Source organism: Cornus florida, unplaced genomic scaffold (genome assembly GCF_030987335.1).
Source record: "Cornus florida cultivar Cherokee Brave unplaced genomic scaffold, ASM3098733v1 CherokeeBrave_3.0.0_Hap2_Chr01, whole genome shotgun sequence".
NCBI lineage: Eukaryota > Viridiplantae > Streptophyta > Magnoliopsida > Cornales > Cornaceae > Cornus > Cornus florida.
The window spans coordinates 120,274,715-120,418,893 of NW_026775571.1; the positions used below are offsets into that span (position 1 = coordinate 120,274,715).

The 144,179-nt window shown below is 36.9% G+C and overlaps 8 protein-coding genes and 2 pseudogenes across 15 annotated transcripts; 3 read left to right on the plus strand and 7 right to left on the minus strand.

Moving 5' to 3' along the window:
* Positions 1-10,033: 10,033 nt before the first annotated feature.
* LOC132267530 (subtilisin-like protease SBT5.4) lies at positions 10,034-15,685 on the minus strand. 4 transcript variants are annotated; one of them, XM_059768687.1, is made up of 11 exons: positions 15,410-15,685; positions 14,584-14,644; positions 14,079-14,176; positions 13,796-13,963; positions 13,551-13,659; positions 12,292-12,820; positions 12,096-12,190; positions 11,732-11,977; positions 11,532-11,646; positions 11,071-11,272; positions 10,034-10,859 (listed from the first exon to the last, which is right to left on the minus strand). In XM_059768687.1, the coding sequence occupies exons 1-11, from the start codon at positions 15,450-15,452 to the stop codon at positions 10,297-10,299; spliced, it is 2,229 nt and encodes a 742-aa protein (XP_059624670.1). In that variant the 5' UTR covers positions 15,453-15,685; the 3' UTR covers positions 10,034-10,296. The 4 variants fall into 4 exon arrangements, with proteins under 4 accessions (XP_059624670.1, XP_059624686.1, XP_059624675.1 ...); XM_059768703.1 differs by having other exon boundaries at positions 14,584-14,693; positions 14,905-15,685; XM_059768692.1 differs by having other exon boundaries at positions 10,035-10,859; positions 14,584-14,693; positions 15,410-15,684.
* Positions 15,686-16,550: 865 nt separating this feature from the next.
* On the minus strand, positions 16,551-23,199 carry LOC132267561 (subtilisin-like protease SBT5.4; annotated as a pseudogene).
* Positions 23,200-24,156: 957 nt separating this feature from the next.
* Positions 24,157-26,010, minus strand: LOC132271745 (uncharacterized). Its single transcript, XM_059773233.1, has 2 exons — positions 25,473-26,010; positions 24,157-24,868 (listed from the first exon to the last, which is right to left on the minus strand). Exons 1-2 carry the CDS (start codon positions 25,876-25,878, stop codon positions 24,363-24,365), a joined length of 912 nt encoding a protein of 303 aa, XP_059629216.1. The 5' UTR covers positions 25,879-26,010; the 3' UTR covers positions 24,157-24,362.
* A 5,074-nt stretch (positions 26,011-31,084) lies between these two features.
* LOC132267572 (phosphatidate cytidylyltransferase 1-like) lies at positions 31,085-65,066 on the minus strand. Of its 5 annotated transcripts, none has more exons than XM_059768743.1 (16): positions 64,858-65,066; positions 64,688-64,756; positions 63,935-64,068; positions 63,752-63,813; positions 63,228-63,340; positions 60,235-60,363; positions 59,594-59,847; positions 59,041-59,192; positions 58,650-58,791; positions 52,724-52,880; positions 52,262-52,309; positions 52,091-52,177; positions 33,308-33,436; positions 33,147-33,203; positions 31,427-31,510; positions 31,085-31,343 (listed from the first exon to the last, which is right to left on the minus strand). In XM_059768743.1, exons 6-16 carry the CDS (start codon positions 60,298-60,300, stop codon positions 31,263-31,265), a joined length of 1,257 nt encoding a protein of 418 aa, XP_059624726.1. In that variant the 5' UTR covers positions 60,301-60,363; positions 63,228-63,340; positions 63,752-63,813; positions 63,935-64,068; positions 64,688-64,756; positions 64,858-65,066; the 3' UTR covers positions 31,085-31,262. The 5 variants fall into 5 exon arrangements, with proteins under 5 accessions (XP_059624726.1, XP_059624700.1, XP_059624713.1 ...); XM_059768717.1 differs by having other exon boundaries at positions 63,928-64,068; XM_059768730.1 differs by lacking the exon at positions 63,228-63,340 and having other exon boundaries at positions 63,928-64,068.
* A 4,187-nt stretch (positions 65,067-69,253) lies between these two features.
* Positions 69,254-70,677, plus strand: LOC132267613 (uclacyanin 1-like). Its single transcript, XM_059768751.1, has 2 exons — positions 69,254-69,564; positions 70,128-70,677. The coding sequence occupies exons 1-2, from the start codon at positions 69,393-69,395 to the stop codon at positions 70,466-70,468; spliced, it is 513 nt and encodes a 170-aa protein (XP_059624734.1). The 5' UTR covers positions 69,254-69,392; the 3' UTR covers positions 70,469-70,677.
* A 1,908-nt stretch (positions 70,678-72,585) lies between these two features.
* Positions 72,586-73,541, plus strand: LOC132267623 (BAG family molecular chaperone regulator 5, mitochondrial). The gene has a single exon (XM_059768757.1). The coding sequence runs from the start codon at positions 72,670-72,672 to the stop codon at positions 73,333-73,335; it is 666 nt and encodes a 221-aa protein (XP_059624740.1). The 5' UTR covers positions 72,586-72,669; the 3' UTR covers positions 73,336-73,541.
* A 5,154-nt stretch (positions 73,542-78,695) lies between these two features.
* Positions 78,696-79,881, plus strand: LOC132282236 (probable long-chain-alcohol O-fatty-acyltransferase 4). The gene is made up of 2 exons (XM_059783847.1): positions 78,696-79,005; positions 79,150-79,881. The coding sequence occupies exons 1-2, from the start codon at positions 78,696-78,698 to the stop codon at positions 79,602-79,604; spliced, it is 765 nt and encodes a 254-aa protein (XP_059639830.1). The 3' UTR covers positions 79,605-79,881.
* Positions 79,882-96,088: 16,207 nt separating this feature from the next.
* On the minus strand, positions 96,089-97,125 carry LOC132282244 (acyl-CoA--sterol O-acyltransferase 1-like; annotated as a pseudogene).
* A 1,281-nt stretch (positions 97,126-98,406) lies between these two features.
* On the minus strand, positions 98,407-101,896 carry LOC132267632 (rho GDP-dissociation inhibitor 1-like). The gene is made up of 5 exons (XM_059768767.1): positions 100,869-101,896; positions 100,652-100,718; positions 99,441-99,659; positions 99,206-99,330; positions 98,407-98,651 (listed from the first exon to the last, which is right to left on the minus strand). Exons 1-5 carry the CDS (start codon positions 101,124-101,126, stop codon positions 98,574-98,576), a joined length of 747 nt encoding a protein of 248 aa, XP_059624750.1. The 5' UTR covers positions 101,127-101,896; the 3' UTR covers positions 98,407-98,573.
* A 14,621-nt stretch (positions 101,897-116,517) lies between these two features.
* LOC132282254 (chaperone protein ClpB1-like) lies at positions 116,518-118,891 on the minus strand. The gene is made up of 6 exons (XM_059783864.1): positions 118,756-118,891; positions 118,416-118,642; positions 117,870-118,163; positions 117,394-117,754; positions 116,979-117,292; positions 116,518-116,829 (listed from the first exon to the last, which is right to left on the minus strand). The coding sequence occupies exons 1-6, from the start codon at positions 118,889-118,891 to the stop codon at positions 116,518-116,520; spliced, it is 1,644 nt and encodes a 547-aa protein (XP_059639847.1).
* Positions 118,892-144,179: the final 25,288 nt, after the last annotated feature.

Genomic DNA, 144,179 nt, shown 5'->3' on the forward strand with positions numbered 1-144,179 from the left:
TCAGAGGAAAAATATGAGAATTAAAACTTTATTCAATTTATCATTGATGAGTATTACATCCAATTTATAGAATAAGATTAGCTAAAATAGGTAACTAATTACCTACCAATTAGCCCTAAATTAAGAAGTAAATAATTCAATCATACAGCTGCACTATAAGAGATAAAACCTTAACACTTCCCCTCAAGTTGGTGCATAGATGTCACACATGCCCAACTTGTTTAAATTTTTTGAAAACACTCGATTTGAGACTGCTTTGGTTAGAATGACGGCTAGTTGATCCTTAGATTGAATCTTAGGCAACTCCACAATTTTCCCATCCAACTTCTCCTTAATGAAAAATCTGTCTATTTCAACATGCTTCATACGATCATGTTGAACTGGATTATGGGTAATATCACATGCTACTTTATTGTCACAATATAGTCGAATAGGTTGCCCAGGTAGATAACCTAAATCCCGCAATAGATTTCTTAACCATAATATTTCACAAAGTGAAAGCGTCATACCTCTGAATTCAGTGAGCAATAACATTTTGTTTCTTGCTTCTCCATATAACAAGATTACCTCCTACAAAAGTAAAGTAACCAGAAGTAGATCGCCTATCATTTATAGCTCCAGCCCAGTCAGCATCAGTATATGCAGCTATGTTTTGAGAACCAGCATTTTTAATAAACAAATTCCTTTTCCATGAGCAAATTTCAAATACCTCAAAATGCAAAAAACTGCATTCATATGTTGCTCTCCAGGATCATGCATAAACTGGCTAACAATGCTTAATGCATAAGCCAGATCCGGTCTCGTGTGTGCTAAGTACATCAATCTCCTTACAAGTCTTTGGTATTTTCCTTTATTAACAGGTACTTGGTTGGACTAAACACATAACTTCAGTCCTTAATTCTTCCACTGGTGTCTCAGCTGGTTGACATGCTGTCATGCCAGTCTATTGTAATAGATCTAAGGTATATTTTCCTTGAGATAGAAAGATTCTTTTATTAGATCGAGATACTTCGATCTCAAGAAAATATTTCAAAGAACCTAGATCTTTCATTTCGAATTCTCTGGATAAGTACTTCTTAAAAGCCTTCATTTCTTTAGGATCATTCCCTATAACCACCATGTCATCTATATATATAATGAGTGCAGTGATCTTACCCTGTTGTTTCTTTAGAAATAATGTATGGTCTGAATTGCTCTAACGGTAGCCAAAGGCTATCATAGACTTTGTGAATCTTTTAAACCATGCTCTTGGAGATTGTTTCAACCCATATAATGATTTCTTTAACCTGCAGACCTTCCGACTATACTTTTCGGGTATCATGCATCCTGGTGGGAGATCCATGTAGACTTCTTCAGATAATTCACCATGCAGAAAGATATTCTTCACATCGAATTATTACAATGGCCAATCTAAGTTCGCAACTAAAGACAATAAAACACGAACTGTGTTTATTTTGGTTACAGGTGCAAACGTCTCTGTGTAATCGATTCCATAGGTTTGGGTGTAACCTTTTGCCACCAATCTTATTTTAAAGCGTTCAACTGTGCCATCTGCTTTATATTTCACAGTGTAAATCCATCAACATCCAACTGGTTTCTTTCCTGGTGGAGGATCAATGAGTTCCTAAGTTTCATTTTTCTGCAAGGATTTCATTTCCTCGTTCATAGCTACTTTCCACCTAGGGTCAGCTAAGGCTTCCTGCACACTGTTAGGAATAGATACAATAAATAATTGATTTACAAATGACAAATTTGATTATGACAAACGATGGTTCGACACATAATTGTTCATCGGATACTTAACTTTACTAGAAAGTTCGGGTTCATATGTGGGTTTAAGAATACCTCTAGTGTAACGCAATGGTAATTGTTTTCTGAGTGGCTCAGGCACTAAATCAGGAACATCCTTAGCGGGCCATTGGTTTGATATATCAGTTGCGAGGGACTCAAACTCGGACGACGATGGGGTTGGCGTCATACTTTTCATTTATGGGCATTTATCACCACTTTGATCCAAACTTATACCACTCGAATCTAATTCACCTGATTCCTGATTGGTTGGTCCAACTTGTGAGTCATTAACACTGGAATCGCCATCCTCAAAAATGTGATAATCATAATCTAAAGTTTGAATTTCGTTCTGCTACTCCCCCTGAAGTTCAGACGTAGAGGAAAAATACATCGAGTTTTCATGGAAGACAACATCCTTGGTGATAAACATTCGTCGAGTGGGAGGATGATAACATAGATACCTCTTTTGATGAGTTATCTGAGAAAAACACATCGCAATGCTCGAGGAATTAACTTGTTGAGTTGATGCTTATGGAGATGTACAAATGCGAGACAACCAAAGACATAAGGAGGTAGATTTGGGACGGTTGGGGCAACAACTGGTATCAGAGCCAAAAGTGAAGGAGATCCAAAAAACACAAGAAGTCTCAACATGTGCTACAACGGGCTTCAGTTGTAGGTGGAGTCAATCGGCTTGGTTACATGGCATGGAGCTTGAGTAGTCAAGGTGAAGCCTTGGGGTTTGACTGATTGAGCAACATATGAGTTCTGCAATAAGATCGAGAAGATTGAAGTTACAGAGAATTGTCAAGATTCAATTGCCATATGAGAAGCGATGATTAACGTAATGGAATTTGAGCTAAGGTGGAGATTGTTAGGAATTATGTCTCATATTCCCATTATTATTAGTTTCTATTTTAGAGTGTATTTTTATGGTAATTTCTTATAGAGACGTGAATTGGGCTCTAAGAAATTGTAATCCTATTTCTACAGATTGTTGCATTGATGCTTACGGAGGTGTACAAATGCGACACAACAAAAGACATGAAGAGGTAGATTTGGGACGGTTAAGGCAACAACTGCGTCAGTGAGAGCCTGCAATGGTGTCCAGAAGGCAATAGAGCTGGAAAGTACTCGATTGATTAGATGTGCTGCAGAGGTAAGTGTTTCTCCCCAATACGATAATGGCATATGCGCTTCTATCAGTAAAGCACTAACAACCTCCAACAAGTGTCGATTTTTTCGCTCTACAACCCCGTTCTACTGGAGTGTATAGGAACAAGTGGTTTGATGAATAGTTCCATGTGCTTCCAAATACTGCTGAAGGTCAAAACTCTGATATTTTCCACCATTGTCACTACGGAGAACCTGAACATGTGCATTGTATTGAGTTGCAACCATTTTATGAAACTTCTGAAACAATAAGTTCACTTCACCTTTGGACTTCATCAAGCACAATCAGGTCATCTTGGTACATTCATCAATAAAAGTAACAAACCAACGGGATACACCTAAAGTAGTGACTTTGGACGGATCCCAAACATCAGAATGTATAATCATAAAAAGAAGCGGACTTTTATGCAAACATAATTGATACGAAACATCATGGCTATTTGCTAGTTCACAAACATCACAGCGGAAACTAGAAACATCACATTTTGCAAACAAATTAGGAAATAATTTTTTCAGATAACCAAATGAAGCATGCCCCAGACGTCAATGCCACAGCCAGATTTCAGATTTATTTTCTACAATACCCCTAATTTTAAAAAGGATATAATTGAAATTTAATTATTATATTTTTAGGTGTTTATGTGGTTATGTATTTATATGGTTTCATATTTGTGTTTAATTGACTTAATTGTTTAAATGTGTAATTGACTTAATTGTTTATTAAAAGTGTGTGCTTAAGTTTTAAATTAATTATTGTATGAGTTTATTTGTTAATTGTTGTTGTGTTGATTTAAATATAATTTTTAGTTAATTGTTTAAATATGTGTTTTATTTTATTTTTAGTTTAAAATGATGGATTTGGATATTGTAATGGACCACTCACTTGAGTTTTATGGACTACTTGGATAGGAGGATAATGGGTACGGTTAATACCCAAGGAAGGTTATACATATATTTATGGGTATATATGTATATAGGGTTAATATAATTTTAGGGTTTTATGTATAAATATGAAATCACGTAGTTGAGATAGCCGACTTATATATATTTATTTTATATTTTATTATTTTCTTTTTCTTTTTCTTTTCCAGCTTCTCATGTGAATAGAATTAGGTTTTAGTGTTGCCTATTTAAATGCCATTATAGGTCTGCCTAGGGTTAAGAAAACTCTTTTCAGTTTCACGAACAGAGAGAGGATTTTGAGAGAAAAACTGAGAGAGGAAATTTAGGGCTTGGCTAGGGACAAAGGCTGAACCAAGGAGGGGTGACTGAAGCTTACCCGTGGGTTGAACCAGGAGCAACAGAGGTTGGTGAAAGCAACTAAGGTCACTGTAATTACTTAAGAAGATGGTTTAAGGTTTCAAAACTAAAATCGAAGACAAGTTCTATTTCTTACTCTTTTCCTTTGACCTGTGTTCTGTGCATGCTTAGATTATCTCCAGGACTAAATTAGATTTTAAAACAGAACTTGTATGTTTATTAATTCAGAGATTTAACTATATTGTCCACTATGAATTGAAATTGGTTATCACATAAATTGTTCGTTTTATGTACTCTGAATTGTTGTTTTTAAAGCATATTGTGTTTTTAATTGTTCTGGAATAAACTCGGGCATAAATTGAACTCCTAGGAACTCTGTTACAAAGTTACAGAGGTGTTTATACATGCCGGAGATGGGGGCGAAGGAGTGGAACAGGCAGAAACGGGTTCAGGGCTTTCAGAGAGGGAGAGAGTTGGCTCCATAGAAATATGAGCCGGCTCCCCTAAGTGTAGAGCTGGCTCCAAGGTCTATGGAGCCGGCTCCAAGGGTGGATTAAGCTTGTTCTCAAGTTTTAATGCGTACTAGAGTTAATTTGGCCACTGTTTGGTTAATTTGGGTTTCCCGAACTGTTTTGGGATATTAATGAGGTTTCTAAATGTTAATTCATGGTGTATTAAAACCCTATAATCCATAATGTTTATTTATATGCTAATGATTTGAATAGTATGGAAGTTTAAATAAGTTTGCATGTTGTTAACGGATAGAGAAAATTTAATTGGTTAAACTGATTTTAGCAATTTAAATAACTGGAACATGATTTTTAAATCTGTTTTGGATACATGATAGTGTCATATACTTATTAGATGTTATTATGCTTATTCTTGATTTTTTAATTGATGAAATATTAAACTCGGTTCTGTCAATTACATGGATGTTATTTTGGATTTTAATTGATGAACCATTAAATTATATTCTGTCAATTACATGGATGTTATTCTGGATTTTAATTGGTGAACTGCTTTATCTATTTTATCAATTATTAGATGTGTGGATTGTATGCACCGGTATGAGACGATGGCATATTAGGGATGGTTTAGCTCAAAATGCTAAGTCCTACATATTCTGGAATAAGGAAATAGATTATAAAATTAAGTCCTACTTATATTTAAGTCAGATTAACGAAATAAGTTGAGTGACTAACTAGATTATTGGTTATTTGTGTTTAAGTCAGATTAACTGAGTAAGTTGAGTGACTAACTAGATTATTTGTTATTTGTGTTTAAGTCAGATCCACTGAATAAGTTAAGTGACTAACTGGATTAGTTGTTACTTATGTCAGATCAATGAATAATTGAATGACATACTCTGGTTTTGGATGGACTTTAAATATATAACTATGGTACCATGATTTGAGCTTGAGTCTCATAATCGATGGTTAGGGAGCGTATATGCATTGGGATGTATAGCTGGCTATGATGATTGAGGTGTACCCTGGTTTTGCATGTTACCTTCTATTCAAGTTGTAATCCAATAAGAGTCCTTTAGTGTGGATATATATATTTGTGGACTAGATAGTTATTGTTAAGTTATTTATGATATATCTGCGTATCGGATCTCTGCTTAGATTATAGTTAGAGTAGAACTTGTTTGTAGGCCTAACCCACCATCATTTTTCAGGTATTCGTCAGGAGTAGGGATTGTTCGTGTTGAGCAGGAATCATCTACTTCACTCTTCCAGATTGTGTTACTTAGGAGTTTCTTTATGTTTCAGTTTTTCTGATGTAGGCAGTTTTGCTGTCATTTGGTTAGTTTGGTTTTCCAGTAGTCCACATAGTATGGACTCCCGAGTTGTATAAGATGGAGGATGATTTGTATCAGCAGAGTTTATTAATGAGAATTGGTTTCGGAGGTTTTATTAATGGATTATTATTTTAGTTTTCTTTCAGTCATTTATTTATTCCTGTTATCTAATTTGTACTATGTGTTCGTTTGTTGCCGATTCGTTTTGATATTCTCGGGTAATCGGGTGTGGGTCTGGCCAACCCGCATCCGGGAATCTTGGGGTATCACATTTTCCTCCCCCTCAGAACCATCCGCTATCAATGTTTGTCGTAGTTTGTTGGAACTTTTGGACATCAAGTCCAAGTAATACAGTTTCCCTCGCCTAATACCACAACCAATCGTCTAGTTTGTGTGGATGTCCTTAAACACACACAAAAAAACAGGCCAAAAAATGACAACACAAGATAAAGCTGTGGTTATTTGAGAAACTAACAAAAGATTATAATCTAAAAATGGAACAATTAAAATAGAATCTAAATGCAGATTATCAGTGAGTGTCAAAGATCCTTCCCCAATAACTGGGGTCCCATTGGCAGTAAAAACAAATTTGTGTGAAGATAAATTAAGATGTGAGACCTGTCTAGAATCAAATGTCATATGATCTGTGGCACCTGAATCAATTATCCATGCACTATTAGTAATATGTGTAGAAATATTGAAATTCTTACCACCAGTGTCTGTTGTCTGAACAACTGCTATAGTGGAGGTCTTTGTTGAATTCTTCTTCCAACGACGATGATTCTACCATTCCAAATATCCCACAAGTTTGAAACAGTGACTTTTGGTATGACAAGTCTGGTTGCAATGAGTGCATTTGTAGGTAAATTTGTCTACTCCAGAGGATTCAATATTTATTTCACTCATTTTTTTTTTTTTTTTTTTGAGAACTGGTTTATCACAGAACCAGTTTTCAAATGAGGTTACAAAACTGGTTTAGTTTTAAACTAATTCAGAACTAGAATAGTATTACACTTGTGACCAAACAGAAGTTTTTGTTTTTTTTTTTTTTATAAATATAATATATATATATTTATATATATACACACAAAAGAAGAACAAAAAAAGATATCTATCAGAAGAACAAAAAAAGAACAGATCAGTTTTGTAACCTCTGATACCAAGAAGAAGAAATCAGGACTCGGCTAGGAGAAGACGAACCGGCGGTAGAGCTCGGCCGTGAGCTCCGGTCGAGGAAGACGACCGGCGATGCGGCGGTGGCCGGTCATCAAGAGATCAGCGACCTCAGAGAGCAGATCCGGTTCAGTTCGGCAGTTCCGGCGACGGCGATGGAAGGTGCAGCAAAAAGATCTGGCGACGACGATGGACGATGCAACAAGAAGATCTGGCGACGGCGACAAGCTTGGACTCGCAGCGCGGCAACAGTGCAGCGGTGGTCCGGTTCAGCAGATCGCTGCAGCAGTTCGACGGCAGATCGCCGGCGGTGGTGCAGCGATTCGGCAATGTCGGGATGGCCGTGAGAACAGAGCTATGGACAGCAGGTCAGCTGCAGCTTGTGATGGCAGTGGGCGTGATTTCTGGGTTGGTAAAAGGTATGATGGTGACTATATGTGTATGGGTGGATGACTGTATGTGTATGGGTACAGGGCTTTTGAATTGGGATTCAAAGTTGCGGTTCAACGATGGCTCTAATACCATCTTAAAATTCAGAGCAAAAATATAAGAATTAAAACTTTATTCAATTTATAGTTGATGAATATTACATTCAATTTATAGAATAGAATTAACTAAGATATATAACTAATTATCTACTAATTAGCTCTAAACAAGAAGGAAATAATTCAATCCTACACAAGAAGGAAATAATTCAATCCTACAGCTTATTATAAGAAATAAAATCTCAACAAAATACATATTTCGGCTGCATGCTTCTTTCTTGTCAAGCATCGCTGCGAAAATCATGCTTTCTATTATACAAGTAAGAGCACCTCCAATGTTAAAAGTTATTTTTAATTGTCAAATTTATATTTTGATAGGTGTTACAGTGTCAAAATGTTACATTTTTAATAATTCTATTCTAACGGTGCATTTCATGCAAAATGTTATTTTTTTGACACAATCACCATTTTTTTTTAATTACCATTCCCACCGTTCATAGTTGCATAAGTAATATTAATATTAAATACATTCAAAGTCAAGTTGTAAACATTAGAAAGAAAATAAAACTAAACCTAATTTAAAAGAAACAAAAATTTTAAATATCTGATAAAAAAAAGGACCAATATATATATATATATATATAAATTTATACATTTGATTATATTGTTATATAATTTTTTTATATATAAATTTTTTTTTTCTTTTTCAAAAATTCATATATATATATATATATATATATATATATATATATATATGTGTGTATTATATATATTTGAATATATTATTATTAAAAACATATATATTTTTAGGGCAAATCATTTCAACCACCCCAATCTCCTCCATCTCTATTCTCGTTCCCAACTCTGAACTCTCCCCCTCTCTCTATCTCTCTCTCTCCAATTGCAAACTAGAAAATCTACAAGAATCAGGAGTTGAAAACCCATATTTTTCAGTTTATCTATTTGTTTGCAAGAATCAAAAGATCAACACCCATATTGGCATATCATTTCAGATTGTTCAAAAACCCATATCTTTCAGTTTACATCGCCTGCTGTTCCAGTTCGGGTTCGCCGTTCGCAAGCTTCAGCTGTTCTCTGAACTCTCAAGCTTGGCCCCTCTCTCTCTCTCTCTCTCTCTCTCTCTATCTCTCTCTCTCTGCAACTGCTAAATTTTATGTATGGGTTTTGTTTTAATTTTTTTTTTCCTAAATCAACTAATCAGGGACTGTAATTCTTGTTTTGCAAACTAATTCCTATTTGGTGAAATTTTTTATGATATTTTTTAAATATATATATATATATAGACGAATTTGGGTTGAAATTATATGCGTGTGTGTGTGGTTGAAATTATATATATGTGTGTGTGTGATCTGTCTGCAAGAATCAAAAGATCAAAACCCATATCGGCATATCATTTCAGATTGTTCAAAAACCCATATCTATCAGTTTACATCGCCTGCTGTTCCAGTTCAGGTTCGCTGTTCGCAAGCTTCAGCCGCTCTCTCAACTCTCAAGCTTGGCCTCTCTCTCTCTCTCTCTCTCTCTGCAAGCTAAATTGTATGTATGGGTTTTATTTTAACATTTTTTTCTAAATAAACTAATCAGGGTCTGTAATTCTTGTTTTGCAAACTGAATCCGTTAAATTTTTTATAATCTTTTATATATATATATATATATAGCCGAATTTTGGTTGAAATTATGTGTGTGTGTGTGTGTGTGTGTGTTGGGCGCGGTGGGGGGGGGGGGGGGGGGCGTGTCGGTGCTAGAGAGCTGCTAAAAAAATTTGACAGCTTTTATATTTGAGGGAAATTTTGAGATTTTCAAATTTTGGGAGATCAAATGAAAGGCCATTGGAGTGACTTTTTTGACCCATCTCTCAAATTATGAGTTTGAGAGCTCAAAATGAAAGAGCACTGGAGGTGCTCTAAAATATGGCATCCTTGGCCTTCTATTTAGTGTCTGTTGTTGAGCAAAAGAAAGAGTTAAGCAATCACGTTGCAGAATAATGAGAACTAGGAAGATTATTGTGATTATTATTTTTTATTATTATTTGTTTTTTGAATGGTAAATTAATAAGTATGAAGATTATTGTTGTTCAAATTACAATATGTTAAATTCCATTACTCTATCTTCGATAATTTTTAAGGGTGGGAATGACTCCCAATCAAGGCTCTGTTCTGAGAAAATTTTGTGTTCTCTTCAGAGGAAGGATTATTTCTCCAATGTAAAATATTTTTTTAAAAAAATTATTTATTTATTTATTTTTTGTGTTTGGTTGTTCAAAAAAAAAAAAAAAAATTATATGTTTTATTTGGTAAATCTTTAAAAAAGAGTAACCGAGAAGTAGGACAGATTTAATAATCAATGCATCAAATAAGAGAACACCTGAAAATATTAAAAATATTTTCAGGACCATTGTCAAACGTTGAAAAATAAAAACTAAAAAAACATTTTACATGAAAATGTTTTTACACCCAAATTAATGAAGCCTAAATCTTAAAGAATGGACAATAAAAAACTAAAATGGCCCGATGTGAATAATTGGAATGATGTTTTTAAAATTTTTATTTTTTATTTTGGAGTTAATCCAGATCATTTTGTTTGTATACACATCTACTTAGTGGTTCCAGGGGCAGCTCTAGCAACCACAATTGGGCTCCTGACTTTATGCACCCCATCTGACCATAACAAGTGTCCAAATGCATAGCCACCGCTCTTAGTTTTCTTAGCTTCTTTCACTGTCACATAAAAGTTCTTCTGTTCATCAGTCTTCGTAAATTCCAAAACATCAGGTCGAACAATAACTAAAAATCCTGGTGGGGAACGAACACGAGCTCTATAGATACCCGGTGACCCAACATTCTTCAGTGTTCGACGCAGGGTAATTGAGCCGGAGAGTTTAGGGACAGTTATTGAAGGGTAGTTGAGATTTAAGATACTGAGAGGATTGGTAAAATTGGGACATACATGACTCTTTGAAAAGAGCTCAATTACAGTTTTTTCATAGCCAAGTGCACAAAGGAAGTCCTTGTAATCCTTTACTTTCAAGTCATAGACCAAGCCAGGATCTGCAGCAAGGTTTGGATGTACGTGTCCAGCACCATAATTGAATGGCGTTGCCTTAACAGAGGAACTACCATTAAACATTGGACGGTGAGTGTTGTCTCTTGTTTTTGCTGCAGATGAAAAAGTACACAAACAAAAACAAAACCAAAAAAAAAAAAATTAGCAAAAGGAAAATGCTTACCACTTGGCCTGAATATATAGTTCAAATTAATTATGAAGCCGAGTAGATGTATCTATAGGACAACTTTTAGCACAAATGTGCTGATAGTACTAAGATTGCTAGAAGATATTAGTGCGACTAAAAGTTAAATGAAATATTACCGGTGGTCATGATTGCGGATCTAATGGCAGCGGGACTCCAATCGGGGTGGATTGCTTTGAGAAGGGCAGCAATTCCGGAAACATGAGGACAAGACATGGATGTTCCAGATTCAAAGAAAAATGTAGTGCGCTTATTAAAGGATCCCAAAGTTGATCCAGTATATGCAGCTATCACATTTACTCCTGGTGCGGTGATATCAGGCTGAATATTAACCCAAAAATAAAAAACGGAGATCGATTAATTACAGTATGCTATTCAAAGTGAATAGTCAGGCCCAACAGTCTGACCAAATTATTCGCCACCATCAGATGTCTTAAAGTCGTTACAAGTGATTCGGTAGCTTATTGGACTTTGACTATTCACATTGAAAATCATCTTATAGAAGCCAAAACTGTACATTGGTTTTAAGTACAATAGGAAGGGGAAAGAAAAAAAAAGGTTCTTGTTCCTGGTGTCAAACCTTGAGGATCTCTGGTGTAATAGTGTTTGGACCCTTAGAGGAGAAAGTAGCCATGACTGGAGCAGGCTTTGAGTAAAGTTCTACTGCTTTACCCTTAATAGTACCCTGCGGATCACTACATTTCATTATAGTAATAAGAATAAGAAAACTGATGAAATTGATGCAATAACTGGAAAAATAGAATTGAGAGAGATAAACACTTGGTAGAGTTGATGTAGGCAAAAAGAGCAAGACCAGCTGTATAATTGATATTTGAAGCAGGAATGCTGTGAGCATCAGCCATGAGTGTATTACCACTTTCCTTACTATTGCAAAGAATCATCCCCACAGCACCGGCATGAGCAGCCTGTTCACTCTTGTCCATTCTCGGGTTGTCGCCCTTAAGACACACCAAGATCTTACCATTCACCTTCTGAGGGTCCAGTTTTTCTTTCTTACACAGCAAACTTCATATATATAAACAAGCAAATTATAAATTATGATCAAATCACATGATGCTCAAGTACTAAAATGATTTTTCTTTTTTCTTTCTTTCTTTCTCATAATGCAGCAGATTGTTCTTACGCGTCAGTATCAGAAGCATTGGCAGCTTTAGCCTGTGCACCAGTAAGAAGCGGGTAGAATCTATCTTCTCGCAATGGTTTAGTAATACTTGTCCCCTAGTATCATATTTTGTATAGTAAATAGAATCTCAAACAAATAGAAGATATACAAGCAAGGCCAAAGTTAATGACATAAATAGACAAAATTTGAATTGAACCTTGAGGCGCATTCCATTATGCAGGTCAATGTAATTAACAAGTTCACGATCCATGGTGCTCGCTGCAACAGTTAGTAGCCATGGTGAAACATTGGAGACACTACCATCAGCTGGTCCATCATTCCCGGCTGAGGTCACCACTACAACGCCATGCTTATCAGCATGGAATGACCCAATTGAAAGGGCACTTTTGAAGTACTCCCTGGCCTTTCCACCAACCGATACTGAAAGCACATCAACGCCATCATGTATGGCGTAATCAAAGGCTTTAAGGATGTCAGCTTCGGAGCATCCTGTTGACCAACATACCTTATAAGCAGCCACTCGGGCTCTAGGTGCACCACCTTTTGCAGTTCCATAGTCAATGCCAAACACACTTGCTCCCGAGACAAAGTTCCCACCTGCCGTTGATAGTGTGTGAGTTCCGTGGCCACCATAGTCTCGGGCACTGCAATTGGAGCAATGGTCTTTGGGGCCATCTTTGGAAGAAGCATATCCTTTGTATAAGTACCTAACTCCGATAAGTTTCCTGAAATTGTCAAAAAAAATAGACGAAATAAGAACTTTTCTTGTTATTAATTTTTTTAATTTCCACCACCCAAAAAAAAAAAAAAATCAACCAGTACGCCAATTTAGTGTCAAGCACAAGCATTAAGCAAGTCATGCATATATAGTTGGTACTCACCTACCCCAACCCCAACCCCCCCCCCCCCCCCCCCCCCCCCCCCCCCAAAGAATTGTTTGCACCTATCAAGAATTGTTCCTATCAGAAGAATTTATTTATATTTCAGATTCATTTTCAATCGCCATTAACTTTATAACATTTATAAATTAGGGACTTGTGAGAGTCCAAGCTCTTGCTAGTAAAGATTATGGAGAATCAAGATCGTTGCTGTTTATATGTACTTGAACTTTCAACAAACCACTTCCAATTACTTTGTTGACTATTTCATTATTGATTAAAAAATCAATAGTTATTCACAAGCTGATTTTTTCGAAACAAAACCAAAATGCCCTTGAATGCCAACTGTTCATTTGGGGCATAATGGGTGTGTATTCATTTTAGAGTACTTTGATATATGGTTTTGTTTGGGAAGCTCACTTCATCTGGATCGAAGCCATCTCGTGACAAGATCTTGGCGAAAGAGTCTACACGATGAAATTCCAAGTTCAAAGAAATGCCTTCTCTGGCACGGTACATGTGTTGACATGAAATATTCATGTGGTCGGGTAGTGATTCAAATGAAACTGGTACTTACTTATTGCAAGGGAATCCATCTTTGGTATCATTCTGACATACTCCATTCCATTTTGATGGAACGGGTCCATATCCTTTGTCACTAAAGCTCTCTGATTCAGGCCAGACACCTAAGAAAAGTAAAGTCATGAGAAATTATGAATTCCAAATTTAATATGCTGGAATCACAGGGATAAAACAGAATTAGTTTGAAAAGCAAGCTATATATAGAGATAATTGGAAAAAGAAAGAAAGGTTTTCAGTTACCAGAATCCAGATTTCCTATAATGATGTCTTCTCCATACTTGGCCTTCTTCCACAAGGAATTCGAGTCAACGAAACCATTGTTATTTTCTAATGAAAGAAAATTCCAAGACTGTGTTGTGTGTAATTCTATCCTTTCATTTAAGAAAACGGACACAACATTTGGATCCTCTGCGTCGATATTTATTGTGAAACATTTATCAGTTTTGTAAACCAAAAATTAATGATCGAAAATAAAGGAGGCAAAGGATTAATGAAAAGTATTTATTGACACAAGATGTTGTACTTGAAATCTTAACCGCCTGTTCCTCGTCAAGCATAGCGGCAAAGCCGTTGATGTATCCTCTATACGAGTAAAATATTGAATCTTTGGCCTCCTTTGTACTGCATGAAACAATACCATGAGCAAAATTAAGAGAGTGGAACATTGTTACACAATAATATGAAAAACACTAACGCCCAATGTCCGACACTAAGAATTTTTGAAACAGGAATATTTAATGTAGACTTAATAATTGACTCTATTTACATAAAATAATTGTCACCTGGCTGAAATTTGGGTCTCCACTCATTTTACACCACATAGAAGTGGATTAATACGTGAAGCCATGAATTATATTTTTTTATGAAAAAACAGAATTCATGGCTAGGCCACGTTAATTCTCTTTTTCCATTTTTTACTATGGAAAAATATAATTTATCTAGCCAACTCCATATATTCATATGGGATTAAAAGAAAAATAATAATAATGGAAAGTGGAAAATTATTTATCAAACTAAGTGTCAAATACCTTCCCAAGAATGATCCAAGAAACTCGTAGTGAGAAGCTGATACCTCGCCGAGAGCTCTCTCTGTCATTTTTCGGCCATGTGAATGACCTCCCATGTACACAATATATGACTAATAAAGAAAAAAATAATAATAAAAAATAAGGGAAAATAATCAAAGCCAGTCCATAAGAACTAGGAAATAAGCTAAAGTCCAAACCAATCCATGACTAGAAGAGAAATTTGTAGGAGTAAAACAGTAAGATATATATGAATTTCCATCATATATATATATATATATATATATATATATATGTAGAGAAAAATGTTGAGACAATGCTTACCTTTTTGACTGCGAGAGATGGTGTTGGGGACAAAGAGAAAAGAATGAAGAGTGCCAGGAAAATTGGAAGTTTTGAAAACAACATTTTGCTGTTTTCGACAATAATATATATATTCTTATGTATTGTGCTTAAAGACTTTAAATCCTTCGTTTGCATTGAGAAAAGAGAAGCGAATGGGACTCCATTCCTTCCGTTTTTGTCCCAAGGAGGAGGGATTGTGTATTTACACCACCATATTGGTATCTATCTATACATATATATAGTGAGAGAGGAGAATTAAATCTCATAAATTCTTCCACCATTTTTCTATTTATAATTTTTTTTAAGTATTTCTGAAAATAAATTGGATAAATGCACGCATGTACTATTTTAAATTAGAAAGAATCTACAGGACATTAGAATGAAAATGTATATATATAAACAAGTGTATATTGGCGTAGATTTCACTCAGATATATGAGACAAAGAGACCTCTTCTAATTAGTCAACATGTAGTAGTATATTACCGAAATGAATGTGTCGACCACATAGAATCAAGGGCAATGCCATAGCCAATTGAGAATTTTAATCGTCTCTTCAGGAACAAATCTTCCTCTCAAAACCAGGTTCTGACAATCATATATTTATCAAATGCCATCAGACCAAAGCTTCAATTGCGGGCTTTGAAGTCTAAAATGGATGCTTCTCTTGCACTGATCGAATGGCATAGTCTTCCCTCTGCTCAGAACCTCCTCCCGATCCTGATTGAGGAGTCATGCTCAACCTATAGTGCCCTAACTCCATCCATTTCTGGACCAATGTTTATGTTGTCTTCTGTTTTTTTGGTTGGGCCTGAGCCCATTTTTTAGCAAAAGCTCAACCCAATGTATGTTAGACAAAATTAGACCATTTACATTTACACATTTTGCTTTAACTTTGGAAAAAGAGCAATGATACTCACACTAAACATTTGTGAACTCCGAATAATTTTTAATTAATTATTTATACCAAATATAAATAAATGGAGGGCTCCACTTCCTTATTTGTTACACAATTGATCAATTAAAAAAAAATAAGTCTAGCAATTTACTGTAACTATAGGTGTATGAATCATTTTCCTTTGAAAAAATAATAATAATAAATTATTTTATCAAATTCCATTACCACTATCATTTAAATTTCAAAAGTAATGTTATTTTTCCAATTGAGAGAATCCTTATGTGAAGTTGTGAACCATTTGTCTCGCCAAAAAGTGAGAGACACACTATTTTTTGGAATTCATTTTGATTAATGGAGATTCATTCCTAACCTAAAATGTTCCAATTATCAACACTTGCAAACTAACCAAACTAACTATGGATTTGAATTGTTCCTATATTTACTATTTATCCTAGTATAGTAGGATATTGGCCTCTTTTTTGTGATTTTAAGAGACATTTTAAAATTGAGCTGTTTCTAGGATTCCTTTATTAGAAGCAAATGTACTGTGCAGGAGATTTTAATAACAGTCTAATTTCTCTGCAATTTGTAATTTGGTAATACTCAATTTATCTTTCCCTTCAACTTTCATTAACGTGAAAAAAATAAAAAATTTATAGCATATTTACAAGAAAAACCCAAATACTGTACATATTTACACAATCATTTTTTATTTATTTATTTTTTGTTTTGAGTTAATCCAACAACCGTCATATCGATTTGTACAAATTGAATAATAACATACAATTAAAAAAAATCTTCATGTACTTGACTATTTCATATCTAATTGTCTCATCCAGGTCACTTTGTTTAGCATACATATCTACTTGGTGGTTTCTGGGGCAGCTCTAGCAACCACAACTGGACTCCTGACTTTTATGCACCCCATCTGACCATAATAAGTGTCCAAATGCATAGCCACCACTCTTTGTTTTCTTAGCTTCTTTCACTGTCACATAAAAGGTCTTCTGTTCATCAGTCTTCGTAAATTCCAAAACATCAGGTCGAACAACAACTAAAAATCCTCGTGGTGAACAAACACGAGCTCTATAGATACCCGGTGACCCAACATTCTTCAGTGTTTGACGCAGGGTAATTGAGCCGGAGAGTTTAGGGACAGTTATTGAAGGGTAGTTGAGGTTTAAGATACTGAGAGGATTGGTAAAATTGGGACATACATGACTCTTTGAAAAGATCTAAATTATGGTTTTTTCATAGCCAAGTGCACAAAGGAAGTCCTTGCAATCCTTTACTTTCAAGTCATAGACCAAGCCAGGATCTGCAGCGAGGTTTGGTTGTACGTGTCCAGCACCATAATTGAATGGTGTTGCCTTAACATGGGAACCATTGACCATTGGACGACGAGAATTGTCTCTTGTTCTTGCTGCAGATGAAAAAGTTCACAAACAAAAAAAAATTCAGCACATATCACTCGGACTGAATATATAGTTCAAATGAGTATAAAACTGAGTAGGTGGAAATAATTTTGGTATCTGTAGCACAACTTTTAGAACTAATGTGATGACAGAACCAAGATTGGTAGAAGATATCATTAGTACGACTAAAAATGAACTGAAATATTTACCGGTGGTCATGATTGCGGATCTAATGGCAGCGGGACAAGACATGGATGTTCCAGATATAATGGCAAAGGGAGTAATTCGCTTGTCAGTTGGTCCAGGTGATTGAGTATTTGCAGCTCACATTTACACCTGGTGCAGTGATATCAGGCTTAATATTAAACCCGAAAAAAAAAATTAAAAAAAAAAAAAATTGGAGATCAATTCATTACAATATGATAAAATAAAGAAGCAAAAACTGGAAATTGGCTTTAATTTTTTTTTTTTTTTTTTTTTTTTTTAAAAAAAATTTTAATGTTCCTGGCTGGGTTCAAACCTTGAGGATCTCTGGTGTATTAGTGTTTGGACCCGTACAGCAGAAATCGGTCATGACTGGAGCAGGCTTTGTGTTGAGTTCTACTTCTGAACTCTTAATAGTACCCTGCGGATCACTACATAATTACAGTAATAATGAGTATAAGAAAGTTGATGTAATTGACATAATAACTCGAAAAATGGAATTGAGAAGGAGAGAGAGGTACTTGGTAGAGTTGATGTACTCTAAAAGAGCAAGACAAGCTGTATAATTAATATGTGAAGCCGGAATGAGGTGACCATCAGCGTAGAGTGAATTTCCACTTTCCTTATTGTTGCAAAGAATTATCCCCACAGCACCTCCACGAACAGCCTCTTCAGTCTTGTCCATTCTTGGGACTTCGCCCTTAAGACAGACCAAGATCTTACCCTTCACCTTCTCGGGGTCCAGTTTTTCTTTCTTACACACCAAACTGCATATATAAAAATAATTAATCAAATTATGAATTATGATCAGATTGCCCACATACTGAAATGATTTCTTGTCATCCTTTCTTTCTTTCTTTCTTTCTCATAATAAATGCAGATTATTCTTATGCATCTCCATCAGAAGCGTTGACAGCAGCTTTAGCCTGTGCACCGGTAAGAAGCGGATAGAGTCTATCTTCTGCCAATGGTTTAGTAATACTTGTCCCCTAATATCACATTTTGCATAATTAATAAATAGAAGAATTAACACAAGCAAGGCCAAATCATGTTAATGACATTATTTCTTCTATTTGTTAATATATATATATATGGGCTAGCCCAGTACACTAGACTCCCATTAATGCATGGCCACCTATGCAGTCTTGCCCGTGACTTTCAAGTCACAATGAAACAACCTTACCATTGTATCAATGATCACCCTCTTAATGAAAAACACAAACATATATATAGACAGAATGTGAATTGAACCTTGAGGCGCATTCCATTATGAAGGTCAACATAATTAATAAAGTCATGATCCATGCATGGTGCTGACTGCAACAGTTAGTACCCATGGTGCAACATTGGTGACAGTACCATCAGCTGGTCCATGATTCCCGACTGAGGTCACCACGACGATGCCATGCTTAGCAGCATGGAATGCCCCGATTGAAATGCCACTTTTGAAGTATGGCCTGGGCTGTCCACCTACCAATACTGAACATCAACGCCATCGTGTATGGCATAATCAAAGGCTTTGAGGATGTCAGCTTCGGAGCATCCTGTTGACCAACATACCTTATAAGCAGCCACTCTGGCTCTAAGTGCACCACCTTTTGCAGTTCCATAGTCGATGCCAAACATCCTTGCTCCCAAGACAAAGTTCCCACCTGCCGTTGATAGTGTGTGAGTTCCGTGGCCACTATGGTCTCGGGCACTGCAATTGGAGCAACCATCTTTTGGGCCATCTTTTGAAGAAGCATATCCTTTGTATAAGTACCTAACTCCAATAAGTTTCCTGAAAATTTTGTGAATAAATAGACGAAACAATAAGTTTTCTTGTTATTCTTTTTCTTTTCTTCTTTTGCCAATTTAGTGGCAAACAAGAGCATTAAATAAGTCATGCATATGTTGTTCCTATCAGAAGAAGTCTCTCTTTATTTATATTTAAGGTTCATTCTCAATTGTCATAAACTTTATAACATTTATAAGTTAGGGACTTGTGAGAGTCAAAACCACCTATTGCATAATTTTCCATAACAATCTTCTGTCCTTGTTCAACTTGAGACTTGGGAGGATTGTCTGTGGTTTCAATCTGCCATCTTTGCTATATGGATGAGGACTCAACTGATCATCTATTTGTTGGTTGCTGCTTTGCTAGGGAAATCTGGTAGTGGCTTAGTGATCTTTTGGTTTGGAGGTTGCCTTTGTTTGACAGCTTTCAACACATGACATTCTGGTTCTACATAAATTTTAGTTCTAATTCAATGAGACACAAGTTTTATAGGAAGCTCTTCTCAGCTTCCTTGTGGCATATTTGGATTGAAAGAAACTTGAGATATCATCATAATTCAGTAAGACCACAGTGGAGATTGCCAAGCTCATTTGGTGGGAAGTGACTGGACTGGCTTATCTATTGATGTGTTACTGCAAAGCTAAGTGAATTTTATCCTTGTTGCTTGAGCTGTTTGGCTTCTTTTGCCTTGTAATTTTCTCTGGTTCAACTGTTTCCATGCTCTTAGTTTAGATCTGGTTTGGGGGCTGCTGTTCGTTTTCTTTCACTCGAGTGTATTTATTGTTCCATTATTATATAAAAAATTTCCGTTTGCCCAGAAAAAATATATATACTTGTGAGAGTCCAAACCGCTTCCACTTTTTTTGTTGACTCTTTTATTATTGATTTTTTTTTTTTTTTTTCTTGGCAAACTTGGGGGAAGGGGGACTCGGGCACACCCATTCAAGGAGCTGGGCTCTGCCTACTGGGTCCAGGGATGGACCTATGTGCAAGTCTACCCCCCCTGAAATTTTATTTTATTTTACTAATATACCATGCTATTTTTTCATTTTTTTATTATATACCCATAAAATATTGCTAATGTCCCCTGAAATTATTACAAAATTTCAGTCTTCCCCCCCTTACCTAAAGTTCTGGGTCCGCCCCTGACTAGGTCACTGGGTAATGCCCACTTTTTCACAAACTTGTTTTTGGAAACAAAACCAAAATGCCCTTGAATGCCAAGTGATCATTCCGGGGCATAATGGGTGTGAATTCATTTGAATACTTTGATATATGATTTTGTTTCCATATGTATGTTGACATATTTTAATATTTTAATATGGTTGGGTAGTGATTTAAATGAAAACCAAACTTACTTATTGCAAGATAATCCATCTTTGGTGTCATTCTGGCATATTCCATTCCATATTTTTGGAAACGGTCCATATCCTTTGTCAGTAAAGCTCTCTGATTCAGGCCAGACCCCTAACAAAAACAAAGTGAAGTTAAATTAGGAATTCTAAATTTAATACTCCACAGAGATAAAACAGAATTAGTTTGAAAACAAGCTATATATATAGAGAGAAAAGAAAGAAAGGTTATCACTTACCAGTGTCAATATTTCCTATAATGATGTCTTCTCCATAGTTGGCTTTCTTCCACAAGGAATTGGAGTCAACGAAACCGTTGTTATTTTCTAACGAAAGAAAATTCCAAGACCGTGTCGTGTGCAATTCTATCCTTTCATTTAAGAAAACGGACACAACTTTTGGATCCTCTGCATCAAATATTGTGAAACATTTATCAGTTGTGTACACCAAAAATTAATGATCAAACATAAAGAAGACAAATGATTAATGGGAAGTATTTATCCACAAAAGATGTTGTACTTGAAATCTTAGCTGCCTGTTCCTCATCAAGCATAGCAGCAAAGCCGTCGATGTAACCTCTATACGAGTAAAATATGGCGTCTTTGGCCTCCTTTGTACTGCATGAAACAATACCATGAGCGAAAGAGAGAATTGAACATTGTTATACAATAGTATCAAAAACACTAACACCCAATCTCTGTCAATCAGGATTTTGAACGGGAAGACTTGATGAAGACTTAATAATTGAGTGAAATTTGGGTCTTTACTTATTTTACACAACATGGAAGTGGAGAAATACAGTGAATTCTCAAATTTGTGACGCTGTGAATTAATTTTTTATGAAAAAAGAGAATTCATGGGTCAGCCACCTTAATTCTCCCTTTTTCATTTTTTGCTATGCAAAAGGTTAACTTATATGGTAAACTCCACATACTCATATGGGATTAAGAGAAATATGATTAGTAATGAAAAAGTGGAAAAATTATTTATAAAACTGTGTTACAAATACCTTCCCAAGAATGATCCAAGAAACTCGTAATGAGAATCTGAAACCTCGGCGAGAGCTCTTTCTGTCAATTTTTGGCCATGTGAATGAGCACCCATGTACACGATATATGACGATTGAAGACACCACAGAAGAAACAAGAAAAACAAAAGGAGAATAATCAAAGCCCGTCCATTAGAGGGACAACAAAATTGTTAAAGACAATACATTGCTTACCTTTTTTTCCGCAAAAGCTGGTGTTTGGAACAGAGAAAAAAGAATGAAGAGTGCAAGAAAAATTAGACGTTTTGAAAACAACATTTTGCTTTCCATCATAGCGAAATGCTGTATTCAACAATGATATATATATTTCCTTAAGTATTGTGCTTAAAAATTATACATCCAGTGTTTGCATGGAGAAAGAGAAGCGAATGGTTTCCTTCCCTCTTGTCCTGAGGAGGAGGGCAGATGAGGGGGGTTGTTTATTTGTACCCATATTGATATCTATATACAGAAGAGGACTACATCTCAAAAATTCTTCGTCTTTGTATAATCTTCTCTAATATAGTAATTCTGAAAATGAATTGAATCATTGGATGCATTTACTATTTATTATTTAAAAGTATAAAGAATCTACTGGAAATTAGGATGAAATGTGTAAATGTATGTGTATATATATAGCCTGTATATTTCACGCAGATATTTGAACTTCAAAGAGACCTGTTTCTAATTTAGTCATCATGCACGAGTACACTACCGAAAATGAATTCGTCTCCCAGACTCCCACACACAATCAAGGGTATGACCAATTGAGAACTTTAATCTACCAAAAATAGAATGTAAATACATCAAAACGAAAAGGAATTTCTGAGTTAGACACCAACTCTGATTAGTCGTTTTCCTAGAAATTCGTGTGTCCAACAACCTTTCATTTCAACAAATAGTGATCTGCTGGTAAGCTAGGTTTTCATGTTTCCTCAATCCTCCTGTTCTTTGCTCACTATTCTAGGCTTGAGAAGTTAAGTCACAGATTTAATTGTTACTAGTATTAACAGACACAGTGGCACTCTTAGTTGGGTCGAATTAGACTCTGAAAAATAATGGGTTAAAAGTAGGTACCGGTTTGGGACTATGTTGGAACCAAACCGTTTCTAATGGTATCACAAAAATTAGAAACAAATGACCCATGAGACACAGGTTTGGTTTGGTTAGGTTTCACTATTCTGCTTTTAACTCCACCTTTCCCTCAAAATCAAAGCCTCAGACCAAAACCCACTGCACCGATATCTCGCAAACACAAATGAAAAATAGAGTACGAAATTCTAATTGCAGGATAAGACGTGATGTCGTCAATAACCTCCGTTCGGCATCATCGATATTTGGAGTTCTGAAAGCACTAAGACTTGAATACCATTTTGCTATTGCCTGCTCGACGATTGTCGCCGACCGTGGGATGGACGATGATTCGCAGAAGATTGTGAGGGGTAGGATGACAACAACTGTAACCAAAACCAAAAACCTTGCCATTGATAGACACATGGTGGCCAAGGAGAAAATCAACGGCGACGATGTAATGGATGAAGAGAGGACAGAGAGAAGAGAAGGGAAGGGACGGCAGCAGCGTGAATATGCGAAATCTGAACTGAGATTGAGATAGGAGTATGAAATTAGGGATTGGACATTATTTTAGTGTATATAACGGTTGGGTCTCCGGTGCCAAATGATACCAAATCAAAATCAGGTTAGAAATTAGAATTGGATCGAACCGTAAAAAATTATGGGACCAAACCGACCCCCTTCAACTTAGATTTATCGGATCGGTTCCATTCAACTAGACTGATCTGTTCCACCAATTTTTTGTACACGTTAATGTTAGAGAAAATAAAAAGTAATGAACTAACTTAATTTGTTCAGTAACCTAAATTATGTAAGTTATAAGTTAAATTTTTATTTTTTATAAATTATAATATTATGGACCTCTTAACAAATATAAAAAATTATAAGATCATTCTCTACCAAACAAAAATAAAGAAAATAGATAATCTTTTCTCTATAAATGTCTCATCCATCCATTCTCTCGCTTCCATCCAATTTTTTTCTTTCATACCGAACATAGCATAAGTGTACGGGTCTAGCGTCGGTATGAAGTAAAATCCAATAACTTAAATTTTTTAGTAAATGGGTAAGCGTCTTAAATCTCGTTCAACATTAATTTCTAAAATTCAAACATGTCCAACCGTTGTAAAATTCAAACATGTCCGACCGGTTAAAAAACTTTCAACTGATCCAAGCGCTCTCGGTGAAAATATTACTAAATGTGCAAGAAACTGCTCTCTATTAGGAAAAGTTAATTTTTTACACTTCAATGAAATCCTTTACATTTTTATCTACCTCTATTTATAGAAGTCTATTCTTACGTTAAAATTAAAATCAAAACCTTGTGATTTTATGGGCTTCGTTTCTTCTTGGGCCGATCTCTAGGTCAAAACGGGCCTAGAGATCTCAAAATATAGAATTGACCTCAAATTTAATTGGGTCAATTTTTCCAAAAGTTCATCAGAGGTAGTACACAATTAAAGTTCATTTCAAACGTCGAAGGATATGCAGAAGGATATGATTTTCATAAATGAAGCAAATTAGCTATGGACATTGAAACAGCTAGACGAATCCATCACCATTTGAGCTTCAAACTTAAATATTCAACTTTCCAAAAAACAAAACAAAAACAAAAAACAAAACTTAACAAATAATCAATAATCCAAAGCAGCAATTTGATACGTATTTACAAAGAATATTTGTGAAGGTTGACTAAGAGAGCATGCTAGTGTCACTGAAAGCCGCAGCCAAGAGCCCTACTTTGGAACCATTCTTACGAGCAAAATCTTCCCTGCAATAGTAAGAAATCACCGGCAACGGCGAAAACCCGACCAATCTCTTGCTGGCCAAGTCATTCTCAGAAACCTTTTTGGCTGGTGCTTCATTGATTGTTCTCTTGTAATAACCAAACCACTTGGCCTGCATGTACCCATATCTCCTCCATGGTGGTATTTGCAAGTCCATCCCCTTCATCGACTTTTTGATTGCTTTGCACATTGTTTTCACAACCTGCTTCAGCTCTTCTACTTCACCCACAAAAACTTGAGGAAATGCGTTGAGTAGAGAGGTGTAACGATCCGTTGGTCGAGCTATTTCAAATTCACCAGCTAGAGATACCTCAATTATGTACCGACTTGTTTCTCCTACTTTAACATCAATGTACTCATATTGCCCTGATGGATACCGTCCAATTTTCCCCCACTTTGATTTGCACAGACCTGCATGTACATACACATACAGTCAGGCCCCATCAACAATATTTACTGTATATTAATTAATGTTTATCGAAAATGAGATGTGAGTAGGTATATTAAGGTACAATAGATCAATAGTATTGGCCCTTTATGCGAACAAATTCTCCCTATTTTATATTAATAATTGCTTCTTTAAAATGGTGTAATTAATATAAAATAATTGTATGCACTTCTTTTGCATGCAATTGGAAACTAATAATTGTAACTAACTTTAATACAGTTTCATCTATTGTCTGTCGAGTGTCATTTTTTTTTTTGACTTTCTACAGAATAAAAACATTTGGGCATGTTAATTAACATCACTATTGAGCCGGAAAAAAACTACATACGGAATCGAATTAAAATGATCAAATAATTTTTGACAATCATTCCTGAGAGTGCATGTAACAAATATTGAACACTAGTCTATCTTTTTAATCTTTATAAAGTGAATCAATTAAGTTGTACGGATGATACTTACCACCGAAAAAACAAAAAATTTACTAATTAATTAATTAAATTAAGAGAATAATAATTAAAAATATATATACGAATGATCTATGAACAAAAATATGAGAGAGAGACTCACCAGCATCAAAGCCCCTCTCGCGTAATCGGGTCATCAACCGGCGCTTGAAACCCGGCGATGTCGAACTTTCTCCGATAACGTGGGGCCACGCTTGTTCCGTTTGGGCACGAATGTTTCGCTTCATTTCATCATCTTCACAGCCTAACAAGCCCCCCAACCTATCCACCGTCTCCAAATTAGAGCAGAAACTTTGAGATTCATCTCCGTTTTCTTCCTCCTCTTGATTAACCTCTTCGATGTCTCTATCTTCTCGATCATCTCTTTCGATAAATGAGGTAACGAGATTGAAAAGGTCCATCGAGCTCTCCGGCGAGTGCTCGCTACCGCTGCTCTCGCATAGACGAGCCGGTGCCACCTCGTGAAAAGCCGCCGCCACCCTCTTGAATCTCACCGGTGTTTTAGCCATTGTTGGTCGTGACAAGCTTCTCAATCAATTTTCTCTGATACCCTTTTCTGTTTTCCGCTTCCTAGATATCTTATATGGCTGGCTTTATATATATTTTCTTTTTGTTGTAGAGAGAATGAGTAAAGTGAAAATGACCCAAATGGTATAGCTTTTGTCCTTATATATATAGACAGTCCTTACATGGATGTCTTGATAATGGTGATAAGATGTTCACATAAAAGAAGATAATTGATGGAGAGTAGGCACAAAATGAAGACATTATGTTACCACTGTGTGTATGCATGTATGGATGATACATGCTTACGCACATCTTGATGAAGTGATCGTGTCCGTCCATTTACTGGAATTTATCTCATATGATGTCATATATTGGAGGAGGAGCTGGAAGGCCCTCATCATTGCAGTTATGGTCTAATCTCTACCGTTAAAATGTTTGATTACTATAGTAGTACCGTGTACTGGCTCGCATGGAATCTCAGCATAATTGACGCCGTTGAAAGAGGACATTTTCTATTGGCTCGTTGACTCCACGGAACGATCTTGTTCACGGCATACGACGCATCACGAATCCACGTGGCTTTCACCTTCTTCGACGTGGCTAACTTGCTCCGATCATTTTCGACATTTTTGTCGCTTTTTCCACGTCATCCGGGTCTTTCTTCTGATGGGAAATACAGAGAGCTCAGCAATTATTAGGGGGTAGGATGACTAAGTTCACTGAACCTAAATATACGTCTAAATACGTTGAACCTTGTTTGTGTGAATATGGATTACGTTTAACCATCAAAATTACTATCCATAATGAGTAGTAACTTGCGTGAAATTTACTGATCGATTTTGAATTTCGTAAAATCACTAAAATTACTATAATTTTAATTAATTTATAATTTATATACTAAACTTGAAGATGAAATTTATTTAAATATAATATATATATATATATATATATATATGTATATATATAATTTTGTATATCATATTGTGACGTGTGTTTAATGTCAATTTTTTAAAGAAAAATAGGGGTTCCACACATATATATATATATATATAATTCTAAAAAATGTACAAAATGTAATGATCAAGTATCCAAATTAATAAAATTATTTTTAAACACATTTTTTTAAGTGTCAAACATGTATTAAAGAATGTCCATAAAATGCTGGTAGACAACAAAAACACCACACTGTTTGTTTGCAGAGCAGCAGAAGTGTAGGTGCTTCTTAAGTATTTACATTTCGTTTTTTTACTTGCACTCTAATCTGTATCTGGCTCCATTTATGGTCATTCTCAATATATTAATTTGCACCACTTGCTCATCCATTCTACACATTTGTACTCTCACTAAAATATGTATCTGACCTCTTTTGAGACTAGGTACAGGGGATAAATAAATAAATAAAAGACTAGGTACAGTTTGCATGGCTTTTTTTATTACTTCTACGCACTTAATTTTCTCTATAAGATGTATCGGAGTGCGTTTACGGCCAGATTCGGTTGCAACTTGCATGGCTTCTCTATCCTTTCACGTGTAGGGAGCAAATTAAAGGTTAGTGTGTCAATAATTAACTGATAATCATGCATGATATAATTTTGGCAGGGAAATTTGTTTTCAATTAATTTAGTTAATTAGAAAGATCGTATTAAGTTGAACCCTTCACTTTGAGGAGATATTATTACATCAGGCTACGTAATTTGGATCAATCACATGCGATTACATAAGTAAAAAGTTGCAAAAAAAGTATTACAAATACATGTATGATTGGATCACATAAAGATTTATCTACTTTGGTTGGTTTAAAAAATACCAATGAATCACAACCCTTGTGCAGAAACCGTTTCCATTGCATTTTTTCTTGTGAAACAGAATTCAAAATAATAATAATAAGGGTTCAAGTGTTAAAAAAAACTCTTATTATATAAAAAAAATGTGCAAAAATCACCCTTATTAAAAATTAAGTATATATAAATTCCTACATTATTAACTTTTGGAGCAAATTGCACCCTAATGATTAATTTTGACCAATTTTTTTTATAAAACACTAAAAAAAACCCTAAACTGAAAAACTATAATTAAATATTTTTAGGCCTCAATTTAGTTTATCTTTCTATAAAATTATATATATATATATATATATATATATATATATATATATATCCTCCATCCCTATATTCAATTCTCTCTCTTTAAAATATATACCAGTCTATAATTCTCTCTCTAATATATATATATTGGTCAAGTGTAAAAAACAACCCTAATATGCTTTGCGTTACTTTCACCCCTATTTAAAATAGTATGATAAAAATACTTATATTCTTTTAAAATTATACGAAAATACCCATCAATCATAAATCTGACGTAAAATAATGTTTATCCGTTTTGTTTTTTTACTCTTCCGAAAATGCCCAAAAGAGTGTGTATGCTAATAATTATGTTACATGTACATTGACTATATTTAACACACTTGTAAAAATTTTCTCTCACCTTTTCGAAAAAAAGTTCTCTCTAAATATTAATGCTAACGATTTATTATCTCTCTTTAAAAAAAAAAAATTATCACAATTGTCAGATTAATGTACAGTATATCATATTGAATGAAAATTTCAGTTCTTTTTATAATTATAAAATTTAAAAAAAAAAATTAATTAAGTTTTAATATAGTTATTTTTTATTAAATATATAATTAAAAAAATTAAATTAATGATACTTATTCATTATATATAAATAATATACATTTAATTTTTTAAAACTTTAAAATTTGCAATAAATTTTCACACACACAAGCATATATATACATATATATGTATAATTCTTTACATAGCAACAAATGAATATTTAATATTTATTAGGGAAAAAATAAATAAACTGGTGTTCAATTACCTATCGTCATCATACTATTCAAATCGAGATAAAACTATACTTTCAATTAAATCTAACCATTAAGATCAAAAAATTAAAAACAATAATATTTTATAAAGTGTAGAAAATATTCCAATAATATACTTATAATACGTATCACACCCTCATGTATTAAATAACTATTTATATCATTTAATAAAATGATATATTTTTAAATAATATATACAATGTGTATATAAGGATAATTTAGTGAAGTTATAACTTTAATTTGTTAGGAGGTATCTATTTGCACCAAATTAAAATTTTACAAATGTTTTATTTTGGGCACATGATAGGTGTGATGGGCTTGCCCATGTATATATTAATGTATATGTGTTGTACACTGTGTGTGTGTGTGTGTGTGTGTGTGTGTGCAACATTCTCTTCAGTTCGCAATCGCAGCTCCTCCTTCGGAATCCTATTTCATCTAGCTGCTTTGGTGGTTGTGCAAATTCATCTGAACTCTAAACCCATCCCAACCCCAAACCCAATTCATCAAATCATCTCTTTCCATACAAATCCCATTGCTGGTTTGCCATTGCTGGTTTAATGGCCTTCCTCTGTTCCAACCCCAAACCCAATTCATCATATAAAATTGAATATAAAGACATGGATTACAGAATTAAACCTTCCCTCTCAACACCAATCAATCTATCTCTATGTATGTATTGTATATACCTATATAAAAAATCACCCCATAAACTGTAACCACCATAACCACCTGAAAAGGCTTCAAATTTCTTCAATTGAGTTTGTGACAAAAATAGGTTGAATCCAATTCTTTAATTTGATTTAGTTTAATGCAAGGAATATTTAGTAACAAAGAGTCAATCAAACAATTTTGGGTCAAAATTAAGAAAATGAAATATGAAGGGTTTCTTATTGATGAGGGAACGTACAGGTCAACTCTTGGGTTTTTTTTTTCAGAGTTCAAAAATGGCGAGCGATGCCTCAGATTTAAATAAAGTGAAGCCACGGACAGTGTAGTGAGGAACGTGGTTCAAATTGTTATTGGGAATGATTGGGGCCGTGAGGTTGATAGAGAATTGGGGGAGAGTGGTAGTGGTGGTGGCTCTTTTCGCCGGAGATGGAGTTCGTGGACAGCTGGTGTGGCTTTGTCTGGGCCCCACCAGTCTCTTGGGGATGTAAAAGAGGGAAAACTATTGTTTAAAGACGCGATATCCTTTGAACATCCATAGACCACAGTTGTTGCCGGGAAACAAAGAGTTTTTGGCGGTGAGAGTTTAGATTGAATAGAAACCTAAACCCATATATATATATATATATATATATATACACGCGCTCACATGTAGAGATAGAGAGAGAGAGAGATTTTAGCCATTTTTTAGCTTAAGTTTTTTTTTTTTTTTTAATAATAAAGTGAGGGTATTTTAGTCACTTTACTAGTTAAATCGAAGATCGGTCCTCATTTACATAAATTAAAAAAGGATAATACTTGGCTACTCACTGGTGAATAGTTTCATCCTACTCATCCCTCATGTGTTTCAATAACAGCATACCACATCAATTTTAATAAAAATGTTATTTAACGATTGATCCGAGAAAATACATAAGAACGTAAATTATTTGGTTATTGAAGCTAATGTGGTATGTTGTTATTGAAACACATGAAGAATGAGTAAGATGAAGTTGCTCACTGGTGAGTAACTAAGCATTATCCATTAAGAAATGCAGGGAATTTTTAAAATGGAGGATAATTCAACATTTTGTATATGAGGCTGGGTTTTTTTTACACTTAACTGACACCTAGATAAAATAATAATAATAATAATAATAAAACTGACACATTTTAAAGTACTTGTTCTAAGCGCAAGCTGAAAAGGTGACGCTTGATTAGATCATAACATGCATGCGCTCGGACACTTGTCATGTTGTTCTTTAAATAAATCCAGAATACAAAAAATTAAAGAGAATGGTTTCATGTACTAAACCCATAAGATCTAAATCCCATAAAATACCCCAAACATAAAAGTGATTTCCGAAATCTGTAACCATTTGGATTGCAAACCCAAATGGCGAGAGCCGCGAGACCAATACAGTTATTCTCGATCAGGCCGAATACACTTCGGTGGTGACACAAACCATCATCAGCCAAATTCCGTCTTTTAGAGCCCCATTTAGGCCATCCCCTTTCTATGGATTCAAATTCACTTTCCATTCATTTTCAACATGATGCCATGATATACATGGCAGGCTAAAAAGCTCTCGGAATTCCACGCATTAAAAACAACAGGAAAATGTGTTTGTGTGTGTGTGTTTTGGGGGGGGGGGGAAGAGAGAGACTGGTCATACTGTACAGTGAGAAATTTATTCATATTAGATGGGTGACAAACACTATACAGAATGTGCACTGTAAAAATGGTCTCCAGCTAAACATTTGGACAGGGTCGTACGAGGCAATATAGTTTACAAAACATGCTGGAGAGGTTTAAATGACACGTCATGCAGTCCTGGAAAGTCAAGTTATTCAAAGCTGCCGCCCTTGGACAATCTGACCAAGCCTCACGTACAAAGCTCGCTGCTCCTCGTAAGTGAGGCTCATTAATATCTGCATCACATTGGGGCCAACAAAAAGCACAGTGTAATCACAAATATATACACAAGCACAACAAAACGAGTGCACTACTTTACCTGGTCCAAAATCATCTCTACTGAGAGGCCTTGAGACACAACAAATGACTGATGATAAATGTAGGCAAACACGGCCATCACCATCTGCACAAAACAAGCCACATTAAGCACACGACCAGACATACAGTGCAACATTATTTTATTCAGATAACTACACAGAGAAAACAGAGACATGTCAGAATATGAAAAGGCCAGCTTGCAACATACTGAGAATCGACGCAATTCATGTTTGGAGCTAAGTTGCACAGAACAGGGAAATGTCCCTTTAACTACGATTGAGCAATGTCTTGCCAATGCTATAAGTAGTATCGTTGAAGCAACAAAAGAGTTGCAGATACACTTCATGATGTTATAGTTGCAGATTCACTTCATGATGTTATAGTGGCACCCAGAAGAAACAAGTCATGGATGCTCATTAGCAGCAAAAAGAGACAAAGGAATACGTGGCCTTATCATATTGAAAGACTACCACAATAAAGAAACATCATAATAAGTCCATGCATAACAATACAAATCGACCAAGCATCCACCAGTATGGAAGCTGCCATGCCTCTACACCAAGAGGGGGGGAAAATGAACATCCACTATTATCTATTATAAAACGAAATCAACACGTAACCATATAACTTTTACAGTAAGGTAAGGGACAACTGGTTTTGCTTGGTAGAGAGGTGTGGTATTTTCCAAATTTAATTTCAACCCAAATCTACTAAACCACAAAACAAGAAAAAAGATTGAAAGGAAGAAAGAAAGGTTAGGGACATGCTGGAAATAAAATTATCAACTAATATGTAATGTAATTATAGACTCAAGTGTGCAATATAATGCCTTCGACAATGATCAAGTCCAAAAAGGTCATAGGCTAAAGGCTATCTCGTATTGATTGTATGGGCTGATATTGTTCCACTAAAGACCAAGACCGGTATGGACTATTATACGCTTGTAAAGAATACCTCACAAATATAATCTTTTAGGGTTATGAAAACCCTTTTGTCCGCTACTTAATTTTCTCTTTTCCAGATGAATGTTTTCAAATTCCAAGTCTTCTGTCCTTTTATAAAAGAATTTTCTGACTTGCATATACTATTCAGAGGTAGAAAGCAAGAGTTTAAGTGGAAAATTCAGAACTCCCAGATCAAAACTTTCCTGTAGTTCTAGCATAAAAATAAATCAAAAGTGCTCTTGTTAGTATAACAAGAAGGAACTTACTATTAATCACCAAAATGTCCAGTGGATAGTTATATGAAACCAACATAGAATGCACCAAATTTGCAACCCCTACTGGACCTGGTTTAGACCAGCATCCTATCTATTTTTGTCTTTCCAATAGCGACTCTGCCGTAAAAAGTTAATCATGCATATTGATATGCATATAACTGGCTAACCGCTTATTCAAAACCAAGAAAATCCTTACCCAATTTTTAGCATCAACAAGTGAGAAGATAATAGGAAGACATGAAAGATTAATTACATCTCGTATAAATATGTGCATTTCATGAAAATAGGTCAGTCTTTGTATGACGGAGGGAGTGAGAATTTCAAAATAAAACCATCAACCATCAATCAGAAACCACCTTGTTTAATCTTGTCAAAAGAGTTGGTAACATGCTGCTACTAAAAAAAACCTCACATGTACATATACGTACACCTATTTCACTGTTTACCAGGTAATCCAGTATATCTTCGAGAGAAAACATTCATAATTGTATTTGCAGCTCACCTGGCAATCCATTCTATCTGTCATTCCACCATGGCCGGGAATACTATCTCCAAAATCCTGCAACAAATGGGAAAAAAATACGAATAGCATTAAAATATATGAGCTTAACATGAATCTACATCAATTGGTCATAAAAAAATAATAATAATAAAACACTGGACCTTGATCTTGAAAGCTCTTTTAAAACCACTTGCAAAAAAACCTCCAAAGGGGGCTATTATTGATGCAAAAAGACCAAGACACAGTGCATGCCACTGAACTGGCAAAATTGGGATCTCTCTCCATGGGAACTGCAAAATAAAATGACAAAAAAAGAAGCATTATAATCAAGTACTCAATACTTTTATGAAGACAAAAGATTTAAAATCTTATGCCTCAAATGAAAAGTGTGGATCGGAATAGGCTAAAAAGGAGGATCATGGTTTATGATCCTTGCTCTAAATAGTAGTGAGCAATGCTTAATTATAATATATCTATAACCCTATTCAAACCAAGATCATCTAGTCTACACAGAAAATGCAGAGGAAGAATGCATTCATGATGGCCACCGTTTCCTTGAAGCTGATTGTCATTATATCTGATTATGAAAATACCCATAACCTATGTTACATGGACTCTTCAAAAGTAGTGAAGTACCCGAGTCAGACACATATTACTTAGACATGGCTATGGGATATGTGTCCGACACTTTTGGTTGGACATATACTTAAAAAGCATATCCAATCATTCATTTATATCATATTGGATGGTCGAAAATATAGGAGCTACTATCCATCAGAGGGAAACAGTGACCTGACACTATCCATTCTTCAAGCAATAGTGGAAGGAAGAGAGGTTGCAGTGATTGATGAGGCTGTGAACACGAGGCCTTTATCGTCCTAGAAAGGGGCACAGGAGGTCAAGAATCTTATCTCTTACGTCAATTATGAAGGGAAGAAAAGGGCTGTGAGGGAGAGAGGAAGGACTAGAAGTAAGAGTTTGAGGAAGGGAGGAGGGGAGATTATCTTATCTGGTTCTTAATGAAGCTACGAATTATTACTTGGAATGTTCGTGGTCTCAACGATCCGAATAAAAGCAGGGTGGTAAAGGTAGCTTTAAGGAAGTGGGAGGCCCAGGTTGTTTGTTTGCAAGAAACCAAGTTGGCATCCATTTCTGATGGGGTGGTTAGGAGTTTGTGGGGAGGAAGGTTTGTGGAATGGGAGACCTTGAATGCTACAGGTACTTAGGGCGGAATTTTAGTTATGTGGGATTGTAGATGGTTGTCTAGGATCGACGTGTGGGTGGGGAGATTCTCTGTGTCCCGTGAGTTCAAGTTGGAAGAGGACGACTTTAGATTGGTCTTTACTGGGTCTATGGACCGGTTGTTGATAATGATCGACCTTTTTTCTGGGAGGAGCTTTGCCATGTTCAAGGTGTGTGGTCTCTTCCTTGGTGTTTAGGTGGGGATTTCAATTCTGTTAGATTCCCATTGGAAAGGTCCACAGGAGGAAGGAGGTCTTCTGAGATGGATCAGTTTTCTGACTTCATTGACGAGCAACTTCTCATTGATTTACCAATGGAAGGCGCAGCCTACACATAGTCAAATGGTAGGGACCCAATCACTTTTTCAAGGCCGGATAGATTTTTGATTTCTGGGGAATGGGAAGAGAAATTCCCAGATGTTCCTTTGGTTTTGGATTGTAGGGGTTTGTGTTCCCGAAGGTCCCCGTTTCGATATGAGAATATGTGATTGAGAGCGGAGGACTTCCAACATAAAGTTCAGTCTTGGTGGGAGGCAACTTTTGTTACAGGTTCACCTAGCTACAAGTTAACTACGAAGTTAAGGGCTCTCAAATTCGATCTTGAGAAGTGGAATAAGGGTGTTTTCGGGAATCTTGAATGAAAGAAGAATAGAGTCCTTGCTGATTTTTCTGAGATTGATGGTCTTGAAGAGGTGGGTGGGGATGTGGAGTTATTACGTTCTAGAAGAGCCTCCTGTCAGGCAGTTCTTGCTGAGATTGCTAATATGGAGGTGATATCGTGGCGACAAAAATCCCGGGCTCTATGGCTAAAGGAGGGAGATCGCAACACAAAAATTTTTCATAGACTCGCAAATGCTCATAGAAGGAGTAATCAAATAGGACGAATTCGGGTGGAAGGTGTGGAGTTGTGGAGGGAGGAAGAGGTGCGAAATGGGATCGCTTCTTTTTATCATAAGTTTTATACCGAGCCGCTAGCTTAGAGACCTAAACTTGATGGTCTCCATTTTGAGGCTATTTCTGAGTTGGATAGAGAAGGGCTGAGATTCCTTTTACTGAAGAGGAAGTTCTAAAGGCTTTATCAAGTTGTAATGGGGACAAAGCTCAGGGGCCTGATGGGTTTACTATGCGATCTCTGATGGAAAGTTGGGCGGTTGTGAGAAATGAGGTGATGGGTACATTTCAGGAGATTCATTCTACTAATGCCTTTGAGAAGTCGCTAAATGTCTCATTCATTGTCCTTATTCCTAAGAAGGGAGGTGCTTCTGACATTAAAGACTTTAGAACAATTAGCCTAGTGGGTTGTATATACAAGCGCATGGCTAAGGTTCTTGCTCTTAGGACGAGGGAAGTAATGGATAGGATTATTTCGGATTCCCATAATGCTTTTGTCGGAGGACGGCAAATTCTTGATTCAGTTCTTATCGCAGGCGAACGTGTGGATTCTAGATTGCAAAGTAGTGTTCCTGGAGTTTTATGCAAACTTGACATTGAGAAAGCGTATGACCATGTGAATTGGAATTTCCTGCTATATTTGCTACAGAGAATAGGGTTTGGAAGTAAATGGAGGAAATGGATTGAGACATGTCTTTTGTCTGTCAAGTTCTCTGTTCTTGTAAACGGATCTCCTGCTGGTTTCTTTGGATACACTCGGGGTTTAAGACAAGGAGATCCTTTGTCGTCTTTCCTTTTTCTTATTGTTATGGAAGGTTTAAGCAGACTTATGCGAAGGGCAGAGGATCTTGGTCTTATTAAGGGCTTTATGGTGGGAAGAGATCTAGCCCATCAAACAAAGATCTCTCATTTACTTTTTGCGGATGACACCCTGGTTTTCTGTGATGCTGATGTGTCTCAACTTAGATATTTAAGGTGCATCTTGGCCTGTTTCAGGCCGTTTCCGGTCTAAAGGTCAACATGGCTAAAAGCGTGCTTGTTCCGGTAGGGGATGTTTATGATATCTTCTCTTTAGCTGCAGCCCTTGGGTGTAGGGTGAGTTCTTTTCCTATTCCGTATTTGGGTTTGCCCCTAGGGGTTTCCTCTAGGACAGTGGGGAGTTGAGACCCTGTGATTGATAGGTATGCGAAGAGATTGGCAAGATGGAAGAAGCAATACTTGTCTTGTTGGGAGGGGGGGGGGGGGGGGGAATTACTCTTATAAAGAGCACTCTATCAAGCCTTCCCACATATTTTTTATCTATGTTCCAAATTTCCTGCTTTGTTGCTGCTAAGATTGAAAAAATTCAAAGAGATTTTCTTTGGGGCGGAAGGGGTGAAGAGTTTAAGTATCACCTTGTCAGATGGGAACAAGTTTGCAAGTCCATGAAGTTAGGTGGTCTTGGTGTCAGAAGATTAGTATTCTTTAATCAAGCTCTTTTGGGTAAATGGCTGTGGAAGTACGGGAGGGAAAGACGTCGCCCTTGGCGAAGACTAATCGAATGCCGGTATGGGGAAGAGAGTGGTGGTTGGTTTACTCGTCTGATTTCTCTCGTGGGAGGAGTTGAGGCATGGAAATCCATTCGGAAGGGGTGGGATGCTTTCTCTTCTCACATCAAATTCAAAGTTCGTGATGGCAGAAATCCATTTGGTGCCGTGACCAGCCTTTATCTCGTACATTTCCCAGATTATACAGTATAGCAGTTGATAGACATACCTACGTAGCTAACTATTATCGGCTTAATAGTAATGGGATTACGTGGGACGTGCACTTTCAGTGTTCTTTTCAGGACTGGGAGTTGGACGAGGTATGTATTTTTTTGGATTTGTTGTATCGACAAGAGGCAGTTGGCAAAGGTAGTGACGATTTGACATGGATTCCCTCTTCCCATGGTCGTTTCGAAGTTCGTTCCTTATTCTTATGTCTATCTAATTTTGATCTCATTGATTTTTTATAGAAGACCATCTGGCGTTCTATGGCTCCAATTAGGGTGGCATTCTTTGTATGGACCGCTGTATGGGGTAAGATCCTGACGATCGATAATTTAAGGAAAAGGGGTAACTGTTTTGTTAACTGGTGTTGCCTATGCAAACAAGACGGTGAGTCAGTTGATCATATCCTCATGCATTGCCCCGTGGCGAGCAACTGCTGGAATCTTATTTTTGGTTTGTTTGGTATGCGTTGGGCTAAGAAGCACGGACATGCCAAAATGGGCGAAGAATCCGTGCCCGACACGCCAAAAAACGTGTCTGGAATTTTTTTTTTTTTTATTTTCGAACACGGCATAGACACTCTGCGGACACGCGTCCAACACGCCAGGGGTGTGTGTCCGACACGTATGTCTTTATTTCAGGGGTCTAAAAGATAATTTTTGAAAGAAAATTGGGTTAAAGTATAAATATGTGAAGTTATTTAACAACTTTTACTCACTTATGTGGTCAGTACATAATAATTTTAAACGTTTAAGGTTAATATGCAATTTTAGACAAAACAAATAAATATTTAAGGGCCAGTCATTACACTATTACAGTGGATGAGTTATGATGTGCGTTTTTTTTTCATTATGAGATTGATGAAAAATAATAACACTCAGTAATTTTTAAAGTACTACATCATATATCTATATAATATATATATATATACACTATTCGCCGTGTCCTTGTCCTAATTTTTTTGGATTTGCCGTGTCTGTGTCGTGTCGTATCCATGTCCATGCTTCTTAGGCGTTGGGTAATGCCTCGTTCTTCTAAGGACTTGTTTCGCGCTTGGAGAGGATGTCGTGTGAGAAGTGATGTACGCGATTATTGGAGAATTGTCCCACATTGTGTTTGGTGGTGCATATGGAAGGAGAGGAATAGTAGAATGTTCGAAGAGAAAGAGTCATCCACGGCGACGCTAAAACTTCATATCATTCGCTCTCTTTTCAGTTACGTGAAGAGGAAGTCATGTTCCTCTTCCGATGATTTAATCATTTTTTTGGATTATTTGGGGCCTTAGACCTCGGTTCCAATTTTATATAATGGACGCGTTCCCCTCTTGAACGCCTTTTTATTTAATTATTACTTATAAAAATAAAAATGAGTTAAATGTCTATATTAAACATTATATTAGATAAAAACATTACTTTACTCTAGGAAAAAAAATAATAATAATTAATAAAATGAATATTTAGCGGTTTTCGAGTTTCCATCTGTTTAGAGATTTGACACGTTCGACGCATGGATACATACCCGTGTCCGACAACACAAACCCGAGTCCATTTATCATAGCCCAGAACTACTAAAAGAATTTGATAGGAAACAAATTAAACGACAAAGTTATTAGAAAAATCAACCGTGTTAAGGGTGGACAAGACATCCATGCACGAGTAAAACAAACTTCGAAGATAAAATCATGTTCCATGCACAAAAAACAACCCAAGAGCCCTAAACCAAGGGGTCAAAATGATTACCCTTAAATGACTTAAGGAATGTTGCCCTACCTTTAAATCACTCCTTGATAAAATGTTAAGGTTGCTATACTTGGACAACAAGTTGTTGCCATATTTGTATTTGACTTTCTGTGCAATTCTTTTATTATAGCTACAAGTCTTCCCCAATTCACCTATAAATAGAGGTAGTTATTGTAAACAAAATTAAGAGAGAATGTAATGAAAGAGATGTAGCCCTTTGGGCTTTGTGTGTCGTGGACTTTAGTGGCTGAACCACGTTATATCTATTTGTGCTTCATATTATAATTTCTCTCTTCAACTCTGATATCTTTCAACATGGTATCAGAGCAAGCTATGTTACATGGACTCGGGTACGGGTGTCAGACGCGGGTATGTATCCATATGTCGGATATGTCAAATCTCCAAACAGAAGGACACACGGACACGGCTAAATATTTATTTTATTAATTATTTTATTTTATTTTCTAGAGTAAAGTAATGTTTTATCGAATATAATGTTCAATATAGGTATTTTAACTCATTTTAAAGTAATAATATAATGAAATTGAATGATTGGATATGTTTTTTAAGTACATATCCAACCAAAAGTGTCGGACACATATCCCATACCTATATTCGAGGGATATGTGTCCAACACAGGTACTTCACTACTTTTGAAGAGTCCATGCAACAGAGAGAGCGGGTTTATCATACCCTACATTATACTTTACTCGTCTCGGATCTTCAGAGCAACTCGTTTCGGATCAGATTTTCAGAGCAACTCGTTTCGGATCAGATTTTCGGATCAACTCGTCTCGGATCAGATTTTCGGATCAACTCGTCTAGGATCTCTGGATCAACTTATCTTTACTCGTCTCAGACTCTCGACAACTTCATATTTAATTTCAAGTTGAACACTTGAGTTAAATCTCTGAGTACCAACTTGAAAGATGATGAGTTAGATCTAAACTCCACATAGATGATGAGGTCATTCTTAGAAGTTGCGAGGTTACCCCGTCTATTTCAAGGTGGAAATGTTAGATCTGCAAACACTTATCGAGGGCATTCGTTTTTTCTGGATAATGATTTGGTTGGAAGAAGAAGGGAGGACCTTCGATCGTGTTTGGTGGGTAAGTTCGACAAGGATGTGGGTGATAGGGATCAAATCGCGGCTTGGGCTTCTCGTGTTTGGAAGGTTTCTTCCGGTGTTGTGATCTCACCTTTTCCGGTTTCTTTGTTGCTATTTCGCTTTCCCTCTGCGAAGGAGGCTTCTCGCGTGCTTAAAGAAGGTCGTCGTGTTTGGGGGACGGCCACACTAATGGAATCTTGGAGCTTTAGGGTGGGGTGCTCCGAGGTGTTGAAGAGTAAGGGCCTGAAGATTGTGACGATGTACGGTCTCCCTTTCCATCTTTGGAGTCATGCACTGTTCGTTATGGTTGGTGATCTATGCGGTGGTTTCTTATGGGTGGATGCTGATGAAGCAATCGACGCTAAAAGGGTTCGAATCACAGTGTTCGACGGCAAGGTTTGTCCTCCTTTTGTCTTCATACACGATGACCGTCTCTGCTACAAAGTGAAGGTGTGGGAAGAGAAGCCTCCGGAGCTTGTTCCGACAACGGATAGCTTGGAAGGAGGTGACGGTTCACATTTGCTGAAGGAGACAGAATGGTTAAGGTGGGATTCTTTGGGAAAGATAGGTTTGGCTGAGTTTCAGAGATGGGAGGAATGGAGGGACGAATTATGGAAGCGAAACACGGAATGTTTTAGAAGATTTTTCACTCTGAAAAGGAAAGAAGGATCCTCGGATGGAACTGATTTTCGACGGCAAGAGAAATCCCGGGAAAGGCATAGGGAAGGTGGTATCATCGGGGTTGGCCGGCCGGCGTTCAGGAAGATGTGGAGAAAGGAGCGTCATCGTGTTGTTCCTCACATCAATCAAGCGCGTGGGAGGGGGAGCTTTGAAGGCCATACACGTGGTTGGCGCAGGGGCTATGGCCGGGCAAAGTGGATGACAGCTGCATCCACCTTTAATTCAAAACCTTGGGCTCCGAATAATAGTAAGGCCGATTTGGGCTTTAAATCAGTGGTTGGGCCTAATAATGGACTGAGGGTTAAGGCTTCTGGATCCAATTCATTTTATTCTGGTGGGCCTGTGGATGGCAAGTCTGGTCTAATTAATGAAGGTATTTTATCATCTGGTGGTCCGGATGGAGGTGGAGCGGCCCACTTATTGGATGCAGTTTGTATTGACCAAGGATCCGTGGATTTAGGCTCTAAATTGAAGGAAGGACCGAGTTCTTTTTATGCTTCTTCTGGGCCAGACTTGGGCAACCGTTACGGGCATTTATGTGTTGCTATGGATGATATTCATCCGCCCAGTGATGTTCCAGAAGGCTCTAGAAGAAACAGGCGCTCTAAAGGGCTGTTGCAAGGACACCGTATGAAGAAAAAAGTGATTTTTCCCCCTGTTCGCAAAAAATAGTCTAGAAAGGAAAAGCAGAAGTGGATTCCGGTTTCACAGGACTCTGGATCGAGTATGTCTTTTGTTTCGCCTTCTTACTCTCCTTCTATTCCTTCTTCTTCCTCTGCTCACCCTTGCGGGGTGTCTCGAAGGAGTTTGATGCCGAAAAAGGGAGTGGTGTCTTCTGTATCTAATTGCTTGTCTTCAGTTTTTGAAAGAGAGCCGGTGCTTGCTCTTGAGAAAAGACCTGGTGATGACAGTGGTATTGAGATGGGTTCTTCTCGGTTGTGTGATGTTAGCAGTGACGGAATTACTGTGTGTGTGGGGCGGGATGTGAAGATAAGGATTGACGATGTTTCAGCTGATGTACTCTTGAACGAATTGAGAGCTCATCTGGTCTCGAAAGGTTCTATTACTGACCAGAATGATCGAATGGCTGATGAGGTGTATGGTACTCCACTTTCTAACTGCTCTCCTTCTATGTCATCTGTTGAGTATGGGGAGGATGGGTCGTGTTCATCTGTTCATGGGGATGCAGGTATGGTTTTGTGGAACGGATGCGAGTCTGAGGTTGATTTGTTTACACCTTTGGCAGTTGTAAGACCTGACGGGAACTCTGCGGAATGGAGGGGATTTGATGCAGGGCTGGCTGATTTGGAGAATGACTGGATGAAGGATAATGGTGTAGAAATAGGCTCTCTTTTGGGTGTGTCATTTAAGGGTCGGATTGAGGAGGCAACAAACTTATTCCTCGATGTTCTTAACGCTCAGTTTGCTGATAGAATGGATTGTAGGGGGAATGTTCCAGTGGAGAGGGATTCAAAGTGCCTCGACTCTTCTTACCTATGAAAGGAGGAGGAGGGGGGCTAAGGAGAGGACCAGTGGGAGGAGGGGTGAGGTGGTCAATTCTACTGTTTCCCTATGAAGCTACAAATTCTTTCATGGAATGTCCAGGGTCTCAACGACCCGGCTAGAAGGAAAGTGGTGAAATTGGTGATTCGGAAAGTGGGTGGTCATTTAGTATGTCTTCAAGAAACCAAGATTGCCTCTATGACGGATGTGATTGTTCGAGGTTTATGGGGTGGGAGATTCGTGGAGTGGTTTGCTTTGGATGCGATTAGCTCTTCGGGTGGTATTCTGATCACGTGGGATGTACATTGGATCTCTTTGTTGGACTCTCAGGTTGGGCGTTTCTCGGCATCTTGTGTTCTATCCATGGTGGAGGATGGCTTTCGTTGGGTTTTTTCTGGAGTCTATGGGCCTACGGAGGATTATGATTGCCATTTGTTCTTGGAGGAGCTGGGGGAGATCCGTAGGCGATGGTCGTTGCCTTGGTGTATAGGGGGGGATTTCAATGTTGTTCGTTCCCGTTTTGAGAGGTCCACAGGGGGCAGATGGACAGCTGATATGATGGCTTTCTCAGAGTTTATTAATGGTTTTTGTTTGCTTGATTTGCCTTTGGTGGGTGGGCCTTTCACCTGGTCCAGTGGACGCTCTCCTCCTACTCTCTCTCGTCTTGATAGATTCTTGGTGTCGAGTGATTGGGAGGAAAAGTTTTCTGATGTTGTTCAGGCCACCCTGGCTCGTCCTTTGTCTGATCATGTTCCATTGTTGTTGGACTGTGGCGGGCTGCGCAGCAGACATTCCGCTTTTAGATTTGAGAATATGTGGCTCCGAGCTAAAGGCTTTTTGGAGCGAGTCCGATCCTGGTGGGCAGGGTATGAAGTGGTTGGCACTCCGAGTCATTCTTTGGCAGGCAAGTTGCGTTTTTTGAAGAATGATCTCAAAGTCTAGAACAAAGAGGTTTTTGGTAATTTGGCTTGGAGAAAGAACCAGGTTCTCTCTGAGATTGCTGACATTGATAAGATGGAGAATCAGGGTCTTTTGACGGGTCCTTTGAAGCTCAGGAGGGTGGAGTGTCAAGCAGAGTTTGCTGAGATTGCTGTCATGGAGGAGATTTCATGGAGACAGAAATCTAGAACTTTGTGGCTCAAGGAAGGAGACAATAACACTAATTTCTTTCATAGGCTCACTAATGCTCACAGAAGGGGCAACCACATTGGAAGGATAAGGGTGGATGGGGTGTTGATTAGTAAAGAGGAGGAGATATGTAAGAGTTTTTCTGAGTACTTTTCGAGGTTGTTCACTGAGTCAGCCGATTGGCGCCCTTTGCTGGATGGGCTTCAATTTGATTCTATTTCGGGTGAGGAGTGCTCTATTTTAGAGGAGCCTTTTTCCAAAGAGGAAGTTCTCTCTGCTATGAAGAGCTGTAATGGGGATAAAGCTCCTGGACCTAATGGTTTTTCTATGAGGTTCCTTTTGGAGTGTTGGGAGGTGGTCCTGAGGAGGTGATGGCCTCTTTTCATGCCTTCCATGTGCAGGGCTCTTTTGAGAAATGTTTGAATGCAACTTTTATTGCCCTTATTCCGAAGAAGGGAGAGGCAATGGATTTTAGAGACTTTCGCCCTATCAGTTTGGTGGGATGTTTTTACAAGTTAATTGCGAAAGTTTTGGCCTCTAGGTTGAAGAAGGTGATGGATGGTGTCATTTCTGACTCTCAGAATGCTTTTGTGGGAGGTCGGCAGATTCTGGATTCAGTTCTTATTGCTAGTGAATGTGTTGATTCCCGCTTAAGCAGTGGTGTTCCGGGTGTTCTTTGCAAGCTAGATATTGAAAAGGCATACGATCATGTAAGCTGGAGTTTCCTTCTCTATCTGTTAGAGAGGATGGGTTTTGGTGGGTGGTGGCGGAGATGGATTCTTTTCTGCATTTCTAGCGCTCGTTTCTCTGTCCTTGTGAATGGAGCGCCAACGGGTTTTTTCTCTAGCTCGAGGGGCTTGAGACAAAGGGATCCTCTTTCCCCTTTCCTGTTCCTTTTTGTGATGGAGGCTCTTAATAGATTGCTGAAGAGGGCTGTGGAGCTGGGTTTTTTGAGTGGATTTCGGGTGGGCAGGGATATTGCTAGTCAATTGGGTTTCTCATTTGATATTTGCAGATGACACTATTGTGTTTTGTGATGCGGATGCGTCCCAGCTGAGGTATTTGAGATGCGTTTTGATTTGGTTTCAAGTTGTTTCTGGCCTTAAGGTTAATGTAGGCAAGAGTCTTCTTGTGCCTGTTGGGGATGTTCCTGGGATTGAGTTGTTTGCTCAGATCCTTGGATGTTGCACTGGCTCCTTTCCCATTTCTTATTTAGGATTGCCTTTGGGAGCCCTTTCTAGATGTGTGGGGAGTTGGGATCCGGTTGTGGACAGATTTAAGAGGAGGTTGGCAGGTTGGAAAAAGCAATAATTGTCTAAGGGGGGTCGGGTTACCTTGATTAAAAGCACTCTTTCTAGCCATCCTACATACTTCATATCTCTGTTTCAGATTCCTTCTTCAGTGGCTGAGAGAATTGAAAGATTGTAGTGTAATTTTCTTTGGGGGGGGCGAAGGAGAAGAGTTCAAGTTTCACCTGGTTCGGTGGGATCAAGTGTGTCGTCCAATTCGGTTTGGAGGCTTAGGGTTAAGGAGGTTGTTGCCTTTTAATAAGGCTCTTCTTGGTAAATGGCTCTGGAGGTTTGGAATCGAGAGGCATTGGTTATGAAGGAGAGTTATTGCTAGCAAGTTTGGGGAAGGTCGTGGGGGGTGGTGCTCTCAGGCGATGCGTGGTCCAAGGGGGGTGGGAGTATGGAACTTCATTCGAAGGGGTTGGGATGACTTCTGCAAGCATGTTCGTTTTCGCATTAAAGATGGAAGGAGGATTAGTTTTTGGAAGGATCTCTGGTGTGGGGAGCTCCCTCTTGCTCTGGCTTTCCCACGGCTCTATAGGATTGCTTCTCACCGACAGGCCATTGTTGTTGACTGTTATCATCTTGATAACGGTAGACTGACTTGGGATGTTCAGTTCAAGAGGCATTTTCAGAATTGGGAGATCGAGGATGTTTCTCGTTTTCTGGAGCTTTTGTATAGCCAGGTGATTTCTTTTGGGGAGCCAGATGGGTGGCTATGGATTCCTAACTCGCAAGGCCGATTTGAGGTTAGGTCCTTTTTTAGATGTCTTTCGGATGGTCAAGGTGAACTCTTCCCCTGGAAGTCTATTTGGCGTTCTAAGGCTCCCCGCAAGGTCGCCTATTTTGCTTGGACCTCTGTCCTATGTAAGATTTTAACCCAGGATAATTTGAAAAGGAATCAGGTGGTGGTCAATCATTGTTATATGTGCTTGTGTAATGAGGAATCAGTTGATCACCTCCTTTTACATTGCAGTATGGCCAGAGACTGCTAGGAATTGATGCTTCGTTTATTTGGGGTCCATTGGGCCATACCCTATTCCTCTAGAGGGTTGATTGAAGCTTGGAGAGGCGTCTCTGTTGGGGTTGGTGTTAAGGATGCTTGGAGGGCTATACCGCTTTGTATCTGGTGGTGTATTTGACTCGAGAGAAATAGGAGATATTTTGACAGGAAAAAGAAGCCTATTTCTATGCTTAAGTTCTCTGTTATTTCTACTCTTTTTTGTTGGGTTTCAGGGAGAGATTATAGATCTATGGAGGAAATCATTATTTTCTTGGCCTCTCTGAAGGTCTAAGGCGCCTTTTGGCCCTTTTTGTTTTCTTTGGGCTTCGCTCCCCTTTTGAGCGCTTTTAATAAATTCTTACTTATCAAAAAAAAAGAGGAAGGGGGGGGGGGGGGGGGGGGGGGGGGGGGCCTCCTTGACAGAATGTTAACGTTGCTAAACTTAGGCAACAAGTTGTTGCCACAATTGTATTTGACTTTCTATGTAATTCCTTTATTATAGCTACAAGTCTTCCCCAATTCATCTATATATAGAGGTGGTTATTGCAAACAAAATTAAGAGAGAATGTAATGAAAGAGATGTAGCCCTTTGGGTTTTGTGTGTCGTGAATGTAAGCTCTAGTGGCTGAAACCATGTTATATCTATTTGTTCTTCATATTTTAATTTCTCTGTTCAACTTTGATATCTTTCAACACTTAGCAAAAAAATCCCCCTCACAGCCACCTAAAAAACCCGACAGAAGAAAACATAAAGAGTTGTGGACACATTAAAATTTCCCAAATCTAGTTATCAATTGATCATAATACAAACAATCCTTTTGTCCAACCTATGATAAGTGATAACCACCCCCCCCCCCCCCCCCCCCCCCCCGCGCGCGCGCGCGCACGGAGACATCTCATTCACAAACAAAATATTTTTAAGACCTTCAAGAATGCTTGAGATTATCTCTCCAATGTAATCTCATGGACAGGCTTCAATGTTATAAAGTAGACAATGGCTCTCTTTGAAAAACATAAAAGAAAAGGCTTTAAACTCCCTTAAATCCAAGCCCATAAGAAAGCAAAAAATTCATTCTCCCCCATATGATTCTATACCCAGCATCTTCTTTTAATTTCCTTTCCTGTTAGAAAATGTTATATTTGGAAATATTATTATTGGAACCCTTAAATTACTCCTTGACAGAATATTTGGTATGAGAATATCATGGGAGAGATTCTAGCCTATAATAAAATATTGATTGGAGTGATTTATGGTATTGATTTTAAGAATCTTTCATTAATGTATTTTCCATATTTATCACCTCTATTCCTTCTCCTATAAATAGAAGTGATCATTGTACACAAAGATCAAGAGAGAATATATTATAAAGTGATGTAGCCCTTTGGGCTCTTTGTGTCGTGGATGTAGGCCCTAGTGGTTGAACCACGTAATATCCTTGTGTTCTTCGTGTTTCATTTATCTCTTTGCTTCCGTTTTATGCTTTACAACATGGTATCATAGCCTAATTTTTCTTCCTAGGTTCGGACCCCTTTTTTGGGGTATTCCCTTAGCATCTGAAATGTTGCTAAGGGTTTCTCGGTGCTATTTGTGCCTTGTTTGGGCTGCCGGTTTGTTCAGCGATAATGTTTTCGCCTTTGCCTTGTCTCCGGCAGTTTTATTGACTTGTTTAGGCTACCGATGTGTTCGGTAGCATTGTTCGTCACCTTCGCCATGTGTTCGGTGATATGTGGACTTGTTTGGGCTGCCGGTGTGTTCGGTAGTATTGTTCGTCACCTTCGCCATGTGTTCGGTGCTAGGTGCTATGTGGACTTATTTGGGCTGCCGGTGTAGCATTGTTCTTCACCTTCACCGTGTCTCTAGCAATTTTATTGTCTTTTTCCAAATCGTTGAAAAATGATTTGTTTCATGATTTGATATGCAAGCTGAGCGTTATTTCCATACAACCTTCAGCTTGAGGGGGAGTATTAGAAAATGTTATATTTGGAAATATTATTATAGGAACCCTTAAATTACTCCTTGACAGAATATTTGATATGATAATATCATGGGAGAGATTCTAGCCTATAATAGAATATTGATTGGAGTGATTTATGGTATTGATTTTAGGAATCTTTCATTAATGTATTTTCCATATTTATCACCTCTATTCCTTCTCCTATAAATAGAAGTGATCATTGCATACAAAGATCAAGAGAGGAATATATTATAAAGTGATGTAGCCCTTTGAGCTCTTTGTGTTGTGGATGTATGCCCTAGTGGTTGGACCACGTAATATCCTTGTGTTCTTCGTGTTTCATTTATCTCTTTGCTTCCGTTTTATGCTTTACAACATTTCCCAATAAGTAAATTGATGTAACAAGACCTTAATAACACCAAGGTCAAGGGTGAAAATCTATGAAATATTGTTCTAGACCAGATTCCAGATATTTCAGCACGAAACGCTCAAAAACCACAGAACTATTGGGCTCAAAAAGAGTCCTGTGCCTGTGAGGAAGAAACGGAAGAAGAAAAAGAATAGTTTTATTTAGAGATTTTCCTAAGTAGAGTAATAACGCAAAGGGAAATTTGCACACAGGTAACTCCACAACAACTTACCAGTCAAAGCAGTATTACTAGCATTAACATCCTTATCTTTAGGACAACAAATCACCTTCAGTTTAACTAATTGATACTTCCTCCCCTCATCTAAATCATCCACAAGGAAATCTCTTTGATGTTTTCTAGTCTACAAGAAACACCAATTGGCATCCTAAAGAGAGAGCTATTAGGTAGGACAAGCAACTAGTGGATTGAAGATATTCTACCTCCCTTGGAATTGAAACTTTTCTTTCAACCATTTAGCATCTGCCCACTTTCTCTACCACAGGATCCCGAAACTCTCTGGCGTCAGGATTACCACCCAAATAGAGGCCCAAACAATTCATTATCCATTTACTCATGGAACAACATAATGAGTCAACCTACATTTCAATTTTATCACTGTCAAAGTTAATACACGACAAAGCGCTCCTAGACATGCTAATTAAAGAGTTGACATAGTCCCAAAACACTAGACAAAAAGAGTAGCTTTAACATGAAAAAATATCATCTGCCAACTGAAGATCAGACAATGCAATCTTAACCCTCCGGCTCCAACAGTGTAGCCCTTCCAAAACCCAAAAATACAACTTCAAAAACCATATAACTAACGATGTCCACCACCAAAGAAAAGTGATGAACTTGCTGGATACTCTACTAGCTTTAAGCCATCCATTACTTTGGCCATTTTATAAAATAATAACTTCATGGATCTAAAGCGACCTCTAACTCATTTCCTCCATCTAATCCTGGAATTCCTTTTTCACTATTTAATCCAAAAACCCCAAACCACACAGGCATGTGCTTTTCAATGCCAACCTCGAAAACAATTCTCTCATTATCAATGTTTTGCAGCTTTTAAGTTTTATCTATGACATCAGCCACCCATATCGCATTTAAAATTTGATGACCTTCAACAAGGATAAAAAGAGACGGTCTCTTGAAGGTCTCCATCGGCTTAAAGGCAAGTCTTTGTCAAAATCTTATAAAAGGAGTAATCAACAAACCAACAAATCTATAAGATTTAATGCGAATGGACTTGTACTTTAAGAATCAAACAATTTTAGAACTGTTCACAGAATCAATTTCAAAGAACTCAATGAACATCTTCAAAAGGTACTTCATCATAATCTCCTAATAACCTCGAAAGGTGGCAATCGGAAAGCCGTCCAGCCCAAGCGACTAAACTACTCATGGAGAAGATAGCCTCTTGATCTCCTAATCCGGAAAACCCTCTCGAGCCAATTCGTTATCCCGTCTGAGAATGGGATCTAATCAACACTATCAAGAAATAACCCAAAGTATAACTCCCAAAAAGTTTAAATAGAACATTAGTAGGAATTACTTATCCTTATCACTAATTTTAGCGTTTAATAAGATTTCTGACATCCATCCATCATCATACTTTATTTGCATGTTATGACAGAAAAGTAAAAATGGAAAAAATAATCTACCAGAGTGCTGCAAGAGGAAGACTGGTTACAAACTTTAACATTTTTATTTGCACTATGTATCACCCCTCACACTCAACATGTGTTTTCACGCTTCACAGCTTGAGCTTTTACCATCACACAAAAGCAATGGTACATTAACTTGTAAAATTAAAATATAATCCACATTCAAAAAGCAACCTTTTAGTATTATAATATTAATAAAAAAAAAATAAGGAAAATAAATCTTCTTAAAGGGACTTGACTGGTCAGTTTAACATTAAACCTAACAGATGGATCAAATTCAGACTTCAATGAATTATCCCATCCATGTACAGGTAATCTGGCAGTTCTGGAAAAGCCGGATCCAAAGCTGCTTGAATCAATCCATTGCCAGCTCTGTTAAAACATAACTAGTTTCCTATTTTGTTAGAAGACAATATACTCAAAGAAAATAATTGAGTCAGAACCCAAATGGCACCAACACAGATGAGCCATAGAGCACAGAAACAAAAGCCTTTTAAGTGACAGCCTTTATCCAGTAAAAAGGAAGCTAATTATTGCTGAATGACGTGTCCATGGCATTCATACTAGATTTGTCTGGTGTGATATCACTCTATTCTCTCATTGGCTTATAATGCAAACAACAGCATCTTCATTTGTTAAGCTGATCTATATTACATCATACGTTCAATGTTTGGTCAACAATTATAGCTATTCTTATCAGACAAGGAAACCAATATAATTGATTCAAGTTTTGGCTGTGTGATGCTTAAGAATGAAGTATTCTAAACCGCCTCAAAGTCAATAACTTTGGTGACACGAATACAGTTGTACTCCTTTGTGAAGCATTGAATGGCAAGCTGTTTAGCTCACTTAATTGGCGGTTCATTAGCTATAAATAAGCCAGTGAACCTCATGCTTTAGGAATCAATTTGTGAGTAAGAGCTTTGGGTATAATTGGGTTTTGGGTGTGAGCCACTTTGTTTTGTATCTCTTTATTTCCATAGGGAAATATTTGTTCTATCTACTCCCATAGACGTAGGCCAAAAGCCGAACCAAGTAAATCCTTCTCTCTTTTGTGTGTGTGCCTAGTTTATTTTCTATTCATTATTTTTCTATTGTCCTCATAAACTCCAGTTCAGTCCTTTTCATAACAATTATTCCTGTTGCCTTGGTGCTGGTGCTTCTACTGTCTTTTCTTTTGTCTTTTTTTTTTAATTTCTTGGGAAGGGCAGGTAATTAGGTGGTGCTATCATTGACGTAGTTGTCAAATTTTCTAGGTGGCCCCCAACAAGCCAAGGTGCCTAGGGTGATGGAGCGGAAGCTATGAACGCCAAATGAATAATAAGCACTTTGAATCCACAAAGTATAGGTAAAGACAAATCTGATAATATTATTAATCAACGTACGAATTCTGCTCTTTGCAGTACATGTATGTATAATGAAAAAACCTCACAGCATATGGAAACCTAGCAGCATAAGGAAACTGCCCAAAATGCAACTTTCTCTAAAAATTACGAAAAAATAGAAAAAGAAACCTAATCCCTAAAAACTACTGGATACCAAAAATCAATATAATTCGAATTCATTTAGACCTCTAATAAAACTTCCGAAACATTAAAAAATACGAAAATGCAATTTTAAAGGCCGGTATGATGGAATTTGGCCGAAAAGCAGCCTGCATCAGCAGAAAAGCTGCTGTGTTGTTTCTAATTGGAAAGGTGGCTTTTCGAGTCAAAATGGACTCGTTGAAATTGGCCCGGGAAAATCTGGCAGCCCGTTTGTTTGGCCTTCTGGCAATCCAAACGAGCCATATGAGCTTCGGCAATCAGTTCTACATCATTGGGTCTAACACGCCGCTAGCGATCGCCTGGGCCATACATGCCACGTACTTTCTAATTGGCCCCGAACTGCGCCTATCATCCACTGTTAACTAGCAAAACTAAATAGATAAATACAACACAGTTAGACTCAAACAGTAACAACTGCTCTAGAAAATAATCAAGATACAATAAAATTAAATTATGTTAGAATCCAAAGGAATTATTACATTTACTTTGCAAGGATTCGTAGACAAAATTTCCAAAGGAAAGCTTTTTTCAAGTTTATGCTCATCTCAACTCAACAAAGCCTAACACCCAAAAACTTGTAGCAGGCTGCACAAATTCTTTAAGTTAACAATGATATTGAGCTTGAAAAGCACATCTAATTCAGTTCGCTCATACATCTTTATTAGTTCAATTCTTGAATAAAATATTTATAATTTTATTCTCCAAAGCAAAAGGGAATTATTTTTCCCCCAACTTCACAAACCAACAAATGTCAGCCAAAGAAATTATTTTGCTCCTAAGATGACAATGACAAAATTCTATCAGAAATCTTAAAGGGCTTGTCATACCTTACTAACTGCAACCATGAATATGCATTACAAGGTTTGCACAGATGACAGCAAATCAACCAATAACTGAAGGATGAATCCATCACCGAGAATTGGAAAACAGACACAAATATATACTTTTGCAAGTATAGAAAATTTTGCAAGTCAACACATTGGAGAAATACTGTGCATCAGAATTTAGAGCCAATTAGCGTTACTTACCCATTGAGGAACCCATCCTGGTAAAATGAAATACTCCGGTTTAAACAATGGACCAGGATCACAATGAAGCCAACCAGTTGATAAATCCTGCACGTTTTATCACCATAGGAACATGAAGCTAAGTTTTCCCACAACAGGGAAAACAAAGATAATTTAATATACAAAAATCACCTTCCTTGGGCATGTTAGCCACTGAAAACGACCCAGGATATTCGCTATCTGCATAAACAAGTGAACATGTGTTCCACGTCATGAATCTTACAAACTATACATAAATAAGAAAAATCAGTCAGTCAAATCTAATGCATTCCATTTCAAATTTCAAATGCATAAGGATTAAGTGCAAATAGAAAATAAATAAATATACATCAGAGTCAACCAAGACCATTGCCATCACAATGCACTTATTACATGGGACGAACAAAAGGCACCATCATTTAGTTAAATCCACAAAGAAGAAGAGCCTGTAAGACTAAGACTATGTTTATCAGGTTGTAGCTTGGACCACTAAACACTAGGTCTATTCTAACAAAATAGACACTTAACCAATAGAGAAGTCGATATAAATATGCATTTATAAATTAAGGAAAACGAAGTGTTTATCATTGCCAAATAAAAGGATAGGCTGCTCACCACAAATGCAGAGATTATTGTTGTAACAGATGCTCCAATGAAACCCTCCCATGTTTTTTTGGGCGATAACTTGATCAAAGGGGTTTTTCCGAAGAAGAAACCGAAGATATAAGCAGCAATATCATTGATAACAATAAGGGATGCTGGAAGAAGAAACCTGCATGCAGTTGAAACAATGTTGGAACCCCCTTTCCTATATTCTCCTTCCTTACATGTAAGTTCAGTCTATGTTCTTATTCATGTAAAAAAAAATGTAAGAAATAACCCATATAAAATCCCGAAAACCTCAATGATCAAGTCACAAAAAGAACTCGTAAAACGCAGCTGATGGTGCAATGATTGAAATTACTGATGCACCTCAAAGATAATAATAAAATCAATCTCATATGCTAGCAAATACTAAAAGGCAACCAAAGAGACTGTGTTTGGCATTAGTGTCCCCTTGTGTAGCACGGATACTCTGAAAGAGGCCCCGTGGGACACGTAACCGATACGGATACGCGGCAGGATATGTATTCGATACGGCTGAAAAGTATCCAATTTTTTAAAATAAATTTATGAATATTGGATACGCGAGGACACGCTTAGGATACGTCTAGGATACTTCTACAAATAATAAATAACCTCTAAGTCAATATTGCACTTTGACCCCTCTATGCATAATTAGTTATCGGATAAATAAAGCCATCAATCCGACTACTTAATTAATATATTTATTTTGATACATTTGATTATTTCTGGCTCGATCACAATAAAACATTTGTTTGACAGAGCCTCAAACTCTCTGTCTAAGCTCTCTCGCTGTCTCTATTCCGTTGCCACCGCCGCCGCTGTCACTGCGACTGCGTGCTTGCTGGAGAGCTAAGATTTTGTAAAGAAGAACGGTGTTTGGCTACAGGGTTCTCGCTATCCTAATCCAAGTTAACATAAACCAGATTTTTTCCGACCCGATTTACGATTCAACCCGATTTAAGGTCCGGCCTGTTCGACCTGATTTAAGGTCCGGCCCGTTCGACCCGATTTACTGACCGGGTCTGTTCTGCTCCGAGTCTTCTTCTGTTCCCGGTTCAACTCTGTTATGGCCTTCTTGGGTGCAACAGTTTCTTTGGTTCTTTAGTTCTTCGGTACAGATTTGGCATCTTAACTTAGCGCAGATAAGTATTTTTTTACATATTCATATATCCATGTCGGACGATTCAAATGTTGCTTCTGGGTCTACTGGAGTTAAATCTTCTGCAACACATGTTGATCTTGTCAGGCTGCAAATTACATCTATGAAATTAAGTAATTCCAATTACTTACTATGGGCTCAAGCAGTAAAGATTTCTTTAGGTGCCCGACGAAAGCTGAAGTTTATTACAACTAATCCTTCATCAAAAACATCAGCAACATATGAGGATTGGGAAACTGATAACTATATGGTTATGTCCTGGTTGTGGAACAGTATGGAACCCTCCATTGCATCCACTTTTAAGTTTGTCAACACTGCAAAGGCAATCTGGGATGCAGTTAAAGAAACTTACTCTATCGACACAAATGTTTCTCGCATATATTCATTGTATGAAAAGATATTCCATTCTCGTCAATCTAACCTCTCTGGTCAAGGCCTCGGTGAGTATTACAGCACTTTCAAAAGCCTGTTAGATGAGTTGAATCAGTACCATCCCTTGACTACTGATCCTGACGTTCTCAAGCGACAACGTGAGGAATTTTCTGTTTCCATTTTTCTTGCTGGTTTGCACCCGAGCCTTCATAATATTCGGGATCAAATCCTTACTGGTGATGGAGGACTCCTATCTTTGGGTAACATTTATTCCCGCTTACTTCGGGTTTCAGAACAATTACATGTGACGTGACGCCCACTGGAGTGAAAGAAAATTCAGCTATGATGATTCCTTCTATTTTTCCACAGTCCTCTAGAGGTCGTGATACTCCTAGTGGCAACAAAGGGTATAGTAAAAATTCAGGTAATTCTCGTGGCGGTAGTGGCCGTGATAGAAGTCGCAGTCGCCGTGGTCGTGGACGTAGTGATCCTCGCAGTCGCCGTGGTCGGGGTACTAACCATTCTGTTGAGAACTATTGGACTCTTCATGGGAAACAGCATGGGCAAACCAAGCAATGTCTTCCTCTGACCTTGCGGGGTCTCATCACTCTCTTGGTCAGACTTCTGTATTACCATCACCTGCATCTACTAGTGACACCATGACACTACCATTATCACGAGCTGAGTTCAGTGCATTGGTCAACCGGACACATCCCAACTCTACTGATGTGGTTAATTTTGCGCAATCAGGCGATATTGCATGCTTGTCCGATTTACAGACTTCAGCATCCCCTTGGGTTATTGACTCTGAGGCTTTTACCCATCTCACAGGTGAAGCCTCTCTATTTTCTAATTTTTAGAAGTCTAGTTCCTCATCTTTTGCTACCCTGGCTGATGGTAGAACATGTTCCATTATTGGCCAGGGAAATATTAAATTAACCCCATCCATTTCTTTATCCTCTGTGCAATTAGTTCTAAATTTTCCCTTTAATTTATTATCGGTAAGTAAATTGACTCAAGCACTGAACTGTTTTGTCACATTTTATCCTTCGTCTTGTGTCTTTCAAGACCTCAACACGAAACAAACGATTGGTGGGGGCAGTAACAAAAATGGCCTATTCTATTTGGATTGCAAACCTTCCACTGTTGCTTTACATTCCCAGATGTCTGTGTACCAGTGGCATTATCGGTTAGGTCATCCCTCGTTGCGGTATTTGAAGTCTGCTTTGCCTTTCCTTGAGTCGGCATCTACTTTAAATTGTGAGTCTTGTCAGTTGGGTAACCACCATAAAGTGCCTTTCCCTCCTCGTATCGTTAATCATCGATCTTCTTTATTTGAATTAGTGCATACGGACATTTGGGGTCCTGCTCGTCACACTAGTCACTCGTGTTTTTCTTATTTTGTTACCTTTGTTGATGATTATTCAAGGATGACTTGGTTATTTTTAATGAAAGACCGTTCTGAACTTCTTTCCATATTTCAAATATTTTTAAAAGAAATTGAGGTCCAATTTGGGTGTGTTATACGCACTTTACAATCTGATAATGCTATGGAATATGTCAAAGGTGTTATTTCTAGTTTTTGCGACTCTCGTGGTATTTTGCACCAAACTTCTTGTTCTTATACTCCTCAACAAAATGGCGTAGCCGACCAGAAAAATAGGCATTTAATTGAAATAGTTCGGACATTAATGATACATATGCATCTTCCAAAAGCATTTTGGGGTGATGCTATTTTAACTACTTGTTATTTAATTAATCATATGCCAACTTCTGTTCTTAATTGGAAATGTCCTTATTCCTTTGTTTTTCCTACTTGACCGTTATTTGCATTACTGCCTCATGTTTTTGGGTGTGTGTGTTTTGCTCACATATTACGCCCTGGAACTGATAAATTGTCTCCTCATGCCATTAAGTGTGTCTTTATTGGATACTCTCAGACTCAAAAGGTTATAAATGTTGGGATCCTAGCACTCATAATGCTTTTGTGTGCATAGACGTTACCTTTTTGAGGATACTCCTTATTTTTCTTCACATAGTTCGTCTTTAGATACCTAGCTGCTGCTTTCGTTGCCTGTTGTGTCACATTCATTACCCTGTGACCCACCACAACCCCCCCCCCCCCCCCCCCCCCAAAAAAAAAAACAAATTGTCTACTTCCATTAAGGCTCCTCCACCTACTGATGATCTTAATATTGCATTGCGTAAGGGTGTTCGCTCGTGTGTCACTGCACACCCCATATCTAACTTTGTTTCCTATAAAAAGGTATCGCCCTCATTTTCTTGTTTTTTATCCACATTATCTGCTACTGCTGTTTGAAAATTGTGCAGGATGCTTTATCTGATACAGCTTGGCGCAAAGCCATGATAGATGAAATGGATGCTCTTCATCATAATTAGACATGGGACTTTGTTCCCTTACCTCCCGGTTCTAAAACGGTTGGTTGTAAGTGGGTCTACACTGTCAAATATCTCCATGATGGATCTGTTAAGCAAGGCTCGCCTTATTGCAAAGGGATACACACAAACCCATGGTATTGATTATGATGAGACTTTTTCTCCTGTTGCGAAGATTTCTTTTGCCGCCAATTGTAATTTGTCGTCGTTTCAATTAGATGTGAAAAATGCTTTCTTACATGGTGACTTACATGAAGAGGTTTACATAGAGCAACCACCTGGATTTGTTGCTCAGGGGGAGTCTCGTTATGCTGTATGAAGTTTTAAAAAGGCCCTGTACGGATTGAAACAATCTCCAAGGGCTTGGTTTGGAAAATTCTTCGAGGTGATACTTTCCTTTGGCCTTAACAGATGCCAGACAGATCATTCGGTATTTCACCAATATACTAAAACTGACTTTATATTTCTTGTGGTATATGTAGATGATATTGTTGTAACAGGTGATAATTCTGACGGCATTGCAAAGTTAAAATTTTTCTTACAGAATCGGTTTCACACAAAGGATCTAGGCAAACTCAAATATTTCTTGGGTATTGAGGTTGCTAGATCCAAGGAAGGTATAAGTCTATCTCAAAGGAAATATGTGTTGGACTTGTTAAAAGAAACAGGTATGTTAGGTACTCGCCCTGCTGATGCTCCTATGGACCCAAATATAAAATTATTACCTAATGAGGGTGATTTATTTGACGATCATGGCAGATATCGACTTCTAGTTGGGAAATTAATTTATCTCATTATCACTCGACCTGACATTTCATATGCAATTAGTGTTATAAGTCAGTTCATGAGTGCTCCTAGAGTACCACATTAGAATGTTGTTCTTCGAATTATTCGATATCTCAAACAAGCTCTAGGTTTTGGATTACTATATAAACCTAATGGTCATCTTAATGTGACAGGTTTCACAGATGCTGACTGGGCTGGTTCTCCCTCAGATAGGAAATCTACTACAGGCTATTGTACATTTGTTGGTGAAAATCTTGTTACATGGAAAAGTAAAAAGCAAACAATTGTAGCACAGTCTAGTGCTGAAGCAGAGTACAGGGCGATGGCCCATACCTCTAGTGAGTTAACGTGGATAGAACATTTTCTTGAAGAACTTGGGTTAATAGTCAAAACTCTTATTCCACTGTTCTGTGATAACCAAGTAGCTATTCACATCGCATCCAATCCGGTGTTTCATGAAAGAACTAAGCACATTGAAGTTGATTGTCACTTCACTCGAGAGAAAATATTGAGTGGAAACATTTCTACTCCATTCGTGAAGTCTGAAGATCAATTAGCTGATATGTTTACTAAGGCTCTTGGTCATAATCGGTTAAAAACGATTTGTTCCAAGCTGGGATTATATGATATATATTCTCCAGCTTGAGGGGAAGTGTTAAAACACTTATATGTATATATGTATTTATGTTGGGATCCTATTGTAATTAGATATAGGGTTTATGGCCATTATGTAAATAGGCCTTTCTTGTATTGTATATAACCCCCTTTATGTTTTAGGGTTAAAGGAATATATGGGAAATATGGGCTGAGCCTCAAACTCTCTGTCTGAGCTCTCTCTCTCTCTCTCTCTCTCTCTCTCTCTCTCTCTCTCTCTCTCTCTATACAAATCTCCATTTTTACACAAACAACTTACTAAAATTCTAAATTTGACATTTTCTCCCTTTTTGGTACCATTTTGACTTAAAAATCCATGCTCCTTGATAAGAGGAGTGAATAACGGGGCATGATTTCTTTTCCTACTCTCACTATCTGTAAATTAAAGTTACAAGGACCAGAAAGTGTGAATAAAAGGAAGTCTCCTGAAACTAGTTATTGCAGGAATGTGTACAGGGAAAATAACAGTAAAGCGGTGACATAAATGGTTTACAGTTTATAGTTTGATATAACCAAAAAAGGAAGAATAGATACGTAAGTTGTTACCAGAAGATTCCTTCAAAAATGTTGGCTACAGTGAACGATGATTGTGTAAACACCACAATCAGAATCATGTGGGTCCATGCGTATTGGCTAAATTGATACTTGTACATCTTCTTCTTTAGTGTAAGAATGAACCACATGAAACCTGAGCCCAATTAAACACAAAAAAAAAAAAAAAAAAAAAGGTTCAGCAACAGTGTTCATAAATGACAAGTTAAGGGATACACCACTCAACGGCAATAACCAGCAACAGTAACGGCAAGCAGATAAAAGATACTAATAACTTGATGGGAAATGTATAAGAATTAGAAGTTGCACTTTAAATCTAAATACACATTAGTAAGAGGATAATAATATATTGCACGAAAGAATAAACATAACAGATAGAACCAACCTGCAATATACAAGAAATAACAGGTAACCATATGATACTTGACAGAACTGCTCACAAACTGAAATAGAAGTTTGTCTGAAGTGACAGTGTTGACGAGCCTTTGACTTAGAATACGTCCATATACAAATAGCATGGCAGTGAAGAAAAAATGCCTGGAAATGAAAATCAAAATCAATGCAAAAACAAATAACATTCCATAACTCATAAACAGCAACAAAATCACTTGGAAGTCATTCTGTACGGCTATTTGAGTTATCATAAAAAGAGGTCAGAGAAGGACAAGCAGAGCGGTTTAAATATACAAACATGTTTGCTAAGCATAGTTCAGTTATGCAAAATTAAAACAATTCAGAATATGATGCATAAATGTGCCCAAGTTAAAACCAACAATAAGTTTATTCTCATTCAAACTAGATTGCTAAACCAGGTCTGCTTAGAGAAACCTAAAACAGCCCATCACTTCAACTGATCAAATAGCTAACACAAACAAAGCTCACCCAGAAACAACATAAGTTGATAGCTGACATATTGACAAGAATCTGTTTCTGCTTACCAATTCAGTAGCCTAAATCCTGGGAGGTGGCTATCTTCATGTGCTTTCCTCAGTAAATTAAACAGTTCTTTTGCCATAAAGATTTGGATAACAACCACCATAGCCCAAATGTAGAGATGACCCATGTAGATTATTAATGCAAAGCCCCCAATCATCCAAACAGTTGAATAGGCACGGATCCACATTGACCTGTATTTGTTTTGATCATTAACAAGTAAATGGCCTCCATTTGCTTTGCCAACATCTGGAGGACCCTGATAGGCAAAAGAAAAATAGAATTAAAAAATAAAAAATAAAATACCCAACCTTCTAACAAAGCCAATTCATCCTAGATTGTTTACATTGACATATCAAAAGCTAACTACCATGGTTTTTAATAGTAATAATTCCAATTCTGATATTGTCACAAAGACAATAGTGAAGGCATAATGAGCCATCAACAAAAAGAAGGCCCAAAGAACCCCACCAACACCAGCAATACAGCAAATGTTAGTTTTGCTCCATTAGTACTACCAACAAGTTTCATAATGTTTATAAATGTTTAAGAGATATATAAAATAGTTTCAATTAACTTGAACATTTATAGTTATCTATTTGAACATTGACTCAAGCTAAGAGCATTATAAGATTCAGTAACCAACCTCATTTGAGCGTTTGCGGTGCCGAAGCCGTGCAGTAGGTGTTGCCGGGGCACCGCTGTCATTCATGGCTCTTTGATTTACTTATTACTCAACTAACAGGACAACATATGGATGTACACACATAAACCCCTGAAAGATCAAAGCACATAATTAACATTGCACATGTAAAAGTAACACAAAAGAAAACCATTAAGCCAAACTGAAATCTTGCAGGAGCCTAATAATAAGTAATCAAAATTACTCAAATTTATATTATGGAAGAACTTATTATTCTATGAACATTAGTACCAAACACCAGAAGCACAAAATTCATGATCAATATCACTGAATAATTTATCTCCGTTAAAGAAGTTAACTTTACATGGCAAAGAACCAGAGATGAATGAGTACAAATTGAGTCAATAACAATATAAACAAATTTTCGCAAATATAAGTTTTAACTAGTTAAGTTGTAATGCTATTGGTTTGATTTCTTTGTCCAAAATACCTTTTCTGGAAACCAAAGGACCCAAAAGCCAGGAGATTGGAGGAAAAGAATTGGGTATATTTCCCGAATTCTCAGCAGGGGTTTGGGGCAGCGTCCTCGATCATTTTTTTTTGCCGACCCATCCCAATCGTCTGGACTTGCATTGGGTTATTTTATGAAAATTTTCTCTTACATATTGACCCTGTTATACATATGTTGGAAAATGGGTTTATTTTACTTCAACCATCTCCAGAATGTGATCATTTCTTTATTTATCCTTTCTAGTCTTACTGCAAATCCATCTCAACATTTGCATTTCCGTCCCTCTCACTTTATGCAAATGTTGTTTCCTAGCTGCCCAACATTCGGTACCATTAAGAACGATTGGTCTAATAGCTGGTCTAATCAACACATTAACTATTTTTAATTCCATTAAATCAATATAGTTTCACTCCAAGTAATGAATAAATAAGAGCCTCGATGTGTTAAATTACAAAATTACCTCTCTATGCAACATTAGCTTACTGGACAAAGAAAGCTATTAATCCAATTACTAATTTATCCTTTATTATTGACTTCTTAACTAAATCTATTTGATCGCATAAAGCATTTATTTTGAGAAAATAATATATTTAATAAATAAATATATATAACAAAACATTTCATCACCGGATCCGGATTTGTATAATCAAAATAATCAAGCCGATAATAAATGAACTAGTATAGATGCCATCTTGAGAATAAATGTTCCAATGCCTATGTTGAAGGATTTAAATATTAAAATTACACCCTCTCTAATAGCTCAAGCTTTTAGAGTAGATGGTGGTTAACATGGTATCAGAGCCAAAGGTCTCGAGTTAAAAGTTCACCTTCACCCTAACTAAAAATTGAAAAACGTGTGTAGGACCATAAAGAAGGCCACACATGAAGGGATGTGTTGAAGGATTTAAATATTAAAGTTACACCCTCTCTAATAGCTTAAGCTTTTAGAGTAGATGGTGGTTAACAACCTATAACTAATGATTACCCAAAATATTCATATTTTTGACCCTAAGGTCCACTGAGATATATCAAAGAAACCACTAATCAAGACATAAGTCCATTACTCTCTTAGAGAGTAACTTGTTATAACAAAAATAAAGAGAAATTACTACGACGGCTATCATAATTTCTACAACTTATTCTCGATCCTGTTCAATGTGTTGTGCACATCAATATGAACGGTTCTTCTACTCATAATGAGACAAGTCATTCCACAAGTAGAAACCTATGTTACATTCTTATACATAAAATGTTCTACCACGAATGCAAACCTATGCATAGAATCCTATGCATATCCCTTTTCAGATGCACAAATCATACCACATAATCAAAGGACAACTTTGACTCAAATTTAGAGTCAACCAATACAAAGCATTCACCATATATGTATGTAAAGCGTGTAAACTAGAAATAACAAATTCTATTGATAATAAGTTGCCAAATACAATGATAAATTGGCTTGAAAGGCACACTCAATCCCAACAATATACAATTCAGATTTAGGGTTTTGAGAAAATAGAAACCGTTGTTTTAAAAATGGTTTAAGATTTGTAGGCAACCACCATCATGTAAACTTTGGTGAGTGTTTTGTATGATTGTTGATTTTGAATATATTATCAACCTATTTTGAACCCTAATGACAATTGTTAAAGTCTCAAGGCGCACTAAGGCGCCAAAGGCCTTCTGGAGCCTAAGCGCAAGGCGCAGAATAAGGCGCAAGCCTGATCGAAGTAAGGCTCGTGTATATAATAATGCATATTTAAACATATGTTATTATATATATTCATAATCAAGTAGTAATTGCAGTTAATGAAAGTAGTGAACCATAAATTTATGAATTTTGCCAAATATTTCATAAGGTTAAACAATATGACATATGATATAGAACCTTTTAATTTAGTGGTCATTAACTAAAAAAAATGATATGAATAAATGATTAAAAAAATAGAAGGCGCGCCTTTTTTGAGCCTAAAGCCTACTAAAAAGTGTGAGCCTGAGGGCTTCATGTGAGCCTGATTGAAGAGGCCTGACCTATAGTAGGTTGAGGCACTCTAGCTAAGCTTTGACGAGCCTGGGGCTTTTTTGGAGCCTAGGCGAGCCTTTAACAACTATAATGTTAGATTTGTCTCAACATAAATAAGCATCACTTGAGCATCTTATAACCATAGCCTCTGGATGGGGAATTGCCAATTAATCTCTTCCATAAAGGCTAAAAGATATGTTCAGCACAGAAGAAAAAGTTCACCAACAACTTATAGAAAGGCATTCAGTGGTACACTAAGGTGATGATGTGTTTAATCCAAATAAATCAAGAGATGATGTATAATAACTGAGGTGGAACACAAAAGAAGTTAGAGATAATTAAACCATCTTTTTCATTCTCACAGAACTCAACAATGCCCAGTTGAACAGAGATTCAAATTAATTTGTTTCAAAAAATTACACGTTCAAACTCATGCTCTTTTAAAGGAAGTATCTGACGCACACTTTAGGGCAGGTTTGAGCAACATGTTGCGGTGTATTATTCATGTAATTCGACACTTTTTCCCACCGTGAATGGGAGATCACTTCCTCAACCCTTTCCAACTTGTATTAAATCTGCAAGATTTACAGTAAAAAGAGTAGCAACGAAAATCTTTTAAGGTTCTTTGATTTGAATTAAGTATCAAATAATTCGATTGAAACATTTTACAAGTTACAGGATTCCATTTTAATATAGGTAAAATTTATTCTGAATTAAAGGATTCTGAATCAACAGCAGCAAGATTTTTTTATGACAAGTATGATCAATAGCAAGATTTGAGCAACCAAACTATTGAAATAAGAAAGTGAAAGTTAAATAAATTTTTACAGTTTTTTATTTTTATTTTTTTTTTGGAGGGGGAAGGGCCATTTTTGTCAATGGATTGATAGCCTAACTGTATGATTCAGTAACAAAGCTCTTAAAAGTAAGTTTCACAATTGTATTGCTAGAGAAAGGGCAAAAGACAACTAGAAAGTGAATTTCACCAAATTCTGGTTGTCTTGATTTGATTGCTATTCCTGCAAAAAGTAAATCTCTCCTTTTGACCCTACACATTCGAGAAAGGAGACACATCAAAACTTGTACCTGTTTGAATGGCAAAGGATTGAGGAAGTGAAGACTGCCAGGAAAATGTTTTGAAACTAGGAAATAATATACTAACACACTACGTTAAACAAGCATGCCCTAAAATGTGGGCATCAGATGCCACCCTTTGAAGAACATGAGTGCAAAGCTGTAATTCCATGTACGAACTCAACATATTAGTGAAATCATCCAATCATCACCGCCAATATTCCACAACCTATGGAAAAAAAAACTATTTTCAGAACGCACCATGGTGCAAGATTGATTTCTCAGTACAAACGGATAATCTACAGAGAGATGGTTAGTCTGTATACAAATGAGAGAATTTAACCACAATAAAACCTTTCAACAATCACAGTTCGGTCTATAATAGCCCTTTCTTTCATCTACCTAACAACAAACAAGTTAAATAACAAATCTTAAACTACTAGGCAATGCCTACAAATGTACCTATAAAACAAACTAAAATTGTTAAAGCTGAAAAACTTAACTGGAAAGGGAGGGGGTTCATTTAGTTTAGAAAGATGCCTAAATTTGATTGCATAACTTCAAATAACTAAAAAAGAATAACTTGAACAAAGAATTCCTCTGAACCAAAAATGTTAAACTCAGCTACTTTTAGGTTTGCTTATATTATACAGATTTGAAGTTTTAAATTAACGTAAATTCAAGATTTATTTCAAGTCCCAAGCCAGATATCTTTCCCTTGTCTAGTTTCAGTAAATAAAAAAAGCTTACACATTTATATATAAATAATTTAAAACGAATAATATGTAAATAATTCAAAATTGACGTTTGAAGCGCATAACATGAAAGAAACTTCAAAAATATACAACCTAAATGTTAAAAGCAGAGGAAACGCTTGCAGCCGAACTCAAATCCGAACTCTCGGAGACCTTTTGAACCTGGAAATCGTTAAAACAACAATATTAGATATAAAAATCGATAAATACATAGATACATACATACATGCGTGTGTATATGTGTATATTTAGAGGGGAGAGACCTGCTTTGGTTAGACTCTCAAAGACCGCACACCAGAGCGTGAAAAGGAAGTTAAAAACCGAAGGATGGCAGAGAGAGGCGAATATTTGAAGAAGCACAAAGGAGCCTTTAATAGTTGAAGAAGCCAAAAGTAATGTATTTTGGTACAGCTTTAAATTGCATATATATATTTATATATATGAGGGTTTTTTCTGTTTAATTCTCAATAAGCAAGCAATGCTGAATAGAGTGTCGAGCACACTTGGATCTTACACGTGACTTGAGATAAGTGTTTTCCATTTTCAGCTCCTTCAAGTCTTCAAAATATCACTGATGTCTCAATTTGAACTATTTATATTAAGGTGTTTTTCAAAATATACCCATAATTAGCAAAATAAATAGGGTGTGATGGCTAGTTTAGCTAAGAATATTGGGGGTATGTAAGTCATTTTAATATGCAATGGCTACATTATTGGTGAAGTTGATATATAGAGAAGTCATTTTAATATGCAAATGCTACATTCAAGGGCGGAGGGAGGGGTGGTTGGAGGTGGGCTTCAGCCCACCCCAAAAAAGAAATTTTTGGTTTTTTATTATACTACTTTTAGCCCAGCCTAAAAAAAAAAAAAATTAGACTACTCAGAATTAACCCAGTATAAAATTAGCCCACCCCAATCAGCAACCCTGAATCCGCCCTTGACTAAATTATTGGTGAAGTTGATACATAGAGTTGCATTGGCTAACAGATCCATTATTGAGTTTTGCTTAAACTTTTATGTTCCAATTTAATTAGTGTACTTGCAACAACTTTTCATCTATGGACAAAACCAATTAGATAACCACACCTATACGTATTTTTGTTCTAAGCATCAACGTCCTATAATTGAAACTAAGTTCACAATGAAATTAACTTCATTGAATAGAGAAGGTGCTATAATCAAACCGTACCAGCATAATTTTATATGAAATAAGAATAAGCTTATTGAATATTAGGGAAAAATATATATATATTACGTCCTAAATCAACACAATTTGATCAAGATGCTGTAAAAGTAATCAATATATACTGAGTGAAATCTAATGTTTTTCTTATTTTTAATTTCAAAGACACTAATTATCTTCGTCCATGTAATTAATCTCCTAATTATTTTACACATTCGCCACAAAATACTCATATATATCTCCTAAGAACACGAGCACACATTTAAAAAATTGAACGCTCTGTTAACTAAGTCACTGGGTAATACCCCAACATATTATAATAGAAATCTTTTCTCATTTACTATTATTTTCCGATGGCAATGAGATTGCATATTTTCCCAAAAGAAACATATATATTCGGGGGGGCTTTGCTACTATCACAGTTATGGAATGCCCATTGTCACAATAAATGCCTAGTGTGTTAGGTGCTTTGCTACAATCACACTTCTAGAATCTATAAAAAGGCAAGTGACCTTCTCATACAATTTTTATTCTCCATTCCAAGTTCCAACTGAGCAATTTAACTGTTGGAGACGCATTGTATCATCTGTGTGCATCGAACATTGAAAATGAAAACAAAAACCATAATAAAGATTTGTACACAATGCATGTGGAACACTTAGAAGTCTTTTTGTAAGGGTAAAGTTAATTATATAGATGTAAGTAAAGTAGTAAACTGTACAGCCCAGAAGGGTGAAACAAATGGGCAAGCAGGCCAGGCCCGTGGAACATTTACATAGAAGACGTAAAAGCCCAACCCAATTATAGGTAACCATCTAAGCCCACAAAGAACACAACTTAGCCGTTAGGCTCTGTAACTCGCAGGAACCTTGGGGTGCATTTCGATCAGCTCCTTCTCCTTCCCCTTCTTCAAACTCCGATTCGTCTTTTTCATAGAGAAATCTCTGATCAAGGATAGAACAAGATCCATTTTTCATCATATCTAAGGGATTCCTTGATTCGGGCCGAAGAAGCAACGTCACTCGATTATTATCAAACTAACTGCAATATTTTTAGGGGTCTCCCCGGAGGACGGACAACACACGGTGGCAATTCCCATTCGCGGGCCATGCGTCATACCACAGGTGAATATATGAATTAACATGACATTAATTCCAATCAGATGGACTCAATCTTGGATGGTTTGTTTTTTCCCCCACAAAAAGCATATAAAAACTTAAGAAAAGACATCCACGCATAAATGTCATCACAAGAATAACTTGTGAAAGTATTGCATCCGAATATGATGATTATAATCATGTTGCCAAATAAATACTACACTGTAAAAAAAATATTGGTTCTTAGATTCCCTGCTATGGATATGGTCAATGAACAATCTCAAGCAGAGATGTTCTTAGATTCCTGCTATGCTGTACAAAATGTGCTTTAAATAAATGGATGCTCTAATTAAGGTCGAGCCAATTTTCTCCTCCTACCAAATATGGCTGGCAGAGATTCTGAATCAAGTTCGTCTTCACATTTTTTTTATTTCCATATACTGGAAAGGATTTTGTCTTGCCTCACTTGTTCTTACATGTTTCTTAAAACCCAAACAATGTGACAACATCTCTGCTTTTATCACCGTTTTTGTCTGAAGTGGGTTTCCATTTGCTATGTTAATTTGGAGGGGGCAGTGAAAGGGTGGATTAGCCAAGAAAATGTGTCTCAAAAGAACCAAACCACCATGTTCATAACATTTAAAATGATAGTGCTATATATTTTAATATGCTATATGCTTCATAGGATAGGAACATAGTGTGATAAAATAGTGATAAAAACCAAGTCATTGAGCACACATATATGAACATGTCTACCCTAGGCCACTCCGTCTCAACGGCTATATAATCCCCACAAAAGACATGTATCTAAATCATTTCTCATCATGGTTATTCATCGATGAGTTTTTTATTGGATGATTCTTTTGATAGTACCCAATGGGGGCAAATCTATGCGGTTTTTGCTTTAAGAAAGAGCAGGAACAGTTGCAGCCACCACAGAATAGAACTGCAACCAAAAAAAGTTCGACTCTAAAGGAGTGTATGTTGGCTTCACCAAGCTTGAATGATAATCCTCAATGCATCACTACATGTGAGTTTCATGTTTTCCAACAGTTGTCCAGAAAAGTATACCCTTCTTCTCCTAAAGTCCATCAAAATTTTTATACACCAAGAACCAGTTTCTCCTCAGACAGACTAAGGAGGATTGATGAAGGAGATGAAGACGACTCGTGCCATAGTGGGAAGCTGAAAAAAAGGGTGAGTTTTAAGTTACCTGAAGGGGCTGATATTATCGTGTTTCAGTCACCTATGGAAGCGTTTGAGGAGTGATCTAGACTATCATGTTATGTCTGTCATGACAGCTCTAAGCTACAGTTCCAAATAATCAGACAAAAGATGTGAAATTCAATTATTTCACATAGCGCGCACACAATTTGTATGTACATGGAGGAAGATGGTTAAGAAATTTCACTATGGAGATGTAATCTATGTTAATGATAGTAAAATTTCAATTATGGAGACTAAAAATGGTTAAGTTGAGTGATTTTTTAAATTAATTGTTTTATTACTTTTGTTGTGTTTTGGAGTACCGAATAACCGAATTAAAATTAGAAGAAATTCAGTTTAAACACTGAATTCAATTTCGTTCGGTTCCTAACTTAATAACTCACCACTTAAGATGGTGTATTTCCATCATGGAACCCTTTTCAAGACTTTTTTTCCAGCGAAAATCTCTCAAATGCAAAATTCAAGCATCATTACAACAAAAATCTCAAACCTTTTTTTCCTGTAAATTTTACAGAAATTACAACAAATGTTCTCCTCTGAAAACTAGCATGCAAATGACAGAGTGAACGATATCACATTAAAAAACTGCGTGAAAAAATTCGTGATGTGCGTATAATTCTCAATTAATCATCATTAACCAAATCAAATATACCAAGCAATCTGATGGACAATGTGTACGTGCACCATTTCGGGTGCGCACAATTTAAGTGCGAAGGATACAAACTAAAGAACATGTCAAAGAAAATGGTAGTTGTCAAAAAAAAGAAAAAAAAGAAAGAAAGAATAGGAAAAGGGCCACCACATTTAAAGCTTGTGAGATCAGAAAGGTGATATGAGCCCGGTTGTCACACTCAAAACCCCTCCATTTCATTTTTTGCGATTGCATCGCTTTTGCATCAATTAACAACTACTACTTCTATTGCATTATTGTGTGTAGTGAGTTATAACGACACAAGATCAAAGCACAGGATTCCCTCAACATCAGGATCCGGGTGAGGGATCCAGTTCTGTGACACTGACATGTCCTTGAAATTTCGATGGCGGGAATCCTTTTTTCTAATGTCGAAGGACATTTTAGTCATTGTAGAGTGTATATGAAGAAATTGCTCCTGGTAGGCCATAGGAAGGAAAGGAAACTACCTGGAAAGAGAGTACATTGGGCCTGAACAAAAAAAGGCGCTCTCCTTGACCAACATTCATTTTATCTACTCTCTCCATCTCAAAAGCTCTCTCTGACATTTATAGATAAAAAGCTTACAAGGGTTTATCAGATTACTGTGGAAAATTGGAGATGGCTGGATTGAAGCCGTTCATAGCTCTGGTTGTCATCTTAACGGCCATAGGAGGGAAATGGGTTGGAGCCCAAGTCAACCATGTGGCTGGAGGTGACCGCGGCTGGAACCCATCTTCGGAAGTCGGTTCCTCGTCCTCCGGCAGAATCTTCAGGGTGGGAGACAAAATCTGTAAGCCCCTTCCCCCTTCCTCCTCTCTCTCTTTCTCTCTCAACATATATATATATATATATATATATATATATATTAGCATATACCCCTATAGATGTAGGTATATGTGTGTTTGTTTGTATTTAAAGAGATTTACAATCTCCGTTCACGGTTTTGAATTATCTTAGTCTCCAAATCGTTACAGTGACCTCTCAATTTGTACCACCTGGCTAATGGGATGTCCAACGTCCACTAAGTGGGCTGATTTTTTTTGGTTTTTAGATAAGATATAATCATATTTTGCAGTCACCCGTGTATAATAAATTCGGAGATTTTTTTTTTTTTTTTTTTTTTTTGAGGTAGGCTCAAGCTCATTCTTGGATCCGTCAGTGAGTAACCGACCTACCTACACAATTTTTTCTTTTTTCATTTTTTTTTTTGGGTAGGTAGTCACACTGTCAGTGTGTCACACATCATCCAATTTATTTGTTTGTACACCGTAAATTTTAGGGTATTCTTGTCTAAACTACTCCATCTTTGTAAGCTACCATGGCAATGTTACCTTGGTTTGGGTGAGTGGGCAGGGTTCACCTACTCGGCAACGCGTGAAAGCATTGTGGAGCTCAAAAGCAGGGAAGAATTCGAGTCGTGTGAAGTAAACAACCCAATCAGGATGTACACACACGGCTTTGATGGCGTCTCTCTCAGGGAGGAAGGGATCCACTACTTCGCAAGCGGGAATCCTGAAAGTTGCAGAAAAGGCCTGAAGCTGCACGTGGAGGTGCAGCCTCAACATGAGATCCAGGCTGTTGCTATATCAGAGGCCATGGCAGCTGGGCCCACAACCCCTTCTGCTTCAGCCCATCATGATGGACTTTCTTATGTGTTGTTTGTTGGATCATTGCTTTGCTTTATGGGTCTCTAGAACCCACTTGTACTTATTTAACACTATTATTAGGCTTGCTTTATTTCTCTTAGATGTTGTGTGGAAGACCTAGAAATTATGAACCATATATTATCTTGGATTAATGCGCTCAAGCATGCTTTGAAAGCTCTTCGAGCTTCCCTTGGTTTGACAATTATATGCATTATATATATTTATTTAAAAGAATTTATTTTTCACCTTTTAAGAAAGTACCCTCTATTTAGACAGAAATGGCGGGTAGAGCATCACTCCACCCTTAGACGCAAACCAATGGAACCCATGTGAGTCTAATGCATTTCGATTGATTATTTTTGTCCAAGTATCATTTTCTTTTGAAAAATAACTTGGAAGCTTCAAATAAAATGGGGCCAATCCAAACTTTCCTAATTAGTTACGTGGTCTTGGAGTATAAAAAGCACGGACACGGATACTGGAAACGGATATGACATGATACGGATACGACAAATTTAAAAAAATTAAAACACAGACACGACAGGGACACGACGAATAATGTGTGTGTGTGTGTGTATATATATATATATATATATATATATGATGTAGTACTTTAAAAATTACTAAGTGTTACTATTTTTTATCAACCTCACAATGAAAAAAAACATAAATCATAACTCAAAACTAATAAACTATAAAAAAAATAATGTTGCATAGGTATAAAATCAAATAAAAAACAAGACATTAAAATAATAACTAGTATCATTTAATCATCATTGCAACTTTACTCCAAATACAAAAGCATAGACAGAAAAGACTATTAACATTCATGACTGTTTAATATTCAGGACTTTACTGTTAGCACTTAACATTCACAAAAACCTAAAGACTAGTCCCCAATAAAGATACAAAAACAAGTTAATGTAGTATCATCTATTCTCATTCATCATTTGACCTAGGGCTTTTTATTTATAATACCAAAAGAGTAGTACAAAACAAAAAACATAACGTATCAGCATTCAAAAAATAAATAAAAAATTCCGTGTCAGCGGAGTGTACGTGCCGTGTCAGCGGAGTGTCCGTGCCGTGTTCGAAAATTAAAAAAAATTCAGGCACGTTTTTTTGTGTGTCCAACAAGTGTCGAGGCATGTCCGTGTCTGACACGAATTCTTCACCCATTTTGACGTGTCCGTACTTCTTAGCTTCTCTTAAATGTTGTGTCGAAGACTTGGAAATTATGAACCATATATTATAATATGGTTTGAGAATGGTATGCATTATATATATTTATTTAAAAGAATTTATTTTTCACCTTTTAAGAAAGTACCCTCTATTTAGACAGAAATGGCGGGTAGAGCATCACTCCAGCCTTAGACGCAAAACAGTGGAACCCATGTGAGTCTAATGCATTGTATCAACGAACCATTTTGATTGATTATTTTTGTCCAAGTATCAGTTTTCTTTGAAAAATAATACAAAAGCTTCAAATAAAATGGGGCCAATCCAAACTTTCCTAATTAGCTACGTGGTCTTGGAGTATATGGCAGATGTGACATATCCCTTCATTTATATGGCGCGAAAAAATTGTGTATAATACTTGGATGAGGTGATTTGCATTTTCTTTCAATGGCCAATAATCAAGTCCATCAAACCTAAGTTTTGAAAAATCAAAGAGATCAATTGAAAAATGAATGACTTTTTATTTACCCGTATACATTATTCTTTACCTTAAATATAACGAATTAATATCTACTGAAAATAAAAGACTACAGAAAAATTTAATTCTTGATTGTGAATTGCAAATAATTTTCATATTATGTTTGAAAGTATATAATCCTTTTTTTTTTTTTTTTTTTTTTTTAAAGAAAGTATATAATCTACTGCTTAAAGTTGATACTGAAATATCTTTACTTGACTGTTTAAATTAAAAAAAAAAAAAAATTCAAAGTCCAACGAGATCAAATATTCATGATAAAAATGGCGATCCCGTACATGGGAACAAAACCCATTGGCCTACATCATAGTTTGCTGGACTGGGCCAACTGGCCCACTAAATAGTGGGGAAAGCAGAGCCACTCACCTAAAGCGACTGGGCCAGTAATCAACGGACGATGTTCTTGCCAGCAATGCGTAATACGCGCCAAAAGAACATACGAGAATCCTCTCCTCTTATCTTTTACAGTCTCACTGTCCCTTCCCTCTTTCTGCGTCTCTTTTTTTCTTTTTTTTGGTGTTTCCTCTCTCCATCCATGAAAATGTATTCCTCTCGCAAAATTCGCTTCTTCTCAACCTCCTCCAGCACCGTCACGTATACATTCCAAAATGACCACTCTGCCCCTCAAACCAAAACCAACAAGACCACCGAAATCCCCATCATCGATTCCTCCACCGAATCCCCAGCCATCCCCATCACCGTCCACCTGTCCACTTCTCAATCCCAATCCTCCGCCTCCGCCGCCGCCGCCGTGAAGATACAGTCCGCCTACCGCTCCTACATAGTCCGCGCACTCGTGAAGAAGATCTCAGCAGTCAATTCGGAAGCCAACCGCTTGGAACGGCTCCTCCAGCGGCAGGAAACGGTGGACGCCATCAGAGGCGACGATCGGGAGAGGATGAGGATGAACGAGGCCTTGATGGGGCTGTTGCTGAGGCTGGATTCGGTGCCGGGGGTTGATCAGACGGTGAGGGAGCTGAGGCGGCATGTGAGCCATCGGATCGTGGGGTTGCAGGAGATCTTGGACGCCGTATCGGACGCCAAGGTGGAGGACTGGGATGGGTTGATGAGGAATTGGGACGACGTGGTGGCGGAGATTGAGAATGATGTTTGTCGAGAGAGAGGTGGACACGAAATGGAGAGGTTTTGTGCTGAGAATTTAGGGTTTAGGTGCTTGCAGAGGTTTTTGCGTGAGCTGTGATTCTGTATACGGAGGTTAATATGATAAATATTAATAATGGCATTTCATACAAATCCTCCGTGGACTTGTAGTGTACATATTGATATTATCTCATACCTAAGTGATGGATGTAGTATTCATTCAAGTGTGCTTGTTCCCCTCTTCGTTCGTTTTTATTTTTTTTATTTTTTTGCAATCTTCCTTTGTTTTTATAACAGATGCATTTATCTGAAAAGTGCTTAAATATGTCCCCCTCCAAAATTACGATTTTTATATTGATTTGTGAGTAACCAATACAGGTCAGTTCATATTTTTCTAAGCAGTAATTTTTTTATTTTTTTGTCCTGAAGGTTAAGTAATATATTAGGTTAATTACGGAAAAAAAAAATTATATATTGGGTTAAATCACAATATCCTCAAACGTGCATAAAATTCTCAATAAAATTCAAAATTTTTATAAACTAACAAAATTTATCAGGTTATTCCAAAATCGTAATGGGATTATGAAATGTTAAATTTGAACTTATTATTTAATATTAAATCTAAAAACTATAATTATTAATTTAAAATTACAAAAATACCCTAAAGTACTTACAAAAATATCTAAAGTACTTGCAAAAATATTATTTAAAAACTATTAAATCAAACTTAACTTTCAATGTGTTTGGGAATAGGACATGGGTATTTTTGTAATTTTACAATAATAATTATAATTTTTATTTTAATATTACATAATAAAGTCAAATTTGACATTTCATAACTCATTTAACGTGTTGTTACATATATGTTGGTAACTTGATAAGTTTTATTAATTAAAGAGATTTTTTAATTTTACAAAAAGTTTTATGCATGATTTTAACCACTATATATTTATCTAAAATTTACCGTGGTGGGCCATAAGCCATGACCCATGATCAAAAAAGTTCGGCTAGTTAGTAGCCCATTACAATTTAAAAAGAGCAAAGTTGCCAGCAATTAAACGCATTATTTTGGATGAAAAGGAGTCCACTGATAGGGCTGCAAGTTGGGTTGGCCTAATCTAGCCCAGCCCTAACCCAACCTCAACCCGAATCGAGTTGGGTTGGGCCAACTCGAATTGTAATTAATATAGATTGTGGTCATAACTCGGATCGAATATTGTTGGACGGATTAAGTCGGGTTAACGGGTTGAGTTTTTTTTTTTTTTTTATATATAATTTTTTTTCCCAGAAATTTATATATATTATACAATATATATGTATATTATATATATTTGATTATATTATTATTAAAAATATATATATAATCAAATTAACAAGGCAAGTCGTGGGGATTAAAAGAAAAAAAATGCAATCTTTATGCTAAGAATTGGGAAAATAAAACAATTCTCAAAATGTTCAATCAGCTAGGTATCATTAATGTACAGTAAAACACTATTAAGAAAATGCATATGCAAATTACATCCAAACACGGCTCCATTGGAAAATACCTGAGCGGCGAAGATGGCCGAAGTGGTCTTTGCCAGAACCACCTTTCCCTAAAAATGTCACCAATTTTGTGGATTTCTAATGTGTAGGAGAGGCATCGGTCTCTGATGAAGCGACCATGGTCAAAGGTCGAGCACTACTTCGATTTGTTCTGGTACGCATTCGAATCATGAAACTGAAATTTGGGTTTGGTGGGTTGATTGAAGAAGAAGATGACGATAGGAGGAGTGTTAGAGCGTTGGAAACCATCTCTTGACAGTCACTAGCGAGTGAAACAACAAGGATATTAACACATCCCAACCCAATTTACACTATTTAATAAATTGAACAAATTGGAATGCATCTAACCATCTGCATTAACCTCCTTCAACCACAACATCATCCTACATCAGAATACCTGTTTAATAGTTTACAAATCTAACACAAAATATAAGCCTATTATGCAAATTCTGACAACTAGAACATTAACAACAAGTTACACTATTAAATTCTACTATAATATTTACATCTTAAACAAAAGACGTTACATTGTTCTTTTCCCCATTTCCACTCTAAAATCTAGACCTGGCAGTAGCGACCCAACCTTGTACCTGAAAATATAGAAATGGAAAGAGTGAGCTTTAAGCCCAATGAATGCAACACTATTACATCAGAGTAATATAAACAAATATTATCTGATAATTTCAATTTAACTTTATAATATATAACTTCCAGCTTTACAGGTATTTAAAATATAGTACTTTCATTCTAGGCCAGAGTATGGACCTTATTTTAATATAGTACTCTCTTTCTTGGTCAGAGTATGGACCTTATTTAATGTAGTACTCTCCTTCCAGGCCAGAGTATGGACTTTATATAATATATTACTCTCTTTTCAGACCAGAGTATGGACCTTATATCACATAAATAACTTCAATACTTCAATTTAACATTTCAAGTGTAAAACTTCCAGTGAGTACACTCACCTTAACTATTCCCCAATTTATTCATTTATCCTTTGGTATGGTAGAAGTTGTCTGCTCCTTCTCTTTGCCTGAATAATAATATAATCACACCATATTCATTTCTAAAAAAATATAAATAATAATTATCACATTTCTATAAATCTTAATTCCACACACAATTCTAGTGGAAATTCTAACAATAACAATTACATTAATTTCACTTCAATAATCACATCAACTAACCAGTAGTTAAACTTAGATAATATAGCACTTGAATCAAGTAAAATAAATCATATAGAAATAATTTATGTAAAATCCATTAACCCGATTGCTCATTAAAACACCAGATTATGAGCTTTCAACATAAAAATATATATATGATTTACCTTTAGTATTGGCTACCAGAATTTTCAGAAAGAATTCCATCCCTTTCCTTCTAAATTTTCTTCTTCTTCCTTATTTTCTTTCCTTTAACCCCTTTTCCTACTTCGGTCCAAAGAGCTCCTTAAAGGAACTTTGTGACGTGTCAAGAGTGTGAGAAATATTGGTTTGTGCTGATAGCATCTACCTATTTAATCGTGGCTTTCTCTTTTCTTTTTTTTTTCTTTTTAACTTACAAAGATAAGTATGATGATTCAAGCGGTCCAATCAGAAAACTTTCAACACGAATCTATGTTTATATATGTATATGTGCTATGTGTGTGAGTCAGTAATTTGAATACTACTCACCTGTATATGCATACATACTAGAAAGCTTTTTCTCAAATAATCTTTACCCAAATAATAACTAATATGGTTATCTTTTGGTCCCGCCAACTTTCCAATCTCAATCCTCAGTTAATACAAAATACCATTTATATGAAAGGCCACCAGCATGTTCTAAAGCACACAATACACCCACGACATCATCAAACATGCATTTTAGTACACATATCCACTTCATATATTTTAATTATCCTATTTCTTCCATTAGTTACCACAAACTGTATCAACTTTTTAATTGATACCAGACACATGAATATAACAATATATGAAATTACTTCTAGGTACCATGTACCATGCATTTGTGAACAATTCTCATACTTTTAATTAATTGTTTACAAAAAAAATGAAATTTCTTATTTTGTTTTCCAACGCAATTAAATATAAGTATTTAAGCTCAAACAAATATTAACAGGCTCATAATAATAATTAAAGAGCTAATAAAATTCAGGATATGACAAATATATATATATATATATATATATATATATATATGTATTGATATATAAGCATTTTATATAAGCAAAAATGTTGTAGCGAATAAAGAAAGGAAATAGATGATAGATGAGTAATTGCTTGGATTGGGTCCTATGATCGGTAAGGTTTCTTTTTTGGGGACAAATAATCCCGGATCGGAGGCGGCGGAGGGTGAGCGACGCCGGCGACGGCGGCAGAGAAAGAGAGAGAGGAGAGAGAAAGGAGAAAAAAATAATAATAATAATTTTGGGTTGGGTTCGGGTTGAGCCCGAGCCCAACCCGAATATGTCTGGGTTTTGACAAAACCCAACCCGAGCATAAACCCAATTTGTGAATTGTATGTCCAAATTTCAAAATTTACGGGTTGGGGTTGGGCTGGACTGGGTTAGCCCGCCCAAATTGCAGCCTTATCCACTGATAGGAGGCAAAGAAGCCCAAAGAGCGAGCCCACTGCACTCATGTTATGCAGTGTGTTTTTGCATTTATGTTGAAACACTTGTTTAGTTTGTAATTATAGAAATAATTTTTTATTCTCAAAAAATTAAAAATAGAAATTTGTACAAAAAATTCTGTTTAGTTCAATTTTTTAAAAACTCAGTTATAAAAAGGTCTATATTCACATAACAGTTCTCTATTTTTTAAATTTAAAAATTTTGTTAGACATTTGACTTAAAAAATGAGGGATTTTTTTTTTTTTTTTATTTTAATTTTGGAAGTTTTTTAAGGCCTTTTGTGATTTTTTTCAAAAGTTCAGTGGGCCACTTTCAAAATTATCAAAATTTGTGAATGAAAAGTACGAATAATAGAAAATTCTAGTGACGTGGCTCCGCCACTGGAACCATGTTTTAAGAGTAAAGAGGATATAGGTACAAGTGGAGGCATGTGTTTATGTAACCTTACAAAAAAAACTACAAAAAATAGTGTGCACTTAACCTTTTCCCAAAAAAAAAAGGGATAATTACATATAAATGGAGTCAAAGTTTCATATTTACTTAGAGACTGAGTCAAAGTTTCATATTTCTCTAAAATGGATTGCTGAGGTGGCACATGATTTTTTACTGTTTAGAAAATTATGGTGCCTAAAATGCCCTTCCCTAACAAAAAAGTAGTACCTTCAGTTCAAAAAAGTAGTACCTTCGGAAAAAAAGTAGTACCTTCGCGGGTGTTTAAAAAATATGGTACCTGGACGCCAAAAAGTAGTATCTTCAGTTCAAAAAAGTAGTACCTTTGAAGAAAAAGTAGTACCTTCGCGGAAGGGTATTTTAGGCACCACAATTTCTAAACAGTAAAAAACCATGTGCCACCTCAGCAATCCATTTTAGAGAAATATGGAATTTTGACTCAGCCTCTAAGTAAATATGAAACTTTGACTCCATTTATATGTAATTTTCCCAAAAAAAAACCTACAAAACTAGGATGGAGGCCTTGTTTGATATTTACAAAAATTTTACTTTCAGATCATACTGCTTTAATTAAAAAATTAGCTGCTTAATAATTTTGAAATTTTGCTGTTCACTAAAAATATGTATCATAATGTATTTGTTTTTTTATTTTTTATTTCACCGACTTCTCCTCACAAGTTTTCCATTTATTCAGTGACAGATCGAGTGACTTAATCTCTCTAGTCATGAGAATAGCACTGGGCAGTTAAAACTAGCAAACTGTTTGAGAAGTATAAAGAGAGTGTTGAACCAGAACACACACGCATTACACACACAGAGTCATGTTCTCCATGGGTCCAACAGTTTTGCTCTTGGCATCATTGAGCTATTGCTATATGTTTGTCACAAAGATTCCAAAGGGCATGTTCAGAGTGTTCTCCCTCATTCCTGTCTTCTACTTCTTCTCCACCCTACCTTGGTATTTCTCATTGGCCGTCCTCAGAGGAGTCTCAGCTTTCTTTATCACATGGATTACTTCTTTCAAGCTCATCCTCTTCTGCTTCAATCGAGGCCCTCTCGTCACAGGTACAAAATACATAGATTTTGTAGCATTATCTATCTTTCCACTCAAAATAATAGATGCTAAACCCGCCTCTTCAAATCCATACCCAAATTTAGTAAAATTGTTTGTATTAGCACTATTAGTACCAATGGTACTAGTACTAGATAATGGAAAAGAAAATTACCCTACTCAATCCATCTTATTTCTGTATGCAACATCTATATTTTTAGGGTTTTACATACTGTTTTTTATGGGGTATGAGGTGGTGACACTTTTCAACCAGCCATATCTGGCTACATCTTTACAAGATTTTTGGGGGAGAAGGTGGAACAGGATGTCATCAAACATTTTGAGACTGACTGTCTATGTACCTACGCGAGAAACCCTAACGGGGATCGTCGGAGTCGGACCGGCAAAGGTGGTGGCATTGATCACCACGCTTGTGGTGTCCGGTGTCATGCACGAGGTTGTATTCTACTACATAACCTGTGGAATGAGACCCACGTGGGAGGTCACGTGGTTTTTCGTGTTGCATGGGTTGTGCATGGTGTTTGAGTCCGTGTTTCGGGCCATGGGTTGGAGTCTTCCGTTCCACGGAGTGATTGCGGTGCCACTGACGGTGGGGTTCGCGGTGATTACTGGTTACTGGTTGCTTGTTTTGCCAGTTTGGAGGAGTGGACAGAGTAGATGCATGTGACATTGTGGAAGAACCATTAATTACGATATCGAATAATGAGATCGTGTGTTTTGCACATGAAGGGATAAATGTTCTTCTTTTTTTTTTGAATGAAGGGATGAATGTTTTTTTATTGAATTTTGTTATGAAATTTTGATTATTAATCAGATAGATATGTTTCCTAACTTTTAGTACACATTATCGGCCACTGTACAAACCTAATAAATTGATTGGAGTTAACACATATATAGCTTTCCACATCGGCCAAATTTTGTTACTATTACACAGTTGAAGGGGACGTTGGGTGTTGGGTTCAATGGGGTCTCGATGAAGGAATGCGGTTAATTTCTTATGTAACCCGTACGCGTGAAATATTAACAGCACAGACATGCAAAATGCACCTGGTGGAAGGAACCAACCACTCCTGGTAATGGCACGTTTGGTTATATGTTTGGCCTATGCACAAGTTTTGTGTGACTTGGTGAACAACTATTGTTATTTTTGTTATAATTTGTTTGATTCTTTCTATCATTTTAAACCTGTACAGCTAGACTGACTGAGTAGTTATTGTCATTTTGAACGCAAACAATAGTGACAAAAAAATTTAAAGCACGTGTATCAGCAGGTGCAAGTTTGCATTCTAGTGTCTGCCATCTTGAATCCATAATTTTAAGATACAAATATATAGGGTGCACAAACGAATCGTAAAACCGTGAGAATTGAACTAAATCGTGAGTTTTGGTTTCGGTTTTGATCTCGATTCTTAATTTCAAAATTGTGGGTGTACGGTTCCGGTTTCGGTTGTTGGGAAACGTGCTAATTTTAAAAACTTTTCGAGGGATTTTAATTCATAAATCTTGATTCATTACATAGAGACAAGTTTTATGCAAAAATAAAATATGATGTATCATTCAATTAAAAGATTGAATACTTACATCAAGGTTTGAGTAAACCTTAGATCTCTCCTCTAAAGTGAATGTTCTCACTTATTATAGATCCCTTTTGCTAGACACCTTTTCCATGGATCTCCATTTTCTTGGTAATGGTCTTGCCTTAAGAATCACTCATAAGTCTCTATGAATGACCTTGAAAAACTAAGCTTGTGGGAGCCTCCATTAAATGAGAACACTAACCCTAATTTTCTAGAGAGAAAAAATTTATTCTTTTTTCCTTCTCATAAAAATCACCCCTAAAATATACATAGGCCATGTATATTTATAGGCAACATAAAAATAAAGAAAAGAAAACAACAAATCCTTCTCAATCTCTAATTCATATGTCTCAAATCTAATATGATTCCAATATCAAGTTGGGCTATGAGTGAGAATCCATTAGGTCTATTATTTTATTGGCTATAATGAATTAATAATTGGCCCGGTCCATGGACTCAATTCAATTAATTCATAAATTAATTTCTACTCCACTAAAAGAAATTAATTGAACTCCAATTAAATAATAAATAACCTCTAAGTCAATATTGCACTTTGACCCCTCTATGCATAATTAGTTATCGGATAAATAAAGTCATAAATCCGACTACTTAATTAATTTATTTATTTTGGTACCATTGATTATTTCTGGCTCGATCACAATAAAACATTTGTTTGACAAAAATAATAATTTAATAAATAAATATATAATAAATTATTTTGTCTAAAACCATACGAAGGCCTTCGAATTTACTTTGTGATTAACCACAATCAATACAAAATAAATACACGTAGCAATGATGCAAATATTGAAAATATAACCCTCTAACTATTCCCAAAGTGTAGGTCTAAGGATTCCGAAAAATCCGCCGAACAAATCAAAGTAATTATTAATTAATAAAAGAGTCTATAATTTTCTCATGTTTAAGAGTCAAATGCCATGACGATGATAGGGAGCAATTGCATACGACGGCTCTCGCAATATATCTCAACTTAACGCGGATCCAGTTCAAGTCTTAATTAATTATGAGTCCATCCATAATTACTGACTATGAACCATTTATGCTTCCTATTTATATTCATGTATTGATCGCCATCACATACATATATAAATATCTCTTGTAATCAAGTGGACACTATCAATTCTATAATGAATCGAAATATAATACATTGAATTCACCAATTGTATAAAACATAAATATTTCAGAAACGTCAGGAACATATGTCACTTTAATCCAAACAGGAATTTGCTATGTCAGGGCATATAAATCCTAACAGCTCCCACTTGCCCTCATAGTCAATTCAAATTGCACCTAACTCCAATGTTATCCAGATGTTGATCAAAATTATTGATCAATGACACCTTTGATAATGAATCAACAAAGTTGTATTCCAATACAATGTTCTAGTTACAAGTACATTTTCTTGCCGGACAATATCATGTAGAACATGATACTTCCTCTCAGTGTATCTTGTTCCTCTATAGAACCTTGGGTCATTGTTTTGGACTACTTCTGCACTATTGTCGCAACATAGCTCAATAGGCAGGCTAGTATACTCCACAACCTCTAAATCAGTGATATCAAACCAATAGGTTTCCTTTACCGCCTTTAAGGCTGCAATGTATTCCACCTGCAGGTTTGAGTCAGCAGTTGAAATCTGCTTAACAATCTATCAACTGATTTCCATTCCATTAAGTGAACATACACTAAGTCATGAACCTCATAGTATCTACTTCTGATTGAAAATCAGAACTAGCATACCTAACTAGGGCCATATCATCACATCCATAAATGAGTATGATATCCTTGGTCCTCCTTAGGTACTTAATGATATTTTTCACAACAGACCAGTTATCAAGTCCAGTATTGGACTGATCTCTACTGACTATCCCTACTATGTAGCGGATGTCCTGTTTGGTATAGACCATGGCATATATGAGACTCTCATATGCCGAAGCATATTGTTCCAGTCTCATTTGCTCAATTTCCTTTGATAGTCTTGAAAAACTACTTACTAGAGAGAGCCATCCATATCAATAAAGCAAGAACTCATTCTTTGAGTTATGCATACCAAACCTGGTCAAAACTTTATCAATGCAGGATTATTAAGATAAGCCTAATTTCCTTTTAATCTGATCTTGCAAAAGCTTGATCCTAGGGATATAACTTATATCTTGAAAATCATTCATTTAAAAGTAATTGAACAACTACCTCTTTATTGATGACAAAACTTCCACATCATTCTAAATGAGTAGGATGTCAACAATATATATATAGAATTAGAAAAATAATGACATTCCCTTGTACACTTATGATTTATTCACTAAGAAATCTTCTGATATCCTTTTGTAGATTAACTTGCCTTCTATAGGTATCACCCTACTAGAAAGTTCTATAAGATCCCAGATTTATTTAGTATACATAGATTCCAACTCTGATTTCATAGTAACTCGCCAAAACGATTTGTATCCATATCGATTCACGCTTCCGTGTAGCTTACTGGGTCCAACTCATGTTTAACAGGGATGTCCATAATGGTCTCACCTAAAAACATGATTTTGTCGGATTGGATGATAATCCTCCCACTACCTCAATGTACCGATGCAGGAATCTGTGTACTAGATGATGCTGACGCATCAATAGGGAATTCATATATTATTCTCAATCTCTATAATAAGTGTGTTCATATATGGTACATCTAGTACTCTTACCATATTCTCTAACACTATGCTACTAGATATGTGATTCATAATATGATTCTCCTATAGATAAACAGTGAGTGTAAATAATCAACTTTTATCATTGAGATCATAAAATAATCCGTCCTAGTGACATTTTAGAGTAGCTATCAAATCTATCATGCATATGATCTGTTTCCAACTTACTTGTCCATATCAAGCGCATATGTGCAAGACTACCCCATATGTGCATGTGATTCAAACTAAGATTTAGTCAAAAACACAGCTCAACGGTATCCTTGAGATAGACTAAGATGGAATGCAGTTCATAATACGCATCGATGTCATTAACGTAAACTCTTAAATGAAAGAGATAATGTGGCATAACTGATCATAGATCTAATCATATTAAGTGGAATTCTGTTATTCCTATTTGACACCTAAATTAATTTAGCGTCAATTGCGAAAAACTGGTACACAACACCCTCATTGACCATATAATCTTTGCACTATCCCAAGAAATACTCAAATACTCGATCAGATCGAAGTGTCTTGATAAGTTTACCTAATCTGTGCTCCACATCAATCTTGACCCTCTCGGAATATACCAAAAGTATAAGACTTGTGTCGCAATAGGTAAATTTATCCAAAACGTGACTAATCTTGATTGGATGTTCATAAGACCACACGTGTCCGTGTGTACCGACTCCAATTGTTCTTTATGTCTATTTCATTTGGCTGATTAAGCCCTTAGAGTTATCTATCCTTCAAAACAGGATTCACAAGTTTGGTTTAGGCTCCTCTGCCTCACTAGGCAATAAATCTTCTTTGACCAATCTTTGAATCTCAATTTGATTGATTACAACCCAAAAATAGACACCAAAAAATACAATGAGTCAGGAATAACAAATTTTCTCTTAACATTCAATCTAGAGATGCAACATTAATTTCTACATCTTGCAAATCTTAAGAGTTTGTGATTATAGTATATTAACCATCTTTCAATGCACTAGAAGCAATCGCATATCTATTCAATTTTATAAAACCAATTTTACAAAATAACGATCCAGTTTTTATAAACCACAAGTGAAACAAAAATTAGATAGTGTCTAACCTCTGTACATAAAGATAATTCTCTAATACTAATATCATCATACTCTCTAATTTCAGATGTAATACTCCCACTGACTTAGCTACAACCTTGACATCAGGTCAAGTACAAATATATTCCATATCATCGAGGCTTCTGGATTCCTGAAATCCTTGCAATGAATTGCAAACATGTTTAGTGGCTCCAGAATCTATTCATCAGGAATTAATAGATACAACCACATAACATGGCTCAATGATTAAATATATATTTTCCTATGCCACGTCATTGCTTAGACAGTTTGTCCTTTAGTGTCTTAGTTAGCGACAAAAGAAACAGTTTTCTTTGCCCTCAATATACACTGCCTTATTCCCTTTAACCTTTTGGATACCCATGTTTTGTGCTAGCCTAGTCCTATTATCATCCTTCTGCTTTACTTTGCCCTTCCACTTGGGCCTAGAAGAAGATGGTATAGACTAGGTTAGATTGATAGGAATACTTATACTATTTGATTATCCTTTCATTTGTTACCAATTCTATTAGAATATTAGCGAGTATGGACTCAAACTGATTCCTTATTTAGTTCACTCTAAAAGAGTCGAACGAGTTTGGTAATAAGGCAATAATCATGTCAACTTAAAACTTACCACCCAAGTCAGCCCTATTGATCTCCAGTTAATTTTTTAAATAATAAATAATCATTTTTAAAATACAATTTCATACTAGAGTTCCTTAGGCTATCTTGATGCTATTCAAGTCTGACATAGTACTTTGGCATACTCTCTATCTAATCTCACCAAAACATCTTATTGACATTTAACATGATGCTTGAAGAAAATAAAATAATGTAAATGTTAGTTTTAGAGCGTATTCGAGGTAAACTCTAGAATATTGCACCAAGTCATCTCATTTGCCTTATTTCACTTATTCAAAGCATTAATGTTCTCTTGGGTATCTTAAAGTAAAAGGATTAGGTTTAGGAGTAGTAAATACATTTGTACCCTTACGTTGTGAATAAAATATCTAAGTTCATTTATCAGTCAATATTAATGAGGTCCAGTTACATTGAATATGTAAGCAAGCAGATAAATTGGATTAGACATAATTAATCTGAATATAAATACATTCATACAATACGCAAGGTGAATTATTAATACTGTCATGCATATTTAAAATTAAAATGAGTTTGTTAACCACGTAATATAATAAATCTCAATTGAACAAGAGATCATTATCATTATTGGTGAACAATCCCTTTTAATTAATACGGGGTCCCTCAACTCTGTAGCATAATAAATCAACCAATCAATATGTCAATAACTTATCCTGTTGGAGGAGTTCATTATTACTATTGTTGAGATTCATCTACTGTTAGGTGAGCACTTCCATTAAAATAGTATGTGGGTCCCTTAACCACTGCATGCAAAATCGGATAACCAATACACCAATAACTTATTCGGTTGGCGAAGTTCATTATTGTTATTGGCGGGCAAATCCCATCATCTCCATATCTCTTAAGACAATGCCTTGTCTATCTATATGAAATGATTCCCGATTATGTTTAGCTTTTCTAAAATCACCTAGTGTAGACCACTCCGTTGTGGAGCTAACACTATTGATTTTAGATTGAGTGTATAACATTATTAATATTCTAATGAAAAATAAAACATTAAAGATATTGTCATTATAATCTAGACTCTTTAAATCATGCGTAGGGCCTTATTTTTAAAGATTTAATTACAATGAAAATTTAATATTATTATTTTCATGAGACAACCATTCTTGTAATATTAAAACTCTTCAAATCATGCGTGGGGCCTTATTTTTGAAGATCTAATTACAATGGTTTTAATAATGAAGGCCATGGGGTAATGTATAAAAATCCCCGCTCCCACTCAATTTTTAATCATTCATAATTAGGGTTTTGAATTTATTTATTTACATGATATAATGCATGCAAAACGTCTTGATTTTAATCCAATTAAATTTAGAAAATATTTGGACTTTAAACGATTCGCTAATATTTAATTTGAAGCACACTTTAAAAATAATTTACAAAAATAATTTTGCGTTTCCCAATAGGTGCCTTCAAATTAATTAGTAATCAAATCCAATTAATTTTTATAACTTAATTAATATAACTCAAGCCATTTAAATAAATATCATGGATCCAATGCATGAATAATAATTAATTAACAATTATATATTCCATGCATTTCATACATCGCATAAATAAATAAATGACAGATAAAGCAAATAAAATGGCCAATGGAATTAGCTTTTAACATTTAACTACTCTAAGTATGCGGGAAGATCATCCATCGGCTTGCAAACACCCACATAAGGCTGGTACGTATCGGGAGAAGCAAAACGGCGGTCCGAATGCGCTCGAATGGTTTTACACGCACCAACATGCGCTTACCACGCGCCTTTCAACCTCTTCACGCGCCTGGACGCGTCTCTAGAGGACTCCAGCGCGTGCCACGCGCCTGCACGCGCTGGGAGAATGCTGAAGCGCGTGCCACGCCCTCCCACGCCCGGGCACGCGCGTGTGCGAATTGCCAGCGCGTTCCACGCGCTGGCACGCGCCATGCGCGCTGATGTGGTTCCCGCGCGTGCATGGCACGCGCCTTGCTACTGCTGGTGCATGGGGCAACTTCCAGCCGTGCTCCACTGGATCTTTGCCTCGCTGAACTTTGATCCGACGGTTGCTGATGCGCGCTTATGTATACCGCACCACACCGGATCATCCGTCCACCTTCCGGAGCTGTCCCTTGTCGCTGGCCATACTCCAGTCGCCGGAAAATCGCCGAAAAATTGCAGAAAAATTCCCAGAAAATTAAATTAAGCCTCAAAAAATTCCAGAAAAATTCCAAAAAAAATCAGAAAATTCCAGAAAATTACTGAAGCATAATTTAATCCTTTCGGACCCTCTTGAAGCTTCATAGCATCCTTTGATGAATATTACATGACTTTAAAAATATTTACAATTTGAAATACAATGAAAAAAATTAAATTATATCATTGAACTTTCAAACGGCTAAATCAAAGCCTTAATTACAGTCATCCAAAGATAAAATTACATTCAATTAACCTATAAACTTCATCCATGACCCAAACACACATCATCATCCATTCACAATTATACATACATCATCATGTATCAATATATTAAATCATACATCAATATATATATATAATTTGGATCTATGATGATGATTTTGATAAAAACATGATCTCTAGTAATGAATCAAACCATGCTCTGATACCACTGTTGGGAAACGTGCTAATTTTAAAAACTTTTCGAGGGATTTTAATTCATAAATCTTGATTCATTACATAGAGACAAGTTTTATGCAAAAATAAAATATGATGTATCATTCAATTAAAAGATTGAATACTTACATTAAGGTTTGAGTAAACCTAGATCTCTCCTCCAAAGTGAATGTTCTCACTTATTGTAGATCCCTTTTGCTATACACCTTTTCCATGGATCTCCATCTTCTTGGTAATGGTCTTGCCTTTAGGAATCACTCATAAGTCTCTATGAATGACCTTGAAAAACTAGGCTTGTGGGAGCTTCCATTAGATGAGAACACTAACCCTAATTTTCTAGAGAGAGAAAATTTATTCCTTTTTCCTTCTCATAAAAATGACCCCTAAAATATACATAGGCCATGTATATTTATAGGCAACATAAAAATAAAGAAAAGGAAACAACAAATCCTTCTCAATCTCTAATTCATATGTCTTAAATCTAATCTGATTCCAATATCAAGTTGGGCTATGAGTGAGAATCCATTAGGTCTATTATTTTATTGGCTACAATGAATTAATAATTGGCCCGGTCCATGGACCCAATTCAATTAATTCATAAATTAATTTCTACTCCACTGAAAGAAATTAATTGAACTCCAATTAAATAATAAATAACCTCTAAGTCAATATTGCACTTTGACCGCTCTATGCATAATTAGTTATCGGATAAATAAAGCCATCAATCCGACTACTTAATTAATATATTTATTTTGGTACCATTGATTATTTCTGACTCGATCACAATAAAACATTTGTTTGACAAAAATAATAATTTAATAAATAAATATATAATAAATCATTTTGTCTAAAACCATACGGAGGCCTTCGAGTTTACTTTGTGATCAACCACAATCAATACAAAATAAATACAAGTAGTGATGATGCAAATATTGAAAATATAACCCTCTAACTATTAATCACATAACTACCCAAAGTGTCGGTCTAATGATCCCGAAGAATCCGCCGAACAAATCAAAGTAATTATTAATTAATAAAAGAGTCTATAATTTTCTCATGTTTAAGAGTCAAATGCCATGACGATGATAGGGAGCAATTGCATACGACGGCTCTCGCAATATATCTCAACTTAACGCGGATCCAGTTCAAATCTTAATTAATTATGAGTCCATCCATAATTACCGACTATGAACCATTTATGATTACTATTTATATTCATGTATTGATCGCCATCACATACATATATAAATATCTCTTGTAATCAAGTGGACACTATCAATTCTATAATGAATCAAAATATAATACATTGAATTCACCAATTGTATAAAACATAAATATTTCAGAAACGTCAGAAACATATGTCACTTTAATCCAAACAGGAATTTGCTATGTTAGGGCATATAAATCCTAACAAAAGTGTGTGTATATATATATATATATATATATATATATATATATATATATATATATATTGTCATAGTAACTAAACTAAACTACAGTCTTATGAGGCCTACAAGCAGCCACGTGGTCCACAGACTCCTCACTAATGACTAAACCACAAAACAAAACTCAAAAATTGAAAATTTGAAAACTCATCTAAACCTAAAATCTCATCTCTGCATCTCAAGCTTACCTTCACCTCCACAGTCCCCTCACCTCATCGCCCAATCTCCCCATCTCAAGCTAACCCTTTCTTCTTCAATCCCAATCCCAATCCTCAATTCACAAGTTTAATCTTCTCAATCCCTAACCAATTCATTATCATTCTCTGGAATTCCTACATGGGTTTCTTCCAAAACCTCTAGGTGGTCGAGATTAGGCTCCGGCGAGGACGTGACCGGAGCTGTTCTGACGATTCCCGCGAGGAGCTAACCCTCGCCTCTCCAGTCGCCAAATCTCAAGCTTCCTTAAATCTTCATCGCCCTCGGTAGTCGGCGCCTCGCCTCCTCTCATCTTTAGATCCTCTACACTCAGTAGATTCAGATTTCATCCTCACTCCTCACTCCTCATCCTCTCTTCTGTAATTTGTATTGCAACTTACACTGTTACACACCATCTCAGACTTCCGATCTGTATTGCGGCTTACACTGTATTCTCTATTTATTTTATATTTATATTTTTGTTATTGTATTGTCAGTTCTCATGGAACGGAATCGATATTCACGGTTCGGTTAGGTTCCATACCTATACGGTTCCGGTTCCCTTTTTAAGGAACCGTTGTAAACGATTCCGATTCCTGTTCTGGTGAACCGTAAGGAACCGAACTGTGTGCACCCAATAAATAGACCTTAGTCACTACTTGTTTTTTTGAAAAATAAAAAGCTTCCCATGGGCTACAAAAATGTAACGGCTTTATTTGATTCCAAAAAAAAAAAAATATGTATCAGTGTTTGTTTTTATGTGTAATTTATTTTTATTGTACAAAAAAAATATGTATGATTTGAATTCTTTTATTTATTTATTTATGAAAAAACATGTATTATCTTTTTATTTATGTTAATTTAAATTTATTTTAAAAAAATTGTTCCATTCAAATATAAAAAAGTTTTCTGGGTAGTTGAAAAAATAGTTATTGAAGAAAACACAAATGAATTATTAAAGGGTAAATTGCACTAACACCTCCTGAGGTTTTGATCAACGCCACTCAGCGGTTGGTTAATGACTTTGTTTATATTAACACCCCCTGAGGTTTCAAAATCATACATCCACACCCCTTCTGGCATATAAAAAGACCTAAATACCCTTTGACTAGTCAATAATTATTTTTAAGTCATGAAATTACCTGAATGCTCTTTCTAACTTATATATATCTATATACGTAGTATTATATATGTGTCTATATATATATATATATATATACACACGTATTTATATATATACATGTACTGGCATGGTGGTTGGCGACGATGATGAATTTTGTTTGTGGCGGCTCTCTTTCCCCAAATTGAACAAGTTAGTTGGATTATGCATAATCAAATACATGTGCAAATGGTGGTGGTAGAAGTGGTGGGGGGTGGCAGTGTGTGTGTATGTGTGTGTGTGTGTTATATATATATGGGGTTTCAGATTGGGGATATATGAATTGGGTTCAATTTGGGGTTTCTCGTGGTGGGTGGTAGCTGCGGACTGAATCTTGGCCTCGCGAGGTAGCGGAGCAGTAGCTCAACGACGTCGATCCTTATTACTAGGGGTAGTGTCGCCACAGCCTATTTTGTTCTTAATTGCTAGGGCTTTTATACAGTGTTTGAGGTGGTGATGGTGCTTGTGGGGTAGATGCTGCGGTGGTGAATGGAGAGAAAGAAATAAAGGGGTGGACGGTGGTGGAGTTACCAATGATGGGTGCCTTGGTGGTAATGGTGGCGGTGGTTGTTAGTGGTGAGAACACGTCGTCGATGGTGGCAGTGATGGTGCTTAGTGGCAACGATGGTGGTTTGTGGTGGCGATGATGGTTTGTGGCGGCTCTTTTTCTCCCTCATCATCTTCTCTGGTGTTAGAGGGGGAAATTATTATTATTATTATTATTATTTTCTGATTGCAAAACTTAGCCACTGCTTTGAGCATTCTCTTAAAGAATCGTGACCTTCCTTTTTCAATCAAAATTGTTTTGAGCAAGTTGAAATACCGGCGGCAATTCATTGCCACCATTGCTACCATTGACCAGAAAATCAAACTAACCAAATGATAACTTTTAGAAAAAGCCTAGATGCATTGTGGTTAAGTTCACAAAAGTACCCAAACAAAAATAGATCAAGGGGGTTATTTCTGTCATTTAACATGCTTAATATTTTTTTATATATAAAATTGAATTAAAAATTAAGGGGCATTTGATCTTTAAAATTTCTGGAGGTGTCAATGTAAACAAAGTCGTTGACCAGTCACAAAGAGACGTTAACTAAAACCTCAAGAGTGTCAATATAGTGTCAATGCAATTTACCCATTATTAAATAAATATGTTTTAAAAATGTTTTACTCAAAATATTAAATATATAAGAAAAATAAAAAAATAAAATAATAGAAAGAGGCTAGCCTATACCGTGTAATTGGACTAGCCACCCACTGTAACAAGACACGTCAGTCCAATTGCGCTGCTAGTAATACATTTGTATGCATTTGCTACCCGCTTTCCTTACAATACTTAAAATTATAATGTGTTACTTAAGGCCATCTGCACCAGCCTCTCTGAATTTTGGCTCTCTAAAAACGCCACCTCAGCTTTTTCAAAAGCCACATCAGCAATTCCAAGAGCCACGTCAGCAGTTTTAATTCTCTAGAAACATGCACTCCATCAGGCTCTCCAAATTTTTGCTCTCCAAAAAAAATTATATTAAAAAATTAATATTAATATTATTAATATTATTATTATTATTATTTTTTTTTAACTTTACCTAAACGGTTATATTTTTAACAGCTATATGTGCAACGGTTATATTTTCTCAACGGCAATATTTTTCAATTGAACAATATTTTTGTAAATTATTAAAAAAAATTATGATTGATATTAGAACTTGAAACAATACAACATCCATTATGGATTAAAAAAAAAAAAAAACAAATTAAACAAAACAATTAAAAATAACTTAAACAATACAATATCCTAAATTGGAATAAGAAAATAAATAGACCAAGGATTACAAAATCCTATGGGAACTTTGGAGCGGACTGTGAATTCAAAGATGCTAATATCTCATTTTGTCGCGTGATAATCCAAGCTTTCCCAGCTTCTGTTGGTGCCTAATTTGGATCTGTTAACATGAGCTCCTTCTCTTCAAGTCTCTATTTCTCTTTAATCTCTAGCTGCCTTGTCTTCTCTTTCTCCATTTTTCTTACCTCTCGTGCCACTTGGGCATCCTGCATTTTCTCCTGACGACTCTCAAAACGGGTGATGATATTATTAAATTTCGAAACGAATGAAGTTTGTAATTCATTCGCTGAATTAATTTTTGCTCGACGCTGCTTTGCTGCTTTTCTTCCTGCTGGTCTTTATAGTTAATATTCTTCCACACCGGGTGAATCATTTTCCCCTATGTGTGGTGATTCTTCAATTGAAGCTCCATCTGTCGTGGCTGCATGGCTTGACGGAGTAGATGGTAATGAGTGCCCAACAGACTCATTAATGTCAAAGTCAAATCCACTCCTCTTCTTCTGCTCTTTTTTCTTTTTTCCTTTTCCTACTTGTTCGGCACAATGTGAATTCCATTTATTGTTATGCTTCAAGATCTCCCAACAACTTTCTAACTTAAATTCACCACTTGTTTGGCTACGAAACAGGTTTTTAATTGCTATCATCTACACGAAAAAAATAACAAAAAATTAAAAGCCGACTATTTAAAATATTTACGAGTTATATTTAAACAATAAATAACTCACCATATCATCATTGCTGAAGCTGTTGGGACGATTCATTTCTATGGTAGTCATGCAGCTAGAAAATTTGCTGATTTTTTGTTGGATCACCGACCAACGATTCATCAAACCTCCATAATTTCGCTCAGTTGGAGGAACACCAATATGTTGTATATATTGTTCCAGAATTCGCTCCCATAACTTCTTCTTACTTTGGTCTGCCCTCGTAATTGCATCAGAGGTAATGGACAACCACGCCCAACATAAAGCTTCATCTTCAGCCTTGGTCCAATTATTAGGTCGGATAGCCAGTTGTTTTGACGGGGGTTTTGAGTTACTTGATTGTGGAACACTAGTACCATAATATTGATGAGAAGTTTGGGATGGTCGATAAGAAGGTTGGGATGGTTAATGAGAAGGAAATTGAGAATCTTCTCCATGAAAATTGATATTTTCTTCGGGAAATGGCAAAATCTCCTCGTTTGATAGGTTGAATTGGGTGTTGTAATAATATGGATGTCGAGGATCCATGGAATCAAAATGACTTTAAAAATAGTATATAAGATTGAGAAAATAGAAGAAAAAATAAGTTGAATGATAGATAATAGAGATGTGATGAGTGATGGTAAGAGTTGGGGTATTTATAGAGATTTTAAAATTTTTAATTAATTTTTTTTTTTTTTAAATAAAGTTAAAAAATTTGAATTTTTAAACTTTTTTTTTAAAATTATAGCCATTAAGGCACTGTTTGGTACTGTAGAAACAGTGCCTTAACGGCCAAATACACTATTTGGCCTACTCATTTAAAATTTAAAGAAAATTTTTTTTTAAAAAAAAAACCAAATTTTAAGGGAAAAAACAAAAAAAAAGAAAGGTAAAATTTGAATTTTTAAACTTTTTTTTTTAAATTATAGCCGTTAAGGCACTGTTTGATACTGTAGAAACAGTGCCTTAACGGCCAAATACACTATTTGGCCTACTCATTTAAAATTTAAAGCAAAATTTTTTTTTAAAAAAACCAAATTTTAAGGGAAAAAAAAAAAAAAAAAAAAAAGAGGTAAAATTTGAATTTTTGAACTTTTTTTTAAAATTATAGCCGTTAAGGCACTGTTGCCTTACAGCCAAATACACTATTTAGCATACACATTTAAAATTTAAAGCAAAATTTTTTTTTTATAAAAAAACTAAATTTTAAGGGCAAAAAAAAAAAAAAAAAAAAAAAAAAGGTTTTTTAATATAATTTTGGCCTAATTTTTTTTTTTTTCGACAAACAATGTCTAAACAATATATATTTTATTTAATGAATTTTATTTAATTTTTTTTCCAAAAAAAAGAGCTCTAAATAACCTATTTTTAGGTTTTTTTTTTTTTTTTTTTAACAGGCACTGTTTGGCGCACTGTTACAGCAGGACAAAAAACAAAATACAGCCTTCTTGCAAACGACGCCGTTTTAGCGCAGAAAAGACACAAAAAAAATTTCCACGATCGCGGGCCGGCTCTTTGAATACCGCGAGCCAACCCGCGAGCCTAAAATCGGCCCTACCTGTTTGAAGAGCCCGCTGTAAGAGAGAAAGCTCGTATGGCTCGCGAAAAATGGGTTCCGCTAGTGGGCTGCGGATGGCCTAAAAATGTAAAAGTACCATACTATATTATATATATATATATATTAAAATAGTCAATACTAATTTAAAAGGTGAAATGCTTGGACACCCCTCAAATTTGCTTTTATTACTCGTAGACTAAACTGAAAATCCTGAACCACCCTGTCAAAGTTAGCAGCCGTGTATTTTTATTTAACAATTCATGTGCTTTTACTGTTTTACCCTTCACTTTAATCCAATATTCTCTTACTTTTTATTTAAAAAAAAAAATCCATACCCCATACAAAAATTTACACAACCTTACCGGTACAAAACCTTCTGCTTACATCAAACTTCACGGTCTTCTCAACCTTCGCCAAGGTCACCTGGTTAAGCATCCAACAGTGGCGATTTTGATGTTTCTTATTCACAACCGCTTGATATATATGTACACGAATATTTGTGTGCAGGCGGCCTGGATTGACAAAATCTTGAGAGGTTTTAGACAAACTTAAATGTAGGACCTTTTATACACAAGATTTTACACGCTTAAAAATGTATAAGAGTGCGAAATTTTTATTAAAATGAGAAGATAAACACATAAAATATATTAATGTTAAAACACTGTCTATGGTCTTTCAAATTCTATATTTGCCATCCCATATAATAAAGTAAAAAATATATATTTTCTTAACAAATGTTTAGTTCACTCACACCGGATAGATAAGCTCAAGAGTTAGAATAATATCACGTTAATTTAAACTCCTTTTTTTTTTTTCAAGTTTTCAAATTGATCGAGTTTAGAACTTTTAAATCATTCTAAATTTCTGAAAAAAAATTGTAAAATTTTGCCGAAATTCTTATCAACTTCAAATGATTTCAAACTTAAACCCAAATATTTCCCTTTTATATCAAATCAATTATATACGTAAATACAGAACTAACTTATATTTATTCAAATTTGGTCAAAAATATATTATCTACCTCAATAATAAAGGACTGTATTCAATTTCAAAGTAATTACTGACATACATACATATTAACACATAAATTTAGTAAATAACCACATTTAATTTCATAATTAATTACTAAAATATGAACTAATATACACATTAGTAAAGGGCCATACTCATGTCTGTTATGTTAATTCAACTATGTTGAAGTGAATAGAGGAGTCTAAATAACATAGCTTATGAGAGAGGATTAATGATAAAAATAATACTCTTTGCCACAAGTGGAGCAAAACTTCTGCGTACCTTGAAAGAGGAAGGGTTAACCAGATCTAGATTACAAATCCTCGGTATAAAAAGGTTTTAACAAAAATAAAAATAAAAAATAATGTTTGTTGCCGACAAGCGTGAAAGGTTTTTGTGCCTTCATCCTTTTGCTCCCATCCCTGTTTTGGCTCCCATTTTCTGCTTAGTTGACGCAAATTTAATGTAATTAATTTCACGATTTAATTAAAATAATATTATCAAGAGAACTCTTCATAAGTTAAATATTCATGTTTAATCACCGGATCAAAAGATGTAGTATGTTATTTAAGTATATATGTAAAGGTTCAACATTGTTAAAATACAAATTAAAGACTTAAACTTTAGTTGGTATTAAACCGGCGTAGTGTGATTAGTAGAAGGTGTTACAAGATCCTTCACAAACGAGGCAATAATCATGTACTCATCAGTTGCCCTACGATCAACCTTAAACCTCATTAACTGGGGCATGTAGAGCCAAATAAAAGAGATGACCACAAAACCAATTGTTAGTAACCTTGAAATTGGGTGAGGCAAAGGCCACCTTGTGCTAAACTTCTCCTTTAAACGACGCTCCACCACCAAACACAATCCGTGAATCACAAAGAACCCCGTGACTCCCCATGTGGGCCTTACCCGGCACAAGTAGTAGATGTTAAGCTCATGCATAATGCCGGACCAAAAAATGTCCCCAATGTGGCAGCCATGGAGGCCCATTTCCGGCCCAAATTCGGCGCGAAAAGCCGCTGAATTGGACCGTATACAGTCAAACGCAAGATGTCTGAGGCCATGAGGTTCCACCTATGGCCCCAGAAATTTTGTAGTGAAGTGGAGAAGCACGGGTCATTGAAGGATGGCTCGAGCTCTGACCCTAGCATGGCTCGGGCAACCATCCCCACCATGGCTAGTTCGAATTCCACGCCAAAAAAGATGAACATACATACGAGAGACATTACAACTATTGGATGTAAATACTCCCTACAGTACGCATTCAAAAACACCAGAAAGGATAAAAGCAAAGCCTTCTTTAAAAAACTTTTGGGGGATGGGCTTCCTTTATTTGGTGGTGGGTTCATTTGGATCTTGATGGGGAGACAGGCAAGAGCAAGAAAACGGCCCAGAGAGAGTGATGGGTCAGAAAGTGGGCCCAAATCGAAAGCAAAGAGTAGGATTTTGGAGTTGGCAAGCCAAGTAATGAAGAAAACGGTTGGCAATCCAAGATTAATGGAGTGTAATTTGAAAGGGAGGAGTAGAAAGAGACACACAACTGGAAAAAATGTGATGAGTCTGGGTGTACCTTTTGGGATAATCTTTGCTGCCGTATAGCAGTAGTATATAGATACAAAAATTGAACCCCATACCATCATGAAATTGTTCATCTCACCTTCCATATATGCACTCTCTCTATTTGTGCTTAATATTTTTTCACGTTTGTGCTTATTTTTTGACTCAATACTTAAAGGGGATACCAATTTGGGATCATCTTTGAGTCTGTTAAGAGGAATGCCATGAAGTAACCTCTACATGAATAGAGTAAAATCCTCTTATTAAGTTGAGTTTGTTGGCTAGCTCCAACTGAGCCGATTCTCCTAAAGTCTATATGATGTCTCTTCTGCTGCTCACTGGCTCATTGTCCTAGCTCGGCTTATACGAATTATATGCATAAAATATTAACTAACAGAACAAACATGCCAAATGCACCTGGTCCAAGGCCCCAACCACCTCTGTTCATTGTTCATGGCATGTTTGGTTATATTATTCCAAGATGCACAAGTTTGGCGAACAATGTCTTTGTTATTATGTGTTTGATTCTTTCTATCTATCATGTTCCAAACTTTGACCTATATATATATATATAGGCGCACTACTGAGCGTTTATCGTCACTCTGAATACAAGGAGATAATGATATGGAACTTGAGATTAACCACTTTTGAATTGAGAATGTTGAAGAAAATGCTCTTTACCAAGATAATTGTATTTGTTGTGAACAAAACAAATCTGGTGTACCTTACCTAGTTACTTAAACCTTCTTCTTCTTCTTCTTTTTTTGGTATAATAATCTCGTGATCTTGGCTTTGTTTGGCACTGCATCTCTTGCTTTGTTTGATGTTTCTTTGTTCTTATTACATAATATATAGCTCAAACACATTGAGTGCTCTTTTGCACACATAAAAATTCTTTAAATCCTAGCCGAAGATCTCATCTTGTTGGGTCTAATCCCATATTTATGGAATCTAATTCCCTATTTACTTCCAAAATTAATCTCATAAAGTTGGAATGATAGCATAAAAATCACCCCAACTCTCAACCAGACTGTATAGGCTACTCAGTTCTCTCAACACTAGAAAAGCCAATAATGCACCATTTTGGCCGAGACACACAGAGTGACAGACACACCCAAAAAAACAAATGAATATATATATATATATATATATATATATGATGGTAATAAATAAAAAGGAGATCATAGCAACCCAGCTAGAAGAAAAGAATGATATGGAAGAAAGCAAAAGAAGTAACTTTGGCTAGCTTTATCAGAAGTTGCAGCGAAGAAAGAAAAAAAGATACAATTATTCAAGAAACTCTTTACAGATTGATTTCGACTTAGTGACCAATAAAAACTATAGTAACGTAGAACTAACTGATTTGCACACTCGGTCCCAAAGCAAGATAACGAACAAAGTAGCAAGACATGCCAAATCAAATTTATCGAAGAACATCCAACAAATTTGAACATATAGTTGCTGCTATTGCATTACACTCTTTAATAGTTTTGGCACAAATAAGAGAGTGAAATGAGATATGCTCTATGGCAAAAGAGTAACACTAAAGTATAATTCAAAGTTCCTGCCATTCTTTCCGGATATCAAAGGTGTAGTTGATCTCCAAGTAGCACTTGTTGTCATCATCAAGAAACTGTAAAAAGACAAAAGGAAAACACAGGATAAAAAAAAAAAAAAAAATGGATTAAATTCCCCTTAAGACAAAAAATAAATAAATATTAAAGAAATCTCTGATGCTGACACTCTTTAAAGGAGGATATAAATCCAAAAGGTTCAATGTCTAAACAATTGGTGAAGCTATAATTTGAATTCAAATGTCTGTCCCTCTTTTCAAATATGCCACATAATTTTGCAGTTTGAATTATTTGACGTGGTGTGGCCATAGTTTAAAAAATGTAACAGAATTTTAAATAAGCAGATACAAAAATAGAGGGTGGTCCCCTTAATAGATAGGAACCATTGTAGGGTCCCTAGCACATGAAAAGAACTGAGAGGACTGAGAGTTCATATGCCAATAGAATATGTATACAAGCTTTACACAATGAAAGAGATATATGATAATTTGACTAAAAAGTCTATAACCATAATGGTTGTAAATATATCAATTCTGTATCTCTTCTACAACACAATTTGTGTTTTAAAGAAGCAGCAATTGATAAGGAAACAAAGGGCAGTGTTCGATATTACCTTTGATCTAGCTGAATATGATCCTCTAGCAAAAAAACCAGATGGGGTTGTTTCTTCTGGCATTTCATGTGTGTAAGGTTCCAGCTGAGGACTGAAGGTTCCAAGCATTTCTTTTGCGCTGTCCACTGTAGATTAGGATTCATGTTAGAGAAAGCATTCAATTAGTCACAATAATTGAAGGTCTTATTCATTTGGCCGGCATAGACAGTGAAAGATAGAGAGAGCAAAAGAGTACCCTTGACGCCAGTTTTCCAAACTGTGTTGGTGTATTTGAAGCCTGATACGATGTTGTTGCAGACCTGAAATGTGAACTTCAAGCTGTAACGGCTACCTTCTTTCAAAGTAAACCACAAGCCTTTGGGATTTCCACACTCGGGAATTGGAAGAAAGATATCAGGTCTACCAGGGGATTTAATTGCAAGGCTCACAATCTTAACATCTGGTTCTAGAGTTTCTACAGTGTACAACAAATGACAAAAAGAATGTCAGCATTCACATGCTCAGGCTCGCATACTGTGCATAAATACACACAAAAGACACACATTGCACCATAACAATACATTGTAAAAATGCCTTATTTCAGCTGAAAAAAGAAGTAAATGCTCTAATAAAAAAAAAAAAAGCAGTTTTAGCATGCGTTTTCAAATCATTTCTAACATTACAAAAATGATATTTTTCAAACTGAATTTCTACAATTTCAGTCGCCTTGTATCATCATAAAGGCACTTCTTTTCAAAATGGTTCAAAATAGGTGAACAATATCTAGCTTGTGTATTCAGGTATCTTGACTTTAAATCAATAAATTCAATATTTATGGAGTATCATTTTGGTGAAAATCCCAAAAAGTAAAGTGAAAAAATGTATATATTCACTAATCAGTTGATGAAATGGGAACATTATTTCTGATTTCAAATTAACATATTTTAGAATAAATGTGTTGAATCAAAATTCAATATTTCTGTCACCATAGAATTCCTAAAGTTTACTTTAAGACAACTCAGACCGGACTATGGACTAAGAACAGTGGCTTCTGTTAAGAAAAAAGTATCCACAAAAGAATGCATAATTAATTGAATAATGTGAGAAAATATGTCAAAATCCAAGCTTACTGTCCCAACAAAATTGATATCTTTGTTTAGACTTTTTTTATTTTCCATGCTTCCTCATAGAGAGTATTATTCTTGGTCAGAATATAAAATATTTAGAAATTTAGAAGCTCAAGGGGCAAGACAAACAATATATTCTGGAAACTCAAGTTAGACTTTGAAAGATCTGATTTAGTAGAAGATACCGGACATAAACAATTTTTTTTTTTTTTTAAATTTAAACCTATATGGGTTGGAGTGGCGGCTTTGAAAATATCCAAGGATTTAATTTACTCTTCTTTATTTTCCCAGCAACCAAACAGAGTTCAAGGGGCCAAAAACAGAGGATGTGGATGATTACCTCCAACAGAATTAAAGTCCACACTCCCAAGAAGTTGTTCCTTCCACCTCCTCAAGCTCTCATCATCCTAAATTCTCAAAAAATCAAAAGAAACAAAAAAAATATATATAAATAAGGAAAGTACATTAATCAGCGAAGAACATGAAAAAAAAAATGTTTGTTCCGGAATCTCAATGCAAAAGGGTAAAAAAGAAAGAAGAAGAAGGAAAAAGAGTACCTTATCCTTCTCAATTTGTTCTTTAAGTGTGTACTGAGGACCCAAAACTAGATTGCCTTCCACATCTTCTTCATCCTCATCCTCAGTTGCATATATAGACCCCTCACTCATCTGTCTGCCGAACTTCTCACCTTGTTGATTAAGCTTCTCTGTAGGAGATTCTGATACTCTAGTACTGTCCTTTTCAGGATCGTCCTTGTTTTTGTCGAACCCCATGTCTTTGGAACTTGAAACAACTCCAACAACAGCCAAAGACATCAGCAAGAACAGTCCATTCAAATGTTCATACCAAGAATAGGCTCACCCAATTGTATCAGAGGAATAACAGAACTAACAAGAACACAAAAAGGAAAAGAACACACAGTACGAAAGAATTTCCCTTATGAAAACAACAACAAAAGAAAAAGGGTTAACCAAAAATATAAAATAAAATTACTTCTGACAAGATTGGAGAGAGACTTGGGTCAAAGAATCTCAGAAAGATGAATAAGAACCAAAAAAAAAAAAAAAAAATGGCGAATACCCAAAAAAGATTACCCTTGTGAGAAGAAAAGACAGCAAGAAAAGAGAGAGATGGGTTGTTCGTTGTTTGGGAGGGAAGTTGAATGAGGGAAGGAAATAGTCATGTGGTGATCCGGAATTGTGAATATAAAAGAGAGAGAGGGAGAGGGAGAGGTGGTGAGTTCGTGAAGGTCGTCACGTAGTTGCAAACCAGGATTCGAGGGGACTTTGGACATATGAGACAGCCTAGGATTGGTTGGAAGTTAGATACCGTTTTGACCCCTTCTCAATGGCTTACTTCTTGATTGGAATTATTTTGCATCAACCTGTCTCTGCACTCACGCATCAATCCTAGGGAAAATATACAAATTTTGGGTCTTTCAATTTTTGTTTTTTTCTTTTCGAAAGGGATTGTTAGGTCTTTAATGGTTTTATAATTATATCACATATAATCCTAATTCGGTACAATACGGTATGAATATTGTATTACATCTCACAATTCATAATTTTTTTTTGTTTTCTCGTCTTTCTAACAACATTTTTCTAGCAACATTACTCTAAAGTAAATGTTTTTAATTGTATATTTACTCATTTTATTTCACGGGGCAGTACACTTGATTGAAATAAATTAAAAATTAAGAGAGAAAAATTTAAAATTATAAAATAATATGCTAAATAAATAATGTAATAAAAAAAAAAAGGAAGGCACTCTACTTTTTTTACGTTTGCACTAGAATCTTAAATTAAATGACAATTATAACTTTAATTTTACAAGTAAATGACTATTACTTTTTAAATGACACAACTATACTTTCATATTTTCCTTTCTTATCTTTAATCTTTAGTATTTTAAGTCTCTTTTGGCAAGATAAAAATATATATATATATATTTGAATAATATTTTGTTTCCAGGATCAAAAAAATATATTTATGTTGCATAAATTGTTTCTTTTGACCGGACTAAAAATAAAAAACGTAACCATTAAATTAATTATCTCTTTTGACAGGAAAAAATAAACCGCCAAAATTGAAGAAATTATCTCTTTTTTCAAGATAAAAAAAATAAAAAATAAAAAAAGTTCAGAAAAAAGAGGATTAAAATATATATATATATATATATATATATATATATATAATATATATTTCTATTGAATAAATTATTTCTTTTGAAGGGACCATAAAAAATCACAAAAAAAAAAAAAAAAAAAAACGTTACCTCTTTTTTACCCCAAAAAAAAGTCCACTTTGTTGAATAAATTATTTGTTTTGATTGCACCAAAAAAATATCACGAATAAATTATCACTTTTGACTACCAAAAATAAAATTATCAGTATGGAATAAATTATCTTCTTTACGAAGACCTTTGAAAAGAAAGTATAGCACATGAAAAAAAAAATAGTAAAGGAATTAAAGAAGGTAAAAAAAAAAAAAATTAAGTTGTATAGTATAGTTATGGCATTATAAAATAAGGCATAGTGCATTAATGAATTGAAGGATTTTCTTGTCATTTTTTTTAAAAGAAAAAGATAATTGTAGTGCAATTGGAAAAAATGGAGTGCGAATATTGTCTCCCAAAATAAATACTTGACAAATATAAAAACAAAAATATTGATTAATAATATTTTCATTAAATACAATCACAACTGTCTTTGGTATTCTCATTTTGAAGCGATTTATGAATTGATTTAAATAAGCAGAAGAAAAATAAAAAGAGAAAAAACTATTATAATTTATAAGCCAAGAAAGAAAAATTTTGAAAAAGGAAAGAAAAATTAGAGAAGGAAAGAAAATATAGAGCAATTGAAGAAGGGGATACGTGCAAACTTAAAAAAAAAAAAAGGAAATTAGAGGAATTTGAAAATTTTAGAGGGGACATTATTCAAAATTACCATATAAATATAAGCATACGACAAAAATATGTATATATATATATATATATATATATATATATATATAGTAAATTGGAGCAAGTGCAGGGCATGCCCCTAGCCTTAATTGGCTCCGCCCTTGGTTTTGGAAGAACATTCTTGCATACCACAATGAGGCTTTGTCATCCAAACTATACCCGTAAATTAGGTGTCAAATAAATATTTTATGTTATTTATAATTACAAAGATAATCACTACATAAAAATTTATTAAAGAAGGTATAAGACATGCTCGTTAGCGTTCGTTTGGAAAAACATAGAGAAAAAAAGAAAAAAAAAAATGATAAGAGAAAAGAAAAGAATTTTTACATATGTTTGGAACGAAAAAAAGAAAAAAAGTAATAGTATTCTTGTTTGAAAAAAATAATAATAATAAAAAATAAATAAAAATTATTATCAATACCATTTATAAGATGGAACTCAAGTGACATAATAAATTTATTCTTTTAATTGTTGAGAGCATTTACTAAAATTTTAAAATATTAATTTCGATGAATAAACTATCCCTTCAAATTCTTTATTTTCTCTGGCAACCCAAACAAAAGTACCTAGCCTTTATTTTCTTTTTCCTTTTAAAACCTTACCCAAACTCCGTCATTTAAACATTTGTAAACTTTAAATTGATAAATATGGGTTGACTTTCTAACGTCCGTGAATATAACACAAACCTTTCCATTTATATATATTTTGGGATAAATATGGATTTTCCATTGTAATTGAATGGACTCTGCTCGAATAGTTCAGTACATATGTGTAGATATAAAAAGTCCGTAGATTCAGAACCGCCAAGGCATCAAAGCCAGATCATTGTAAAGATCTAAATTAACATAATTGCAAGTTTAATAGATGTAATAATATAATGGCACGATCATCATGAATGATAGCTATGATTATGAAGTGTGCTCAATTCTTTGAAGCATACATTTCAGAATGTGGGGTACATATACCCATTGATTTTGATAAATGGCAACGCATGATTGAGGTTTAGTTGTCCTGTGCATGAATGATTAATACTTATTGTGGTTCAATAATACAATTTTACTTATTATTATTACTGTATTATTTCGCATAATAATGCAATTACTATTGGTTCTATCATCTTCCAAACACGTTGATCAATCAAATATTCGTAAGAGAATTTAGAGTTATGACAACACTATCAATTTATCTCCTATCAATACAAAATACTGTTATATGGACATGATGCATGGCATCCACAAGCTCACTGAATATATATATATATATATATATATATATATATATACATTTAACTTCCCAGTTACTACTACTTAGATAGCAATTACTCTGCTCTGCTTCCGCGTTCATTGATAATTAGCCCCTTTGAAAACTCACACACTATTCCATCGATGCATGACGACTTTTTTTTCATAGAACTACACAAGAATAAATTATGTAACATATTAGAGAGCTAATCACGCAATTATATTATGTTGAAGAGGAACAATAGATCCATAAGTTAGTGTCCCAGTGGATGATACTTACCAGATCAGTAGCCTTATTGAACAAATGCCAAAATGCATTAGAAGATGTAAGAGGACTTCTGTCTTCCAGATGAGGACCAGCCCGCATTGACACCCTAGCAACTTTCGTCAGTTGCTCACGAGCAAAAGGATTAAAAAGAACTATCTCATCAATGCGATTCAGCAATTCAAACCTAAAGCCTCTTTTTTCCTGCTAAATGAATCCAACAAATAGGAGAGAGTATTGAAAATTACAAAGACGCATGAATGATAAAGTAATATCCAAGTCTTGCAACCATCAAGACCACTACTTAGCTCTTTCTATTTGTTACTTACCTGTTCAGAAGCATCATCCCAAACACCACCTTGATCAGGATGCCCAACAAGTCGCGAAAGAATTGCCTTGTTTCCCAGATCCGAGGTAAAAATGACAATAGTATTTCTGAAGTCTACTGCATGTCCTCCACTGATACTACTATTTATACTACCATGATCAAGGATTGAAAGTAAAGCACTGAAAACGGACATGTGAACCTTTTCTGCCTGAGAAAAGAAAAGGATGCTGTGCGGCCTCATTCTGACAGCCTCTAAAAGTGACAAATCACATTGCTCATGGCCATGACTATACCAGAATACCATAAAAGTGATCAGTAATAGAATGATTGTACACAAGTGTAATATAAACAATTCAGACAACCAATTAACAATAACAAAGAATCTTACTATGGAAGTAGTTCCAACGGGCCATTTAAGAACTGGGAAAGTGAAGCTGATCCTGGGTATTCAGACAAGTCAATTTTAATAAGCAGGTTCATCTCATCATCAGCGACAAGATGCTTGACAAGACAGTCTACTAGATCAAATTCACCAGCTCCCGTGAGACCCAAGAATAGAATGACATAGCAGGTCGATGAGGCAGGTCATCACGCTGTGCATCAATAGAATTCAATAGCGTCTCTACTACGACATCACTTGCCTGATGTTGTCCTACCACTCTTCTACTCAATCTCATCTTAAGTCCTTGCAATCTATTCTTAGAACTCTTGCTAATAAGCCTTTCCCTCAGTTTAATGTCACGGGTTTAGAGTTTCAGCACCACTTTAACTACTCTCGTACGGTATCAAGACGTTACTTCTACTCTCATAAGTACTTGGTCAGTCTAACTCCCGTGCACATCTTAGCCAACACACTCCCCTCATTCACTTACTAGTGTTGTAGTGGCCCTCGCCCTCTCCTCACTTGGCTTGCACACTCACACACACTAAGGCACTTAAGTTGGCAAGGAAAGAACACTTCTATTACTTCAAAAAATGCTTTGTACAAGGCTAGCACTCAAACTCTCTACAAGGCTCTCAAGACTCACTCCAGGATTTGATGGCTACAAAATGAAGTCCTACTCCTATTTATAGGCATCTGCATCCCTAATGGACGGCTAGGATGCATTCTAACCGATGGTGGAGATCAATCCTCTAGAATCTTCTCCCACTTCTTCACACTTCCATACTTATCTACAAGTATCTACAATATTCTAAAACTCTCCATACTACTCCACACAATTCTGGAGAATTCTAGAATATATTACACATAACTAGAATCTTCCACACAACACTAGACAACTCCGGAAGACTCTAGAAACTCCACTTGCCATACAGTTGCCATGCAGTGTTCTACTCAACGCCTGTGTGTCGCCTGCGTGGCGTAACCTCCATAGGCGGGGCGTGACATTCTCCCCCACCTATTTCCGTGACGCCCTCGTCAGGGTTTCTTCAGCTGACCCAGCCTCTCGCAAGTCATCAGTACTTGCGCATATATCCTTGGCCCAAACGTACGAGCGCCCTTCGGGATATATGAGGTCCTTACGAGCTCCATCGTGTTGACTGTCACCTCTGGACTCTTCTTCCTGCCCACGAGCGGCACCATGCATATGGCTTTGCCTTCTTCACCTCCACGTATCATCAACGCACCAAGGCATGGTAGTGGGCGCGGCGTTATTCCTGTCCATGAACTCCAACCCTAGCACCACGTCGTGGTCGTCCATCTTCGTAACCTGGAAGTCGGCCTTGCCCTTCCACCCTTGCATGCATAACTCCATCTCCTTGCACACTCTGCTCACGCGTGCCTCCTCGGAGTTGACGGCCTTGATCCAACCCTCCGTCTTGCGCATCTCTAAGCCAAGTCGCTGTGCCTCCTTCAGGGTAATGAAGTTGTGTGTGGTGCCCGTGTCCACCAACGTTTGCACGGCTTTGCCACCAACATGCGCATCCACATAGCGCACCTCGGCTTCCTTCTTCGCCTTACCCTTCTTCTTGGTGTCATGTGCTATGCTACTCAGCATCTGCATAGCCCCCATGCACCTGTCTTCGTTGCTGCCCGCATCGTCCATCTTACCTTTGCCCTTATCCTTCACAAGGGTGCTCATGGTCTTCTTATTGAGGCAGTGTCGCAATATGTGCGGCCCTTCGCACAAGTAGCACTTCGGCGGCTTTCACTTGCCCTTGTCGCGGCGTTCCCCTTTGCCACTAGGCTTGGACCTCTCTCCATGGTCCTTGCCCTTGTCATGGCACGAGCGTCTCTCCTCATCGCTGGACTTTGGCGAGCCCCCTTTCTTGAAGCGTCGGTCTCCCCCACCTTTGTCATGGTCCCTCCTGGGAGACGTGGCCCTCTTGTCGTCGTGTCTAAAGTCTTCAAGGCGCTCCGATATAGCCATTGCGGATGCCAAGTTTCTAGGCTCCCTCCTCCTAAGCTCTGTGGCCACCCAAGACTGCAACCCATCAATGAACAAGCACACGCGTTGCCACTCCGGCATCTCTAGATTCTCCAGCATCAAGTTGGAATACTCCTTCACATACTCTCTTATGCTGCCCTTCTGCTTCAGGCGCCTTAGGTTGATCATGGCGAGGTCCTCGACGCACTCAAGGTAAAATTGTCTCTCGAGCTGCCTCTTGAACTCCTCTCATGTGTCAACCGCTCTTGCGCCTCTACCGGTGAAGTGCTGCCTCCACCATAGAGCGGCAGTGTCCGTGAGGTACATGTACCTGTCTGCACCTTCTCCTCATCGTCCTCGATTTCCATGCACTCGAAGTACTGCTTCATATGCCAGAAGAAGTTATTAATCTGGCGCGCATTCCTTGCCCCATCATACTCCTTGGGCTCCGACGCCTTCTTCTTCCTTGGCTTCACCACGACCTCGTGCGCCTGGGAGAGCTCCTTCTTGCACTCGGCAATTTCTACGTGCAAGTCGTCTACCCTATCATGCAAGTCCCTTTCCTTCTCTCGTGCCTTATTGGCGATGCCATCAATCAGCTTGTAGAGCTCTGTCATCCTTCTCTCAAGCCTGTTAAACTTGGTCTCCGTGTAGACCAAGTGTGTGGCAAGCTTCTCCTCCAAGCTCTGCTTCAAGACGTGGACTTGGTGGTCTCCTCCGCTAGCCATGTCTATTCCAACAAAGCTCCCTTGACGAACCTGTTTTGATACCAACTGTCATGGGCTTAGAGTTTCAGCATCACTCTAGTTACTCCCGTGCGGCACCACGACGTTGCTTTTACTCTCGTAAGTACTTGGTCAGCCTAACTCCCGTGCACACCTTAGCCAACACATTCCCCTCGTGCGCTTACTAGTGTTGTAGTGGCCCTCGCCCTCTCCTCACTTGGCTTGCACACTTACACACACTAAGGCACTTAAGTTGGCAAGGAAAGAACACTTCTATTACTTCAGAAAATGCTTTGTACAAGGCTAGCACTCAAACTCTCGACAAGGCTCTCAAGACTCACTCCAAGACTTGATGGCTACAAAATGAAGTCCTACTCCTATTTATAGGCATCTCTATCCCTAATGGACGGCTAGGATGCATTCTAACCGATGGTGGAGATCGATCCTCTAGAATCTTATCCCACATTCTTCACACTTCCATACTTATCTACAAGTATCTACAACATTCTAGAACTCTCCATACTACTCCACACAATTCTGGAGAACTAGAATATACTACACATAACTGGATTCTTCCACATAACACTAGACAACTCTAGAAGACTCTAGAAACTCCACTTGCCATGCAGTTGCCATGTAGCGTCCTAATCAACGCCTGCGTGGCGTAACCTCCATAGGCGGGGCGTGACATTAAGCTCATGTTCCTCGTATTTGGAGTTCAAATGCACCTACAAAAAGACAACATTGAAAAAGAAGATAGAAAATCAGAATATGCATGAATCCAATGAATAATTCATGTGACTTTAAAATCAAAAGGAAAGACCAGGTCCTCAAGAAAACAGTTATAAGTACCATTTTGCACTCATTGAATAAAAAGTTGACTTCAATTGCATTTTTTATGAGATCATCTAATGTCTTAACCAACGCTCAAGCAACCTCTGCAACACGGTCTAAATCTGCTCTAGCCTCTGCACTTAGTAAATTCATCAGTTCAAACAAATTTCTTCTTAACAAGTAGATCCTGTTGACTCATTCTTTCTCTTTCAAATATATTGCTCTTAATCCCCTTAAAGATTCTTTATACAGCTTCATAAACAGATTTTCAGCTTGATAGCCACCTTTCTCCAATCTATAAGACAACTCTTATTGTCCCACCAGAACATCAATGTAAATCATGGACATATCATCTATGTCATTCTCTGTAAAACATATCAAATAACGAAGGGACCATATTCTCCTCTAGCCAAATCCTCATAGCATATTCACCCCTCTAAGAGAACAAGAGAAACAATTAATACAAGTGGATAAACTTAAACACATCAAAAGACAAAGCGCATGTCTGAATAATTAACTTGTCTCCAGCATCATATTATTGACTTGTACTCTGACAGTTTATAGTGCTGTTAATCAGCACAGCTGAAATTAAATGAAGTAACGCATACAAGGATTTCCTTAAAACCTGAGTCTAATGTTACTCAAATTCACTTATCAAAATTGATTATTTTTCCAGCCTACTTTGTCTAAATGGAGAAAGTTCGGAATTGAGAAAAAAATTAGACAAATATGCAGGTCACGTGAGATCAATAAGAAGTTTAGCATGTGTAATAATGTTGATAGGGAAAAATATAAACCTACCCTACCCTCGATAAGATTGATTAGATTTCATTATCAAGGATAATGAAATCAAATCTGACGTGGTTCAACAGGTAAGAATAATCCTACTATAACTGGAGGAGGTCAAAATGATTAAATCATATCCCGACAAATCTGGTGATAAATCTCCTATGATTTCGCACAAGCGGAAGATAAGGTCAACCATCAACGTCAGCGGAACGATTTTGATTCCAATCGACAGCCATAAATAGGGCATCAAGCCATTAAAGAAGGTACGATGTAAAAACTATTATGAATCTCTGCCTTCTTTTTAGACCTCCGTGACTAATTTGATCGTCGGAGAGCTCTTGGCAGGCACCACACCGGTGCCGTCTAGGTTCATCGATCTTCTCCTCTCTTCCTTGCAAGAAAACGGTATCGTATTGGATTGCGCGAATTTCAGCCTCAACAGTTGGCGCTGTCTGTGGGAACGACGATTCCCTTGAATCAATTAATTACTCGTTGGGTATATACGTTTGCAGTCCGGTATGGTTACCGAAGGAACACCGTCGCAGGGATCTGGTCAAAGGGTAGAGTCAGGTGAAAACCTGGACGTCCCAAACGACCAGGCACGGCTTGCAGCGTTGGAACTACAGGTTCAAACTCTGAGTCAAGGTATGAACCAGTTGATCCAGCAAAATGCAACGCTCTTGCAACACCTTGTTCCACCGGTTCAACAAAACTTTCCAGGACAAGATCTCTCAAGTCCAAGCGGAGGTAATAGGAATCTTGAAGAGAGGGATAATCATTCCCCCCAAAATGAGACTGAAGTGGAATAAAGCCAGGTGGGAACCCGACATAGAGAGTTGGTTCACCCATCTCTCCTACGGAGTTCCCGACCTCTTGAAAGCATAGCCTTCTGTCTTAAGGAAAAGACAAAGAAAGTTACCCATCTTGACTTGCAGATTAAGGATCTTAAGGGAAAAATGGAAGATGTAATGCAGACTATGAAAGGGAAAGGTCCTGCCACCGTAGATGACCTGGTACAAAGGACTAACTTGTCTTTCAGCCCCGCCGTTATGAAATGTCCACTACCTAGCAAGTTCAGGATGCCCTCGTTCGAAAGCTTCGATGGGACCAAAGATCCCCTCGATCACCTAGAAACTTTTTAAGCTCTTATGCATTTACACGCTGTGCCAGATGAAATCATGTGCCGAGCTTTTCCCACTACACTTAAGGGATCAGCGAGAGTTTGGTTCAACAAGTTGAAACCAGGAACCATCAACACCTTCGAAGAATTGAGTAAGCAGTTTGTGAGCCACTTCATTGCAGGTCAGAGGCATAGGAGGCCGGCTAGATACCTGTTTACCGTGGAGCAACAAAAGGAAGAGTCGATTCGGGAATACATCACCCGATTCAACGCAGAGATGTTGCAGGTAGAAGAGGCGGACAACAAGGTAGCTTTACCGCTTTCATAGGAGGACTCCAAACCTCCAGATTCTCGTTCTCCTTATCAAAAGAACCTCCCACCAGCATGATAGAGTTGCTGGTCAGAGCGCAAAAACACATCAACGCTGAAGACACCATGAGTGCACGGAAGGAAGAGGACAAGAAGAGGCCAGCCCCTCTCGTCAGGGATGAAAATAATACCACATAAGAAATCGTTCTTCAGCCAGAGTGACAGAACATATCATGAGAATGACTCAGATGAGTATACCGACTAGAAATTGTCTCGCGGCTGGAGTTAGCCTTATTAAGTCATTCACAATAAAGACTGGGGGCATCTTAGTTAATCATTTTAAATGGAGGGTAGCTCCATTACGTGTTATTTTTTTTTTAATAATGATGGTCTTTAATAAAATTCCTTTTAGTTTATACGTGCAGTATCCCCGTACTATAAGTGATAGTAAATGAGTGTCCTGTATTACAAGGACCCGGGCTGAATGAATCCCATAATCCGTATCTCCATACTATAAGGGAATAGTAAATGAGTGTCATGTATTACAAGGACTCGGGCTGAATGAATCCCGTCACCCATATCCCCGGACTATAGGGAATAAGTATCATGTATTATCAGGACCCGGGTTGAATGAATCCCGTAATCCATATCCCCGTACTATAAGGGAAAATAAATGAATGTCCTGTACTACAAGTACCTGGGTTGGATAAATCCCGTAATTAATATCCCCTTACAATAAGGGATAGTAAATAAAAATCCTTTATTAAGGAGGTGAGCTGAGTAAAACTCGTAAAGTTCAATTCCCTTATTAAAGGGACGAGCTGAGTAAAACTCGTAAAGTTCAATTCCCTTATTAAGGAGTGAAACTTATTTAATTTATTCCCTTATCAAAGGAAGAGTACTGTTCCCTCGGGTGCAAAAAAAAAAAAAAAGAAAGTATTATTATTATTTATTACATTCCCAAAGCTAGACGTGCAAGCTTGGGAATGGGGGGCAACTGATAAGAAAAAATATAAACCTACCCTACCCTCGATAAGATTGATTAGATTTCATTATCAAGGATAATGAAATCAAATCTGACGTGGTTCAACAGGTAAGAATAATCCTACTATAACTGGAGGAGGTCAAAATGATTAAATCATATCTCGACAAATCTGGTGATAAATCTCCTATGATTTCGCACAAGCGGAAGATAAGGTCAACCATCGATGTCAACGGAACGATTTTGATTCCAATCGACAGCCATAAATAGGGCATCAAGCCATTAAAGAAGGTACGACGTAAAAACTATTATGAATCCCTGCCTTCTTTTTAAACCTCCGTGACTAATTTGATCGTTAGAGAGCTCTTGGCAAGCACCACACCGGTGCTGTCAAGGTTCATCGATCTTCTCCTCTCTTCCTTGCAGGAAAACGGTATCGTATCGGATTGCGCGAATTTCAGCCTCAACAAATGTCATAAACTAATGGGAGAAATTTCAGATAACATCAAAAGAACAGTGATGATAATTATGATGACTTACATGTGGTATAACTAACAAGCATTAAAAGAAGAAGAAAATTTGATGTTTTTTATTCTGCTAACGTCGACTAAGTACTTATTGGGTATGATTTTTTTTGACTTTTTTGGCTTATTTAGGGGACGTGTCTGGCTGAGAATTGCTTTCGTATGCTCCAAGTTTCCATATCTGATCTGTCTGATATTTTCTTTTATCGAGCGATGGTCCGATGGTTCTTATCTATCGTGTCAGTTGTACTTTCCTGTTGCTGAGACCATAATGATACTTCTTTTGCCTTGCGCTCTGTGTTTTAGTTGGGTTATATATCCTAGACTAGTCTGGACTTCTCGGTATGGTTCTTTTGCTACGTCCTTTTTTTCCTTTTGGGTTCCACGGTGGTGTGAGTTTATCTTCCTTTTCTGTTTCTTTATGGGGACGGTGCGCGAGGATGGGTTGACCCAGGGTATCCTATCTTAGTTTCGGGGTTTGACATTGACTCCGGTTGAGCAGGAACCCATTCAGTTATTTGAGGAAGATACAACTCAAGGGGTTCAGGTATGTCATGCTAGTTTGCTTACTAAAGTGTGGACCTCTAAAACAATCACTCTGGCAGGAGCGAAATTTACCTTTGGGAAGTTGTTTAACAAATTGTGGCCCAAGGACAACTCTCCTCAACAAAGGCTTTCACCGAGGCTTCAAGTGTTTAAAGTTGCAGCGAATTTATTTCAGTTGATTATTCAGGATGCTTTTGTTCGACAGGCTATTCTCCAGGGCTGTCCTTGGTTATTTGATGGCCATTTGGTGGTTGTTAAGGCATGGGAGGAGGGATTACTCTTTTTTGAACTTCCATTTAAATTTTCTCCCTTCTGGGTTCAGATATCGAAGGTTAAGGCTAATCTCCTATCAGAGAGAGTGGGTCAAAGGATTACGGACTCTTTGGGAAGGTGTTTAAAGGTGGAGTTACGTGATAAAGGTGTGGTTGATGGTCATGAGAAAGGTGTTGTGGATAGTCGTGTTTTACGCCTTAAAGTGGAGATGGATATTATGCAGCCACTTCATCATCATGTGGTCTTAACCAGTCCAACTGGTGGGGTCTCTCGTGCTCCAATCCGTTATGAAAAATTGCCCTCTTTATATTTTAAATGTGGTGTTATTGGCCATCACTGGAAGACCTGCACTGTAGAGTTTGGCACTTCGCAGAATCTTACCGAGTATGGGGGGTGGCTTGGGGTTGACGGTTTTATTGGTACGGATCTTTGGCAATCTGATAAGGAGGTGGGCTCTTCACGGGGTGCTACTTTGGGTAAAAATTGGTTGTATGCTGATGATAATGATTCGGAAGGGTCTGAGGATCTGAGTCATCCTTATGTTTCTTCCATTCCCAGCCATTTTAAAGGGTGGCCTTATGCTTCTGGTGGGTTGTTTGGGTGCCCATCTCATGGCCCTGAATTTCCTCCGGTTCTTTCTTTATAACCTGCAGTGGTTGCTTTATCCAGTATTGGAGGTCAAAAACTATTGGGTGGTGGGGGTGGTCAGGGCGAAGGATCCACGGGGGCTATCGATGCCCAGTTGATGAATGTGAGGAAGCCTCTTGGTGTCGGGGTGGATGCTGACCACTTTCTTGTTGGGACTTATTGTCCTCAGTTGGAAGGGGTCTTGCTCCCGGGGTCTTCTTCTCAGAGCCATATGGCTTCTGTTCAGTGTGATGATGCTGCTGCTTATGCTCAAGTTACTTCTCCAATTAAGGGCAGAATTTTGCCTTTAGAAAGGTGGGATCAAATAACGAAGGAGTGAAAAAAAGGAAAGGCTCGGGTGGTGAAGTCAAAAGGAATTCAGTCAAATTCCTCGGCCACTTCTACTAGTCAAGGGTCCTCTCCTGTTCGTAAGGGTTGTTAAACGCAGTCCCGCTAATTCTGGGGGTTCTTGTGTTGACCGTATTGAGGGAGATAAGAAACTAAAAGTTGTGGGGGGTGGTGAGGCAAGTATGCTGGTTGTGCTCAGTCCTCTAGTTGCTCTAATTAGGACGTAGTCTGCTTCCTCTGGACGGTCTGATATCCAAGCGAATGAGTCTTTTGCATTGGAGTTATCCCAATCATTTGCGACTTTGCTTGCACAATTGGTGGGAGTTGGTCAGTCTGATGATCCACCAACCGGTTAAACTAATGCTATCTTTTGGTCTACATGTTGCTCTGTCTAAGCTTTTGTTTTGTTTTAGGTTCTAATTTGCCTTGGTTGGTGTAGTTTTTGGTTTTAGTTTGGTTTTAGGTTTTGTCTCTTGGGTTCAGCTTTAGGTTCTATATAGTTGGTATGCTGCTACTTTTGTAGGGATGCTTTTTTCACTTTTGCTAGTACTGATACCCTTTCCAATGATTGTCAAGATTGGGATCTTGACTATAAGGGGTGTTGGTTTGATAGCTTTGGAATGTTGCAGCTTCATGTGCTCTGATCTTTTGATTTGGCCTGTGGTTTATCTTAAAAAAAAAAAAAAAAAAAAAAAAAAGAAGAAGATTATAAAATACATTAAAAAATCCAAATTCCGTTTTTGTTTATGTCCCTACTTTCTATATTTCATAATTTTCATTTACATGTAACAAAATACATCAAAATATTTACGAAGCCAAACTTTTACCGACTAAAAAACTTTCATCTTTAATTTAATAATTGGTCAAGATCAAGGAAATGCCTAATTTAAATTTTCAAATTCAAATAAGATTTTTAAACAATCTGTTAAAAGATACATAACGTGATAAAAGATATTTTTTAAATAATATTTTAGTAATTTATTTTTTTATTTTATTAATTTTGTAACTAATTTTTGTAGAAGAAGTATCTAATAACAAACAATTTTTAAAAAAATCCAGGAAATGTAGAAATTTTATCCTTTACTTTTTAATATAGAGAGCAGTTGGTTGGGCAGCCGAAAAGATTAAGATAACAACACGTGCGCGCGCGCAGAGAGAAGAAGAAAGAAAGGAATAAATTGCTTTTTTTGCCTTTATATATAAATAGATTTAATGTATTTTCCACAAGGTTGAGGTTAAAATTTTCGCTTTGTATAAACATTAGACTTTACAAGAACCACAAAGATATGCAATATCAGTTAGTCTCACCGGCAGTAGAATGATGTTGACAGTAATACTTATACCACTGTTGGCAATGCAGGAGGTTCAATTGTGATAGAAATGAAAGAGCTAGCAGTAAAGCAGCTGCTAATATACCCAAGGCTGCATTTTTTCAGTTCCCAAACCACTTTCGTCATCTACAGGTTCTCTCATTTATTATCAACAAAGAGCCTCTTTTCCTTCTTCTCAACACCACCTTAATTTTCTTATTTCTTTATTTTTTCTTTCTAAATGATTCTCTCTCTCCTAGTAGAATTCTCTTTCCTTTTTTTCGACAAAGCCCTCCTAGTTTTAGAAAAGGTTTAGAAATTCTACTTAAGCCAACCCCCCTCTCTATCTCCTTTTGTTTTTTTTCTTTCTTTCTTTCGTTCTTTTAAAAAACTCTAACATTTTGTTTAGCTATGGACTTAGATAAAACAAATTTTATAAGAGAAATTTATAAATTATACTTCAGCATATCCTATCTTCTTTATTTATCTAATTAAGCAAGAGAATTATCATTGTAATTCATTAGTTGTTGTGATGTGGAATTTTGTTCTTAATTTGATAAGAAGTAATAATAGTCTTACAATACTGTCACATATACCAAATATTAAATATTTTTTGTGTTCCCGCCACGTCTATGTCAATTTGGCGTGTCACCGTGTTAGTGTCGTGTCGTATTCGAGCTTCTTAGCTCCCTTACATCCATTTTTCATCCCTTCTATCAAACTGGCCATTATATTATATGGAGAATGGAAACTTACATGATGCCACTTGCTCGAAATATCACAGAGTGCAGCGTCAGAAGGGTATAAAATTAGCCTTTTCTCAGTCATGGTCCTCATGGAGCTGGCTATATCCCTCAGCTGGAGCCTGGCAGCAGCAATATCGTGCTCAAAAGTAAAATACTTAAAAAGAATCACATCATCCAGTTTTTCAAACAACTCGTGTCTGAAATGTCTTCTGGCCTGTGAGTTACAAGGAACAAAGATATCAGGACTGGAATAGTTTGGTTCAAAACTAATGCACAAAAAAGAAATTTGAACTAATGCATTAAAAATGGTTAAAAAAACACTCAAAAAACCAACACCCCATATTTATACAACAACTTAATTACCTCCCTCAGAAGATCAAGATAGGTGCATTCATGATCTTGTTGCAATGTATCAGGAGATGAGTCTGTCAGCGGGATTTCTTCAACCATCTGTACATATTTGCATTTCCACGAGTCGACTTTACCATCCATAATATTTGATGTCATGATAATCAGTGTTTTGGTGAAATCAGTGGTGCTTCCTTGGCCATTTGATACTCTGCCATGGCTAATGATCTCAATCAGAACGTCAGTAACAGAAGGATGAGCCCTATCAACATTGTCAAACAGCACAACGGTGAAAGGCCTCCTCTTCACAGCTTCTGTGAGCAGTCCTTCTGTGCACAATTTTCATGATAATAGGAACTGAAAATTCCAACATAAAGCATAACAATTAGCCCATTATATAGAATACAGAGCAAAAACAATCGAAAGAGACCATCTAGACAGATTAAAACCTGGAGGGGAAACCAATGAGGCGTGAGACAGATTGTGAGTCTTGAGTATTCTGACAAATCGAATGCTATCAACCTTTCTTTGTCATCAAAAAGTTGCTCAGCAAGAGCTTTGGCGATCTCTGTCCATCCCGGCACAAGGCTATTTAAGAATAGAAATGATCCAATTGGGCGAGATTGAGAAACAACTCTACGCCTTGACAATGCATTGCTAATAACAAATGGAACATGTTCTTGTCCAATCAGCATCAGCCCTTTAGCAAGTCTTGGTTCGAGGCCCTGAAGTGGCGGCTCTGAAAAATTAAGGAGCAATGAAGCAGGAATCCCAGTAAGAGGACTTGCTACCTACATTGCATTGCCCCCATCATTGAATAATTGAAATATCTCATCCAATTGAGCGCCAGATTTTGAGTTTTCAGAATTAGAAGTGAAGACTCTATGCAAAATGATACATTCATACCTCTGCAATTAGACTTGGAGTAAGAGTCAGGTTTTGCTTAAAATTTTCGTCGATCATTAGCATGAGCTCAGTTACAAGGGTACCAAGATGTTGTTGAGCCACCCTAAAGAGTGGGGTCGGGTCATCCATCCCATTCGCACCACCTTCCACCTCCTGTAAACATGAAACCAACATTTTGTGCGCTTCTTTTAACATGTATATTTCTTCAGCTCTTTCTTTAGAGCTCACGGTGGGCTTCCACTTCCTCACAAACCTATCCCACTTATCCATTAAATCTTCATAATCCTTTTGTACCTGAAGCCAAAAAAATAATAAAAACCCAACCCACATTGACTATATAATATATGTATATATGTTTTTTTTTTTCCCTGAATGAGCTTTTATTTAAAAACAAAACAAAAACAACAAAAAGGAAGGAGGGCATCCCCAATTCAACAAGTTTTTTTTTTTTTTTTCCACATTGACTATGTATGAGTGTGTGTTATGTTCATATTAATTCTATGTTTGAAAGCTTCGCATGGTGAGGAGAAGAAAAGCAGCACTTACACAAGGAAACCAAAACTTCTTAGCAGGATCCTTCTCTCTCTTGATTTCCTCCAATTCAACGAGTGTACGACACAAGGAGTATTTGTCAAAATCCAAAGCATACTCTTCCGCATTTGTGTCTAGATCAAGTCTCAATTTCATACAGGCTTTTTCCACCATCTCCACCTCCTTCTTTTCCAGCACAACCTCAAGATTGCCACCTCTTCTTCCTTCATTAGACAGGAGAACTGGAGAAATAACAGGAAAACATAAATAACAGACCACATTATCAAATCTTAAACAAACTAAGTAGTAATTTAATTTTCAAAGTATAAGAAATCAACAAAGAAGGGAGGCCCACCATCATAGTATTTAAAGGCGATGTTACAAGCAAGGAGTAGAGCATCACTGTGAATTTCAACACCATATGCTGTCTCGAATTTATCCTTATATTCCACCTCAAGCTTTCTCAGATTTTCAATCATCCATGGTTCCATATTAATCGTTTAAAAATCCTAAAACATTCCATACATAAACAAGTAATTACTATAAAATTCCAAGGAGTGATTTTTGTTTCAGGTATACACGAGCAATTATGTGTATATATTATGTATTTCAAATATATAGAAGGCTCGGGTGCGCTTTACACCCCTATAATATTGATATAGTGCGTATAACCCCATTGTTTGTTAACCTCCCCTTTGCTTTACAAATGGTGCAGATTAGTATCTTTTGGGCGTTGACCTCGGTTGACCGATACCGAAGGTACAAAAAAACTAAAATAGCCCTCTATATATGATTTTAAAAAATTAATAATATAACATAAAAGGTAAAAAGATAAAGAAACCCTTTGTCAATACGAGGTAGTTTCAAGTTAGCGCATATTCACATTTGGCCTCAGTTTACATCTTTGATATGATAGGAAAACTGCTGTAACAATGATTCTACAGGAATGGAATTCTAGTTCTTCTTCTCTGTGTCCACCAAGCTGCTTTAATAGCATACCTAATGAATCATGAAATCAGCCCGTATTAATGCTTTTGGGATTGTTCTTTATTTTCTTTTGCCATTGACAATCTATCTGACTGTCAAACTAAGGGCGTAAATTAGGTAAAATCTCATGAAGATTGTCTGGAATCCACTCGTACAACAACCCGTTTCTTTTTTCGATTTCAATTTGTACTAATAGTCACACCAGCAATAGAACGTTGACATTACAATCAAATAGACTTCGATACGAGAAATTCGCAACAATCATAGGAAGAATTGGAAAGGTTAGGCCCTCTTTGATTGATCAATCTTGGAGTTTTTACTTGATTTTGCCGGTGAACCACCACCCACCCACCCATCCATCCATCTTTCTCTCTGATTCCCGTTCCTGTTCCGGCAAAGAAAATACCCAAATCCAGACTTTTTCGTCATGGGTTTGCATATACGACCATGGGCAACAACACCAACATCATCACAACCACGCGTAGCCGCCGACGGAACCATTACTCTTAGGGAAATCCGCACCGTGTCCCTCTCTCCATCACCGTCCCTAACAACATCTCACACGACTACACCCACTCTCAGTCTCAGAAACACATGGCGCGTCCCTCTCTCCATCACCGTCCCTGACCACACCCATGCAATCGGACCCAACCAGTGCTGCTCCATCGTCTTCCAGACCATCGCCGCCCAATTTTCGCCGTCTAGTCCGTCGTTTGCCGCTTCCACACACACGACGGTAGATAGAGAGATGATATATGTATGCTTAAGGGCATTTTTGGTATAAAGAATGGCAATTTTGGTATTTAAGGTGTTAAACTGGTCAAGTGCATGGCACATGACCAACTGACGTCCAATTCTCACCGGAATAGTCACCGGTGGCTTAATTGCACATTTTTATATCTGGCATGGGATTTATATAAATAAATCTAACTAAAAAAGTGTAAGTCACACAAATTTAAAACCATGGATATTTTTCAGACTTTCCCCTGTATAGAATATATGATAATTGTTACCGGGCTAAATTACACCACGAATTTTTGCTTCTGTAATGGCACTTGGGGCCACCAAGTCTCAGCCAACACAACAACACAATACACACAATATAAAAATGTAAAGAAGGCACACACAGTTTACAGGGACAAGCCCCAACCTTTACTCATATTAAACATATTACAAAGGAATATGAGTTCGTACAAGGAACCAAGGCTCACACCCTCCTCTTTGTTCCCTCTACAAAGCCCACCTTAGCATTATATAGGCCACTCTCAAAACCGCCCATAACTGTCCACTAAGATGATGGATGACACCCCCATCCACCTAGGGTCGTGCTGGCACCCTCCAAATGTGCCAGCACTATAATGCAGTTGATAAGCCCAACTGCTAGACTTGTTGGTATGTTCTACTCATGCCACATAACCACAAGAAGTTACATTCTGCATAGTGAAAGAAACCACCCTTAACCGCCTGTGTATTGGTCCTCTCAGAATTGTGCTACATACTTGGGAGGTTACTCAGCACTCCCCCACTTCCCATGATAAGTGGGAAGTGCTAGTAACTTCTCCCAACCGACCAAGCCCACTTAGCCACCACCTCTTGTAACCGCAAGCTATGACTTTGTATTGTCTATACTCTAGCCACATCTGAGTCAACCTTGTGAACCTAGCCCAAGCCAAGTCCACCAATCTGCACCCACATATATATGTCTCTGAGTGCACGGCGTGCCAAGCCATGCACGCCCGTGCGCACGCTCGGGTGCACACCAAAGTGTACGTCGGCGCACACACTAGTGCCCTTCTTCGCGCGCCATGTTTGAACCCTCATGCGCCCGTGGCTGTACGCCCACCTGGACGCCCGTGTGCACGCCGAGCTAAACGCTCGCGCACACTAGGTTGGACGCCTGCCCGCGCGCCCACCTGCCCACCCGCACACGCGCTGCTGCACACTAGCGCGCGTGTCGGTGCCCACTTGTTTGCCCTTCAATATCTTGGATGCTCCCCACTTGTGCAACCATCTTGGAGTGGTGCAACACGTGCCCATGCACGTTGGCTAAGCCCTCTAAGTAAGCCATGCCATAGCCCAACCGATGTGCTCAACAGACCCCTCCCTAGTATAGTCTTAAGGAAATCCAGCACTCTTACAGGAGTAAACATCACCCATGCTTGAGGAGTCATAATGGCCTTTCAGGCCTTTCCCGACATCCAAATTGAGTGCCGTCTGCGCCAACCAACTTCTATGGACTCAAGGTACCTTCCATAAAGATCCCAAGTCAAAACTCCAAGTTTCATTTTTCACCATATTTACGAAAGTGCCACTGGGCACCCCCAGTGTACGCCGAGCATCCTTTTAAGCATCCTGTGTGCACGCTGAGCATCTTGTGCACGCTGACAACCCACTGAGCATCCTCATGGCTGTCTAACCAAAGCCAAAGTATTCCCAAGACATGGCGTGGCCTTGCAATGCCCATGTCTTCCCTTGGACAACTGTCAAAGGGCTAACAAACCACCCCCACCAGAAGAAGTCGACGCCCTCGTCGACTTGTCCAAGTACTCCCTTACCTGTTTCTCAAACTTCCATAATGTCACATCCCTTTCCCAACTCGCCTCTGCTTCACTGCATCATTTCCACTGCAACAAGTAATTAGTTCTGCGATTTTTCTTACTCTGACCCTAGGTCCGGTGAGACAAAATCTTCTCCACCTCCTTGTTAAACTGCAACCGAATAACAGGTGGGGCTCTCTTAGCCTACTATCTTGATGTATCTACAGTGTCCTCATGAAAAGGCTTGAGGAAACTCACATGAAAAGTAGGATGGACCTTCAGTCTGTCGGGTAACTGTAATCTGTAAGCAACATTCCCCACTTTCTTCACAACTTCAAATGGACCATCATACTTCTGAATCAGCCCTCTGTGAACAGTCTTGCTGCTTATCTTCTTCCAAATCTGTGGAGTCAACTTCAACAGAACCTTGTCTCCCACTTGGAACTCTAATGGCCTTCTCCCTTTATTTGCATACTTTTTCATCCTTCTCGCAGCCTTGGCAAGGCTGTCCTGTGCCTCTTCCACCATCTCTTGCATAGAACGAGCATATCGGTATGCTGCAGGGCATCTTCCCCCAGTCCTCTGCACTGCCACCTCCTGTGGTGTGCGAGGTTGTTGCCCTGTTGCCAACTCAAAGGGACTTATTCCTGTTGCTGAAGACCTGTGCAAATTATAAGAGAATTGTGCAGTGTCTAGCAACTCCAGCCAATTTTTCTGACTTGCAGTGACATAGTGCCTCAGATATTCTTCCAATAACTGGTTCATCCTTTCAGTCTGTCCGTCAGTCTGAGGATGGTTTGCTGTGGAGAACTTCAGTTCAGAGCCCATCAAGCCAAATAGCACTGTCCAGAACCTTCCCGTAAATCTGGTGTCACGATCACTAACAATATCTTCGGGCAAGCCAAAATATTTCACCACAAACTTATGAAATAAACCAGCAGCAACTTCCGCTGGGCATGCATGTGGTGCAGCAATAAAAATTGTATACTTAGAGAATCTATCTATAACCACAAAAATAGATCTCATACCTTCCACCTTAGGAAAACCAGAAATGAAGTCCATTGAAACTGACTGCCATAGACGCTTTGGTATAGGCAAGGGTTGCAGTAGCCCTGCCTCCTTCTTCCTCTCATGTTTATCTTTTTGACAGACCAAGCAAGTCTTGACATATAACTCTATGTCATCCTCCATCTTGGGCCAGTAATATGATCTGGATATCAATGCCAGCATTCTATCCACCCCTGGATGTCCAGCCCACTAAGGATCATGCATTTCCCGCATTAGTTCCTGTCTCAAACCTCCAACAAGAACATATAATCTACCTCCTTTGGCGTAGAGTAGATTATCTTCAATCCAGTACTTTCTGACTTCACCATCAGCAACCTGTTGCTTAAGTTTCTGATAGGCATTATCGGACTGAGATTGCTCTTTGATTTTGTCAAGGAAATTAGTATACACCGTTGTCAACGACGTCACATACTCCTGCACTTCTTTCCTACTCAAGGCATCAGCAACCTGATTCTGCTTTCCAGGTCTGTGAACCCACACGAAATTGAACTCCCCAAAAAACTCTTGCCAACGAGCTTGCTTTGGAGTAAGCTTTTTCTGTGTCTTGAAGTAGGTATTGGCTACATTATCAGTCACCACTGTAAACTTGGTACCCAACAGATAGTGCTTCCATGCGTCAAGACAATGTATCACTACAGTCATCTCCTTCTCGTGAGTTGTATACCTCTGTTCAGCATCCTTAAGCTTCCTGCTTTCAAAGGCACATGGGTGTCCTTCTTAGACTAGGACCCCACCAATTGCTCTATCAGAGGCATCAGTATGCACTTCAAATGGCAAACCAAAGTCAGGCAGTCTCAAGACCGGTTCTGTAGACACTGCCTGCTTAAGCATCTCAAAAGCATTCTGGCACTCCTCAGACCAAACCCACTGTTTGTCCTTCTCCAGCAAGTCCGTTTAAGGAATAACCTTCTTAGAATATCCCTTTATAAACTTTTTGTAGTAGTTTTCCAACCCTAGAAAAGATCTCAACTCTGTCACTTTGGTAGGTGCAGACCAATCAAGGATGGCTTTCACCTTTCTCTCATCCATTCTGACATGGCCCTTACTGATCCAATGCCCCAAAAACATCACTTCTTGGCGATAAAACTCACACTTCTCCTTTTTGACATATAACTGAAACTCCTTCAGTTTTGAGAAAACCAATCTCAAGTGTTTTAAGTGATCTTTCAATGACTCACTATAAACTACAATGTCTTCCAAATAAACAACAACAAAGCGATCGATGTAGTCATAAAACGCATTATTCATTAAGTTGCAGAAGGTTGCCGGGGCATTAGTTAGCCCAAACGGCATTACAAGAAATTCATAAGACCTATAACGAGTTACAGATGCAGTTTTGGGTTCATCTCCTTCCGCTATACGCACCTGCCAGTAGCCTGCACGTAAATCCAGCTTAGTAAAGTAGGATGCCCTTGACAACCTATCAAATAAATCAGCGGTATTGGGCACTGGATACTTGTTCTTCACAGTCACCTTATTCAGAGCCCTATAGTCCACACACATCCGCATTGAGCCATCCTGCTTCTTCTGGAACAACACTGGCGTGCCATATGGTGCCTTGGATGGTTGAATATAGCCAGACTCCAGCAACTCATCCAACTGTCTACGCAGTTCAGCCAGTTCTGAACGCGTTATCCGGTATGGGGCCTGAGCAGGAGCCCTTGCACCCGGCTCCAACTCTATCTTGTGATCAACAGCACGTCGAGGGGGCAATTGCTTAGGTAGTTCTAGTGGCATCACTTCTGCAAATTCCTCTAGAATTTCAGCAACAGAATCGGGAACTTCAACAAGCTGGTCCGGTTTGATCTCTATCATAGCTGCAAGAAAGGTAGAGTCTCCCCTCTTCAAACCTGTTTTCACTTGCAATGCAGAGATTATTTCGATGCAGCCATATTTACGATCTTCCTTCTTTTGGTGCCCATAAAGAGCCACTGATGGAATAAAACATGGACAACTCCTGTCCCAAATAAAAACTCCACCCAAATATGGCACCACTACCACTCTGGCTTTCGTAAGGAACTCAATTCCAAGAATTAGATCAAAATCATCTAAGGGTACAGCCATAAGACTAACTACGCCCTCCCAACAACCAACTTTTATAGAAGTGGTCGCCATGCCTAAGACAGGCTTGGCTTCAGAATTCACAGCTTTCATCTTATTAGCATGTGGAATCAACTTTAAATTAAAGTTACTTATTTCCCTCTGCGCAATGAAGTTATGAGTGGCTCCCGTGTCCACCATTGCCAAAACTTCCTTGCCGTTCAGCGTCACCTGAATGAACATGAGCCCTTTCAACTCCATGGACTGTTCTTCAGTAAGAGCATTCAGCATTTACAGAGGATTGACTCGGGTTGGACCACTTTCCGAGTCTGAGTCTCCTTTTGAATCAGCGACAATAGCACTCGGCTTCTCCCTCATGGGGCAGTCCCTAACACGATGGGGACCATTGCAGATGAAACTACCGTAGTTGGGCTTAGTCCCACTACTACTCCATTTGTTATTGTAATCTGCCTTGGCCTTGACAAAGCCACCGCCTTTATCCTTCTTTTGATTCTTGTCCTTCTTCTTATCCTTGAACCTGAAGGACTGGCCTTTATCTTTCTTCCCCTCTTTGGACTTCTTCTTGTCTTGTGTAGTAGACCCAGTCATCTTAAAATCTACAAGACAATCTGCCGCTGTCATAGCAGTAGGAAGGTCCCTCACACCTTGCCTACGGAGTTCTACCTGAGCCCATGGTTGCAATCTGGACATGAAATTGAACAGCTTGTCCTCCTCTAACATATTTCGAATGTCCAGCATTAAGGAACTAAATTCCTTCACATAGTCACGAACGGTGCCTGTGTGCTTTAATTTCTTCAAAGATTCCCTTGCAATCCATGCAGTGTTCTGAGGCAAGAACTGGTCCTTCAATTCCTTCTTAAAGGTCTCCTAAACTTCAATCCGAGGCCTACCCACAGAAGCATCGTCCTCTGTCCGTGTGCGCCACCATAGTTTTGCATCACCAGACAGATACATGCTTGTAATGGTCACCTTCTCGCCATCAGGGATTCGAGCAGCCTTAAAGTACTGCTCCATGTCCCATAGGAAATTCTTCAACTCTTTGGCATTTCGGGTACCACTGAAAGACTTGGGATCTGGCACCTTGATCTTCAAGGTCTTTCAAGTTCTTCTTGAAGACATCAATCAACGACTCAACATCTTTAGAGATACGGGTCAATTGCTCTTTGGTGGCCTGCATGAAGTCACCAAACCCATCAGGATCGGTCTTCAAGATCTCCACTTCAGAAGACAAGTTTTCGATTCGAACAACAAGGCTCTCTGCACCATCTTGTACCTCTGTTTCGGTAGGAAAACCCACAAACTCTTCTAAACGGGAAACTCTCTCACGAGTATTACCTCCAGCCATCATAGAACGGGGCTCTGATACCAATTGTTACAGGGCTAAATTACACCACGAATTTTTGCCTCTGTAATGGCACTTGGGGCCACCAAGTCTTAGCCAACACAACAACACAATACACACAGTATAAAAATGTAAAGAAGGCACACACAGTTTACAGGGACAAGCCCCAACCTTTGCTCATATTAAACATATTACAAAGGAACATGAGTTCGTACAAGGAACCAAGGCTCACACCCTCCTCTCTGTTCTCCCTACAAAGCCCACCTTAGCATTATATAGGTCACTCTCAAAACCGCTCATAACTGCCCACTAAGATGATGGATGACACCCCCATCCACCTAGGGTCGTGCTGGCACCCTCCAAATGTGCCAGCACTATAATGCAGTTGATAAGCCCAACTGCTAGACTTGTTGGCATGTTTTGCTCATGCCACATAACCACAAGAAGTTACATTCTGCATAGTGGAAGAAACCATCCTTAACCGCCTGTGTGTTGGTCCTCTCAGAATTGTGCTACATACTTGGGAGGTTACTCAGCACTCCCCCACTTCCCATGATGAGTGGGAAGTGCTAGTAACTTCTCCCAACCGACCGAGCCCACTTAGTGTGATACCCCTTGATTCTAGAGCCACGGGTGATCAAGTCCGGGCACAGATCCGAGGGATACCAAACAATCAATATGTAATTGAACACAAAATATAAAAAAAAAAAATGAAATAAGATAAAATAATAATAAGCTGATAAGAATTCTAAATACGAAAAATCCTTCAAATAAAATTTTAATATAATTTAAACCTTCCAATCCTTACAACTCGGGAATCCACCAAGTGGACCCCTAATAATCCTCAACTGTAAATGAAATACAGAATTAAAACCCAAGACTAAAATAAGAAAGAAACTCCTATATAGTCGGAAGAGTTAGTGTCTGTATCTGCATCACCACGATCAAGCCCTAAGCCTGGTACTCACGAACACCTAAAAAATAAGGGTGGGTCAGGCCCACATGCAAGTTCCATACTACTACAATCTATACACAAACCCGATACGAAGATATATCCTAGATAACTCGGTAATAGCTAAAATAGTCCATATAGATATAGATACACACTATAAGACGCTCACTAGTCCAATAGGTCTGTCTCGGCCTGAGTAGAGATATCATGCAAATCGCACATACTGTGGTCATGTGTATCTAAACCTACCAGGGAACAACACCTATGTCCAGTTATCCATCCTAGGCGATATACGCACCCTAATCATGGTCCTGAGACTCAAGCTCATACCATGGCACCATAATGATATGTATATAAAGTCCGTATACTCCTAATACAAAATATCATCCATCTTTTGTAGTGGTCTGATATAAGTATAACAATCCATCCAGAAACCAAAGTAGGTCATTCAATTCATAATTGATATGACACAAATATGAGTAGGACTGAACCTTTATGGTAAATTCACACCTCAATCCAGAATAGGTAGGTTATAGTGTTTGAACTAATCCATACCTAGTATGCCACCGTCCCATACCGGTGCATACCATCCTCCATCCAATATAGTCGACAAATTAATAATAAATATTCATCAACCATACTCCAAAATAAACATAAATACAGTCTATTATATGTATGACCAAATTATGTATCCAGTAAATGATTATAATCATAAAACTTCCATTTAAATTGTTAAAGCATTGATAGACAATTTAAACCATCCATATCCATCCAATTGACAAAACAGAAATTTCAATAGTTCATCAATTAACACCCACACCATGGTATAATGACTATCAGAAATATGAGCTGAGCACATTATACTAGACATCCCTAACCATACTCTCATACTAGTTCATTTAAGTTATTAAAACAAAGACTAGTAATGAAAATCCTCTTTAATCCCTGACGGCATGAAACTTATCGTTTCATTACATGACGTCCTTTTTAATCCTCCATGTTAAAGCCTGTGCTTGACATAATATGTCAACTAAGAAGTCTCATAACACATTATATACAACCCCAATGGTATTTTATACTTACTAAAATAAACTGGTTAAAACAAACCAGCAAATAAAACTCCTCCACTCCTGACAGCATGCAACAATGTATTTAAATTACATGACGTCCACAACCACAACCCAACCAAACCTCATGGAACTTAAATATATCACAAATATCTTTGGTACAACATCCCTAAAATATCTTTCAATTCAATCCATTCAATTGGCTAACCAAACTAGAAATTTAAGACTTTCTCCTTCCTGAACAACATGCATATTAATCTTTTTAAAAATTCATGATGTCCATTAATATTAACACACTAGCATATACTAACTATTTTATGGTTTTAATAGGTTAATTTTAAACATCTAAAACCCCATACTACTTCCCATTAATTTCATTTAAGCCCTTGAAATCAGAAAAACCACAAAAACGCACTTACTGTGCATTACCAAAAGTGGAGCCGGCTCCGTTATATTTTGGAGCCTGCTCTATCCTCTTGGAGCCGGCTCCAAAATAGTTTAGAGCCTGCTCCATCTCAATAGAGCCGGCTCCTTTGAAGAATGGAGCCTGCTCCATTATCTGAACCTCCGTCTTCTTCAATTCCGGACACTTTCTGACTTTCCGGTTGCCCCTGTTCAAGTTCCTAACCCACTGTTTTAAGTTCCAGACCATCCCAACTAATTATAAGAAGTAGTTTTGCATCACTACATGATTCAAAACAAGTGTACATTCAAGAGAAATCATGGTTAAAACAGGTACATAATCCAACCGTAAAAGCAGTCCTAAAACAAATTCAATTTCATGCAATTAAATTCCTTTAAATTCAAGCACATTAATTAAATAAATTTTACTGTCCGTTTAAGTCCTAACAATCCTAGAAGCTTCTCCAATTCTAATATGAATTAATTGACAAAACATAAACCATAAACGAAACAGTTTATGCTTCCCCTGTTTGCCCTCTCTGCTACCGGCGAACTCCATCCTTCGGTTCTGAATTTTTTTTTTCAAAGTTTACAAGGTTCAATCAGAGTCTAAACAACCCTTGAAGCCCTTCATGTTCCAATGTAAATCAATTGACAAAAATCTAAACCGAAAACAACACAATTTATGCAAGAGAACTGAGACCAGTTACTTAAGCGTGCAACAGGTTACAGTCTGATAATCTTGTATCAACCTTCCATTTTAAAGTTAAATAAATTTCCTAGAGACCATATAGAATGCACAGAACACAAGTTTACAGGAAGGAGATAGAATGAAACTTGCCTTTAGATTTCGGTTTGAAACCTTACAACGTCGTCTATGAAATTTCCGACGAACGGACGACCGGCAACCTTCCTACTGCTTAGTTCCAATACCACAATCCATCCACTCCTTCCTCCTTGATACGACCTTCAGGTCACGGTTGAACTTCTAACTGGTGGCCCATATAGTTTCCTCTCAAAACCATTATGTGTGCCTCTATTTTCTCTCTCAAAAATTCTTACGTTCATAGGTTTGTTTTTAACCCTAACAGACTTGTAAAGTTAAATATATAGGCTACCATAAAAACTTAACCCTAATTCCAACCTCCTATAAGTCGGCACCCATAATTACATAATCGTAACACCCTAAACCTAATTAATTAATTACACGTAAAATAAATAAGGAAAGCAAATAAATAATCACTCAAAACACATAAATAAATTCAAGACAATAAATAATTAAATACATACCCACTATTCACAATTAAACAATATTAATTTAAATACACACTATTAATCACTTAAGAAAAACAAAACAACTAAATCACATAATTAGATCAATTAATAAATAAATAAATAAATAAAATTTCAATTTTATCCTTTTTAAAACTAGGGGTATTACATTCTTCCCCCCTACAAAAAGGAATTCTGTCCTCGGAATTCACGAAACTTTGAATTAATGACTTGTCAAAATTCATTTTCGTTTCCGTGTGGCACAGCTGTTTTATATGAGCTCCACCCAAATTCCAACACAACCAACAATAACCAGGTTTCTATGTTTAAGAAATACCATACCTGTACAACTCCTAAATTGTATCTATCAACGATCCAATCATACCCAATATTTAGTGAAGGGTAACGATCCTTATTCCTCCAAGTTCCATAGAACAGACGCATATAATTCCTATGCATCCAGCGCTAACAAATTGGTAATACTAAGAAATAGGCTACTGCCTAAATCGATAAACAAAAGTCAATGTAACACGTAAAACTGACCTTCCTCCAAAAACATCGCTTCCAATACGGAAGACATCCCAAGCAACCATTTCCTGATAGAAACTCCCATGTACGAGTTCAACAATGTACAAAATCCGATTGCCGCCTCCAAACCATGCTCAACCATTTCCAAAAGAGAATATTTATCTCCGATGTATCCTTAAATAAAGGCAATGTCTTATTATATAACCTCGTTTCCATGCCAAACCAAACAGCGAGAGATCGGCACACATACTATCCAAAATCCCCAAACATCTCAGTCATCCTGACCTTCCTAGAATCAGAAAAACAACTGCCAGTCCTTTTTCAGTACCCTAAACTCATCTGAGTAAAATACGACCTCCTGTGGGATCGGCTCAAATATTCTAAGTTGACCGCCTCCATTTCCCTGGTAATAGCAAGTGCTATTATTTCCACATGCTAAACTTAATTAACTTATCAACTGATAAGATCATCCTCTTCCCTATTACTTCTATCGGACGAAACTCAATGCAAAGTGTGATTCCCCACATCTATCCAACTAAACCGTCTCGTGATCTGTGCTATTCATAGGAACTGATATCTTACCAGTTCTAAAATAAACAAAATGAAACTGATTTAATTGTATCAGTCAGCCAATATCCCCACCAAAATCCTGACCCTTGTGTAGAATCAGCCATCTCTCCTCTAGATCTATGGAAACTACTCTATTAGTCCCGTTCTAGCAAGAGAAGTGACTGCAAGGATCTAAGGATCTTTGACGGTCCATCTAGATTACCTACTAGATATCAGACTTTGAGGCAAATCACTATGTCCCTTCTCCTACCTGCCTTCCAACCATCTGCTTCCTTTTTCGAAGCATCATGTTTCCTCCAAGACCCACTAAAAACTAAGAGTTGTGAACCTCAGTCCTTACATCCCCCATCCAATTTGTTGAATGAAAGTATTGTTAGTCTGGTAACAACAGCTTCCATAATTAGATGTTCGGCCTCATCTTCAAGTCTTTGACATCTTACTTGTCTAATACAAGTAAGTGTCTAATAGACATCCTGTCCAAATACAACTTCAGATGGAATCTCTTCATCCTCCAAATAGATTAAAATTTCTAGCAACAACTATTTATTGCAAATTGTGACCTTTAAAAAAAAATTCCCGTATTATTTGTGCAAATGAAGAGACTTTGCTTCATCCTCGATATGCAACTCCTCCTAATGACATGCGCTCATAAATTAAATTCTTGATTATGGATAGACTGATGAATAGTTAATCCGTCTACTACCCTTAGTCGGTGTCATCCTAATAAGTACTTAAACCAGTATAAAATCCTCCTATTGACTTGGGAATTTTTTTTTTTTTTTAGAAGATATTCAGTTAAGCCATTTCCTCCAATTAACCATCATGACACTACAGTTTATCAAATGAATCTATATCATTTGACTTGAACTGCAAGTTTACTTATCCCATCCTGAAAACGTACTATAACTACGTATATCCAGGTTCATTAGATTGGCTTCAGGTAGGTATACTTACCAAATCCTATGACCACATGCCCAAAATCCTAGCGTAATTAATGCTATTCCTCCAAGACGATAATTGACTGTTCACTCACTTGCGTCCTTAACTAAATCGTATTCCCGATCCTGAATAATTAACGAAAAGAAAACACATAATGCACTCACAAAAACACAATAAAATACAATAGAATCCTACGTAAAACATCGTTCCTCCTAGCAAAGAAAATCTCTTTTAGAAATCAACTTTACCGGATTGGTTCACAATCTCCTTTTCCAGTTCCAGAGGTAATCATCCAACCCCGAAACATAAGCTCAAATCATAGCTCATAACAAAAATCCATTTGTTTTAGAAAATTCCCAAGGCTTAACCTCCAACCTCCTTATACCTAGAATGCAACCGTCTAATGTAGCTATAAGAAAGCAACTTAGACCGTCACAACCTAATTCCCATACTCCCTGGAATGTGATATCACATCATTGCTGTGTTCCGATAATAACTCTATCCGATCCTAAACTGCTGAAGAGTTCTCTTTAGCAACCTCTTTTAAGGTAACATGAAATTTTTTAACTATATGTAGGTCTATCCCCACCAACTCTACTAGTATCGTTCATTATACTACTAGCGAACAAGATTCCCCTTGCGCGATCCTTGACTGACAAGATTCGATATCCTCTTTTTGGGGTGTGTTGCAATCTCCTCCACTAAGATTCTCTTCGGACTCCTATTTCTCGGTTGCCTCCTTTATAAGAACAACTAAAATCGTGTTGGTCCCTTTATGCGGTGACCTAAAACACACTCCTAAATCCTTCCTTGGTTTATACTTCAAAAGTAGTGCTAATCGGAACTTAACCTTCGATCCCAAGTTTTGCTTCTGATAGAGAACTCGATAACGTACTCATCGACTCCTTCGGGTCTGATTCACAGTCGCCTTGGACCCCATCCTCCACCAAGTGTCAACCATTCCATAATTATGAAATATAATTGACATCACCTGCTCCTCCTAACGAACCGTAAAAGAGTACAACGAATCCTAATACGACTCTAAGTTTTAAGAGACGCAACGCGGAAGACTTCTAACGAAAAACACTCTTAAGGACACTAGAACCTGGAGTGCTCTGATACCAACTGTGATACCCCTCGATTCTAGAGCCACGGGTGATCAAGTCCGGGCACAAATCCGAGGGATACCAAACAATCAATATGTAATTGAACACAGAATATAAAAAAAATGAAATAAGATAAAATAATAATAAGCTGATAAGAATTCTAAATACGAAAAATCCTTCAAATAAAATTTTAATATAATTTAAACCTTCCAATCCGTACAACTCGGGAATCTACCAAGTGGACCCCTAATAATCCTCAACTGTAAATGAAATACAGAATTAAAACCCAAGACTAAAATAAGAAAGAAACTCTTATATAGTCGGAAGAGTGAGTGTCTGTATCTGCATCACCACGATCAAGCCCTAAGCCTGGTACTCACGAACACCTGAAAAATAAGGGTAGGTCAGGCCCACATGCAAGTTCCATACTACTACAATCCATACATAAACCCGATACGCAGATACATCCTTGATAGCTCGGCAATAGCTAAAATAGTCCATATAGATATAGATACATACTATAGGACGCTCACTAGTCCAATAGGTCTGTCTCGACCTGAGTAGAGATACCATACAAATCGCACATACTGTGGTCATGTGTATCTAGACCTACCAGGGAACAACACCTATGTCCAGTTATCCATCCTAGGCGATATACGCACCCTAACCATGGTCCTGAGACTCAAGCTCATACCATGTCACCATAATGATATGTATATAAAGTCCGTATACTCCTAATACAAAATATCATCCATCTTTTGTAGTGGTCTGATATAAGTATAACAATCCATCCAGAAACCAAAGTAGGTCATTCAATTCATAATTAATATGACACAAATATGAGTGGGACTGAACCTTTATGGTAAATTCACACCTCAATCTAGAATAGGTAGGTTATAGTGTTTGAACTAATCCATACCTAGTATACCACCGTCCCATACCGGTGCATACCATCCTCCATCCAATATAGTTGACAAATTAATAATAAATATTCATCAACCATACTCCAAAATAAACATAAATACAGTCTATTATATGTATGACCAAATTATGCATCCAGTAAATGATTATAATCATAAAACTTCCATTTAAATTGTTAAAACATTGATAGACAATTTAAACCATCTATATCCATCCAATTGACAAAACAGAAATTTCAATAGTTCATCAATTAACACCCACACCATGGTATAATGACTATCAGAAATATGAGCTGAGCACATTATACTAGACATCCCTAACCATACTCTCATACTAGTTCATTTAAGTTATTAAAACAAAGACTAGTAATGAAAATCCTCCTTAATCCCTGACGGCATGAAACTTATCGTTTCATTACATGACGTCCTTTTTAATCCTCCATGTTAAAGCCTGTGCTTGACATAATATGTCAACTAAGAAGTCTCATAACACATTATATACAACCCCAATGGTATTTTATACTTACTAAAATAAACTGGTTAAAACAAACCGGCAAATAAAACTCCTCCACTCCTAACAGCATGCAACAATGTATTTAAATTACATGACGTCCACAACCACAACCCAACCAAACCTCATGGAACTTAAATATATCACAAATATCTTTGGTACAACATCCCTAAAATATCTTTCAATTCAATCCATTCAATTGGCTAACCAAACTAGAAATTTAAGACTTTCTCATTCCTGAACAACATGCACATTAATCTTTTTAAAAATTCATGATGTCCATTAATATTAACGCACTAGCATATACTAACTATTTTATGGTTTTAATAGGTTAATTTTAAACATCTAAAACCTCACACTACTTCCCATTAATTTCATTTAAGCCCCTGAAATCAGAAAAACCACAAAAACGTACTTACTGTGCATTACCAAAAGTGGAGCCGGCTCCGTTATATTTTGGAGCCTGCTCTATCCTCTTGGAGCCGGCTCCAAAATAGTTTAGGGCCTGCTCCATCTCAATGGAGCCGGTTCCTTTGAAGAATGGAGCCTGCTCCATTATCTGAACCTCCGTCTTCTTCAATTCCGGACACTTTCTGACTTTCCGGTTGCCCCTGTTCAAGTACCTAACCCACTGTTTTAAGTTCCAGACCATCCCAACTAATTATAAGAAGTAGTTTTGCATCACTACATGATTCAAAACAAGTGTACATTCAAGAGAAATCATGGTTAAAACATGTACATAATCCAACCGTAAAAGCAGTCCTAAAACAAATTCAATTTCATGCAATTAAATTCCTTTAAATTCAAGCACATTAATTAAATAAATTTTACTGTCCGTTTAAGTCCTAACAATCCTAGAAGCTTCTCCAATTCCAATATGAATTAATTGACAAAACATAAACCATAAACGAAACAGTTTATGCTTCCCCTGTTTGCCTTCTCTGCTACCGGCGAACTCCATCCTTCGGTTCTGAATTTTTTTTTTCAAAGTTTACAAGGTTCAATCAGAGTCTAAACAACCCTAGAAGCCCTTCATGTTCCAATGTAAATCAATTGACAAAAATCTAAATCGAAAACAACACAATTTATGCAAGAGAACTGAGACCAGTTACTTAAGCGTGCAACAGGTTACAGTCTGATAATCTTGTATCAACCTTCCATTTTAAAGTTAAATAAATTTCCTAGAGACCATATAGAATGCACAGAACACAAGTTTACAGGAAGGAGATAGAATGAAACTTGCCTTTAAATTTCGGTTTGAAACCTTACAACGTCGTTTATGGAATTTCCGACGAACAGACGACCGGCAACCTTCCTACTGCTTAGTTCCAATACCACAATCCATCCACTCCTTCCTCCTTGATACGACCTTCAGGTCACTGTTGAACTTCTAACTGGTGGCCCATATAGTTTCCTCTCAAAACCATTATGTGTGCCTCTATTTTCTCTCTCAAGAATTCTTACGTTCATAGGTTTATTTTTAACCCTAACAGACTTGTAAAGTTAAATATATAGGCTACCATAAAAACTTAACCCTAATTCCAACCTCCTATAAGTCGGCACCTATAATTACATAATCGTAACACCCTAAACCTAATTAATTAATTACACGTAAAATAAATAAGGAAAGCAAATAAATAATCACTCAAAACACATAAATAAATTCAAGATAATAAATAATTAAATACATACCCACTATTCACAATTAAACAATATTAATTTAAATACACACTATTAATCACTTAAGAAAAATAAAACAACTAAATCACATAATTAGATCAATTAATAAATAAATAAATAAATAAAATTCCAATTTTATCCTTTTTAAAACTAGGGGTATTACACTTAGCCACCACATCTTGTAACCGCAAGCTATGACTTTGTGTTGTCTATGCTCTAGCCACATCTGAGTCAACCTTGTGAACCTAACCCAAGCCAAGTCCACCAATCTGCACCCACATATATATGTCTCTGAGTGCACGGCGTTCCAAGCCATGCACGCCCGTGCGCACGCTCGGGTGCACACCAAAGTGTACGTCGGCGCACACACTAGTGCCCTTCTTCGCGCGCCATGTTTGAACCCTCATGCGCCCATGGATGTACACCTACCTGGACGCCCGTGCGTACGCCGAGCTAGACGCTCGCGCACACTAGGTTGGACGCCTGCCCGCGCGCCCACCTGCACGCCCGCACGCGCGCTGCTGCACACCAGCTTCCGTGTCGGTGCCCACTTGTTTGCCCTTCAATATCTTGAATGCTCCCCACTTGTACAACCATCTTGGAGTGGTGCAACACGTGCCCATGCACGTTGGCTAAGCCCTCTAAGCAAGCCATGCCATAGCCCAACTGATGTGCTCAACAGACCCCTCCCTAGTATAGTCTTAAGGAAATCCAGCACTCTGATAGGAGTAAACATTACCCATGCTTGAGGAGTCATAATGGCCTTTCAGGCCTTTCCCGACATCCAAATTGAGTGCCGTCTGCGCCAACCAGCTTCTATGGACTCAAGGTACCTCCCATAAAGATCCCGAGTCAAAACTCCAAGTTTCATTTTTCACCATATTTACGAAAGTGCCACTGGGCACCCCCAGTGCACGCCGAGCATCCTTTTAAGCATCATGTGTGCACGCTGAGCATCTTGGGCACGCTGACAACCCACTGAGCATCCTCATGGCTGTCTAACCAAAGCCAAAGTAATCCCAAGACATGGCATGGCCTTAAAATGCCCATGTCTTTCCTTGGACAACCGTCAAGGGGCTAACAATAATCTAAAAACGTGTATCAAGAATGTACATACATATATGGATTTAAAAAAAAAAAAAAAAAAAAAAAAAAAAAAACCAACAACAACAACAACAAAGTTCACCAGAGAACAAATAGAAATCAGATTATCATAATTAACCCCCCAATTGCAAGAATAAAAATTAAAAACCCTAATCAATAGCGAGTAAGCAACAACTTACTTTAAATTCACAAAGTTGAGACTCTGAGTCGACAAAACTCAGAAAAATCCTAAGAAAATCCAAGAACCATATTAGTTAGCACAAGGAAATTAAAGAAATAAGCAAACTCACGGACCCACCTCCTCCTCTTGCCACTTTGTCCTTAAACCCTCCGCCTTCTTGATAAAGTTAAAATATATAAAACAATGAGAAATACGTTCTTAGGCTATGTTTGGTGTACAAGAATGAAATAAAATGCTGCTCGGAATGGAATGAGAGTGAGAATGGAATCGAATGATAATATTTTTCCATTGTTTGGTGTGACACGGTGAATCGTTATGGAATGAAATTATTATTACCATTCTATTATGGAATGGAATGATTATTACCATTCTATTGTTTGGTTGACCATCATTAAATCTGGAATGGAATAATTTTTGTCAAAAATATCCTTTTCAATAGCTTACATTACTTTTTAATAAAAATCTAATTAATATTCTGACGATGAATTATGGAATGTTATAAGATATCCAATATTGCCATTAAAAAATAAAGAAAAACCTTAAAATAAAATAAAATATTATTTTTGACTCCATATGATTGTTAATTTTTATTTTATATTATCATTGCTCCATATAAAAATGTTCAAAGAGAGAGATGGAGAAATCACACAAACGTTTTAACACAAAGATACGAAAAAAAAATAATAATAATAATAAGTGATATACTCAGAAGATAAAAGAGATTAATACTTGCAATTTGGTTGAAGATCCTGTAACTTTTTGTCAATTGCAGCTTAGATATATTCAGAAGAGATGAAAGGTGAAAGACATATACCACGTCTAATAAAGAAGTTGAAAAATGGAATGTGAAATATTTTTTTATCTATACGAAAGATTTTAATGTGATGAATGGCTTATTAAGAATATTACAAAAATATTTAATTTTACTATAGAATGGAATGGTCATTCCATAGGTTTAGTAATTGAATGAATTTTCATTATCTGGAATGGATTTTAATTCTAATGGAATGGCCATTCCATTTTATTCCTGCACACCAAACAAATGAATGGTTAGAATGGGCATTCCATTCCATTTCATTCTTGAACACCAAACGTAGCATTAGTGGTCATACACTTTAGTAAAATTATTGCCAAATGGTATTTGTGATTCACTGATTTTTATAATTTCAAGATAATTATTCGCGACTCTTTATGAATCTCCGTGATTTCACTCACTAGATCAAGCTCTTTCCATTTTCATATGTGGAAAGTGAAAAAGGCTTCATTTGTCATTCTAGCATGAGATTTAAGAAAGATAATTTGGTAATTCTCTTAAATCAAAAAAGTTAACTGATGTTTCCTAAATTAAGGAAGGAATTATTTGATTAAAGAAAGAAAATTTGGTATTTTGCACAAGTGTTTAGAGGTCATTTTCGTTTTGAATAATGGTCTCAAATGCACATATAATTATTTTATTTAATTCAGCCAAGTAAAAATTAAAATTTTAAAATAAATTACTTTATTATTTAGGATTACTAACTCTACCTAAATGTAATTTTCTCAAAAAATGAAACTTTTAAAATTGACTAATTTGTTATTTAGGAATCCTAACTCTACTTAAATAAATAAATAAATTAGTATAAAATACTTGGTTTTGACCACTAACAAATTTCAAAAATAAAAACAGTTGAGTGAAAACATGACTTTGAGACCTTAGGCTATGTTTGGTAGGGTGGGTTTGAAGGGGAATGATAACATTAGTTATGAAGGAAAGGGAAAGAAATGAAAGGGAAGGATAATTTTAATTTGGTATTGTATTTGGTTAATTAATGAAGGAAAAGAAAGGGAAGGACAATGATCATATTTGGGAAAAGAAAGAAAAGGAAAATACTTTTGTAAATTTACTATTATACCCTTTTATATTATAAAAAATAAAATTATGGGCTCAAAATTTATAGGCATGATGGGCCACCAGAAAAACAAATATATTTTTAGGGCAAATAATTTCAGCCTCCGCCTCCACTATATTTGCAGTGTTATTCTAGAAACCCTCTAATAAATGATAATCCAAATATAAAACATTCTAGAGAAGCAGAAGTTCAAAAAATTCTAGGGTAAATAATTCCAGCCTCCGCCTCCACTTTATTCTCGTTCTCAACTCTGAACTCTCTCTCTCTCTCTCCCTCTCTATCTCTCTGCAACTGCAAACTACAAAATCTACAAGAATCAGAAGTTCAAAACCCAGATATTTCAGAGTGGAACAAGATATTTAGTTCAAAACTACAATATCGCCGGATTGAACTTCGCCGCCCACGCACCGTCACGCACGCATGCGAGTAGATCTAACGCGTCTTTCACGCGCACACGCACCCCTTCTTCTCCAGCGACTGCAATTTTGTTCCGGGTCGGCCATCGTTCCTCTCCTCAACGCAAAGGTTGCAGTGAATTTTGGCGCCCTAAAATTAAGGGTAAATTTGGTATTACGTTGGCTTATCCAACTCTGTCCTCCCCTTTCCGTCCATTTCCTCCCATTTTTGGGAGGATTACAAAAGTTACTATTTAGCCTATTTCTATCCCTCCAAAACCTTCCATTCCCTTTCCTTTCCTTCCAACTTTCAATACCAAACACGTTTTTTTTATCACCCTCCATAACCTTTCGTTTCTTTTCCTCCCATTTCCACTCTACCAAACTGAGCCTTAAGGTACTGTTTGGCAACTATTTTTCCCTCGTATTTTTTGCTTCAGACAATATATTATAGCGAAACAAAATACGACGATTTTATTCTTGGGTTTTATCCCAAAAATCTTCATATCAATTAGGGTGTACAAATCCTACATGTATAACAATTCTCATTTTCACACTTTTAGCCTACCAATGCCCTTTTGCACTCATACCAATTGGAGTGTACAAATCCTATATATATAGTTACATATATAGCACTTTTCATTTTCACGCCCAGGTGATGTGGAAATGTACACCTGTAGCTCGCTTAGTGTGGTAGCCTACCAGTGCCTCTTGCACCCACCTAACGTCCTCGTTAACCACACTTCTGGCTGGGTTAGGCTCTAATACCATTTGTAACAACACATTCTACCACATTATATGATATTATCCGCTTTGAACCCAAGCCAGCACAGTTTTGTTCTTAGGTATTTCCTAAAAATGCTTCATACCAATTAGAATGTACAAATACTACATATATAGCACTTCCCTTTTTTCACACCCAAGCGATGTGGAATTATGCACATGTAGCTCTCACGGTGTGGTAGTCTGCCAATGCCTCTTGCACCCACCCACAAGGTTACCACATTCGCATCGTAATGATGAGCAGCACACACATGCACACATATAAAAACCTTTTAAATGACATTTCTAACTAGCCATCTTATTTTCAAATTTGTAACACTTTTTTTACCAAACATGTTTTAATATTTTTACTTCCAAAAATCTTATAACAAATTTTATGTTACCAAATATGATTCCAATTACTATTGAACATACTACAAAATAGAAACGTTACTTTTGTTTTCGGTCAAAAGTATGAAGCAAAAGCGGTTGCCAAACAGACCAAAAGTAGTGTATTTGGCTGAAAAGTATCATGGGACAGTAGCTAAAACACGTTAAAAACTCTTAACTTTATGGTTTTTACCCCGATTTAGATTATTAAAGCAATATGTCACAATCCAGCTTCACATTTGTAGTCATAGTGTAACGAAATCTGGGTTTAAATTTACATTACATAACTTAATCAGGCATCACACTTGTGATTTTTTTTCAATCTTGCACATAGGGTTGAAAATGCACTGATACGCATTTTTTACAACATAACCAAATAAATATAAATTTTTAATATATTTTAATAATGTTTATTGAATTTTTTGAGACCATTTAACACAGGTAGTAAACTATTGGGAAAATTTTAAAATGGACAACTTATGTAATTCCCTTAATTTTAAAAGGATAGTCTCGGTATTAATTTGTTTGTTTTAATTGCATTTTTAATTAATTATTTGATTACTTGGATAATTGCTTAATTGTTTAAATTAATTGTGTGCTTAAATGTTTTGTCTTAATTAATTTAGTAATTAACTGATAAGGTGTAATTTGTTTGTATGATTTTACTTGCTTAGATGATGTGTTGCTTAATTGTAATTTTGTGTTAGGATTGAATGATTTTAATTGTTTTATTTTATTTTATATTTTAAGAGGTATGGAGATAGATAATGGACCAAACAACTGGGTTGCATGGACTACTTGGATAGGAGGTGTAATGGGTACGGATATTACTCATGGATGGTTGTACATATATATATGAGTATATATGTATAGGAGGATAATTTATTAGTATTATCATTATTGTTAAATAATTAACACTAATAATAATATTTTAATAGTCATTAAATATATATATACATATATAGCTTGTATTATACATATATAAATCACGTTAGTTCTATAGCTTATATATTTATGTATTATTTATTTTATTTTATTTTTGTTATTTATTTTCCTTATATGCAGACTTAGTGTATGACTAGGATTAGGGTTTTTTTTTCCTATATATATACTATTATATGTTTATAGAGGAGCTGAGATATTACGAATATATTATTAGAGAGTTTTAGAGGAAAAACTGAGAGGAAAAAAGGTAGGGTTCGGCCAAGAGAGCTGAACCAAGGAGAAGGAGGAAGAGGGGCTAGCTCGTGGGTTAAACCAAGAGTGGCAGAGGAGGTTCAACAGCAACTAAGGTCGTCGAAAAACCTAGGAAGAAAACGGTTAAAGGTTTCAAACAAAAACCTTAAGAGACAAGTTCTTCTTCTATCTATTTCCCTTTGATTTCGTGTTTCTATACAGGCCTAGGTTAATTCCGGAAATTAATTAGACTTTAAATAAATCTTTTATTCATGCTTATTCTAATCTAAAATAAGGTTATGTGAATTTATTTACAGTTGACTGGTCTTGAAGTATATGGCATGATTTAATTGTTATTATTGTTGTTAATAATGCATAATTGATTTATATGAATTACTGGGATAATTCGGGACATAGTTCAGACTCTTAGGACCATTATCAATGGAGAATAGAAAGGTTGAAACTCACCGAAGACGAGGAAGAAGGTGCAGAGCAGGACGAGCCGACTCCCAAGGAGTGAGAGTCGGCTCCCTATTGAATTTTTAACGACTCTTGGGGATAGAGTCGGCTCCATGGAGTTGGGAGCTTGCTCGATCAGGTCGAGAGCTTGCTCACAAGAGGACAGAGCTTGCTTCGTGATTTGAGAGCATGCTCCATCGCTGCTACTTTGATATTTTAGGATTTTTGGCTACTATTTTGAGGTTTGGGATGTTCAGGGTTGTGTAGGCTATTATGGGTAATTTAAATGACTACAATAAGCATGTTAAATACCTAAAATGCATAATTAATAATTTTATGCTATGGAACGATGAACAATATGAAATTTTAATTAAATTTGTATATTGTTAATGGATGTTTTAATTGCTGAAAATTATTCTAGCAGTTTAAATTCATATTGTATGATTTTTAATCATGTATTAACAGTATAATGTGCTCAGTTAATTTTCTGATTCTGATTATACTTATCTCTGGAATAATTGATGTATTGTTTTAGTTGTTCATCAATTATTGAATGGAATGGAGGAATTAATTGCTTAAAAATAACTTACCAATTAATATGAATGTTATATGATTTTAATCATACATCGACAGTATAATATGATTATGTTATTATCTTATTTTTATTATGCTTGATTTTGGAATTTATTGATGTATTGTTTTATTTCTTTCATCAATAATTGGATTATATAGATGTAATGCACCGGTATGGGACGGTGGCATTCTAGGGACGGATTAACCAAAAAAGTTAAGTTCTACCTAATTTTGTATAAGGGAATGAATTAACTAAAATGTTAAGTCCTCCTTATATTCAAGTCAGATCAGCTGAATAAGTTGAATGACTTGTAGAGGATTAATTATAGAGGATTACTTTATACTAGATAGAATGGTTAATGTATTTATATATATGATTATGATGCCATGATATGAGCTTGAGTCTCAAGATCATGGTTAGGGTACATATATTGCCTAGGATGAATAACTGGATATAGTAGACATCTGTGTGCCCTGGTAGGTCTAGGTACTCATGCCCACTTTATGTGCGATTTGCATATTGTCTTCTATTAAGGTTGAGGTAGACTTATAGTCCAGTGAGCGTCGTATAGTGTCTGTATATACGGACTATATTAGTTATTGTTGGATTGATTATGATGTATACGTGTATCGGATCTCTGCTTGAACTGTAGTAGAGTAAAACTTGTTTGTGGGCCTGACCCACCATTATTTTTCAGGTGTTTGTCAGGAGTAGGGATTGTTCGTGCTGAGCAGGGATCATCGACTTCACTCTTCTAGATTATCTATATAGGAGTTTCCTTTATGATTCAGTATCTAGTTGTAGACAGTTGTTTACTATTGATTATTGGTTTGAGATTTTCTAGGGGTCCACACAGTATGGATTCCCGAGTTGTATTATGTGAAGAATTAGTTGTATCAAAAGAGTT

Coding starts and splice junctions, on each gene's coding strand:
- LOC132267632 (XM_059768767.1), bottom strand. CDS start 101,126: ATGTCTTTGGCTGTTGTTGGAGTTGTTTCAAGTTCCAAAGACATGGGG. Junction 99,660..100,651: donor GGACTTTAATTCTGTTGGAG/GTAATCATCCAC, acceptor TGTACACTGTAG/AAACTCTAGAACCAGATGTT. Junction 99,331..99,440: donor TTGGAAAACTGGCGTCAAGG/GTACTCTTTTGC, acceptor CCTAATCTACAG/TGGACAGCGCAAAAGAAATG.
- LOC132267572 (XM_059768743.1), bottom strand. CDS start 60,300: ATGAATGACAGCGGTGCCCCGGCAACACCTACTGCACGGCTTCGGCAC. Junction 52,178..52,261: donor GGCTAACATGCCCAAGGAAG/GTGATTTTTGTA, acceptor TAAAACGTGCAG/GATTTATCAACTGGTTGGCT. Junction 31,344..31,426: donor TAGAGATGATTTTGGACCAG/GTAAAGTAGTGC, acceptor AATGTGATGCAG/ATATTAATGAGCCTCACTTA.
- LOC132267613 (XM_059768751.1), top strand. CDS start 69,393: ATGGCTGGATTGAAGCCGTTCATAGCTCTGGTTGTCATCTTAACGGCC. Junction 69,565..70,127: donor CAGGGTGGGAGACAAAATCT/GTAAGCCCCTTC, acceptor GTGAGTGGGCAG/GGTTCACCTACTCGGCAACG.
- LOC132267530 (XM_059768703.1), bottom strand. CDS start 15,060: ATGCAAACGAAGGATTTAAAGTCTTTAAGCACAATACATAAGAATATA. Junction 12,821..13,550: donor GATGGATTCCCTTGCAATAA/GTAAGTACCAGT, acceptor TGACAATTTCAG/GAAACTTATCGGAGTTAGGT. Junction 11,647..11,731: donor GCCTACATCAACTCTACCAA/GTGTTTATCTCT, acceptor AATGAAATGTAG/TGATCCGCAGGGTACTATTA.
- LOC132267623 (XM_059768757.1), top strand. CDS start 72,670: ATGAAAATGTATTCCTCTCGCAAAATTCGCTTCTTCTCAACCTCCTCC.
- LOC132282254 (XM_059783864.1), bottom strand. CDS start 118,891: ATGGAACCATGGATGATTGAAAATCTGAGAAAGCTTGAGGTGGAATAT. Junction 117,293..117,393: donor GGTTTTAATCTGTCTAGATG/GTCTCTTTCGAT, acceptor AATTGTGCACAG/AAGGACTGCTCACAGAAGCT. Junction 116,830..116,978: donor ATCTTGATCTTCTGAGGGAG/GTAATTAAGTTG, acceptor TGTAACTCACAG/GCCAGAAGACATTTCAGACA.
- LOC132271745 (XM_059773233.1), bottom strand. CDS start 25,878: ATGGCTAAAACACCGGTGAGATTCAAGAGGGTGGCGGCGGCTTTTCAC. Junction 24,869..25,472: donor CGAGAGGGGCTTTGATGCTG/GTGAGTCTCTCT, acceptor ATGTACATGCAG/GTCTGTGCAAATCAAAGTGG.
- LOC132282236 (XM_059783847.1), top strand. CDS start 78,696: ATGGGTCCAACAGTTTTGCTCTTGGCATCATTGAGCTATTGCTATATG. Junction 79,006..79,149: donor TGCTAAACCCGCCTCTTCAA/ATCCATACCCAA, acceptor GGTTTTACATAC/TGTTTTTTATGGGGTATGAG.